The 144,179-nt window shown below is 37.9% G+C and overlaps 8 protein-coding genes across 20 annotated transcripts in view; 2 read left to right on the forward strand and 6 right to left on the reverse strand.

Moving 5' to 3' along the window:
* The window catches only part of LOC141844370 (uncharacterized), a 3,060-nt gene extending 1,167 nt beyond the window's left edge, over positions 1 to 1,893 (reverse strand). For 3 of the 6 annotated variants that reach the window (XM_074732427.1, XM_074732426.1, XM_074732421.1), the window contains exons 1-2: positions 1,789 to 1,859; positions 1 to 208 (exon numbers count right to left, since the gene is read on the reverse strand). The exon at positions 1 to 208 is cut by the window's left edge and continues 567 nt beyond it. In XM_074732427.1, the coding sequence (XP_074588528.1) occupies positions 1 to 191 (191 nt within the window). In that variant the 5' untranslated portion in view covers positions 192 to 208; positions 1,789 to 1,859. Of the gene's footprint in view, positions 212 to 1,788 lie in introns of all 6 variants that reach the window. The other 3 variants (XM_074732422.1, XM_074732424.1, XM_074732423.1) reach the window with 3 other exon arrangements.
* A 1,035-nt stretch (positions 1,894 to 2,928) lies between these two features.
* On the reverse strand, positions 2,929 to 4,681 carry LOC141844552 (uncharacterized). Of its 2 annotated transcripts, none has more exons than XM_074732591.1 (3): positions 3,788 to 4,681; positions 3,426 to 3,711; positions 2,929 to 3,294 (listed from the first exon to the last, which is right to left on the reverse strand). In XM_074732591.1, exons 1-3 carry the CDS (start codon positions 4,679 to 4,681, stop codon positions 3,158 to 3,160), a joined length of 1,317 nt encoding a protein of 438 aa, XP_074588692.1. In that variant the 3' UTR covers positions 2,929 to 3,157. The 2 variants fall into 2 exon arrangements, with proteins under 2 accessions (XP_074588692.1, XP_074588693.1); XM_074732592.1 differs by having other exon boundaries at positions 3,791 to 4,680.
* Positions 4,682 to 22,246: 17,565 nt separating this feature from the next.
* Positions 22,247 to 23,428, reverse strand: LOC141844425 (protein OXIDATIVE STRESS 3 LIKE 2-like). The gene is made up of 2 exons (XM_074732484.1): positions 23,094 to 23,428; positions 22,247 to 22,863 (listed from the first exon to the last, which is right to left on the reverse strand). Exons 1-2 carry the CDS (start codon positions 23,231 to 23,233, stop codon positions 22,458 to 22,460), a joined length of 546 nt encoding a protein of 181 aa, XP_074588585.1. The 5' UTR covers positions 23,234 to 23,428; the 3' UTR covers positions 22,247 to 22,457.
* A 2,002-nt stretch (positions 23,429 to 25,430) lies between these two features.
* LOC141844199 (putative glucose-6-phosphate 1-epimerase) lies at positions 25,431 to 50,619 on the reverse strand. The gene is made up of 9 exons (XM_074732230.1): positions 50,317 to 50,619; positions 38,363 to 38,437; positions 28,168 to 28,224; positions 27,935 to 28,095; positions 27,658 to 27,792; positions 26,907 to 27,009; positions 26,738 to 26,837; positions 26,416 to 26,648; positions 25,431 to 25,687 (listed from the first exon to the last, which is right to left on the reverse strand). The coding sequence occupies exons 1-8, from the start codon at positions 50,407 to 50,409 to the stop codon at positions 26,437 to 26,439; spliced, it is 936 nt and encodes a 311-aa protein (XP_074588331.1). The 5' UTR covers positions 50,410 to 50,619; the 3' UTR covers positions 25,431 to 25,687; positions 26,416 to 26,436.
* Positions 50,620 to 71,397: 20,778 nt separating this feature from the next.
* LOC141844451 (uncharacterized) lies at positions 71,398 to 73,903 on the forward strand. 3 transcript variants are annotated; one of them, XM_074732504.1, is made up of 5 exons: positions 71,398 to 71,476; positions 71,599 to 71,651; positions 71,719 to 71,758; positions 72,988 to 73,160; positions 73,242 to 73,903. In XM_074732504.1, the coding sequence occupies exons 4-5, from the start codon at positions 72,990 to 72,992 to the stop codon at positions 73,698 to 73,700; spliced, it is 630 nt and encodes a 209-aa protein (XP_074588605.1). In that variant the 5' UTR covers positions 71,398 to 71,476; positions 71,599 to 71,651; positions 71,719 to 71,758; positions 72,988 to 72,989; the 3' UTR covers positions 73,701 to 73,903. The 3 variants fall into 3 exon arrangements, with proteins under 3 accessions (XP_074588605.1, XP_074588603.1, XP_074588604.1); XM_074732502.1 differs by having other exon boundaries at positions 71,599 to 71,746; XM_074732503.1 differs by lacking the exon at positions 71,599 to 71,651 and having other exon boundaries at positions 71,414 to 71,476; positions 71,670 to 71,746.
* An 8,203-nt stretch (positions 73,904 to 82,106) lies between these two features.
* LOC141843993 (fasciclin-like arabinogalactan protein 14) lies at positions 82,107 to 82,865 on the forward strand. The gene has a single exon (XM_074731992.1). The coding sequence runs from the start codon at positions 82,107 to 82,109 to the stop codon at positions 82,863 to 82,865; it is 759 nt and encodes a 252-aa protein (XP_074588093.1).
* An 11,766-nt stretch (positions 82,866 to 94,631) lies between these two features.
* LOC141844288 (uncharacterized) lies at positions 94,632 to 103,136 on the reverse strand. 4 transcript variants are annotated; one of them, XR_012603127.1, is made up of 9 exons: positions 102,956 to 103,136; positions 102,584 to 102,721; positions 102,160 to 102,224; positions 101,859 to 101,963; positions 100,941 to 101,048; positions 99,664 to 99,717; positions 99,498 to 99,558; positions 95,313 to 95,333; positions 94,632 to 94,789 (listed from the first exon to the last, which is right to left on the reverse strand). XR_012603127.1 is itself a non-coding variant. In XM_074732327.1 (5 exons), exons 3-5 carry the CDS (start codon positions 102,202 to 102,204, stop codon positions 100,953 to 100,955), a joined length of 246 nt encoding a protein of 81 aa, XP_074588428.1. In that variant the 5' UTR covers positions 102,205 to 102,224; positions 102,584 to 102,721; positions 102,956 to 103,136; the 3' UTR covers positions 100,644 to 100,952. The 4 variants fall into 4 exon arrangements, 1 of the variants encoding a protein (XP_074588428.1); XR_012603128.1 differs by lacking the exon at positions 99,498 to 99,558 and having other exon boundaries at positions 99,678 to 99,717; XR_012603126.1 differs by lacking the exon at positions 99,498 to 99,558.
* Positions 103,137 to 104,195: 1,059 nt separating this feature from the next.
* Positions 104,196 to 112,649, reverse strand: LOC141844109 (calmodulin-binding protein 60 B-like). 2 transcript variants are annotated; one of them, XM_074732110.1, is made up of 9 exons: positions 112,531 to 112,649; positions 112,229 to 112,419; positions 110,067 to 110,142; positions 109,551 to 109,615; positions 107,206 to 107,699; positions 106,961 to 107,121; positions 106,683 to 106,886; positions 105,224 to 105,443; positions 104,196 to 105,032 (listed from the first exon to the last, which is right to left on the reverse strand). In XM_074732110.1, exons 2-9 carry the CDS (start codon positions 112,318 to 112,320, stop codon positions 104,428 to 104,430), a joined length of 1,917 nt encoding a protein of 638 aa, XP_074588211.1. In that variant the 5' UTR covers positions 112,321 to 112,419; positions 112,531 to 112,649; the 3' UTR covers positions 104,196 to 104,427. The 2 variants fall into 2 exon arrangements, with proteins under 2 accessions (XP_074588211.1, XP_074588210.1); XM_074732109.1 differs by having other exon boundaries at positions 112,229 to 112,464; positions 112,531 to 112,637.
* Between the last annotated feature and the right edge of the window lie 31,530 nt (positions 112,650 to 144,179).

The following is a 144,179-nucleotide window of genomic DNA, read 5'->3' on the forward strand; positions in this document are numbered from 1 at the left end:
AACGCAAAGCAGGAATCCACCCATGCTACCTCTTCTGGTGTTAGCACAGCATTCTTCTCATCCGATTGGATCATCTCGGATAGGTTAAAGGTAAAATCATCACTGAGCTCAAATGAATTCTCAGGAGATTCATTAGGCTCATTAAGCAGCGTAAAGATTTCACGGTCCTCCTCGTAGTCATCCGATGCCATATGTTTAGCTCTGTTAACTGCTGCAACAAGTTAAATAAAGTTCAGAAATGTAATCCAATTTATGCTTTTAGAAGACAGTATGTTCAAGTCTGTGTAGTATCCAACAAAATATAACACTTCAAACTAAACAAGGTGAGCAAATGTGGGTCTTATCGACAATGACATCAAGATTTCATGTTTCAGAATAGTGAAGAAATTAAAGATTTCAGCATTGCTGACACCATGAACTAACACACACACTGAGAACTATTTTTATAGAACAAGCAGAAGATTCACTAGGAATGAAATGAAGGACGCACGGGATATCTTTCCTTTTGAAACTATATGGGTGACATAAGCTTAGCAAGAATTTAAGAACACAGAGAAGGGAATAGATCTTTAACTTAATCATATCACAACAACAAAGTCATGAGACTATGTCCTACGAACAAAATATGATGAAAGTAGTTGCGAAGCAAGATATGATGGCATGCAAAAAAATAAGAATTAATCCACATCCTCAGAGAAGCGCGATACAGCCAAACTATAATTAATATTTTTGCCTTAACAATAGTACTGAAGCATCACCCTGAGTTATCTAATGCCATGCCTAAAGTGAGCATAAACTCTTGGTAAATCTGGTGTCAAGTTATCAGCAATGGTATCTGAAAACATTGTCGATGTACAAGCCATTCATGCAAGAACCAGCAACATGTACAATTTTGGACGACTTGGCTTATAGTTGTGATCCACAAACCCGATGGATCAATGCAGTAATCTAACAACCTGAATTTACACCTTGTGAACCTCTGATAAAATCAAAACTAGTAATAAACATTCATAATTAGCAACAAGCAACACTAAAACTAGAAGTCATCTTGGTAGCTTCGAGAATACATGCTCTAAGCCTTCGATTGGACAGGTAGCCCCATCTTGGCGGTGCCAAACCGCAACATTTCTTACTAGTCACTTTGAATGAATGAGGTTCACATCAAACAAAACTCAATTCACTTTGGAAAAAGTCCAAGTCACTTCAGCCTGAGCTTCTTGTGCCTCAGCCAAACTCAACAGCTATTCCAAACGACACGACCGAACTGTATCCATCTTAGTCAAACCGATCTTGCTCAATACTCAACCTCAGCCGAACTCTAAAGTGCTTATACTAATCCCGCTGCGTGCGCACATTGTGGTACGAGCCTCATCTAATCCGTTGTGTCCCGACCATAATCTACCTCATTGTGATATCCAAAGCCACGCAAAAAGTGAAGCACGGCAGATGTTTAATTCTGAGTCATTTGGGAAGCTACCAGAATCATGGAGCAATTAACTAATCGGTACTAACTCAATTCATAAACCTAAATGCATAAATGAATCAAACGCAATGAGGTGATCCTCCAGTGCTACCAGCGCCAAGCATACGAGCATCCACGCAATGGTTAAAGTAAAACAACACCATTACTAAACCAACATACGAAGATTTCAACAAGAAAACGATGACGAACACAGTAGGATTCAGAGAGACTCAGCCGATCCAACGCAACGCGAGTAAATATTTCTTTATTAAGTAGAAAGAAAGCGATCGACGAGATGGGAGAACTAAAAATCGGAAGGCACAAACCCTAAATCGAAGTAGAAGAACAAGACATCTTACGATTCTTGGCGGAGGATTAACGAAAACCCTAGCAGACGAGCGAACAGGGGAACGATCGACGACGAATCGAAGAACTGTAAATGACTGGCGGTCGAGGAACGCCGACAAGCGCCTTTCTGCACCCGAATCCGAAACAGGGAACGGATCCGATCCGTTTTAATTGGATCTTGTTTGAATCGAAGATGGGGCGAATTTACATTTTGATCCCTGTAGTTTTTTATTTGTATCGTACGTCAAATTGCGTGTCCACGTACAAGAAATTTAGAAAATTATAAATTTTCATTAGACACAGATCAAAAGACGTCCCCAATTATTAAAAGAATATCCCTTAAAAAAAAAGTCAATAAGATTCCCTCACAAGATGTTTTTATACCTAGCAAGTAATTTTGATCATAAATTTTTTTTATATAATATTTTATATGTAATAATTTTAATTAAAATAAATAATAGATTTTTTTATGTTCCAGTAACTACTTACTATATAATTATAGTTAAATCTTAAATTTTATAATTCTAATATTTAATTTTAAAATTTTGAATGATAAATCTCTGAATATTATTATATCAAAATATTTTTTATTAACTTAGTCAAAATTATTTAAATTTTATCAAAATTTATTTTAAAATAATTATAACATTTTATCAAGTAGTGGCTACAGTTGTAGAAATTATTAAATAGCTATTGTGAGTAATTGCTATAATATTATAATAGTGTTGTATTAACCGTTATACGATATAGTAGTTAATTATAACTGCTATAATAGTATTAAAAGTAAGAAATAACATTATAGTAAGTATAGAATACCTGTTACAAGGTGTAGTAACTATAGAGTAATCATTACATATTGTATATATTGTAGTAGCTAGTCATAACTGTTATAACAACATTGAAAATAAAAATATTCTTGAGAAAAATCATCCAATAGGGTTCCTTTTTAATTTTTTTAAAGTAACATTTTTTTGACTATTTATATAATTTAGAATGCCTTTTTAATTTTTATCTATTGTTCATTTCATAGTTATTTTTGGCGTCATCAAAGTAATGCTTCGTAAAGTTAGAAGATAAAGTATTATTCCATCGTGATCAATTACAGTTTATCTGATTTACCTCTTCATAGATGGTCGTGGGACCGACCATGTGAGACCGTTAGAGTGGCAGATTCCACATATTTTTACAGAAGAAGATAAAGTATTAACACCTAAAAGTGAAATGATAAAGAGTTTGAAAATAAAATTTAGAAAACATCATGGATTGAAATGAAAAGTTCCCCCTCGATCGCTTATCAGTGCAATTAGTCTTCACTAGTTGATTAATTAAGCAGTAATTATTTCTTAATTAAGATAAAACCACGACTTTGCTGAGGATCCACAACACGAGCGTGGTCTCGAAGACAAACAGCGTGTGCAGCATCCCACGGTCCAATGCGAAGCCGAACAGTGTGATTCCCCCTCCATTGTGTTCCAAGTACATCACTGCATCCGCCAAATTATTAATTAAGTTAATTAATCCAATCTTAATCATTCCAATTTTAATTTTTTACAAAATTATTTAATGGATTAAGCAATCGATTTAATTAATTATAATTAAATAATTAATTACTCACCTAAAGCTTGTCGAGCTTGGAACGTGGACTTGTGTTGACCTCCTTGTGAAGCGATCGGGTGACACGTGGACGGCTTGGGCGAGTCGTCGTCCTCGGCGTTGGACGAATCGGAGGCGTAGTTGGTGGCGGACGGCGATTGCTTCGCCGGAGAAGTGGCGGCGCTACTTGCGGACAGGAAGGCGTGCCACCGGCTGGCGACGGAGACTACTCGCTGAGCACGGTGGGTGATTTTTGCAGCGCCCATCAAACACATGAACATGCCACTCAATTGCACCGCCGAGCACACCTGCAACAGAAAGCCATCAATGGCTACGAGATTTGAATTAACTCCGATCGACGGGCGAAGTTAAGGATTGGCTTACCACCACATCGCCGGAGTTGAAGAAGTTCTTCTCCGACTTGGACGCCAAAACCAGCAACAGCGCACCCAATTGGCTGACCGTGATGGTGACCAGGCAACCGAGGATAAAAATCCGGTACCGGTGGCTCGTCACCAGCAGCTGTCGCCTTATCCTCGCGTGCTCTTTCAGCAGAACTTCGCAGCTCTCCGGCGATGCTCCGCTTCCCTCCTCCTCGAACATCTCGTACAGCCCCTCGAACCTCAGTGTCTGGAGCTCGCAGGTGAGCCGGAAGAGCACGCACACGAGTAGGAACACCCCCGTACGGTACACCCACGAGGCGAGCGTGGCTGCGAGCGCTGCCGGGCCGCCCAAGGGAGCGGCGGACACGGAGGCGGCGGAGAAAAATTGGATCTTGTGCGCGACCTCGACGGCGAAACAGGGGAGGAGGATGAAGAGGAGGCGGCGGAAGGCGTGGTCGAGTAAGCGGGTGTAGCGGCGGTGCACGCAGGCGGAGTCTTGGCTGAGAGCACCGTCGAGGAGGAGGAACTGGCGGAGCCCGGTGTGGCGGCGGAAGGAGGCGGCGAGGGAGAAGAAGGCGATGGCGGCGAGGGCGGAGGAGGGGAGCTGGACGAGCTGGTGAAGGGAGACAGAAGGGCCATGGAGGGAGAGGGAGACTGCGGCGGGCAGTAGGACGGCGAGGAAGGCGAAGGTGGCGTAGGAGGTGGCGGCGCCGGCGGCTGTGGAGTGGTCGAGGAGGCACCACTTGAGGCAGATGCGGAAGTTGCGGAGCTCGTCCGAGATAGTGGATTTGGTGCGGGCGTAGACAGGGTTGAGGAGGAGAGGCAGGCGGAGGGATTCGTCATCCTCGTCGTCTCTCATGGAACTCATGGCGGCGGCGGCGGCGGCGGAATCCATGGCCGGGACTTAACTTCGAACATGTAACGAGATCGCGCATTCCTCTTATATACTTGTATCTGGTTCTTTCATGTTTTACCCCTTATTGTTTATGATTTTATTATCTCAAATTAGAGATTTGATATTCTACGCGGTCCGCACTGTACAATTTAACCAGAACACGATCGACAGTGGCATGGGCCGGATTCCGATCAAATCGCGGCCGAAGACTAGCCAAGGAAGGATCGGCGTGCGACAGCGGTCCTTTCTCGGCCGATGTCCGACCGCGATTTGATCGAAAACGCAATCAATGGCGCGCCATTTCACCAAACCTAAGGCTACTTCAATCCACGGCTGTCATTTCTATTGAATTCAACGTCGATATATATCCCAGCAAAGGATCGAACGACGACACTCTAAAGAACTCCATTACATCTTAACCGTTGCACCAAGCCTAAGGGCAGCATCTTTTTAATTTTTCGTTAAAATGTCTAAGAATTCAAATATTTGTAAATGTAAAATGTCAGGTGACATTTGTAAAAGCTGCAAGATTGTGGGGGCAAAGTGAAAATTCTCCCTTGACTGTTTGCTCGAGGAGGGAACAAAAAGGAAATAGCGGGTGGAATTAATCTCGTGAAGCTATTAAAAAGGACTGCAAATTATTGGATTCAATATTGTGAAGCTATTTTTTTCAATAAAAATAAAAAATAAAAATAAAAATCGAGGGCTTCGTTGTGCCATCGACGCAGACACATCACGAGAATCTCTTCTAAATCACATGTTTCTCCTTAAAGCTTATGGAAAAAATATACATATATAACGTTAAAGATTCGGGAAATGTGTGGGAAGTAAGCAGTGAAAAATGAATTTTATTTAATGCTTTTAAATATTAAATATTGTTGTGGTTTCTTGGACCGGGTTTGTTTAAGATGCTTTCATAGACCGGGTTCATTTCAAATTCCTACCAGCGCCAATCATCATTATTATTATTATTATTATTATTATTATTATTATTATTATTATTGAGACAGCTGTTTGTATAGGGCATGCCAAGTTTGTATCATTTAACAATAGCTCAATGGAAAACAACTCTTGCATCATCAGATTTCAATTTTTGACAAACTTCAGTAAAAAGTGAAATCTATCATCCTAATGGCCTCACACGGTTGAACCCACGACTATCTGTGAAAAGGTAAATCGAAAAACTACAGTTGACAACGACGGAGGAGACATTACCTCGACTTCGTCGAGATTCAATCCTTGTCTACTTCAGCAACTCTGCTCCGTCGTAACCAACTAAATTATACTCCAGGGGTAAATTTTTGACAAACAATTCTTAGGAAATGTCGCGATAATTTTGCAAGTTCACGAATAATTTTTGAATTTTTTTTCGACAAACTAGAACGTAAGTGTTGGTTAGCCATTAGGCAAAGTGACCCCTTGTTGAAACCGTTTAAGTGGACGTCTAGGCCGCCTTTTAGAACAATGAATTTCATGATCCAAAACCAATTCATTGATGAGCATTTGAGGAAAATCTCCGCCCCTCTCGGACACAACAACGATAAGAGGCACGGTGGTTTACCCATGCACTCAGGGTTCGATTCTCATGCTACAGACAATTTGTGCTTGAACTAATGGAACAACTGAGTTGCCATGTCAGGACTCGCTTGCGCATCGGATTTATACGGTGGATGAACTAGGGGAAGGCATCAAGACCTCCAAAACTAAGTTGGATTTATACCTAGAAAAAATGGGGAAAATCTCCATTTGATTGTCTCATTGTTAATTAGTCTAAATTTCAAAGTCCCCCCATCCCAAGTCATCAACACAATGACAGTAAGCTAGGGATAAATTTTTGATTAAATCGAAATGATCGAATTTAAAAAATTTGATTCAATTATTTCAAAATTTTATTTTTTTATAAAAAATAATATAATCAATTAATTCAGTTCGAAATGATTTTAAAATTTCTTATTTAGGTAAACAGAATAAATCGAATAAATCAAATTAATTGAGATAAAAAAATAATTTATAAATTCCTAAGTAAGTAAATTTATCAATCCCTAACTAATTGATAAAATTTTCATAATATTTAAAAATTTTGATTATTTCAGTTAATTTGATTGAAAATTAAATTAATCGATATTTTATCGATTCAGAAATAGTTTTTATTTAAAAATTTGATGGTTTGATTAGTTCAAAAATATTCAATTCAATTCGATTTTAATCAAATACAAAATCCTAATATCACCTAACCAAGCTATATGCACTATGAACTCTTCCAAAAACAAGATGCAAAAAACAAAACAAAAAATAAAAACTAATTTATCAGTTTTAAAATATTCAATCACCTGTCACCAAATGACCAATTGCAGAATCCAAAAAGTTATCGCTTTGCTATTGTTATTATTATCTATTCTCATGAGCTAGCTGGTTTCATCCATGGTGACCATGTCAAAGAGAACAAGCCCAAATCCGACCATATAGCAGTGTAAGGATTTCAGCATTTGAGACTAAAACTATCAAGCTTAGCTACAGAGAGCAGATCAATGTTGCAAAATTTTCGAACAAGGCAGATTCAACCGTGCCATAGAGAGAGAATATGGGCTCACCTGCTTTTGCTTCCCAGTCGACTCGATCGTATGGATCTGAATCTCAGTGAAATCCTGTGATCACAAAGCCAAGCTCGCTCTTTAACAGCATGAATCGCACTCCGAGTAACGTGATTCTCGAGAAGCAAAAGGGGAATCGATTGGGAGGGGATGAAAGAGAAAAGTTCGCCGTCCGGTTCGCTTTCTCCGCCATTTCCAGAGATCGACTTCGAGATCGCCGGATGGAAGAGCCTTGATCATGCGAGCGCGTGGATCCACCTCCACGAAAGTGAAGTAGGAAGGGAAATGGTAAGGAGAAGGCTTTAATGGGGCGGTTTATATGGGCCGGCCCAAATTAATAGGCCTCGGTCGAAGTCGGTTTATAAAGGCCGGCCCAAAATAATAATATTTAAGAAGAATTGGAAGGTTTTATCATTTGGATTGGTCTGATTTTGTTTTTTTCGGTCGAAGCCGGTTTGGTTTACACGGGCCTGCCCAAATTAAGACCCCAATTAAGAAAATTTGGAGAGGATGGTAGGTTCTATCATTTTGGTTGGGTCCGATTTGATTGTGGTTGGAGTTGGTTCGGTTGGTCTAGAAACTACATAAATGAATATATTTTTCTCTTAATAATATGTTATTTAAAAATGTAGGAGGTAGATTTTACATTATGAATTCTATTTTGTTCAGCTATTTTAATACTATCAAAGAATACACTCTAATTTTTCTTCTTAAGAAATTGGATCTGTTGCACTTTCACTCAGTAGTGTATTAATGTGGTGTTTCATACATATATTTTTGATATTATTTTACATGTATTTATTGAGTATATTTTGTATATTTTTATTATTTTATATAGATTTTTATTTTTTTATTTTGAAGAATTACTCTTTGTGCATTTTTATTAATAGATGTGAATTCAGAATTTAACCAGAGTCAAGAAGTCTTGGGAGCATGTATTTCAGCATGGTGCATAGTTTGGTCGTATCCCCTAACACGGTCATGCATCATTCACAGGGTTAGACGAGAAGACGGAGTAACAATCGGACTTCTAGAGTTGAACGCAAGTAGGTCGTGTTAGGGGGCACGATCGTGTTCATTGATGTTGCTCGACAAGAAGAGTTCTAACAGTCGGCACGGTTAGGTCATGCTTCCCATCATGATCATGGTACGGTGTTGACATCTATTTTATAGGAAATTTGTATTTTCAAAAAGTGCTCTCAATTTTTTAGGAAAGTTTGTTGATTTTTGATATCCTAGGAGGCTATAGAAGAACCAAGGGGGCACCTGTTTAAGGCATCAAGGATTAAGAGATTCTCCCCTTCTCTGATGCGCCTCGTAGTCCCCACTCTGGCAGTCCGTGGAGGTCTGCCTACATGGACCCATGCAAGATAGCCGGAAGATGTGACCTAAAAATGAAGACTTAGAACAATGAAGGATTGTGAACAACTCTTTTAGATACATCCCCAAAAAGACTCAGTGTCCATGGATTCAGAGAGATATCCATGGACTCAAAAAGATGAAAGATTAAGAATAACTCCTTTTGGTACATCCCCAGAATGATTCAGCATCCATGGACTCGAAAAGACGTCTACGAAATTGAAAAGATGAAGGATTAGGCCCCTTTGGGTACATCCTTGGAAAGACTCAGCGTCCATAGACTCAGAGAGACGTTCATGGACTCAAAAAGATAAAGGATTGAGAACAACCCCTTTGGGTACATCCCCACAAAGACTCAACGTCCATGGATTCGGAGAGACGTCCACGAACTCTGAAAGATGAAGGATTTGGAACAACCCCTTTAGGTACATCTTTGGAAAGCCTCAACATTCATGGACTTGGAGAGACGGTCATGGACTCGAAAAGATGAAGGATTGGGAATAACCCCTTTGGGTACTTCCCCGGAAAGACTTAGTGCCCAAATTAGGACCCCAATTAAGAAAATTTGGGGAGGATGGTAGGTTCTATCATTTTGGTTGGGTCCGATTTGATTTTGGCTGGAGTTGATTCAATTGGTCTAGCAACTACATAAATGAATATACTTTTCTCTTAATAATATCTTATTTTAAAATGTAGGAGGTAGATTTTGCATTATGAATTCTATTTTGTTCAGCTATGTTAATACTATCAAAGAATACACTCTAATTTTTCTTCTTAAAAAATTAGATCAGTTGCACTTTCACTCACTAATATAGTATATTGATGTGTGTTTCATACATATATTTTTGATATTATTTTTTATATATTTATTGAGCATATTTTATATATTTTTGTCATATATATATATATATATATATATTTTATTGTTTTTTTAATTCAGAGAACTATTCTTTGTGCATTTTTATTAATAGGATGTGAATTCAGAGCTTAACCAGAGTCAAGAAGTCTTGGGAGCATGCATTTTAGCATGATGCACAATCTAGTCGTATCCACTGATACGGTCGTGTATCATCCACAAGGTTAGATGAGAAGATGGAGCAACAACCAAACTTCTAGAGTCGAACGTGAGTAGGTCGTGTCAAGGGGCACGACCGTATTCATTGATGTTGCCCAACAAGGAGAGTTCCAACAGTCGGCACGGTCAGGTTGTGCTTCCTATCATAATTGTGGTACAGTGCCGACACCTCCTATTTTATAAAAAATTTGTATTTTCAAAAAGTGCTCCCAATTTTTTAGGAAAGTTTGTTGATTTTTGATATCCTAGGAGGTTATAAAAGAACTAAGGGGCACCTGTTTAAGACATCAAGGATTAGGAGATTCTCCCCTTCCCTGATGTGCCTTGTAGTCCCTGCCCTGGCAGTCCCTGGAGGTCTACCTGCATGGACCCATGTAAGATAGCCGGAAGATGTGACTGTTAGGATCGGTTGAATAGCTAGAGGGGGGGTGAATAGCGTTTCTCGATTTTTCTTGTTCTTTCTCTGCACAGAGATTAGCGGAAGCAAAAATATAAAAGAGAAAGAAAGAGATCAACGCTAACCCGGTTTGTTTACTTGGTTTCCACCTCCGCAGAGGTGACTAATCCAAGGATCTACACGCACGCACACACCCGATGCACTATGAATCTTCTCCTTCTCGAAAACCTCGAAGGCGGAGAAACCTTTACAACTCTTTAGATCTCCTCAAGAATGATATGAAATATTGTTTAGGAGGAGAGGAAGATAGCAGAGAATGGAGAACAAACAAGTTCTTAGAAGAAGCACAAAGAATGAAAGAATAGCAAAAAGATTGAGTTGTTCTCGTGCAGGCTTCTTTTATAATCTCTGCAACATCAGTCGACTGCTGGCAGGGTCAGTCGACTGATGCCTTCAATCGGCAACAAAATCTCGCATTAAAGCGCATTGAATGCTTGCCTATTTTCTGCAACGTTCAAATAGCAGTCGATTGTCCAAGACCAGTCGACTGGAAACAGTCGACTCTCCATAGCACCAGTCGACTGACCAGTCGACTCCTGTCTTCCTCTGGCTCGACTGTCCATGTGGAGCTTGACTTCACTTATATAAAGCAATAAAAGTTTATTGGAAAAAAAGTTGATCGGTTAAAAAAATCATACAAGAGAGCTGTGAGGAATCTGGGGTCAAGCTAGTGGGTTGACCTAGTAAAACACTGCTCTTCTTCCCTTTCCCTCTCTCCTCTTGCCTTTGCTCAAGCCCTTCCTCAGCATAAGGACTCTCTTTCTCAATTTAAGCCCTCTTCTCAGGAGAGGCAATCTTTCCTTCTAGCCTTGTGCTAACTTAAGCATCGGAGGGGCCAAGCTGACGACGCTGACCTCCACTCACTATTGTTGAACTAGAGGCCAACATGGATATCGAGGATTGAAGACTCTACCAGTACGAATCCTAATTGAGTGTTGCGATCGATAAGGAGGACTGGGAGCAGGAAGAAGGATTTAGACCGCATCACTTTCTATTATGTCTCTTGATTGTAACTTTATCTCCATAGAGTAGTTCTCTTATTTTAAGATGAGGGAGCATCCCGATGCATTGTTGACATTCATTTTCTATATACATATATATATATTTATATTTATTACATGATGTGTTGATTCATGATCCAACTTTATTATGCATAATAACTATGACATTAGCGTGTATTTTCATATCCCATGGGATGCGAGAAAGGACCGAGAGGTGAACTTAATTCTTTGACTCATAAAGTTCGAGACTTAAGGGGTTATTCACAAAAGTAGTTCAAAATCTCACGAGGACACCATTGACTATCACAGATCTTGATCAATTTATAATGATTCAACGTCACGAAGTAGGGATAACATCTAGAGAACTGTGAGATTGTTGGTGCAGCGGAAGCAATTTGTGGATCGCTAGAAAGGAGGGGTGAATAATGACCTACAAAAACAATGTCGATTTCTCTTGCTAATTTTTTTAACAAGGACACACTAATTAAAATATAAATATAACATGAAAGAAATTATGAGGTATAAATTTACTTGGTTACAACATTGGGTTGTTAGTTCAAGAACTATGAAAGCTCCACTAAAAATTTCCTTGTCAGAAATGATTTGGAGGTGAAAAATCTTGTACAATGGTTGAGCATAAAACAATCAAAATTGACTTAACTGAAAATGTAAATTGAGTGTGTTGTATTTTTTTCTTCGAGCTTTAGTTTATTTATAGCCTCCACCTTGATCTGACCATTATGTTGATATGACCGTTCTAAGCACTTGGAAGCCTTCCAGGTGCTTGGATTGATCGAACCCAATCCACTTTGGCAATGGTCCGCTAATGGCTCTGGATGATTTCTTACAATTTGGGTGCCTGGAAATGATTAGGGCGCCTAGATTCTACTAACGTGGACTCCATCCTAAGTTGTCATGGTAACGGTTGCACTTAGTTGGATTGGGTATCCGGGCACCTAGAGTCTGGGGTGCTCGGAATGGATTTGAGCGCTTGGAATGGTCAACCTTATGTTGACCATTTTGCTCTTCTGTTCTACCTTGGTCACCTTGCGTAGTCTTCCTTTCGGGTTTTCGTCTCTCAGATGCATTAAGACCTTTTGACTTGCACCTGTGTGTCCTTCTCGCTCCGCTAGAGTACTCTTCCACAACTCCTCGTACCTCGGATGCACCAAGCCCGTTGATTCCTTTCCTATGTCATCTTTCTCACTCGTTTGCGTGTTCTACCAAGGTTCGTTATCTAGAATATGTGTGTTCTCATAAGTTCCTATACACTTAGACACACGCATTAAATATAACTCTGATATAATATCAGATTTATTTGACCATACATCAAAATCCACTAAGGTACTAATAATTTTCTCCTTTTTGATGTTGGTTAAACTAAGTTTGAAATTAGGATAAATGAATAAATAAAAATAAAGCAAATAAAATGCAGCAAATAAGTTAAGCATTAAATATTCTAACTCTCCTGTATTTATGTCTAATTTTTTATTTCTCCTCTTTTTGACAACAACAAAGAAAATTAGATTTTTTAAAAATTGATACTAATTATTCTGATCATAAAATTTTTTAAATTTTTGTCAGATATAGAGTACAATATATTTAATCATAAAAATTTGATTTTCATTAAAATTATTTTTAATTAATTTTTGTAATTTTAAAAAACATGATTTTCTTTTGATAATTATTAAAAAATATATAATCATTCAAAAATTTTGAAATTTTATATGCTATAGAGAACATGTCATATTTTCATAAAAAAATAATTTTCTTAAAAATTTTATATAAAATATTCTGAAGAATTATTTTTACATATTAAGGCTACCATAAAAAAGGAAAGAAAAAAATTTCTTGGTTGACTATCCTATAAACATTTTAGGTAGTTAAAATTGATTTTGAAACCCAAAATAATTTTAAACCAACTGAATTTATTAAATATTTTCTTGCAATGAACAATTTTAGTACTTTTCTAATTTGACCCTTGAAATTTCTAAATTTTCTTAAGGATGTTTTTAAGGAATCTACCTAGTCCCTTAGTTTTAAATTTCCAGTTGTTAATTTTTCATATCCTTCCTTAGGGCATGTACTAGAAAATTTATTTTCTAGCTCAAGATTCGTTCATTTTAATTATATGTATTTCTTTCTAACTTTACATAATAACCTAGATAACATTTAATTGCATCGTAAAGTTCATCGGAAGGCAGATTACGTACCTCACTTACCGTTTCGGATACGTCAGTTTAGACTCCCCTTTCACTATTGCTTTTGTTGCTAGATGCTGAGTTTTCTAACTCTTTTTGATGTGTTGTCATCAATGCAAGCCCTGCTATTTGTTCGGACTTCGAATCTTCTGAGGAGTCATCTCAAGTTGCGTTTAAATTTTATGTATGAGCTACATCTTTTCTTTCCCCTTTTCTTTGGTTATCTTCTTGAGTTTGGGCAGTTATCCTTGATGTGACCTTCTTCATTACTATTGAAGCACTTTATTTTTCTTTTCTCCTTTCTTCATGTTTCTTATTAAACTTGTTTGATGTAAAGAATTTCTTCATTTTTTTACTAGGTATGCTTCTTTATCCATCTCTAAGGATGTGCTCGAATTTGAGTCGCCCTTTTTAGCTTACAGAGTAATATTATTGTTTGATTGTTCTATGTCTTTAAATCTTGCACATCGAGATTCATATACTTCCAAGGTCAAAAATAATTCTTCTAACATACTTACCTTCAAATTCTGAGATATAATATGAGTCCACTATTGATGTCTAGTGGCGGTGTGTTTATGTTAATTTATTTATATTTATTTTTTTGTTACTCACACCCTTCAAAATTAAAATTTATAATAAACCAAATCCCTAATTATCGCACAAGTAATATAGTAGAGGCCTGGGTCATCTTTCATGGAATCAATGATAGAGATTTATCCTAGACACAAAGTGTGAGATTTTTATTATTATTGACCTTATTCATTCCTAAATATATACAATATCCATTTATTAACAATTAAATTCTACAATTACAAAAAATCCTAAGTATACATAATTACAAATTAAGTTCCCTCATACATCCTATTCACAAAGTATTCACATAACAACCCATTTATTAATTCTAACCATACTTCACATTAATTACATTAACATACAATAAATTCCATATATTTATAAACTACTCCACTAAACATATACAACTAAATATAACTATCTAAACATCAACCGACACAACAATTTACATCATCAATTGGTTAATACAAGCAAGAACATGACAAACACAACATTCACTCATACATACAACCTTAACATGACTAGTTTATGTCCAAAAACATTCTTCAAACACATTCTCCCAAGAACAAACCTATTCAAGTTTTGTTTTCATCAAACAACAAATCTGTACATATTCATTGCACATATCAAACACAAAATTACACAACAACTTTGTTCCATCTACATTGATAATCACCTATTCCATAATTCTATTTATTATCACAAATTTAACATACAACATGAATTTCACACCATACAACATACAACATACAATACAAAATACTTTATTCATAAACATTAATCAAATTCACATAATCCATTTTCACTTGAATCATGACAACAATAACATCATGTAACCGGCTACCACAATTTTCATATTATCACAACAGAACCAAATAACCACATTTCCAAACAAATCATTCAACATCCAATTAAAACAATCCTATTCAATCAACATAGGTGAAAAATTATCACAACTTAGCACAACCGAATCTCATCAACAATCTAGTTATCACAAACAACTAACCATGAAACAAAACTAATTAGCCATTCAAATTCTAAATCATTTATCCAACACAACAAGAATAGAACCAATCAAACAAATTGAGGGTTTGATGTTGTAATCAGAACAGAACAAAGAAGAACATGAACATAAGAATTAGGGTTTTTCTTTCCCCAATCGGCACAGAACGAAGCCCAACTTGCTCGGGGTTGATTCACGCTAATTGGGAGTGGTAGACTTCACCAACTCTAAGACAAGTCTTTTACTATCCCTTAAGTCCTATATGTCATCACATATATTAGAGCCACACCCAGTATCCAATACTCGAGTGTCTAAAGAAATAGTATGATATTTAGTTATGAAATTACCTCAAGCGGAAGAGACATCATATGCCTACTTTCCTTTTGCAGACTTTAGATAAAACTTACAATTTTAAAATTTGAGAATAATTCTCAAATTCCTATACCAACCCTAAAGGTTATGGTCAGTCAAATTGTTAGTATCCTAAATTATGCGTAATAAAAAGCAACATGCGTAATCATTTAAATCTAGAAATATAATCGAGTAAATAAGAAAGATGATTTGTAATATATTTACATACATTAATTGATCTCATTTATTTTACGAATTCAAAAGCTCTTACTTTGAATTCGGGAGATTGTAGATACTCTCCAAATGGGTTGATATCCATTTATAGATAAGAATAACCTTAGATAGAGTCCAACAAGCCATTCTTAGCTACAATGGTAAATATCATATACTGATTATGTATCATGCATGCATAACTATCATATTATGCTATCAACTAATTGAATATTCGCATAAACATCGGGTTGTTAACACATTAACACATACACATTATATGCACAACGCCCAATTTCACCTCTATCCACATTGACCTTGGAGAGAGTCTAACAAATCAACGCTTCAAGTTAAAGCCAGCCCGCTAATCGTGAAATCGTATCTCGATGGTTCGAACACATTTAATTTCAAGCAAGGCTTGGAGAGAGTCCAACAACCCAAATAAGAAGTTAAAATATGATTCTAACCATATTAACGGAAGGTGTTAGCTTTAATTATTTATAAGAAATTTTTAGGTCTTATCCTCTTTTCATGCAAAACAACAAATTATCTATATGATATGATAATAAATGACATGACATAATTAATGCAACTAATAATGACAAAAATGACATGATATGACATAATTAATGCAACTAATTATGACTATTTCCAGCCATAGCCATCGTAAATCTTATTTAATAAAATATGGTTAAGAATCTAATTTTACAAATCAAAATTCTTCAATTAGATTAGGAAATAATTTCCATATCTAATCACATATTTTATTTTAGTAAATTTTTAAAATTTAATTAGAAAATAAATTTTCTAATATGAAATCTCTTAACCAATTAGGAAATTTCTATAATTAGAAATTCTAAATTTAATAATAAAATTTTTAATTAGATTTATGACTAACTATTACACATAAAATTATTTACGCGTATGTCTTGTATAATCAGGCTCTGATACCACTATTTGGATCATCCCGGTGCAATGAGTGTGATTTATACGTTTCGCAACGTGCGCAACAAAAATAAAATGAATAATTAATAGAAAAGTATTTATTACACGCGCAATACATGCATGAAATAACAGTGTATAAGGCATGATAGAAAATTAAAAATTTTAAAATAATAAATTATTCAATACATACCTAATTGATGGCGTTGAGCGGTGTTGACATCAATTGAGCGATTTTTGTTGAAATTCCGTCTCTACTGGTGATCCACGCCAAAATTTCATTCGGACAGTTTCCAAAGCCACGAGTCGCGTCATCATCTTCGATACTAGCTGATGATCGATTCGAGAGAAAAAGCCTAAATTTGAAACTACGCAACAACGTTTGTCGCGATCGTTTTCGAGGCTTTCTAACTATCATCAAAAATCATATTTCCGGTGTAGTTTTTGGTGGTCGAACGTTGGTTGGAACTATTCCGATGATGATAGAATGTTCTCTAGAAACTTCGTAAGTTTCTGCGAACGATAAATCTCAACAATCACCCGGAACAACTCCGGCAGCAACCTGTTAGCTAGAAACTGTTTCCGGTGTAGGAGGTTGCCTACAGTGATCGATGTTGCATTCGTCCACATGGCTGAACAAAGATGGATTTAACTTGACAATGACAGCCACTATTGAAAGGAGGGGACAACGCCGGCAAGGGGCCGCTGTGCTCCGACGGGGGAGTGGCGCCAGCAACGTTCTTTCACGTGGTTGCAGTGAGAACCCTTCTCATAGTCGTGCGCTTGGGAAGAAGAAGGAACAGAACCTCTCACACGGGGGGGGGGGGGGGGGGGGGGGGGGGACATAAGGCCGGCGATCTTTCGCGACAACAAACAGAGAGGAGGAAGAGATTGAGACGACAAACTTCGTGGCTTCCTTCCCCTCACGCAGGTCGGCGATGCACTACTCTGGGAGAAGAATAGGACCGCGTTGTTGGTTCGATGCGACGACCGACTATCGGCCACAACGCCGCATCTGTGCTCTGGCTTCTCCTCCCGGAGCCGGCGACGCTCGTGCGGACGGGAAGCGACAGACGACTGGCAACGAGATAGGCTCGCGACGGTCGACGAAAGAGGTGGTCTTCGCTTCTTCTCCTCCTCTGCGGCTGAACAACTACAGTGACGGTGCGAGGAAGAGAAGAAGAGCTGGCGGTGGCTAGGATCTCCGATCTAGCAACGCCCTCGTGCGGATGGGAGCAGTGGACGATGGCACGACACGGGAAGAAGGAGGAGCACAATGAAAAATCACAAACTTGCGTTTTATTGAGCTATAGTGCTTTTAAACCTCACACATGAAAACCACAAATGAAACCCAATCCAGTCGGTTAGGGTTTCCTATTTGAACTGAACCGGAAGTGTAGCGAACCAGACTAGGTTTAATTTTGGTTCAAAACTAAATCGCTTGGTTCACTAACCAAACGAACTCCGATTTGATCCAAACTAGTTTTGTTCATTTCGTTTTCACAAGATGAAGCTCCTCATCATTTCCATTTTCCAAATATATTCCATCATGAACCAAACCAAGTTGGTTCAATTTGGTTCAAAATTGAATCATTTTGATTCAATAACCAAATGATCTCCGATTTAAACGAAATCAATTTTGTTCATTTCGTCTTCATAAGACGAATTTCATTATTTTGTCCTTTGTCCGGTCCAACCAGACTTTATTTCTCTCATTCCGAGAATTTAATTCTTAAATTTATTTTAAATCCTTCAGAAAACTTGTAGTGCGTGTGACCCAATATGTTCTCGATTATGTTGGTCGTCCGTAATTAATCATTAATTACGAAACGATCATAAGTGTCACCTAGTAGTACATCATGATATTCAATTAACCGAAAAATCAATGATTGATTCTAGAACATTTCTAAACTCTTCAGCAGCTACACTGAATCGTGTCTCGTTCCTTTCACCGTCTTATACCCGCTTAGTTTAAGACATGGTCTATGTGTGTCAGCCTCTACTAGGCTGACTACATCACATCTAGCCCAAGCTAACTTTCTTGTCTTGTGAATTCAAGTTACTTGTACATGTGTCTAAGAGTACCATACTCTTGACATGTAATGCTTTGGCCAAAGACTTTTAGTAACAATCCTGACAAGCGATCGTAGGATATACGTCTCCTTTTTCAAGGAGTGATGAATCCTCTGTGAGCTATTCAAACACTTTTGGACACTTGGACTTGTACCCAATCATCTCGGATCCAAATCTCCTCGAAGATATTTGCTTAAGATGTCAAAGTATAAGCCTCCATGACTAAGGTGACTTGAATACTGCAAGTCAAAGGAAACTCGCATTGAAGCTGCACTGAGATCTTCATTGACATATGTATAGAACCATATGAAATCTCAAGGCAGGTTACTCTAATAAACTAGTTACCTTTAACTAGCATCCACATATAACTCTCAACATCCAATGTCTCCAGCCAACGAGATCAGCTGCTTGGCTAACCAAAGAGTTCAAAACGTGTTAGTTTCAACAGAATCGATGACGTCCGTATTCATCAATTTCTCGATTAGAGATAATTTCAATACATTCATAATTGTACATGTAGAGATGCTCACTAGTTGTGATCCAATCATAAATTCTCTCATGTTATGAATCGTATTGCGGACATTCAGTAATTGAGTTTAAGATCCAATCAAACACATATAGAATATGAACTTAAATAGTGAACTGTAATTTATCTAATAAATAATATAACCGTAAGACGATTGTCTTAGGACACCCATCAAATCTAACACACTGGTCATCTTCTCCCACACACGCCGGATTGCGCTACTACAACAAGAGAGGTTGCCGCTGTCGGAGTTGTCGCCGGGATGCCAAGCTATTGGAGTTGCTGCCGGGATGCCAAGTTGCCAGAGTTGCCGCCGAGACACCAGGCTGCCAGAGTTGCTGTCGGGACTCCAAGCTGCCAGAGTCACTACCGGGACCTCGAATTACCATCAAGGTTTCATTGCTAGTTCTGACTATTTTCTATTTTTTCAGAAAGTGTTCCAGTTATTTTTCTTACATTGTAACTACCTTGGAAATTTGATTGTCGGCGATAGTTAGAAAGCCTCAGAATCAAATGTGACATGTATTGTTGCGTGTTTCCGATATTAGAGTTTTCTCTCGTATTGACCATTGTTGTTCGACTGTTAGTACCGAAGACGGTGACACAATTAGTGACTTGGGAAACCGTCCAGAAAAGCACTTGGGGTGGATCACCAGTAGAGGCAGAACTTCGATAGGACTGCTTAATTGATGTCATTCTCGCTGAGCATCAAACGTCAAGTATGCGTAGAATAATTATTATTTTGAAAAATTTTAATCTTCCAATTATGTATTATTCCTGTTGTATCCTGCATGCGTGTATTGCAAGTGTTGTAATAATTAGATTTAATTATTATTTTATTTTTGTTACGCACGATTGTGAAATGTGTAAACACGTGCAATGCACTAGTTCGATCCCAACACAAAAATCCACTTAGAGAGGATTCTCTTCGACCTTAACCTCCGAGATCCCCTAACGCGAAACTAAGCTTAACAAGGCAATCTACGTAGAGAGGTACGACCCAACGGTTGTCGCCCATAATGCACTACCCCTATGTGTGTGGTTGGCACTTTGCTCATGTGGTCGTCTATGTGGCTCTCTTAAGGCTCACGTGGCAGTTTACGTGGACCTTCCATCTCCATGGCTATATAAGGCTAAGTGAAAGTAAGCAAACGTACAATTTTCTTCTCTCAAACAGAGACTATTCTTCTCTCTCATTATTGCTTGATCTCTTGTTCTCTTGTGCACATGCAAGCTCGTTTCTTCCAACCCAAAACTGAGTTAATCATCGGAAGGGTCATGCGAGCAACGCCCGACCCCAATTAACACCTTTGATTCGTAGGCCATTGAGTTCTAACTAGTGGAGGACAGGACGAACCAAGCTCAAGTCAATTTTGAACAAAGATCAAACTTATAAAACAGAAACCAAACCAAGTTTGAACAATCATTTCAATGACTTGATTCATTTTAGGTTCAGTTTGGTTCGGTTTGGTTACCTTATCAACAAAGTTTGAATACCACAAAACTTAGCTCAGCTTGATCCATTTACAACCCCAATTATGATTGACTCGAATTTAGAATAAAATATGACTTATCATAAAGGCTAACAACTATGCATATGGTCTTATATAAATTGACTTATCAAAGAATGCTGGGCATCTGGATTGGCCGTCGTATGCGCTTCCCGATTTATCCTGGTGGTCGGTGAGAAACTTCTGTGGGACCGGGCCGACCACCCCCAGAGATGTGGCTACTGGGATTATCATTTTTTTTATATAAATTGACTTCAATGGAGAGCACAATCAAAGGACGTTGGGCGTCTGGGTTGGCCGCCACGTGCACTTCCCGATTTATCCTGGTGGCCGGTGGGAAACTTCCGTGGGACCGGGCCGGTCACCCCCATATATAGTCAATGGGGCTAACTGAGATTTATCATTTTTTTAAATATAAATTGACCTCACTATCATGAATCAAATTATCTTGCAAATTTAAGGTATGCCTTAATAGAACAATGTGCATTTAGTCTAATTTAAGTTTATCTCATCGCTATAAGATAAGTGTTAAATTTAGCTTTAGTTGACTACGACGTTACGAAATGTCCAATAACAAACATGAGTACAAATAGATGGTACATTTTAAGATTCAACAGTGTTCTATTCTATTAAATAAAATTTTATCCTCCTTCTCCACTTCAATTTTTATATGGATTAAGTGTTTGAATATTGACCAAAAGATTCATGAAAAACCTTGAATAATTAAACAATAATCAACTTAAAATAAGAATTTGGAAAATTAATTATATTGCTATAATAACAATGATATCATTTTGTCAAGTGAAAAATTAAATAAAGCAATCATCATGACCATGACTATGATCATGACCTCCGTCGTAATCAACTATAACTTTTCAATATATTTATCTCCTTATAAATGAACATGAATTGATCGTATAAAATTGCTGGATGACAAATTCCATCTTTATTGAAATGACCTTGTGAGAGAGAAAGACCAACAATTAAAGTATTAAGATGAGCATATTCCTTTTTTAATCTTTGAAAATTTTGATTATTTGATGGCAAGCGATAAGATTGCCACTACATGCAAACAATGCAACAGGGCCCACAAAAAACATCAAGATCTTATCTTATCCTTGACTTTATTATTAATCACATATTGTTAATACCGAATCATGTGAGCACACACCATAAACATAAGATCCCCAAAGATTGCCTAATCTTATTATTATTATTTTAATAATCTAAATTTTACCAAATTAATCTTAAAGATAGATAATATTCTCCTTGATTCGTCTATTACATAAATTCTGATCCTTTTATTACTCTTAATATTTTCATAGGGCAAGCATATCTCTTTTTAATTTTATCAATATTATTAATTTTGTATTGCTATTAAAATATATTTAAAAAATTTATAGCTTTTCTAGAAGTTTATCCAATGGAACCAATGATAACAAACTAGGTAAGTTTGTTATTTTTTAAAAATGAGGGTGTTATTTTTTAAAAATGAGGGGGATAGATGAAAATTCAACAAACTAGGAAAGTTTAGTGAAACATGCAATTCTCTCTTTTTTGAAAAACACCCCTTTGAAGTTTTTAAAATCATTGAAGTAACCTTAGAACTTTTAAATTGTTCTAATTTATTAATAATTATGCTGAACTTTTATCTCTAGTTTTTCTTCTAAATTAATTTTGAGTGTTTTGATATTTAAACAAAACAAAATCCCAACTTTATCAACCACTGTAATTACATTCTCCCTAGATGATTAACATAGAAGGGAAAACCGAAAAATTCTAAAATGAAGGGGCCTTCAAGCAAGAACCACATGCTAGCCCTTTCGCAGTAGATTTTCTCGATCAAGGAAAAAGGAAAAAAAAAAGGAAGAAAAATAACAAAAAATAAAATATTTAATTTTTATCAAGAACTGTGAGCGCGTTGGAGATCTGAAAGGGAGAAGCATCTTGGAGATCTAAACGCCTTCTTCTTCGAGTACATTTCGTTTCTCGCAAGAATTGGTTTCGAATCAGCCATCAAGGAAGAAGAAGAAGAGCTCGCGATGCTACTTCCGCTCTCCTCTTCTTCTTCTTCTTCTTCTTCTTCTTCTGGTTTTTCTCCTTCCTCCATTAATGGCGGACAAGTAGCCACAAGAGAGGCGCAGGAAGCTCCTCTCCTCATAATCTTGCTGACGGCGAGAATCCTCCGGCGCTTGTTCAAGGCGTGCTCGGGCTTCAGAAGGTCCCTCGCGGTGGCGGTGGCCATGGCCGCCTCCGATAGGCTCAGAAACGACTTCGATTTCCCCGAGAAGAAGCTGGAAAGGCCCCTCCTGCAATTTCATTAAATGTAAGGGGTTAAACTAGATAATGTAAATTTTGGAACCTTTTACAGTTAGATCCAGTCACTTGTTTTTATTACATAATTGAGCACTCGACTTCACAAGTTTAAGGGAGCAAAATGAAATAATATTTTTTTTTTTTTAGTAAAATATTATATAAATTTAAGATTTGATTAAGATTATGATAAAAGAGCAATTAATTTGGTGATTAATGAAATTACTTGATGGGAAGAGATTCTTCTAAGGATTGAAAACAGGCGAGAGGATTCTCCTCCCTACGGCTCTCCACCTCCTCCTCCTCTTCCAATTCGCCGGCGGAGGAGGCGGCGCCGATGGAGGAGCTCTCCGTCGACGTCGACATCTTCTCCTATATATATGTATATATATATTTGCTTCTTTCTTTTTTCACTTCTCCGCCGTCGACGGTGACTCCTGTTATGCCCGGCCGGCGGCGGCGGTAACGGAGGCGGCGAGGTTGGCGTAAAATGGGCGGGTGGGCGGAGAAGGTAATCTCCGGGGGGCGGCGAGCGGGGCGTGGCTCATCGGCGGGGAGGGGAAGAGGGAAAGAAAGGGAAGAGATAAAGGGAGAGGAGGGAAGAATATATCGAGCGGAGAAGCAAATTTCATTTTGCACCCCGTATGTTTAATAATTCAAAGGTTGAACCCGCACACAGGATTGATTACCATACCGCTTTCCCCTTTTCAGGTCAAAACAGCAGTCAACGACGTAAAGCAAGTTTTTGAGTGTTTGAATAAGTCTCTCTACGTTCTGTTGGATGTCGAAGGTAGGGATGGCAACGGGTTCAATCAGTCACGGGGAGTCTCTCCATCCCCGTCTCCGAAACCCAAACCCATATACCATCCCCATCTCCATCCCCGTCGGGTATCATAATTTAAATATCATCCCCGTCCCCGTCGGGTTTCGGGAAAGGATCCCCGCGGGTTTCGGAATGGTTTTCCCCGCGAGTATTTCCATTGGTATCCCCATACCCATACCCATCCCCATCCCCATCCCCATCCCCATCCCCATGCATCCCCATCCCCATCTTGTTTTTTTTAAATATTAATTTAAATATATATATATATATATATATATATTATAAAATCTTTACAAAATAACATTATAAAACCAAACATTAAACTCTAAAACAAAACATTATCTCTAAAATAATATTCCCCGTCGGGTTCGGGGATGGGGACGGGGAATATTTGGAATACCATCCCCGACCCATCCCCGCTTTCCGAGATTCGGGGATTTCCCCATCCCCATCCCCGCTTTCTCGGATTCGGGGATTCCCCGGTCAAAATAGGTTCGGGGAACGGATTCTCCATCAGGTCCGGTCTAATTGCCATCCCTAGTCAAAGGAGAAGAATCCAATTCGATATTGTTAAAAATAGATAGGAAGTAGAACCGAGTCAATCAGTCACGATCTTATCTTTTTCAAAGGAACTGGAACTACGTTTCTTTTTAATTTTCATTCCAGAGTTTTTATATGTTTTCATACCCCTTTTATGAGACCTAGTAAAAATGAAAGTAGTCCCCGGGACAATGATGCAACGGTAAGACATTTGAGTTGTGACTTAAGGACCCGCGGTTCAATCCCCAACTACGACGTATTTGTAAAAATTTTCTTCCAAATAAGGAACACAATCAAAGGATGCTGGGCATCTGGATTGGCCACCGTATGCGCTTCCTGATTTACTTTGGTGATCGGTGGGAAACTTCCGTGAAATCGGACCGGTGACCCCCAGGGATTGAGTCCTTGAAACTGACTGAAATTTATCATTTTTTTTTAGTAAAAATGAAAGTATTACTAAATCTTCATATAAATATATAAGATAAATATAGGGAAAAAAACTTCAATGGATTTGGTCAAATATAACTTACTCATTTCTTTTCATTAATAATTATGTATGAATTAAATATTATTTGTTCTCTTTTCCGATACATGATCAAAGAGATAGCGACCCACTTTTTGTTTTTTATACCAAATTCCAATCAATTTAGGAAATGAAAATCATGACATGATTCCAACGAAAAATTTCAACCTAGCCCAATAAAATCAAATCCTAAGTAGCATAGATCAAACATATATACTTTTTTAATCTTCATGGGTCGTCGAAAGAGTCACGTATACTTGGCTGCCAATCGACATTATGCTTGTTATGCTAAAAATATTTAGGTAGCATAATCTTTCAAGGAATGTTTTTTGCGCGGGGAGAGAAGCATTGTTTGTAGCTGAAGAACAAAGCTCACTAACTTCAATAAAAATTCCACTATCATTTATAAGGAAGTAAATCAAAAAATTACAATTGATCATCATGAGAAAGGACATCATTACTTTAACTTTATCGAGATTTGACCCTTAGTAAGTTTGTCTCGTAGTAACTAACTCAACCATATCCCAAGAGCGACAAAGCTCACTAAGCACATACCATTATGTTGTTGCAACTAAGTGGCAACCTGATTAGTAATGCTTGAGTTATAAATAAAGGCCTGTTTGGTCCATTTATTAGCTAATAAAAATAAAAATAATGAATGCAGTAGAATAAACATAGGTCCACAAAATTAATTGCTAATAAATATAATATCATGAGTTTAATTACTACCGAAACTGCACGAGTCAAATAGAATACAAGTCTCGAAATCTTAATGTTTATGATGAACAGAAGCCAATAAAAACAAGTACCATTGGCTTTTGAGTATTCTGTTCTGTGCTTCGGAATAGGTCTTTAACAGTATCCATGGAAGCTACACTAAATTGAGGAAAGAAAACAGAGTAACAAAGCTCAGCCTGGAATGAGAAAAGAGATCCTGCAATCCACAAATATCGCAGAGATTGAGGCTTGTGCCAGATAAAATGAGTTGCCAACATTAAATTTGTAAAGTAGAATGAAAAATAAGTTTTAGCAGTGTTTGATAATAAGGAAATGCAGGAGGAAATAAGTTGGCAGAAAATTTTCCCTGGGAGTGGCAGACAAACACTTTTACGGGATTTTCCCTGAGCTCAAATATTAAAAAAAAATTAATAGTCCGGTGTATGAAAGCTTCTATCAATGTGGGATCTTAGAAAAAAAAATCTATCATACATAACCTTACCTTGCAGTAGAAGAGACTATTTTTGTAACTTGAACCCATGACCACCGGATCAAATGACAACAGATTTGTCATTACGCTAAGGCTCCCGTTTAGTAAATATTTTTGCTATGTTGGCATCAGGCGGCCCTTTTCCTGTGTTTCATTTGGCGGAAATGAAACAAGGAGAGAGAGTTGATGAGATAATTGAGATGGTATCAAGGAAAAGAGGTCACTCCACGCGATAAGAACATTAACTTGCCTCACAAGATGTAATAGCGTTTGGGCGAGAAAAGAATAACTGTTGCCATAACAAAGGAGAATTGCATAAGAAACTTGTGGAGTTGATGGGACAGGATAGGACTTGATTGTTGGGAGAGATTAGTTTGCAACCATGATGTTCTTAATTTAGAAGAGTTAGCAATAATCATTTGACGAGCTATGCGAATCAAGAAATAGAAGATCACCTTGATGAGCATGCAGGAGTTTCATCCTTGGAGCACCCTTTGAGGATCCAGTTGCCCGCTACGATAGCTCGATGGGACAGCCGACAACTCCAGCCTCCCTTTCCATTCCTCTCCAGGCTTCAGCGTGATGGCTTTCTCAACGGCCGCAGCCTCCACGCAGAGCATATGCTTGTATTCATCATCTCCAAAATCCACCATGGATTTGGCCTTCTTTTCCCAAGGATTCCATACCACTGACAAGGAACAGATCTAATATATATCAAGACAAGCAGTAGATAGCCGTTTGGTACAACAGTAACCGAAGAATGACACTGAAACTTGCCTGCATCTGGAAGCCCATCTTTCCGTAGCACAAAAGTCCGTTTCTTTTCATGGTCCAGAATTGCAATCTTGGTTGGTGTACTCAGATATATCTTGTCCACCTGTTGGAGAGCCTTTTGGAATCAAACAGTTACGAATGAACCAAGAGATGCCCACTGTTATGTTCTTACTTCTGATTCGAAAGTGATCGCATCTCCTTGCTCGGTAAAACGCTCCTTCTCTTTTAAGTTGTCGAGGTAGTCCAGAGTCTCCAGTCCTTCAACTCGTACTTCACTGAAACATCAATTTGCTATCAAGAGAAATTAGATATACTCAATGAACAAGTATTGACGTGTTTGCTTGTCGGTTTCGGTTTTGGTTTCCTACAGGGAAGCAAAATGGAAGCAGAAAGAAATGAAGGCAAAAAAGCCTATGAAGCCTTTCCCTGGCCGCATTGCCTTACCCTGGCCGCATTGCCTTACCCTGGCCCTTCTGCAGTAGGAATCACAAGTACAGATGTTTTCACCTTGATCCATTATGAAGGACCAAGTGAGAAACTTAGAATGACTTCACTACATTGATGACACCTATAAGAAGTCAATTCCCATCATGTTCCTTTCATTTTGGCCGTTTCTGCCAAGAAAACAAGGAACAACACAAAGGGAAGTATTTCCCTAGTCACATTTCCTTAAACCCTGAATTACAGCCTAATAGTGTCAAAGAGTACTGAAGCTTTGGTTCCTTGATCTATTATGAAGGACCAAGTGAGAAACTTAGGCTTGTTATACCGGTACCTAGTTAGGAAACTTGACCATCAACATTAAGCAAACTGTGTTTAGCAATGAGAATAGCATGGGACAACTCTTTCTTTGCTTATTTAGTTAGCAATCAGAGAAATAAATTCTGACAGAGCTACGTGATTTCCAGCAGTGAATCACATACCTGATATCTGAAACAGAAAAATAAGTATGGTAGGCAAATGTAAACGAAAATGGTTTAGCGTCAGTATTTCGAATTCGCGATGTCAGCATAAGATCTCCGCCAGGACCAAGAGTAATCCTTAGGCGAAATTCAAAGCTGCAACAGAAATATTGTAGCTATGTAAATCAAGCTTACAACTTTAGAGTTATCCAAGCTTAGCAGAACTGTTCCGAGTATAAAAAAACATATATTCTTACAGCTCAAACCAATAAAAGACTGGCATTTATTGACTGGTTACCTATGCGCCCAGATTTTTAGATCTTCTTCACTTGGCTTAAGAATTAAATCAACAAAAGCTTTATTGGCGCTCGCTGTAGGAAAGGGAGGAGGGTCCGTGTCAATACTCCAAACTCTATTCCTCGCAAACCCATGTTGGTCAAGATTTCCATGGCCCCCAAACTGCAATTTACTTGTATTAAGTGGCATATCAATTAATCAATGAGAAAAAAATGAACAACAAATTTGCCATACTTGTGGAAAGCAGATTGGGATACCCCCGCGTATAGGTTTCGGAGGCTTGAATATGGCCTGGGAAAAACGGAGAAATGTATATGAAATAATGAAAATGAAAACTATGCTAAATGCATTCATATATTAGATAACACTAGATTCTGACGTTTACCCAAATGAAAATGAAATTGACAAAGGCAATAGGACTAATGATGTTCAACTGATTGTAGGACTAATGATTGTACAACTGATGTTCAACCGATTGTTTTATTCAGTAAGTGATTACTATGATAACGTTAAAAAATAATTAGCAAAACTTATTCCTAGAGGTAAAGTAAATAGCAAGGGAAAGAAAAGGGTAAGGAAAAATTGAAAGGAAACAAAGATAGGGAAAGTTTTTCCTAGTTTGTAATTGCTTGAAAGAAGTAAAAAAAGAGAGGAAAAGTTTAAATTGTAAAATCAATAGTTTAAAACATATAAACGATTAATTAAGTGTTCTTTTTAAAAAAAGTGCAATATTTTTTATTGGAATTTCCAATCAAATTGTCTGCATGCTACTTTCGTATCCAAAGCAATTGTAAAAGAAGCCAGGGAAAATTTTCCCCGTCTCTTCCTTCCACCCTCCATTTCCACCTACGGAAATGAAGGGAAACAAAGTTATGTGACTTGCATAATCATAGTTGATCCCAAGAGAAAGGCATGGGTAACAGGCCATGAACGTCAAGGGCATAGATAGCCCGAAGCATATGATAAGTCTCGGCCCAAAGGGATCTCGGTCTAGAGGCCTCGGAAAGTTTCGGCTTGTGAGGTCTTGGAAGGTCTCGGCCCAGAGGGGTCTTAGCAGATGAGGGTCTGGCCACCTTAAGTAAAGCCTATTAGGGGATGACCCTCTATTAGATATCAGCCTGCATGCTTACCCCTACCTTTGGGAAGCCCAACCCACTCCAAGCTAAGTAAGAACTTTTCATACCATATCGCCAAGAGAACATGTCTCATGATACCGAGGAATAGGCATAGAATATCCTCAAAGGATAGGATCACGTCATGAACTAGGTGGGCATGCCTAAGGAAACTAGATCCTTTCTAGAGGATGGGATCGAGCGAATGCTCTAAATAGGAAGGAGATATGAGAAAGGGGATCTCTCTCTCCTAAATTCAATATTTCCAATCTCGCTCTCATTTGTTCCTTGAAGTTGAGGTTGCTCAATTTTTTAGCAACATCAATTAGCATCGTGTATGAGAATAATGTATAAAAATAATGGGTTGAGGCATTGAGATGAAGAATCTGAGGAGAGGTAATCATGAAGATTCGGAGATTCGTCTGCCAAGCAGCAACCTCTCCCGTCCCTGAAGTGGTTGAGCTCCTGCTTACAGCGGAGCATATAGGCCGTATAGTCTCTGCGACAATGGAAATGGTCCTAAAAATGCATTCCCAATAAATACTAGCATCTATGGAGATGTAGGAGTCGAGACCAAGAAGGCAAGGAGAATGGCCACATGATCCAAACTTCGTAAGAGTAGTTGAACTCTTGGGTGGAAGCAGGATAGTTGATCAAACATGTGGATGAGGCAGACCCAACACACACAAGAATATCCCTGTCTTGGTCAACATGTTAGCTGATGAACTATCGGGAAATTTTCGACCTTTGCAAATCGGAGAAAATGATGGTTCCACAAACTCGGAGGACCACTTATGTCATTTAAAAATGCCACCTTCCTCTACCAATATACGGAAGGAGTCTAGTGTCGAATTTTCCTAACCACCCTAGCTAAGCTTGCTTAAAAGTGGTTCAATCGATTGAAGTCAGGAGCTATTTGTTCATTCAAAGACTTTAGTGCTGCATTTCGATAGCATTTTTCCAGTAGCAAGAGGTATTAAAAGACCCTGCTTAGTTTGTTCAGTTTGAAGTAGCAAGACCAAGAGACCTTGAGGGAGTATATTCAATGTTTCACGCAAACCACCTTGGAGGTGACTGATGCGGACATAAGAGGTGGCATGGCCTCCTCCCCGACGAAGGTCAAGAATCAAGCGAGGGTCAAGACTCGTGCTGACCTGGCAGTGTAAGTCAACGTGACCTTAGGGAAAATGACTCCACCCAAGTGAAGCTTGGGTGAAACCTTGTGCTATCTCAGTCTCAGAAGCCATCTCGGACTCAGACGTCGTCTCGGTCTCAGATGTCATCTCGGACTCAGAAGTCGTCTCGGTCTCAGATGTCGTCTATACGATTTCATCCCATGTGCAAGGAGGTGGGCATTACCCACCTTACATACGCTGATGATTTGATGTTGTTTGCCCGGGCAGAATGAGGCTTCCATCATGGTGTTAGCGGGCTGTTTGGAGCAATTTGGATTTGAAGCGGAGCTAATGGCTAATCCCTTGAAGTCCCACATATATATGGCAAGACTTGATGATAGATTGAAGGCTCGGTTGCTCACCCTCATTGGGTTTCAAGAAGGAACATTTCCCTTCCGGTATTTGGGTATCCCATTAGCGGTGGAGAAGTTGCGAATTGCCAACTATGGGCCCTTGCTTGATGCTCTTACAAGGAAGATAAATGCTTGGCCGAAGCACACATTATCATATGCGGGTTGCTTGGAGTTGGTGAGGGTAGTTCTCCAAGGAATGGAATGTTATTGGCTTTCTATGCTCCCCATCTCCGATGGTGTCATTGAGAAGATTCAATCATATGTCGGACTCTTATATGGTCTTCTAAGCTTCCTCCGATCTCATAGGCCACCATTTGTCTTCCTAAGCAAGATGGTGGATATGGAATTCGAGACCTTAGGGTGTGGAATGAAGCGCTACTAAGCAAGACATTGTGGGAGATTCAATCCAAGGTGGACTCGTTATGGGTGAGATGGGTGCACCAACACTATATCAAGGGGCTGATTTTTGGCAATGGGAAGTCAAGGCCTCGGACTCACCTCTTATAAAGCGGCTTGTGGATATTCAGAGCAAGATCCAAGGGGTTGCCGGTGGATGTGGGGTAGCGAACATGAAGTTGATTGAGTGGTTTGCGGCAGAAAAGAAAGTGGTGTTGCATGACTATGAGTTCTTTATGCTAAGGGGGTTGTTGGTGGCTTGGGTACCAGCAGTGTGGAGGTCGAAGATCTTGCCAAAACACTGTTTATTGTATGGCTACTTGCCCATAGGAAGCTACGAACAGCGGATAGGATGCCTTATAAGCCGAACAAGGCTTGTGTGTTTTGTTGGCGCTAAGAGGAGAGGAGTCCAATGGCCATTTGTTTTTCGAATGCCTCACCACTTGTGCACTATGGGACAAGGTCAAGAGGTGGATAGAGATTAGTTATGAGTTCAGATCAATTATGGAGGTATTTCAGATTTTTGGATAGCATTATAAAGGTGCCAATCGAAAGACGAAGGCCCAGTACCTTGGAGTTTCAAGCATGATCTATGTCTTGTGGGGAGCTCGCAATAGATGCCGCTATGAAAGGATGACTCCTGATGCGGATAAGATGTTTCGTAAAATTCAAATCCATGTGTACCGGTTTTTGGACTTGGGGTGATTGTGTGTACCGATTTTTGCCTTGTATGTGCCGGTTTTTGTCTTGTGTTAATGGTGGTGCTTGTAGTATGCACGGTTTTGTTTGTGTGATTTTTCCTTTGATAGGAACTTTTAGGATTGTAGTGTGCTTTGTGGTGATAGTGTGTGATGTTGTATGTACACCTCATGTCTAGAGGCGAATGTCTTTTGTTGGCTATGATTGTATGGTTTGGATTGTATGTTGAGAGGTTTAACCTCTCATGTTATTTATAATACATGTACCTTTTTCTATGAAAAGATCCAACTGGCCAAGGGGTACTCTAAAGTAAGTCAAAACCTCTGGAAAGAAATCGGGAATAGAAAAACGGAGCCTTCCTAGCAGTTGTCCGTGGAAAAACATAACATGACCGAGAGAGAGTGATAGTCTACTCTCTTCCCCCAACAATTTGATGGAATCGGGGTGACAGAGGTGATCGATGATGGATTCAATAACATTGGCGACACCACTATATAAGATGGAAGAAAAAGGCGATCGTCTCAAGAACTCTCGCCTAAACACGATTTAACTCGAGTCTCGCCCGATTATCACTCGTTGACTCGACTAAAGAAGGTAGACTAGTGATCGTGAGAACAGAGCATGGGCAGTAGGCCAAGAATGTCAAGGGCATATATAACCTAGAGCATATGAAACGAGGTTTTGTATTACTTTTTCCACGAACAACTGCTAGGAAGGCTTCGTTTTTCTATTACTGATTTTTTTCCTGAGGTTTTGGCTTACTTTAGAGTACCCTTTGGCCAGTTGGATCCTAACTCTTTTCATGGAAAAAGGTACATGTATTATAAAGATACAAGAGGTTAAACCTCTCAACATACAATCCAAACCATACAATCATAGCCAACAAAAGACATTCACCTCTAGACATGAGATGCACATACAACATCACACACTATCACCACAAAGCACACTACAATCCACAAGTTCCTATCAAAGGAAAAACCACACAAACAAAACCGAGCATACTACAAGCACCACCATCAACACAAGACAAAAACCGGTACACACAATCACCCCAAGTCCAAAAACCTGTACACATGAATTTGAATCTTACGAAACATCTTATCCACATCAGGAGCTATCCCCTTATAGCGGCATCTTGATAGCACTTCAATACATAAATTGAAAAACAAAGGAGATAAGGGATCATCTTGCCTCAATCTGCACCACCCACTAAAAAAGTCATAGATGCCCCTATTTAGGGAAATAGAATAAAAGACCGTTGTTACACACTCCCTAATCCATCAATAATATCGTTGGGGAAAACCAAAACCAACGAGGGCCGCCATAAGAAACTCCAATCCACCATATCGAAAGCCTTTTTCAAATTCACCTTGATCATACACCTTGGCAAGATTCTTTTACATGCATACTTCCGTAATAGTTCTTAAGTGAGGTTAATGTTGTCTCCTATAACTCTTCCATGCACGAAAACCACCCAGCCAACACCTTGGCAATCACCTTGTAGAAGACATCATAACAAGAGATAGGCCGGTAATCCGCAACTCCCGTGGCACCAAAAAGATCAAAGAATGATTCCATTGTTTTAGCAATTTTCCATCTTGAAAAAACTCTTGAACTGTTGCAATAAACCCCAGACCAAAAACCTCCCATGATGAGGTAAAGAACTTTGCTCCATAACCATCCGGACCTGGCACCTTGCCACTTCCAATGTCATAAAAGGCCGCCTTGATCTCCTCCACCCCCACCGGCCTAATCAAATCCACAGCTTGGGCGTTGGTTAGCCTTCTTCGAAGAAGTCCACTGCTGTCCATAGGGCTGCATACTCCGGTTTGCCCAAGTAAGCCATTAAAGAAATCCACAAACTCCTCCGCCACTTCACCGATGCTTGTTGTTTGCTCCCCATTCTGTTTAGTGAGTGTAATAATAGCATTCCTCTTGTTATTCCTCTTCAACACATCATGAAAAAATTTGATGCATTTGTTTGAGCTCCTTAGGTAAACATTCTTCGTCCTTTGTTGACAAAATTGCTTTTCCGCCTCCGCAAAAAGAGTAGCTTGCTTCGTTATGCACCCATAGTCCACGGGAGCAACCCCACCCTCTAGAATGTTCCTTTGTACCATTTCTAATTCTTCATTTGCCCTTCTTGCCTTCTCCGAAATGTGGCCAAACTTTTCCTTGTTTAACTCCCTCAACCGGCTCTTCAACCGGTTTAGCTTCAACTTGAGCACAAACTAAGCATTCCCCATAGCCGGGGCTGCCCAAGAGTCCTCCACAATCCTTTTGTAGTCCTCATGCAGCGACCACATGTTGAAAAACTTGAACGGTCGATTGGGAGGCCGGTCTTTTGCTAGGGTGTGCATAATGCCGCAAGAATGGTCCCAGAGGCACCCCAGGGCCGTGAACTCCGCATAAGCATCAAAATCTGCCATCAACCAATGTGAATTCACCAAAGCTCTATCCAATTTGTAAGAAATCATACCATTAGTCCAAGTGAGCCGACACCCAATGGAGCAAAGATCCACTAGACCACATGCTTGGGCAAATAGCTGTAGATCCCTCATTTCATGATCCTAACACTTTTCACCAAAGTTGTAGTTCTCTTCGTGGGTTGAGCCAAGCATACGGTCTAGTGAATCCGGCTCAAGCAGCATTCGTGCATGGAAGATGTATAGGAGACAACATTAACCTCACTCAAGAACTATTACGGAAGTATGCATGTAAAAGAATCTCGCCAAGGTGTATGATCAAGGTGGATTTGAAGAAGGCTTTCAATACGGTGGATTGGGAGTTTCTTATGGCGGCTCTCGTTGATTTTGGTTTTCCCCAACGATATTGTGGATGAATTAGGGAGTGTGTAACAACGGTTTCTTATTCTATCTCCCTAAATGGGGGCATCTATGGCTTTTTTAGTGGGTGGCGCGGATTGAGGCAAGGTGATCCCTTATCTCCTTTGTTTTTCGGTTTATGTATTGAAGTGCTATCAAAAAGATTGCAGGTGGCCTCCTCGCTGCCCTCTTTCCGATTTCATCCCATGTGCAAGGAGGTGGGCATTACCCACCTTGCATGCGCCGATGATTTGATATTGTTTGCCTGAGCGGATGAAACTTCCATCATGTTGTTAGCGGGCTGTTTGGAGCAATTTGGATGTGAAGCGGGGCTGATGGCTAATGCCATGAAGTCCCACATATATACAACAGGAGTTGATGATAGATTGAAGGATTTATTGCTCACCCCTCATTGGGTTTCAAGAAGGAACATTTCCCTTCGGGTATTTGGGTATACCACTAGCGGAGGAGAAGTTGCGGATTGCCAACTATGGACCCTTGCTTGATGCTCTTACAAGGAAGATAAATGCTTGGCCGAAGCACACATTATCATATGCGGGTCGGTTAGAGTTGGTGAGGATGGTTCTCCAAGGTTGGAATGTTATTGGCTTTCTATACTCCCTATCCCCGGTGGTGTCATTGAGAAGATTCAATCCATATGCTGGACTTTTATATGGTCTTCTAAGCTCCCTCCGATCTCATGGACCACTATTTGTCTTCCTAAGTAAGATGGTGGATATGGAATTCGAGACCTTAGGGTGTGGAATGAAGTGCTACTAAGCAAGACATTGTGGGAGATTCAATCCAAGGTGGACTTGTTATGGGTGAGATGGGTGCACCAACACTATATCAAGGGGACTGATTTTTGTCAATGGGAAGTCAAGGCCTCGGACTCACCTCTTATAAAGCGGCTTGTGGATATTCGGAGCAAGATCCAAGGGGTTGCCGGTGGATGTGGAGCAGCGAACATGAAGTTGATTGAGTGGTTTGCGGTGGAAAAGAAAGGGGTGTTGCATGACTATGAGTTCTTTATGCCAAGGGGGTTGTTGGCGGCTTGGGTACCAGCGGTGTGGAGGCCGGAGATCTTGCCAAAGCACTGTTTTATTATATGGCTACTTGCCCATGGGAAGCTACGAACAACGGATAGGATGCCTTATGAGCCGAACAAGACTTGTGTGCTTTGCCGACGCCAAGAGAAAGCCAATGGCCATTTGTTTTTCGAATGCCCCATCACTTGTGCTCTATGGGACAAGGTCAAGAGGTGGATAGAGATTAGTTATGACTTCAGATCAGTTACAGCGCTATTTCAGATTTTTGGACAGCATTATAAAGGTGTCAACCGATAGATGGTCGCCCGGTACCTTGGAGTTTCAAGCATGGTCTACGTCTTGTGGGAAGCTCGCAATAGATGCCGCTATGAGGGGATGGCTCCTGATGTGGATAAGATGTTTTGTAAGATTCAAATCCATGTGTATCAGTTTTTGGACTTGGGGTGATTGTGTGTACTGGTTTTTGCCTTGTATGTGCCGATTTTTGCCTTGTGTTGATGGTGGTGCGTGTAGTATGGTCGGTTTTGTTTGTGTGGTTTTTCCTTTGATAGGAACTTGTGGATTGTAGTGTGCTTTGTGGTAATAATGTGTGATGTATGTACACCTCATGTCTAGAGGTAAATGTCTTTGGTTGGCTATGATTGTATGGTTTGGATTGTATGTTAAGAGGTTTAACTTCTCATATCATTTATAATACATATACCTTTTTCCGTGAAAAGAGTTAGGATCCAATTGGCCAAGGAATACTCTAAAGTAAATCAAAACCTCTGGAAAGAAATCGGGAATAAAAAAATGAAGCCTTCCTAACAGTTGTCCATGGAAAAACATAACACGACCGAGAGAGAGAGAGAGAGAGAAGATGAGGTCTATCAATAGGGTGTGACATGACAACTTAAAAACCGTCAAGAATTTTGCAACTCGACTAGAGAGCCGAGGTTTCTATCTCGGTATACCAAGTCAGTGTTACTCTAAACCAAGGAGTAGAAGACTCGCCCTTGCTACGACCTTCTCCTGATCCACCCTCTCAACCCTTGTCTCGTACCCTCATCGGAGGCATGACGGAACGATATTAAAGATAAAAGGAAGGAGTAGAACTTACAAGTGATGGAGGCAGCGACGAGGAGGGAAGCAAGAAGCAGGAAGGAAATGGCACGCCTAAGGTAGCCAACTCATGGTCATATACCTTAGAAGAAAAGAAAGGGTAGTTGTCCGATGGGCATGATCCCGAGAAGCAATAATTAGGGTTAAAAGCGCAAACGCCTTGGAAAAAGCAATGCGTGATCACCGACTCGGGTGTGATTCCCCCAACTATTTGATGGGATCGGGGTGACAGAGGTGATCGATGACGGATTCAATAATAATGCACGATTTAACTCAAGCCTCGCCTGACTATCACTCGTTGACTCAACTGAAGAGGGTAGACTAGTGATCCCGAGAGCAAGGCATGGGCAGTAGGCTAAGAATGTCAAGGGACATAAATAACCTAGAGCATATGATAAGTCTCAACCCAAAGGAATCTCGGTCCAAAGGTCTTGGAAGGTCGCAGCTTGTGAGGTTCGGAGAGGCATAGACCTAAAGGAGTCTCGATAGATTCTGACCACCTTAAGTAAAGCCTATTAGGGGATGACCCTCTATTAGATATCAACCCGAATGGCTATCCCTATCTTTAGGAAACCCAGTCCACTCTGAGCTAAGAACTTGTTGTACCATATCACCGAGAGAGCATGTCTCTGATACTTATACCTGAGGAATAGGGGTAAAATATCCTCAAAAGATGGGATCACATTGTGAACTAGGTTGGTGTGCCCGAGGAAATTGGATCCTTCTGAGAGGATAGGATCGAGCGAATGCTCTAAATTAGGAGGAATGGTATACAAGAAAGGTGGTCTCCCTCTCCTAGATTCGATATTTCCAAACTCAGCTCCCAGTCAGTCTCATGGACTCAATCCCTGGGGTGGCCGGCCCGGTCCCACGGAAGTTTCCCACCGACCACCAGGGTAAATCGGGAAGCGCATACGGCGGCCAATCCAGATGCCCAGCATCCTTTGATTGTGTTCCCCATTTGGAGGAAAATTCCTGCAAATACGCCGTAGTTGGGGATCGAACCGCGGGTCCCTGAGTCACAATCCGGATGTCCTACCGTTGCACCATTGCCCTAAAACCCTAAATCCTAAACCCTTTTGTTCCTTGAAGTTGAGGTTGCTCAATTTTTTGGCAACATCAACAGTGAAATAAATTTTTTAAAAATCACCTACAATATTTTCCAAAAAAAAAACAGAGATATGATATGGAAATAGACCCTGCTCCTTAAGCACCAAATATCAGAAACAGTGCAAATAATAAGCAAGTCACTATGTCACCATCTTTGACAAATGGTTCCTTTGCACAAGTATATAAGTACAACTGAAATATTTCATATTAAACATATCGGTTGTATATCAGCAAAATGTCTATTCAAGGAGAATAACTACAGTGGAAACAGTAATATAAACAATATTTAGAAAATTCAACAATATAATCATGTTTTGTGGAACACACGCAAAAGAGGTTGCATTGAAATATACTGAAACAGAATACCTACATACAGGGTGGTCACACCAAATTTTACCGCATTGATCTAAGACAGCATGCTAAAGATGATCAATTTTCACTAATGTGGTACATATTAAGGCAATTCACAGTGAACTTCTGACAAATTTAATTATCAAAATCAGATTAGAAGCCACAAACAACCAGGGCAACTTACTGATGATCATCATATACTAATGATAATTTTATTATCAAAATCAGATTAGAAATCACAAACAACCAGGGTACCTTACTGCTGAGGAAAAGCAACTCTTCACCATGGTCATTTTTCCAAGATGTCACATGACCTCCATATAAATACACCTGCACATAGACAGTAGCAGACCGTTATAGTGGAAATGCCATCATGAGAAAAGTGTGATAAGTTAAGAACCTCATTCAATAGATTTAGTATACAATTACAGCAAAGTTTTCATTAGAAAAGCAAGCCTTCTAAAGTATTCATATTATAATTCAAAAGAAAATGAAGAGTTTGTTGCAATCTTGAAGCCACCTCTCTGCAGTGGAGGAAAAATGATCTACAATTCAACAACTTTTTACTCTCCTAACATTGACAATTTCATTAAGTACAAATCTTTGATGCCCATTCTAGGTCATTTCTTTTCACTATGCATTTTTGTGCTAGAACTTCTTGCCTTCAAGTTGCTTCTTAGTTATTTCTTGAATTCTTCTTAACTAGGTTAAATCATTTTGGGATAATCGCTACATGAATCAACAGTGAAAACTCTTCCCTAATAAATAATAATACCAGAAAAAATTCAAGTAGATTAAAGCATAGTTGTTAAAATCAGTATCAGAATTGGGGCCGATGTTCATAAAATATGAAGCATTGGTGGCTGATATTTGAAAAGAAAAGAATAGAATAGCTTTTATTAAAAGATGAGACATATTTATATACAAAAAAAAAATGATAATCCCAGTAGCCACATCTCTGGGGGTGGTCGGCCCGGTCCCACGGAAGTTTCCCACCGACCACCAGGGTAAATCGGGAAGCGCATATGGCGGTCAATGCAGATGCCCAGCATCCTTTGAATATATATATATATTGATAGTTAATATATATATATATATATATATATATATATATATATATATAGTTGGAGCATAGATATTAATCATACCCAACTTGTTACAAAGATAATCAATCCGAATTTCATTTAAAGCATTTGTGAAGATGTCCCTTAGTTGTTTACCAGTCTTCACATATCCTGTAGAAATCAAATTTTGTTGAATCTTTTCACGAACAAAATGACAATCAATTTCAATGTGCTTAGTTCGTTCATGAAACACAAGATTCGAAGCAATATGATGAGCAACTTGATTATCACACCACAGTTTTGCTAGTACTGAAGGCTTAAATCCTACTTTGGTTAAGAGTTAATATATCCACATTATCTCTCACACAGACTGTGTCATAGTTCTATATTCTGACTCTGCATTCGATCGTGACACAACCTTTTGCTTCTTACTCTTCCATGAGACTAAATTTCCTCCAATAAAGATACAATAATCTAAAGTAGATCTTCTATCCATTTTGGAACCTGCCTAATCTACATCTGAAAAACATTCAATATGAGTGTGTCCATGATTTGCATACATGATACCTTGTTTAGGTGCTTCTTTCAAATAACACAAAATTTACTCTATCGCTGCCCAATGATGAACTGTTGAAAATGACATAAACTGACTTGCAACACTAATCGGATATGCAATATCTGGACGAGTTATAGTAAGATAATTCAACTTTCCAATTAATCTTCGATATCTCTTAGGATGTTCAAATAGTTCCTCATCTCCTGTAAGGTGCATGTTCTGAGTCATTAGAGCACTACAAGACTACCCCCAATTGTCCTGTCTCAGTTAATAAGTCGAGGATATATTTTCTCTGAGATAGAAATATACCTTTTTTTACTCTTTGTAACTTCAACACCCAAGAAATACTTTAGCACTCCCAAGTCCTTCGTGTGAAATTAAGTATGAATAAAAGACTTAAGAGATGAGATTCCTGTAACATCGCTTCCGGTGATAATAATATCATCCACATACACAACTAACAGGATGATACTAACTCCTGATTGATTGTAGAATACAGAATGGTTAGATTTGCTTTTCATCATACCAAAATTTTCAACAACCTGACTAAATTTTCCAAATCAAGCACGAGGACTTTATTTCAAATCATACAAAGACTTTTAAAGATGGCAAACTCGCTCTCACTCCCCCTAAGCCACAAAACCAAGAGGTTGCTCCATATACACTTTTTCCTGAAAATCTCCATGAAGAAAAACATTCTTGATATCAAGTTGGAGTATAGGCCAATGATGAGTAGCAGCCATTGAAATAAACAATCGAACAGATATTAATTTTACAACAAGAAAAGTGTCAGAATAATCCACACTTTAGGTCTAAGCAAAGCCCTTTGCGACAAGACGGGCTTTCAATCTGGCAACTGACCCATCCAGGTTGACTTTAACTGCAAACACTCATTTGCATCCAATAGTCTATTTTCCTGAAGGTAAATCAACCAAATCCCAAGTGTCATTGTCATCTAAAGCATTCATCTCCTCTATCATTGCATCATACCAACCAGGATGAGATATGACTTCATGGATAGTTTTAGGAATAGAAATAGAGTCAAGTGAAGCAATAAAAGAACAAGAGGAAGATGACAAGTCGTTATAAAAAATAAAAGAAGTATGATAGGTACACTGACGTTTACCTTTGCGTAGCACAATAGAAAGATCATCACATGGGACTGGATCTGCTGATGAAGAAGGAGGTGCAGGACCTGAATCAAAAGGTCATCGCCTGGAGTAGATTTGAATAATAGGAGGTTTGACAGGATCTGGTTCCGAGACGAGTGCGGAAGATTTGACAGAATATACTAATAAATTATCATCCTCCCCTTGACGAGTCAGAATAGATGAAGACCGAAAATAATATGTGGCTTCCATGAAGGTAGCATCAATTAAAATAAGATATTTGTTAATGTTGTGACAATAACACTTATATCCTTTCTAAAGACGAAAATAACCAAGGAAGACACACTTCAAAGACTTGGGATCTAATTTAGTGATATGCGAACGAACATCCTGAACAAAACAAGTGTTACCAAATATCCTAGGGCTAACAAGAAACAATGACTTATTGGGAAAAAATATTTTGAAAGATATCTCACCATGAAGAATAGAGGATGACATGCGGTTAATGAGAAAACATGTTGTAGAAACTGCATCAGCCCAAAATGCTTTGGAACATTCATTTGAAATAAAAGGGTCCGTGCAGTTTCAAGAAGATGTCTATTTTTACATTTTGCCACATCATTTTGGGATGGAGTACCAACATAAGAAGTTTCATGAAGCATACCATTCTGACCCATATAAGATTGGAATAAATCAGACATATATTCTTTGGCATTATCACTTCGCAAGATACGGATGGACACATCGAACTGAGTTTTAATCTCAGCGCAAAATGCACAAAATAGAAAAAATAACTCAGAATAACTTTTCATTAAATATAACCAAGTTACATGAGAATAATCATCCACAAAAGTAACAAAATACCTAAATCCAGGTTTAGACAAAATAGGACAAGGACCCCAAATATTAGAATGAACTAATTCGAAAGGAATAGTAGCATGTTTATTTACTCTAGGACTCGAACTAAGACGGTGATATTTTGCAAACTGACATGACTCACAATCTAATGAAGATACCTTATTATATTGTGGACAAAGCTTCTTGAGCAAAGGGAAAGATGAATGACCCAACCTATAATGAATCTCAAAAGGAGAAGTGACACTCGAGCAAGCAAAAGATTTTGGGAGTGATGTGTCAAGAATGTAGATACCTCCAAACTCATGTCCTTTACCAATAATCTTTTTTGTCAAAAAATCTTGAAATAAACAATGATTAGAAAAAATGAGATGCAACAATTAAGATTACGAGTTAGTTGTCTGACAGAGAGCAAATTAAAGGATAAATTAGGTAAATGTAAGACAGAGGACAGAAGAAGCAAAGGGATAGTATTAATAGTGTCAGACTCACGAACATAAGATAGTCATCCATCAGCTAAAGTAACGGTAGAAGTGTTAGCTTTGGATTAGAAAATAAAAAAGAGACTAGAATTACCTGTCATATGATCCATGACACCAGAATCAATGACCCATTTGGAGGATGAGGAAACAAGACATGCTTTGTGTTTACCTGAATCAGCAATAGCAGTGACAGAGGAAGATGAAGACTTGAGTGATTCCTGATATTCTGAGAACTTGGCAAATTCATCTGCAGAGATAAGAACTGGTTTATCAGAGGCATCATTGGTGGATGCAATATAGGCCAAGTGTGTTTTTGCTGATTTTTGTACTAAAGCTTTCTACACTCAAACTTTGTATGACCTGACTTACGACAATAGTTGCACACAATACCATCAGAATTCGACGTTTGAGTTTGAAAGTCCTATAAGCCTCCTCCTTTGTTTCCACTGTGACTAGTTGATCTTCCAGACACATAATTAGTATTGCGACTTACCAAAGCACCACTAAGCGGAACGGGTGTAGTACTTTCTTTATGGAGAATGCAACTAAATACATCTTGTAAAGAGGAAACCTCAGAACCAGAGAGAACTTGTGACTTAGCAAACTCAAAATCGGGAGATAGGCCAGCAAGGAAGCTCATGATAGTCATCTGCTCTCGTTGGTATTGTTGAACCTTCACATCAAGGCTAAAGGGCAACAACATATTAAGCTCCTCATATGTCTTCTTGAACGTCATAAAATAATTGATCAGAGACTGATCTTGTTTTTCCACATGGTAAAAGGCTTTACAAACCTCATATATACGGAAGAGATTCCCTTTTCCAAAGTACAAAAATTTCAAATAATCATCAGTTCTTTAACAAATTCACAGTGATTGATCAAACCAATTATCTCACTATCAATACAATTCCAAATCTAAAAGAATAAGCGAGCATCCTCTGTAAGTCATGTCTGCTTTGAATCATCTTTAGAAGGATCATCAGTTAAATGACCATCTTTATCAATACTCCAGAGATAAAGACGAACAGTCATACTCCAGTCCAAATAGTTCGAACCATTCAACTTATGGTCTGTGATTTTAGACAACAATGCACCACATTCATCATAATAGAAGACTTATTTTCATCCATAAGACCTTATCCCAAAGGAAGTCAAATAAGGGAATAATCCGAAGGAAGACCAAGACGTAGTTGTTGATAGGTGACGAGTTAATGGTCAGAAAGGGCAGCCTAATTTTCAATCACTAATGCTCTGATATCATGATATTTAAGAAGGAAAGAATAGAATACCTTTTATTAAAAAAGGAGGCATATTTTTATATAAGATTAGAAATCTATCTTAGGAAACTATCTACAATTATGTTAGCTAATTAACAGCTAACATAGTCATTGTCAATACCAATCCAACTCACATGATCTAATATTGATATTGGCCAATTTTGCCCACTATGGATCAAAGTACAAAAAGCATATGTGGTAGTTTCAATAAGTGTGTCCTCTTGTATAAGAATGGTCAATAATTGTGCACAGTAGACCAGCAAATCATTGAGGTATTGGGTAAATCACTTTGCTATTTCCTCCTGCATCTTGTAACTAACAAATCAAAGAAGCACTTTCAACCATACAAGGACAGTTTCTTCAAGAGCATGACTGTGTTACTTGTGGGAGTCAATTATTTTTCACGTATTTTCTGGCACTTATATAGCTAAGACAACATGCTTCACATAAAACACTATTCAGTGTATCCAATTTAGATTCATATCACCACCAAGTAGTGGGTGCTACTCCTAAAGTACTAGATAAAAAAATCAATGGCATGTGTAAAATGATACAATAGGTTTCTTATTTTATTACAAGGAGCAAGGTCCTATTTATACACCAATATAGGGACCTGTTCTATATATAAAAAAAATATTTTTATATAAGAATATCCCTAAATATTCTAACACTCCTCCTCAAGCTGGAGAATATAAATCATATGCACCCAGCTTGTTATATCTGTAGTCAATTCGAGGACCTCTCAGTGACTTAGTGAATATATTTGCTAGCTGATCATGTGAATTAACAAAACTAGTAGATATTTCATCAGATATGACTTTCTCTCTGACAAAGTGACAGTCGACTTCAATATATTTTGTCCTCTCATGAAAAACTGAATTCGAGGCGATATGCATAACAGCTTGGTTGTCACATATAAGTGACATTTGTGTAACCTCTCCAAATCTTGGCTCTTGAAGCAACTATTTGAGTTATATAAGCTCTTGACTAATTATGGTCATAGCTCGATATTCTGCCTCTGCACTGGATCTTGTCACAACATTCCGCTTTTTGCTTTTCCAAGAAACAAGGTTATCAGTTGGAAAAGATCCTAAGATTATAAAATGAAAAATATCTCATTGGTATGATATCTTTTGGATAAAGTCCAAAAACAAAACCATGAGGGTGTGAGCTCAAAGTGGACAATATCGTACTGTTGTAGAGATATATATAGATTTCATCTGTATCTAACAGTGGTATCAGAGCGGGTCCATGTGGTGGGGGCTCCTAGTAAAGGGGTTCATTGGGACCGTTAAGGAGGGGCTCCTAGTGGTCCTTTGTTTGAGGGGTAGATTGTTGAGATACAATCGAAGTCCCATATTGAAAATACATGGAAAAGATCCTGGGATTATAAAATATAAAATATCTCATTAGTACGAGGCCTTTTGGATGAAGTTCAAAAATAAAATCATGAGAGCATGAGTCCAAAGTGGACAATATCATACCATTTTGGAGATATATGGATTTCGAATCTAACAATGGTATCAAAGCGAGTTCATGTGGTGGAGGCTCCTAATAAGGAGTCCGTTGGGACCGTTAAGGAGGAACTCTCAGTGGTCCTTTGTTTAAGGAGTAGATTGTTGGAATACAATCAAAGTCCCACATTAGAAATACATGGAAAAGATCCTGAGTTATAAGATGGAAAATATCTCATTGGTATGAGACCTTTTGGGTAAAACTCAAAAACAAACCCATGAGGGTGTAAGCCCAAAGTGGACAATATCGTACTGTTGTGGAAATATATATAGATTTCATCTTATCTAACAGTAGTATCAGAGCAGGTTTATGTGGTGTCATATGGGGACCTCACAAAGAAATGATTGGGAAGCTCCTAGTAAGGAGTCCGTTAGAACCATTAAGGAGGGGCTCTCAGTGGTCCTTTGTTTGAGGGATAGATTGTTGGGATATAATCAAAGTCCTACATTGGCAAGATCCTGAGATTATAAGATGGTGATATCTATATTGGTACGAGACCTTTTGGGTAAAGCCTAAAAATAAAACCATGAGGGCGTGGGCCCAAAGTGGACAATATCATACCATTTTGGAGATATATATGAAATACATCTGTTCTAACTTAGAGTCATTGTCTTGTCAGTCATGTCAATTAGGAAAGCATGTTTATAGTTCTTTTTCTCCTCGCACTATGAGTCGGACTACGTCACCTTTTGTTTTGGTTCATTCCAATGTTTGGGGTCCAAGTCGTGTTTCTTCTACATTGGGGTCACGATATTTTGTTACCTATATAGACGATTTTTCCCGTTGCACTTGGTTATATCTGATGAAGGATCGTTCAGAATTTCTCTTTTTCAATCTTTTTTCTATGAAATTAAAACTCAATTTGGTATTCCTAAGCAACAAAACACGGAGGTTGCTCCATGTAGACTTCCTCGAACAGGTCACCATGTAAGAAAGCATTTTTGATGTCCAACTGATAAAGAGGTCAATGTCGAATTGCAGCAATGGACAAGAATATGCGCACAGAAGACATCTTGGCAATAGGAGAAAAGTGTCCCCATAATCTAATCCGAAGATCTGAGTATAACCTTTAGCAATGAGGTGAGTCTTAAGTCAGGCAACCTTTCCATCTGGACCAACTTTTACTGTATATACCCATCGACAACCGACAACTGACTTCCCTGGTGGTAGAGGAACGAGATCCCAAGTCTCACTGCTCTATAAGGCACACATTTCATCGATCATAGCCTGTTTCCATTCTGGATGGACAAAGACATCACTTGCAGTATTCAGAAGAGAAACAAACGACAAGGAAGAAAGACAAGAAAAATAAGGAGAAATACGATGATAACTCAAAGAAACATAATGAGGAAAAGGATTACAAGTGGAATGCATACCTTTCCGAAGTGCAATAGGAATATCAAACTCAGGAGATGGGACTGAAGAACGAGGTGAAAGGCTAGGCTCCAAAGATGCGTCCATGGCAACGTCAGTGATGGGCGGCGGCAAAGCAAGACGAGGACGATGCTGATAAACCTGCAATGGAGGAGATGTCGCCGGAGGTGACAGGGACTCCTCCGGAGAATAAAAGATAGTCATTGGTGCAGGCGTAGAAGGAGAAAACTCGGACGAAGGTCCATTAGGTCCAAAAAATAGAACTGAATCAAAGAACATCACATCAGCAGAGATGAAGTACCGACGGAGAGTAGGAGAATAACACTTGTACCGTTTCTGAGACTGATAAGGAAGACACATTTATGAGACCGGGGAGAGAGTTTGTCAATGTCGGGATCAAGAGCATGAGCAAAACATACAGAACCAAAGACCTTTGGTGGTAAAAGACGAAGAGACTGATGAGGATAAAAAACATGATGAGATATTTGACCTTGTAGTGTGGAGGAAGGCATGCGATTGATGAGATAGCACGTAGTAAGTACAACATCACCCCAAAACTGAAGAGGAACGTGAGAATGGAGAAAAAGAGTCCGGATGGTCTCAAGAAGATGACAATTCTTGCATTCGACAACTCCATTCTGTTGAGGGGTATGAAGACAAGACGTTCGATGCAACACACCATGAGACGCCAAAAAGGTTTGAAATTGAGTAGATAGATACTCACGTGCATTATCACTCTGCAAGGTTCGAAGAGAAATACCAAATTGAGTTTTAATTTCATAGAAAAAAAGATTGAAAAAGAGAAAAAACCTAAAAATCTAACCTCGCTCTGATACTATGTAAAATGATACAATGGGTTTCTTATTTTATTACAAGCAACAAGGCCCTATTTATACACCAATTTAGGGATATTTTTTTATATATAGAATAGGTCCCTATATTGGTGTATAAATATCTTGTTCCTTGTAATAAAATAAGAAACCCATTGTATCATTTTATATGGTATCAGAGCGAGGTTAGGTTTTTAGGGTTTTCCTCTTTTTCCTCCACCGCGCACGTGCGTCTCTGCAACCCGCTGCCGCGAGCCTTTCTCTTCGCGATCGAAATCGGTTGTCTTCTCCTTCGCTTCACCCGCGAGGAAAATCGCGGTGCGTCCTCTCCTTCTTCTCCCGAGCCCGAGCACAGGAGCCGGCATCCTCTCCTTCTTCTCCCGAGCCCAAGCACAAGAGTCGTTGCCGACATCATGCCCTTCTCTCCTGATCACGTGCACAGTCGACCTTCCGTCGGTCACGGCGATCGCGCGCTGCAAGGAACAGAGGATCGCCGTTTTTGGTGCTTCTCTTCTTCTTCCCCGTGGGCGCACCACCGTCCCTTGCCTCTCATCCTCCCGAAGCCGACTGCAAGGCCTCCTCCAGCAGCCTGCCTTCCCTCTGCTCGAACAGAGTGCGAGCATCGCCGGCAGCAACTTCTCCTCCGATAACTGCAACATCCTTCTGTCTCTCTGATTGCTGTCGCCGCCTACCTCAAGGTCTTCGTCGCCGACCTCCCACGCGCCCTCAGAGAGTGCGGTGCTGGGAGTACCGTCAGCTCTAGTCCATCGTGCGCGTCACTAGGCCCACGCGCCCTGACAAGGCTCTACGTTTAGATTACAAGGCAAAGCAGGGTTATGTCATTTATCGAGTTCGGATTAGACGTGGTGGAAGTAATACTCTGATCGGACCGCCACCAAGAGGTCACCAAAACCTTTTTTTTCCTTTTTCCTTGTAGAGGCTGGTTCCTTCTATCCTACTGAGGAAGACAGAGCCCTAGCCGTGCCACCGCCGTCCTCTGCCATTTCTGTCTGTGTTGACTGTTTCACGTGTGATGCGGCACGATTTCTCTCTCTTCATGGCTACCTCCAACACTCCGAAGTCGGATATCTTAATTTTTACCAACCACATCACTGCACCGCTCTCTTCCGAGCTATTGGATGGTAAGAATTATTCCTCTTGAAGCTCTCACATTGAATTTTGGCTTGTTGGATAAGGTTATGAGAGACATCGCACCTAAACTGAAGAGGATACTCAAGTTGTCGATCGTCCTCTATGGAAAAAGGTTGATGCTCAGTTGAGTTGTATTATCCGAGCCACTATCCATCCATCTCTTAAAGATGTCTTCCGCACTCACAAGACCTGCAAAGCTGTTTGGACACAGGCTAAACAACTTTTTACAAATACCTCTTGGCGACTTTATCAAGTTTGTGAAAATCTCATGATCATTCTCAGTGCCCATCAGATTAAGGATTCTATGTCAACTTATCTGGGTTCGGTGTCTAGCCTTCTTTGTGAATTCAATGAACTGCTTCCACCTGCAGCCACTCCTATTGCAGAGCTTAAAAATCGGAAGAAATTTTTTATATCTCTGGCTTTATATGGTTTGCCCACAGATTATTCTCATATTCGTGATTATATCCTGGGTAGCCCCACAGAGGCTACCATGGACAGTACCTAGGCGACTCTCCTTCGTATCCCTGTCAAAGTCTGGACGTTGCCTCCTTCCAGTCATGTTAATTGATCAGCTTTGATCTCTCGAAACAACAACAAACCTCCACCTCGTAAGGGAGGCAAAGGACGCCCTTGGTGTGATCATTGCCACCGACCAGGATACACAATTGATAAATGTTCGGGTCCCGTGCTGCTCAGATCGTTCAGAGTTTTGTCGCTTCTTCAGCTTCCACTTCACAGTTGCCACCTGTTGCAGAGTCTAAGTTGCCACCTGATCCGACCCCACCGCCTTCCTATGACGACTTTCTGAAATGGTATGAGGATCGATAGGCTTCTGATTCTCATGCTGCCATTGCACACGCTAGTAATTCCTTTGCTTGCATATCTCGCTCTTCGGATCCTTGGGTTCTTGATTCTGGGGCCACTGATCATATTACTGGTAATAGATATCTTTTTTCATCTCTCTCTACTTCTGGTTATTTACCCTTTGTCACCATAGCAAATGGTTCTCAAACTCAGTCCCAGGATATTGGTATTGTTCATCCTTCTCCATCTCTTTCTATTTATAATGTTCTTTATGTTCCCGGTGCTCCCTTTAAGTTATTATCAATTAGTCAGCTTACTCGGTCTCTTGATTGTATTATCTCGTTTACTAAATCTTCTGTAATGGCATGCAATAACTAATCAACTTAAGTAGACAGTTTGAAATAAATTCAAGCTTGCACGCCAAATAAATCTTTTTCTACAAATTTCCCAAGCCAACTTTTGCAATTACCATGTTGTGATTGATCAAACTTGTGTTGCTTCCTGAATGTATTTTCCAACTTTATTATTGAGGCAAGGAGATTACTCTTAGACTCTTATCGGTTTCATTCTGAACCACCTTCCTGGTTGAACTGATTTGATTCAAATTCATCTCCAATAATTTCATGATATGCCTCCAAAATATTCTGAATTTGCCATGATAGAATATGATCTACTGTCTTTTCTGTTTATGTTAACAACCGTTATTGTTGTGTTATCACCTTTATAAAAGAGCATCTATCAATTACCGATATAATATATTGACGGCAATAGCATTTTTTTTTCACCACAAATTGTAAAATCTACCATGAATTTTTTTTCTTTTTTGTTCTGTAACGTGAAAAATAAAATTCAAAGCAAACGAGATAGTTGTGCACTTCTAGTCAAACCACATCTACTCATCCACTAGATTCAATCGAGAATATTGAAAATATTTGGAAAAACAAAATGCCATGAATTTGAAGTCCACTAAAACCCTCTCATCCGAACGCTAATGGCACGCTAATGATGCAAACAGCCACGGACAAAGATCCTCGGAAGACGCGAATCACATCCAAAACCCCTAACCAGATGCATCGCAACACAATAATGCACAGTCGACGATCTTCGCATTACAATCATCAACAAACATAAAAATTGAACTTAACAGCTTAGAAAATGATGAGATCCAGAGAGAGATAGCGATCAGACCTCTGTCGAGCTGCCACGGACTTGCCTGAGCACGACCTTCTCAAGGCCGTTCAGGCCCTTGCAGATCTCTACCAGCGGCTTCTCCTCCGCCATCGCCCTAATCCCATAACCCGATGCACGCCGACGCCTTCTCCTCCAACCTGCTCGCTTCGCTCTCGCTCGCAGTCGCACTCCGTCGCCCGCAAGCCTTCGAGCCGGAGAGAAGATTGGCGAAGGATCTCGGCGAAAGCAACGATGAGATGAATTTAATTGAAAGGGCAGAGGGACAGCTCGCAGAGTTTAATTATGGGGATGGGGAAGAGGAAGAGGAAGGGGCAGGTGATTATGTGTCCACAGTGCTCCTCTTCCACGGGTCGTTGATGACAAATATTCAAATTGGCCATTTAATAATGAATAATCCCCAAAACATCATGTGTTAGCATCTCTATCACATTTATTAATATGCTACACAAAAGTGCAACTTTATTATTTTATATACTAATATTCTACGATTTTAAGTAAACAAATACTAGTATTTGACTTTAAAATGAGTTTTTAGATAGTTATATATTGATAATTTTTAAAAATATATATATTAATATCTAAAATAAATAAAATTATATAAATTTGTAATATAGTGTTGAAAAATGGACTCCAATATGATAATTCCATATTAGAATGGAATAATGAATGAAATTGATTCCAATATAAATGGAAGAATAGTCTCATATTAAGAATTTTAAAATAACGTGATTGGTTTTATAGTAAAATTATAATTGATGATATTATAAATATGAATGGATGAAAGACTCTCTGCGTGTGCACATGTAGAGGGTTGTAAATCTATGGATCAAACTACATTGAATCTAATTGATTCGTGTGTGAGCATGCCTTGTGTGTCTCGATGTCGAACTAATCAAACCTATAAATTGAGATTCTTCCTTAGCAAAAATCTAATCATCCATAAAGCGACCAATCCACCTTCCTTCTCCGTCATCCTAATCCACCTTTGTTTGTTAATTTTTCAGTCTTTGGAGATAGTATTCAGGTACAATGGTCTATGAACAATTAGTGTTTAGTTGCTAACGTGGTGAGTCATTGTATCTTGAGAAACAAACGTCTATTTGAACCTCTAAACACCATCGGAGATGGGATAATTTTTTTTTAAGGAAATTGTGTTAAAGATGGATCTTAGTTGTGCTCCACAAAGCTTCAACTAACTCTCTTGATTTCCTTGACTTGGTCTCTTGAGTCACTCTTCAACTCCACCTCCTGAGTACTCTAAGTCGATTGCGTCCAGAGTCATGCTTCGACATCTCAAGTCTTGAGTCGTCTAACAACTCACCTACCACTTTTCTATTAGATTTAATCTCTTAAGATGAGATTAATTGTAATTTATATATGCGGATACAAATTGAACATATTTAAGTGATTTAACTAGGGTTTATCGATTTCGGATTATCAGATGTGGATTAAATATGTAGAATCTATTAGCCTGATTTGTTATTATTTATGGGTTGATAATGGATCAGATTTCTATATATAAGGTTTGGTCCCTGAGAGTTTAGGGTTTAGGGTTTAACTGACATCTTATCTTCGTTCCCCATTGATGAAAGTTTTGCGGCGTTGTCACCCTAATTCTTTTGGAAGATTATCCTCTTGCTTCCGCTTCATCTTCTTCCACAGGGATTGAGCAATTGACATTATAGTATAAGGACAATGACTCTCTAATCAGGTTACTTGTCATTATTTATGTATTTTTAATACATTGTGTCATGTTAATCGTTAAAATTGGATCTATATTCTTGTATTTTCAATTATCCGAGTTCTTATAAGGTTTATAGAATTAATGTGGTGTAGGATTTACAAGTTCTATCAATTAGTATCATAGCCTTATTTTGTTTCATCGTATTTCATGATTTCTAAGGTTTACAAAATAACAATCAGGAAAATCTCTGAGTCATCCTTTTTCTCTTTTTCGGTTCAATCAAAGTACGTAGAGAACTTATGAATTCCACTTCTCCTTTTTTGAGTAGCGACCTGTGGGAATCCTCTTTTCCTTTTGTGGAGCCCTTTTCTACTTTCATGGTGCTCTACATGAATCCGGACTTCGGAGATTGATTCCCCAATCCAAATGCGGATCCACAATTTTTTTTCTTTTTCTCATCAAATGTGGAATGGAGAAACCAAAAGAAAAAAAATGGGGCATGGAACATGGGAAAGCTAAAAGAAAAAAATGGTGTGTGGTGCGTGCAATTCTCTCACGTTTTTTTCTTTTGGCTAAAAAAAGACAAGTCCCATGGAAAATTGATCATCATCGTTATTAGCAAGTTTGTCGCAGATGAGCGTTTGCTTCAAGATGACATCAAGTGATTGACAACCCTAAATTGACAAAATAAAATTTGATTATATAATCAATTTAGTGAATCAATTGGTGAATTTAAATGATCGATTGGTGACCACCAATCGATTACTATGAATCAATAATCGATTGATGAGTTAGATGTCAAACACATAAAAGTTTGTAATCGATTAGCAAGATTGATTGGTTGACACCAATCGATTGACACTCATCATCAATTGATTGATGATCTTAAAGTCGCATATAGTAGGCTTTCAAATCAATTGAGGTAATTGATTGAGTGATACCAATCGATTGTCATATGGTATCAATCGATTGATAAGTCTAATGTTTTAAGTTATTAAGGTTGATCAAGTGCTTATCTGTTATGGTTAAAGTTCTTAGGGTCTTCTTGGGTCTATCTACACATGTGTTACTAAATTGAACTATTATGTCGGTCCAAAGGAAGACACATTAGATAGGTTTAGTGCATTTTGTGTCGGTAGACATATATCTATGCTAAAAGTAATTGGCCCAAAGAAAAATTACTTTTATATCAAATATATGTTCAAGGTAACTTACAACTATAGAATAAATTTATTTTATTCAAATCATACACAAAATATATCGACCAAAAGGAAGGCATATTGCATGGCTGATTAAGGTTGATGTAAGTTATGAACCAATATATAACTCATATAAAGTGTCGAATTATACGCATAATGGGTCAACCCAAAAGAAAACTCATTATGTGGCCAACTAAAATTTGAGTTATATTAGAGAGTACCACTAACAAATTATATTTTAGTTCAAATAATAAAATACAATGTTGTATTTGGTATCTCATAAAGAGCCTATTTATATGATTTATTTGTATATTTTATTATCTATACTTATATATGTTCTGGGAATTAATTAAATCGTGAGCTTACATTATTTTCTCTCTTTTATTATTTCAGTGCAATCAGTAATTACAAGTCTTAATAACATCTCCACTTTAACTGATTCTAATTTTGCTGAATGGAAAGAGTAGGTTATCATAGTCTTAGGCTGCATGGACTTAGACTATATATTGAGATATGATCGCTCTGCACCCTTGACTAGTGCTAGCACCATAGAGCAGATGACTAAATTTGAAAAATGAGAGCAATCAAACCGTATGTGTCTAAGTATCATGAAACTTTCCATATCAACACCAATTAAAGGCTCTATTACTGAAGGAGAAGATGCTAGAAGTTTTTTTAGCCAATTAACAGAACATTTTGTTGCAAATGAAAAGGTCGAGACTACCACACTTCATTCGAAGTTGGTAACTATGCGGTATAACAACAAACGAAATATCAAGGAGTATATTATGGAGATGTCTAATATCACCACAAGTTTGAAAGCACTCAAACTCGAAATGTCTGAGTCTATGTTAGTGCATTTCATCTTATTGTATTTGTCTGCACAGTTCACTACCTTTAAGATTTCATATAATATTCAAAAGGATAAATGGACATTAAATGAGCTTATAGCTCAATGTGTGTAAGAAGAGGAGAGACTAAGGCGTGAGACCTGAAAGTGCTCACTTAGCATCTGGTTCCCAAGGTTCGAGCAAGAAATGAAAAATGATCAATAACAAAGGAAAGGGAAAGCAAACTGCATATTTTGGGAGTTTTAAGGAGCCAAGAAATAAGATAAGGAGCTCACTTGTTACTTCTGCAAGAAGAAAGGTCATATAAAGAAAGACTATCCCAAATATGCCAAATGACATATAAAGAAAGGTAAAAGTTAGTTTAGAAGTCAATTTGGCTATTGTACCCTCTAACACTTGATGGATAGATATCGGTGTTACTACTCACATAAGTATCACTATGCAGGATTGTCTCAGGAGCCGTTTTTCACTTGATGGTGAAAGATGCATATATATGGGAAATGGAAGAAAGGCTAAAGTCGAATCGATTGGTGTTTTTAGGCTTTGTTTAGGAACTAATGTCTATTTAGATTTAGAAAATATATTTATTGTACTATCTTTTCGATGAAATTTAATTTTAATTTCTTATTTGGATAAATCAGGTTATTCTTGTTCATTTGGAAATGAAATTTTTAGTATTTTATATAATTCAATGTTGGTTGGTAATGGTTCCTTGATTGATAAGCTTTATAAATTAAACACCATAACTCCTATGGTTGACAATATGACATATATCCAGATAACGCCTAGAAAGGTTAATGTCACATAGAATTCTTGATTCCCTTGACATGTAGACTTTGATGTCTGCATTGAGTGTGTTAAGGGGAAAACAACTAACAAAAGAAATAAGAGGGCAAGTCGTTGTAGTGATATTTTAGAGCTAATACATACAGACATTTGTGGACCATTTACTAAGACATCTTGGAATGGATACACATATTTTATTAGTTTCATAGACAATTACTCTCGATTCGGCTATCTGTATCTCATTCATGAGAAGTCGCAATCTTTAAACATGTTTAAAATTTTCAAAGTCAAAGTTGAAAATCAATTAGGTAATAAAATTAAAGTTGTCTGATCCGATCGTAGAGGTGAATATTATGATCGATATGATGGATCAGATGAATAATGTCCATGACCTTTTACAAATTACCTTGTTGAATGTGAGATTGTACCTCAGTATACCATATTTAGTACTTCTAGTCAAAATGGTGTAGCTGTGTGATGCAATCGTACCCTAAAAGATATGGTAAGAAGTATGATGACTTTCACTTCATTATCTGAATCTTTGTGGGATAAGACACTAAAGACTGCGGTTTACCGACTTAACAGAGTACCAAGTAAGGCAGTAACTAAAATCTCATTCGAGATGTGGATGGCTAGGAAGCCTAGTATTAGGCATTTATACGTCTAGGGTTGTCCAACTGAGACTAGGCCTTACAAGCTTAATGAAAAGAAACTGGACTCAAGAACTGTGAGTTGTAATTTTGTGGGTTACTCTGAAAAATCTAGAGGGTATAAATTTTATGATCCCTCTAACAGATCTTTCTTTAAAATGGAAAACATTAAATTCATTGAGGACGGTGGGAGTGATAAAGTTAGGAAAATATTTTTTAAGGAAAGTGTAAATAATCCTCCTATGGTCATTATTAGTGCAATCAGTAGCAGTATGGTTACTATACCGCACATCGTGGATATTGCACATCAGAGAGAGTAGTGAACCAAGATATTCCCATGACATCTCTAATACAGTTGCAGGGTCCCTCCACTCAAAGTGAGATATTATGCATATTGATGAGCAAGTACCTCAACTACCTCAAGAACAAGTGTCTTTAAGGAAATCTATGAGGGAACGGAGATCCATGATTTCTCGTGATTATGTTTATCTCCAATAACATGAGTTTGACATTGTGTTGGAAAGTGATTCTGTATCTTTCCAAGAAGTCAAATGATGCTCTAATCCTAAAAGGTGGATTAACGCCATGTAAGAAGAGTTGAAGTCTATAGCAGACAATGACGTTTGAGAACTTGTCGAATTGACCGAAGGTATGAAATCCATTGATCGTAAATGGATATTTAAAATCAAGTGGGATTCAAGAGGCAATGTCAAAAAGTATAAGGTTCGTCTTGTTGCCAAGGAATTCACTCAAAAGGAATACCTTGATTACAAGGAGACTTTCTCACCTATGTCGACAAAGACTCTCTTAGGGTAATCATAACACTTATAATTTATTTTGATTTCGAGCTACATCAGATGGATATAAAGACTGCATTTCTCAATGAAGACATTGCTGAGAAGTTTATATATATGGTGCAACTGAAGAACTTTGAGTCGAAGATTTAAAGCACCTAGTATATAAATTAAAGAAGTCCATTTATGGTTTAAAATATACATCCCTTCAATGGTACTAAAAATTTAATCAAATGGCAATCTCATTTGGATTTAGAGGAAACACTGTTGATCAGTGCATATATGTCAAGTTCAGTGGAAGCAAGTTTATTATACTTGTCCTGTATGTGAATGATATATTGCTTATGAGCAATAATAAGAGTCTATGATTGTAACACCCCCCCCCCCTTCCTACATATAGGGGATGCTACTTACTTTAGCATTATTAATCTAATGATAGAAATTATTATCCATGATTTTATTTAAAACATCCTGAAGAATTTCATAAACTTCCAAGGGTATTCAAAGACTAAGTTACTATTCTTAATTAACAGAAAATTGTTCAAACTAAAAAAAGATGCGGAAGCAAATTAATATAAAAGACATAATCAATACTAAGCATGGTTATTTATTTATTTATTCTAATCCGCGGTTCCGCCGCCACACACATCGAACACTGCTCCTGCTGCCTCTCGTCGCTTAAAGCTTTTCTTTACCTTTATCTGCAGTATAAGGAATGCAACTATAAGCAAAGCTTAGTAAGTACACACCTAATCTCACAAAACAACGAAAATCATTGCATGCATTCTTTTGGAATTAAACAGGAAAGGACTTGTAATTATAAAGACATGTACTTAAGCAGAAACTACCTGAACATAGAAATACTTGTATTGCATAGAAAATTTCTAAACTTCTTTATATTTGAAAATTCATACATTTGAAAATAAGTAAACATACTTAAACATACTTATGGGCCCTGGCGGAGTATCAATGCGCGCATCTCTGATAGAACTCGGGGTAGCTAGCCACCGAATGCTACCAGAGGACTTATCTTATCAGGCGACTTTTGGCCTGGAATTCCTTTCCTTATGGGCGAACCTTTGGCCCGGAATTCATTGTGGGTGAACCTTTGGCCCGATACTCGCCTCTTAAAAGTAAAATGCATTTCTTTACATATCATAAAGTTCTTATACTTTTACTTACTATATCTTTGTCCTTTCATCAATCATTTATCATGCTTTACTTCCATCCTAAATAGGAAGAATAATTTACATATTCATGGTTAAATCCTAAATCATGCTATGGAAAGAACATATATATATTCCTATTTTAACATGAATCATACTAGAGGAAGAACACATAAATACATTCACGTCTAACATAAATCATGTCATGGAAAGAGCATACATATAAATACATTCATGTTTAACAGAAATCATGTCATGGAAAACTTAACATAACCATGCGAAAGAACAATACGAAAACAACTTATACTGCAGGTGAGATGTACTTACCTTCTGCGCTAATTTCCTTACAATTCTTCCGTTAGAGAAGAAGATCTTCTCGGCGATTTTCTTATATCTACGCGTTCTTGTCGCGGAGAGGAGCGTCCTTGTAGAGGAAGTTCTCCAGAAGTCTTCCTTGTAATCCTAGGGGAGAGGTTTGAGGGAAAGAGGGCGACGACGTTCTGGGCGAGAGGTGAGGGAAGAGTTTTCGAAGATAATCAAAACCCTCTCCTATGCCTCCTATTTATATTAAGTGATTCCTAGACCTAACTCGCCGATAAATAAAATCTGGTTCCTTCTTTTTCGGAACAGATCTGTTGGCCTTTTGGTTATTGAAGATATTTTAAGAGTTGCAGATTCCTATAGGTTGCGGGTTAAAATTTCGCCTCAGACACTTTCTTCCTATTTATTTTTGCTATTTCCGCTAATCCAAAAATTTCAGAAAAATATTCTAAAATTCTAGAAAAACATAGAATATTTTTAAACTAATTTTCGAGAAATTTTCAGGAAATCCCGCCTCGGACTTAAGAAATTCCAAGACCTAATCTCGCCTATAAAGGGTATAATTATAATCGATTCCTTATCTATTCACAAAACATCTGCTGCATTCTTGGCTAGCTGAAATGAGTTAGGGTGCCCTTTGGTTAGAGGTCTGTGGTTTGAATCTTGCCTCGGTCTTTTTTTGTGGCGATTTTGATTCTTTTTGTAAAAATACTAAACAACCTCCAAAAATTACATAAAAATACTCTAAAAATTTCTAAAAATCTTTAGAATATTTCTATGACATTTCTTAATATTTTTAAGCACTTTAAGGACTCGGAATAAGGGAATTTGGGATGTTACAATGATATAAAACCAAATTATTTCTATCCAGTCATTTTGAAATGAAAGATCTTGGTGAAACATCGTTTGTATTAGGCATACAGATATATCGTGATCATTCAAGAGGCATTCTTAGACTTTCACAAGAAAGTCTATATTGAAAAGGTGCTTATATGGTATGACATGAAAAATTGTGCACCTTGTGACACACCAGTATCTAGAGGTGACAGATTCAGCCTGTAACAGTATCCACGGTTTAAACTTGAAAGAAAGAAGATAGACCAATTCCCTTATACGTCAACTGTGGGAAGTCTCATGTATACACAAGTATGTAATGACTAGATATATCATTCATAGAGAAATGTTAGATAGATATGTAAGTAATCTAGGACCATCACACTAGAAAACGGTAAAAAGAGTGATTCGATATTTGCAAAGAACTAAAGGATATATGCTCACGTATCGGAGGTCAGATCACTTGGAGGTGATTGAATATTCAGACTCTGATTTTGCTGGATGCTTGGATAGCAGGAGGTCTACTTCAAGCTATATTTTCATGCTCACTGGAGGGACTATATCTTGGAAGAGCACCAAGCAGACGCTAGTAACCACTTCTACTATGGAGGCAGAGTTGATAGCATGCTACGAAACATCCAATCATGAGAATTTGACTGTGAAATTTCATCACAGCGTTACATATTATTGATGGTATTGACAGACCATTGAGGATCAACTGTGATAATAAAGCCACAGAACTTTATGCCAAGAACAATCAGTAGTTCGTTGAAGTCCAAGCACATCGACATCAAATTTCTAGTGATTAAAGAAAGAGTTCAGAGTCGTAAAGTGATGATAGAGCACATCAGTACAGATTCCATATTGGTAGATCCACTCATCAAGGGCTTGGTGCCTAAGGATTTCATGCACATTGTGGATATGAGAAGTTCTTCTTATGAAAGAAGAATTCATCTAGTAGGAGTCTATATACATTTTATTGCTCTATATTTGTTAATAAAGATAAATATTTTATTTTGACTATTGTACGTACTTAGTTTAAAATATTAATGGGTATTTATATGTTTGTTTAACACTTTAAAATAAAGTATCATGATTTGCTACTGCAGTTTAACAATTTGGTGTTTGTAAATATAATACAGATTTCTTTAGGAATCATAAGACTTTGATCATGATTTGCTGTTACAGTTTAGCATAAAGTATTTACAAATATGATCAAATCCTTTTAGGTCATTTAGGACCAATTAAAAATTGACATGTATTAATCACATTTTATGTAATTTTATACTACATATCCACATCTTGATCTATGTCATTAATGACATTGATATTGTGATTATTGTTGGGGTTTGTTATAGGTATATATAGTAGCTATGATCTTTTTAGTCCTATACTAATGAAGTTAATAAACCAGATTATTTACATGAGTATTTTATACCCACATAGTTTGATATCAACTAAAGTATAGTCGTATATCATATACACATCACATGTAGCCCAAGTAAAAGATTGTTAGATTAATCTCTTAAGATGAGTTTAATTGTAATTTATATATGCAGATACGAATCGAACTCATTTAAGTGATCTAACTAAGGTTTATTGGGTTTCAGATTATCAGATGTGGATTAAATATGTAGAACCCGTTAGTCTGATCCGTTATTATCTATGGCTGATAACGGATTGAATTTCTATATATAGAGTTTGATCCCTGAGGTTTAGGGTTTAACTGACATCTTGCCTTCGTTCCTCATTGACGAAGGTTTTGCGGCGCCATCACCTAATTTTCTTGGAAGATCATCCTCTTACTTCCGCTTCATCTTCTTCCACAGGGATTGATAAGTTGATGTTGTAGGATAAGGACAATGACTCTCCGATCAAATTCCTTATCGGTATTTATGTATTTTTAATACATTGTGCCATGTTAATCATGAAATTAAATTTATATTTTTATATTTTTAATTATATGAGTTCTTATAAGGTTTATAGAATTAATCTGGTGACTCCCAAGCATCTTGACTCAGGCAATGCTTACTTGACTCCCCAAGCTCTCCTATTTGAGTTAGTATTCTCAAAAACCTCGCTCTCTTAGCAAACTAGATAAGTTTGTAGTTCAATTTTTATAATTTTATTTGTAATATTTTGTATTTGCTTGATCCAATATATATACATATATGTTGGTTATGAGTTGAGAACGAAAATTGTACGCTATCAGGTTAAATCTTTCGTTGTTTCTCGATAGTTCAATGGTAGAGTAGTCGATTATTAACTATTGATCATAGATTTGAATTCTACTTAAGGAGATTTAATTCATTTTTAATATATTTTTTTATAATGCAATCATGTATCGAATCTCAATAGATTAGTTGAGAATCACAAGAAGCCAATGAAGAAGCCATCTATCCCATTGTCGATAGAAGTCATGGGCGATTGTGAAAGAAGACGCTAAAGATTTTCTCCTCCACCCTTTCATAAGTTGTAGCATCTTCAAAGCTAAAGAGTGTTAAAGAATACGACGATAGCTCTTTGGGGTGGGTCGACGTTAATAAGCTCATTCATCTACAAAGGCCCAATAATGAATAATATTTATAGTCGTCAGTCAATTTGAGTTAGGCCCGCCTGGTTAATCTGCCCCGTCAAATAATTTAGACAGGTTGGATTGAAATTTTATCAACTCATTTTAAAATGGATTCAGATGGGTTGACCCGTCTAGGCCCGCGATCGTGGGTTGGCCCGCGACCGTGTGGGTTGGCCCGCGGGTTAAGAAAATTTATTTATTTATTTTAAATTTTAAAATTAAAGTATAAAACTCAATAAATTAGTGAATTTGATCCGTCTAAATTATAATTCAAGTTTAAAAATTACAACTCAAGTTTAAAAATTTCAACTTGATCAATTTAAACTATAATCTAAATTTAAAATTTTAATATTTTAAATATTTTTTGACAGATCCATAGGTTGGTCCGCCTAATTTGTAATCCGCCTTGGGTTGAATTCGATTGGAGATTTTCTAACCTGTCAAGTTGGTGGGTGCTCCGCTATGGATTGGCTCATCTCACTATAGATTGATCCGTTTGACAGCTCTAATAATTATCTTATACATTCATACTTTTTTATATCACTTAGACACCAAGATCTAATGGGGTTTTTCGTGTCCCCGGGGCAATGGTGCAACGGTAGGACATCCGGATTGTAACTCAGGGACCCGCGGTTCGATCCCCAGCTATGACGTATTTGCAGGAATTTTCCTCCAAATGGGGAACGCAATCAAAGGATGCTGGGCATCTGGATTGGCCGCGTTTGTGCTGGTCGGTGGGAAACTTCTGTGGGACTGGGCTGGCCACCCCAGAGATATGACTACTGGGATTATCATTTTTTTTTCTAATGGGGTTTTTCGTGCTTCAGATTTTTGACAATTGGCTTGAATCCAAACCCGAGTCATGGACCGGTACACTTCTCCTCCAAGAAACTCACTTTGGGCCGGCCTATTTAAACAGCCCACCTTAACCCAGTTTCCTGCCCCTGCTTCGATCTGCTCAGGCGGTTTGCTTCTACTAGGGTTATTCCATCCGAGGAGCTCGAGGCGGATCTCTAAAATGGCGGAGGACGCGAACCGGATGGTAGGACGCATGATTTCATCTCCCTCCCACTTGTTTGTTTTTTATGCTACCCGAGAATCGTGTTACTTGGTCGGCCTTCATCTCGATCGGGTCTCGAAGTGCGATTCATACTGTTAAAGAGCGAGCTTGGCTTTGTGGTTCCACCATAGAGCCGTTTGATTGAGGAAAACGGAAGTTAAAGCAGGTGAATCTTATATTCTTTCACCATGTCACGGTTGAATCTGGTTTGTTTAGGAAATTTGAACTTCTGCTGCTCTCTGTAGCTTAGCTTGATAGGTCTAGTTCTGAATGCTGAATTTTAAGTGATAGGTTAGATTTGGAATGAAGAAGACCAATTTTTTTTTGCGGCCTTACACTGCTGTATGGAATTGGACCAGGGGGGAGGGGGTTCTTTGTGAGGGTTGTGCATTGTAAAAGAATGATTATCTCATGAGTATATAGATAACGATAGTAGCAAAAAATCAGTTAGAAGCCGCTCTTTGGATTTTTCAATAGGTCAATCAATGTTAGGCGATTGAACATTTGGAAGTGGATAAAATTAAGTTTTTTTGCTTCTGTTTATTGGAATAATTCATAGTACAAACAGGTTGTTAAAGGAAACTGTCATTGCTTTGATGATTTGGAGCTGCATTCTTTAGTGAAAGTATGGTATGAACAATTATGGAACTTAGAACCAATTCACAAATGCAATTATCGATTGGAGCACCGACATAAATTGAAGTTATGTGATAAATGCTCATTTGATGAATTAGTTTTCCTTCATAAATTTATAATATCACTGCAATCCTTTTGGTGATAATAATATTAAAAGTGGATAATAATATTTTGTGTTTCTATCTAATATGTATGTCTATCTCTTCTTTTAGGTACAAAATCAGATGCAAACTGAAGAAGGTGAAAATAAAATAAAATTTATTTAAATATAGATAATGATATAATAAGAGATAGAGTCTAATAACGAGGATTCAAATAGTCGATCCCATCTAGTGGGTTATGACTTGATTGTTGTTGTTGTTGTTATTGTCTTTTGTAGTAGTTATTGGTTGAATAATATCTAGGGTTGTAAACGAGTCAAGCTGAGTCAAATTTTGTGGCCTTCAAGCTTGTTTGATAAGATAATCAAGTCAAGTCGAAGCAAGCCTAAAATAAACTAAGTTGTTGAAATAGTTGTTCAAGTTTGGCTTGATTTCTTTTACGAGTTTCAGCTTGGTTTAAATTTAGCTTAATCTTGGTTCATTTATATATTATCAAACTCTTAATTCAAACTTGTTTGATTTGTTATTGAACTTGATAATATAAATTGATTTGTTTATTTTAAAAGTTTCTTTGTTTATTTTAAAAGTTTCTTTGTTTATTTATCATGTTGATAAGAATTTTATTAATGAATATAATTTACAAATTTTGTTTGTGAACATTGTTCATCAATATTGTTTATGAACAGTTCGCAATCTTTGTTCATGAATATTTACAAGTTAAACACATATGTGTTCAAATTTGTTCATGAGCTATTAAGTTTGTTCATTTAATTTACCTTGTGTGTATTTGAATGAACATAAATAAGCTTTTACTAAGTCGAACACTAAGTTTGCTCACGAACATGTAGTTCATTTATAGCCTCAATAATAACTTTCTATTACATATTTTTGATTTTTTTTAGTCAAAGTTTAGATTATGCTAGATGTATTGAAGATGTTAATTGAAGGATATATAGTGTACTAAATTTATTAGTTAAGCTAGATGTTGAGTTCGGTGGAGCCCAATGATTCTTGACTTGACTCAACTCAACTGTCATGGGCTGGCCGCAATATGGTTGGGCATGAGGTGTATCGGGTCTAGGTCTCGTCTTCCCGAGTCAGGAAGCAACCCAAGTGGTTTGAGTCTTGTTTACATTTATTCTCAACTCTCGAGTAGAGTAGTGTGATTGGCTTAGTTTGGTTCAAGACAATTACAGGTGGTGGAAAGACTCACTGCACCTGCTCTATCCAAGTTACTCTTTCAACTATAAATGGGCATTGTGCAATGTCCTCATGCCACGTGTTGTCACGTTGTTGGCCCATATGTAGGAACTCATTAAATCTACCACTCGAGTATCAACTCGGATACGCCCGTGGGACGTCATCTACTTGTTCTAGAAGCTTATAGAAGAGTCTCCCACATGCTCCATTCATAATGTTGTTTCTTTGTACATCTAATATTCTTTCTGCAACAGTCTGGAAGATTATTAGCTTTGTATAATCATATAAAACATGCCTCATGAATTCATGAACATGTTAATGCTTTATTGGTTTACAGAATTCATGTGGATATTGTGACATGGTTTGGTTTCCTAATGTATAAACATGTGAAGTTTATTTTGTTCTCATGGCAGATGAGTAAAATATTTTTCTTAGAGAACTCTTAGTGGCTAAAATTTATCGAACTTAAGTTAATAATAGCTTAGCCTGTAAACTAGTTCTTAATTGTTCAAGCCAAATTCATTTGTGAAGATTTTATATAATTGTGTGTATGTTGCTATACGTGTTCATTGTTTAATATAAACATTGAATTAAAATAAAGTTTACTGCATTAGTAAGGGTATGATGTAGTGTTAAAGTATTACAATAGGAGAATAGGTAAATTAGGGAGAAGATTGTCGATCTTCATTATTTTTAAAAAAGTTAGCTATTATTTAATAGAAAGTCTTTTTTTAAATAATAATAATAATAATTTTGTCATTGCATTACAGTAGATAAACAAAAAAGTTACTAAAAATTCTAAAATTTCACTCTGCCTTCTCAACTTTGCCTAAACTAGCCTTTTGGTTTTAAAAAAATTACAATTTGGCCCTCATAATTTGTCGAACCATATCAAATGTTCTCTCATTTTAAGTCAATGATCTAGATAAAGTCAAACCCTTAGTATTTTGCCTCCCTAGTTTATTGAAGGTCAACTTGTCATCGAGAAAAATTATTATTTTTAAATTCTAAGAGACAAATTTAAAAGTTAAATTATTATTATTATTATTATTATTATTATTATTATTATTATTATTATTATTATTATTACTATCTAAAAATGTCAAATCATGTTCATGGATGGTGAGAATTGATGTGTCGACACAAGAACATTGAACCTTCTCTGGTCCTCAAAACACATACTCCATCATAATCTCTATCCCTGTCTAAACCCAACCTCTCCTTTTTCTTCATTAGGGGATTTTTTTTTCACTTTGCCCCTTCATGATTTTTTCCCAATTTGCATCATAATTTATTTTGCGATAACATGGCCTTAATACCTAACTCGATCCCTTGATATTAAGAAGTCCAACCTAGTCTCTTATTTGAATAGCTTAATAAATGACATTTTATGTGATGTTTTTTACACTCGTATGTTATGAAATCTATCTATTTCACACATACGATATAATAGTCAAATTGTCTCATTATTCTGCTAAGTTATTTTTAATCAATTAACAAATATCTAAAACTTTATTTACCCTCGGGTATATAAGTCGGCCATCATTTGGTAGAAGAAAATTAATAAATTTAATTATTTTTTTAATGTATAAAAAAACAAATTGAGAGAAATCATTTTAGGGGTTAAGTGATGTATACTACTACTATGAAAGTCTTTAGATTGTGTAAAACAAATTTGTAAAATTAAATTGGAAAAAACTTTATAAAATCAAACTTTAGATTATGTTATTTTGAATTGAGTAGAATTAGAATGATGTAGCAAACGAATTTGGGCACATTAGTCAATTGCTTCATTGGCCATCTCTCTATTTAATATATATAGTTATTTATTTAAAAAACCTAATAGTTGACTATTAGTTTTGTTCCCACAATGGACCGAGTGATTGACACGTGGAGAAATATCTTTTGGGTGGGCCCACTCCACCGTTTGGGACACACAAACCATGTGGAAAGAAGATTGGAGTAGATTTCTAGTGATCTATGCAGATAATATGAGCTCGATTGGTCATTTCTTAGTTTGCTGATCTAGGTCTAACATGATTTATTTAACATGGGTGGGTCTAGTACACGAAGTTTTCATGAATATGGATTTCAGATAAAAGTTTATTGTACGTAGTCTTATCCTGTATTACAAGAAATTGTTTTCGTGATTCAAACTCGTGATCACAAGTCACATGATAGCAATATAATTTTATCATTCCATCAAGCTCTCCTTCGTCTAGTCTAATGAGGTAGATTAAGATTAATAATATATGTTGTTATAGTCTCAACCTTTTATATTATACTTTGGAGCCTCAATGAAATAAGATTTTATTTTTTAAAAAAATAATCTAATTATTTAATCATTTATTCACATGTACTTTATGATTATTTTATATATTTATTTTTTCTATTTACTTTTGTGGATATAGATAATATTTAATATTATTAAACTTAGAATCTATCTCACATGTCACCCAATAATATCTACTTTATCACATCCATTTTGTGGGATTGCTTTAGATGCCCTTTTTACATTTCCACCCTTCCTCTTTAATCATTACTCATCCTTTGTCCATAAGGAATATGGGACCCTACACATAAGTACAAAATGTACTATAAAATTAAAATAAATAATAATAACAAATATTAATATTTAATAATAATAATAATAATAATAATGTTGGTGCTCGATAACTCAATTCCCTTAAGTGCTTGTCCAAAGTAGTAGCCAACATCTAAACTTTCACATGGTGGCACATCCCCACTCATGGTGGGTCAGTTATGTCTTCCATGCTTATTTTTAGGAGAGGAAAACATGTAATATACCCCCTAGAATCCCTAGAATCTTGTTTTTTTACAACTTATTGTTTTTCAAATTTTTAGATATTATTTCACTCTTAGCAACATCCAACTCTTGCAAGTTTTTTTATTTCTTATATTAATCCGATTGGGATCGGGATCCATGGTAGAGGCAAAAATTATAATCTATCTGGGTTAATCAATTGATAATAAAAATTATATATATATATATATATATACAGTTTTTCTCTGCTGCGCGCTGGGTTTACGGGTCTTGTGCGCGACAGTGACGTGGCTGCCAGCGCGATTTCTCCGTGGCAGCGAAGCTTTCTCCCCGTGGCTTCGATTCAAAATCCCTCTCCCAAAATCGTGCGCCCAGAATCTCGCACCAACCTGTAGATATATATAAAAATGCTCTGCTGCGCGTCGCTTTCCTACGCGTCCGTGCGCGACAGCGAGATCACCGTCCATCACGCGATCGCGAGCCCATCAGACCGTCCAAAATTGGAAATGCACAGTAAACACGCCCCCGACCCCTAGCCACTGTCGTTGCTGCCGCGTCATCGTCCGACCACCATCGACCGTCGGACCGGACCCAGTCGACGACCAACTCGCTGGCGCACCGGCCAGCACCGGATTTCGGTCGGAATTCAATGCCGACCGATGCGCCGGCGAGTTGGCCGTTGATCGGGCCCGGTCCAACGGTCGACGGTGGTCGGAAGGTGACGGGAACAGTGGCTGGGGGTCGGGGTGTCATATATATATATATATATATATATATATAGAGAACTGATATGCCGCGCGACAAACGCCGCGCGACACCGTACGCGACAGCCGACCTCCCTTCCTTCATCGTCGCCGTTCGTCGCCGTCCGATCACCGTTGGCCGCAATTTCTGACTCGTTGGAAGCGCAACTCGACGGAGCTCCGGCCGGGCCCGGATTCCAGCCGGATTGTGGCCGGAATCCGGCCGAAATCCGGCCAGAAACGCGACAGAGCGTCTGTTGGGCGATTCCGGTCGAAATCGATCGGAATCCGGCCGAATCACGGCCGGAGACCGGCCGCGGTCGACGCGCCGGCGCCGGGCGCGTCGACCGCGGCCGGTCTCCGACCGTGATTCAGCCGGATTCCGGCCGATTTCCGCCGGAATCGGCCAACAGCGCCTGTTGGGCGATTCCGGCCGAAATCGGCCGGATTCCAGCTGAATCGCGGTCGGAGACCGGCCGCGGTCGACGCGCTCGGCGCCGGCGCGTCGACCGCGGCCGGTCTCCGGCCGTGATTCGGCCGGATTCCGGCCGATTTCCGCTGAAAGCGCCGAACAGATCCTCTGTCGCGTTTCTGGCCGGATTCCGGCCGGATTCCGGCCACAATCCGGCGGGAATCCGGGTCCGGCCGGAGCGCCGGCGAGTTGGCCTTCCAACGCATCCGGTCCGGCGGCCGTTGGTGGTCGGACGACGGTGAACAGTGGCGGAGAAGCAGCGAACGTCGGAGGAGTCGCGGACGGGTGCGCAGTATTTGTCGCGCGGCATATCAAAACCGTGTATATATATATATATATATATATATATATATATATATATATATACTACGCTGCGTGACGAGGAATTCGCGATCGGTGTGCGACACTCGCTATTCACCACCGCTGCCGCCGGCGGCAGCGGTGCTTCTTGGCGAAGTCGAGACAATGTCCTTCTCTGTCGTGGCCAATTACAGTTTCTCGATCTACTTCCTCACAGATGATCATGGGACCGATCGTGTGGGGTCGTTGGATATGAGACCGATCGTGTGGGGTCGTTGGATAGTGGATTTCACATTTTACTGAAGGGTTGAATATCTACAGTGTCATATATGTTTTTTTTAAATATTATTTTGTCATTATTTACAAAGAGTAAAATTAATTCCAATCCCTCTTAATGCCCCGTACTTTGCTTGACACAGAAGGGTTTGAATCATTAAATATCTCATCGAACATGTGAAATATTAAAAATATCAAAATATCTAATTCTTAAGGGGAAACTTTATTTTACCCCTTTAAGTTTAACTTTTTCTATAACTTTTATCATTTCGCCTCTAACCATATACTACACATGTGGGTATGCCTACTAGGTCATCATTTGATAATGTGAAGTAATATTAACAATGATTAGGGGTTAAATGATAAAGTGAAACAAGTTTAAGGGTATAACTTGAACTTTAGAAGGTATATTTTAAACAATAAAAAAAATTAATGGACAAAAATAAAATTTTCTCTATTTTAATGGTGGCACATTACAAGAGCACAAAGAAATGATGTTAAATGAGTTTAAGTACGATCAAGAAGATATATTATACAACCGCACCACATGCCATGTCTAGTATCTCCAATATTTATGGTTCATGAACCATCTCTATTGGTCGAACCATATAAAATCTTCTTAAGTTATGGTTACAAATAAACAAAAGGATGTACTCAAGATATCGATAAGAAGAGTAGTCACTTTGATACATGATTAGGCATTGTTCCACATGGTCACATCAAATCTAACCAATTGATTTGAGAGTCGAAAGAGTAATTTGATAGCTAAATCGAACCAAATGATTGTGTTATCGCTAAATTGACTTAAGTTTTATATCTAAATTCTTAATTGAAGAGTCATCAAACCCTATAGGTTTATTTTAGATTTGAAAAAAGCTACTTGTTAGAATTCCCGTCACAAATGTTGTGACAGGAATCTGCACCGTTGGATTTTAAAATTAAGATTAAATCCTGATCGTAGATTGAATGGATGATTGTGATTGAATGAGTGATTGTGATTGAACGGTCCAGATTCCCATCACAAATTTGTGACGGGAATATGTTGTGACAAGTAGCATTTCAAACAAGGGATTTATATCTTGATTGACTATTTCAATCAAAAATATATACTCACAAGCTATTCAAAAACGATAATTTGATCAAGAAAAATTATTTTCTAAAAAAAGAACATAAGCCGCCAATCAAACACAAAAAATAGAAAAAAGAAAATTTTATTTATTTTTTCTTGATATAAAATACATAAAATAATTTTTTATATGCTTTTTTCCCCATTTGACGGTGCACTCAATCTCTTTCGTATGACACGAATTAAAATCCAAACTTAAATAATTGTTTTTCTTTATTTTTAAAATAAAATAATTAAATAAAATGTCTTGTAATACTTCAATCAGCTCCACATGTATCAAAAAAAGTCACTTCCACAGCCTTTTCACCCATTTCGGTACCCACTGGGCCCCGCTTTAAGAGGACAATTCTAGGATTCTAATTGCTGTTCTTGATTAGATAGGCAAGCATGTCATGCCTAACAAGTGCATAAAATATCTTTAAAATCTTATTATTGTTAAAAGGATAAAAATCAAAAGGCATCAAATCTCATTTGACTTGATGATTTAAAAATTAAAATGATCTTATAATCCTTGATCATTCGACCATATAAAAATTAATAATTAATTTTAATAATTATAGAAGTTAGTTAGTTTTTACATGTTATAAAAACTATATGCTAACTTTTATAATAATAATTTTATATTATTTTAATCTTATTTTTGTGAGTGGTAATCTAGTTAATAATATTTCAACGAATAAAATAAATGATGGAGACTCTATAATACTTACTACATTTTAAATAAATATTATCTGATCACGATTGATTGCATAGAAGTTAATAATTAGCTTCTACAATTGTAGAAGCTAACAACTAATTTCTACAATTGCATAGTCGAATGATCAAAGATTGTAAGAGTAGATACGCCCCGGGGCATAGTAGTTGGTTATAACAAAACAGAGTTGTTACAATTACACAATCGACTAACTGATATTTAAAAATTATAAAAGCATTTTAAACAATTCAAATTTAAATAAATATACTCATTTGATTTTAATTAGAAATGAGACGTTGATATGACTTTAATTGAAAAGTGGAATGTTTCTTGTTAAAATATCTCTTAAATTTTTTATTTTATTCTCAAAATACCTATTTTACTATTTCAAATTACCATCTAAATCAAATTTTAACCATGCTACCTAAATTGTGATCCAAACAAGTTGATTAACCTAAATAATCCATTCATTTTTTAAATAATTTAGGTCTCTAAATTTTATCTAATTAATCTTGAATATAGACGATCTTACCTCCTTATTCGCATAAATTCAAAGCATAACTTATATACTAAATAATATATTCATTTTAATACTATATATTGAATAACACTCCATCTCCTACTAGGTGAAATCCTTAGAAAATAATTTTTGATATTGTTGTAAGTCGGAGGGTATTTGAGAAAATGCTAAATATGAGGGGGGCATTTTAGAAGTTCTCCATATATCTATCCCTCTAGATTTTCTAATAGGACAGCGAGTGAGGAATCATGGAAATGATTAAGATTGGTCCTTTGCTTGCAGAAAGAGAGAGACAGAGAGGAAGAAGATGATGATGAAGAAGATGATGATGAAGAAGAAGTATTCATCCAACACAACATTTTGCTGCATGTCCTCTCAGATCAGGTAAGGACCTTGCATGAAGAATTCACTGAGATCATTTTTGAGTTTTAGCTCTCTCTCCCCTTTTGAATCTCTGTCAGTGTGTTTTACTCATTGATTTTTTTGTTTTTTTTTATGTTTTTCAGAACAACAACAACAATAACACTTGCATGATCACTTGCATGAAGAATTCAGTGAGGTTTCTGTCGTTTTTCAGAAAGCTTTTAATTTGCTCTCATTCTGAGCAATTTCTTTGGGGGATTTAGGAAGATCGATGCTGAGCAGCTGAATTTGGTGAGTTTTCAGGTGAAAAGAAAGTGTTTTGACTTTTCTTTTTAATTCTGTGGTGTTTTCAAGATGGAGATCTTACTTTGAAGTCTCAAAAATAAACAGAAGTTTCTTTGTTTTACAGAAATAAATGCTTGAGTTCTTCAGATTGATCTCCTTTTGCTTTACTGATTTTTGTAGTGAGTTCAAGATGAACAAAAAAACAAAAACACTTTCTCAATCTATCAATCTCTAGTTTGTTTTTTCTATGGCAAAAATCAAGAGCTTGTCCTTTAATTTATTTTCATTACCACCGGATCGGAAGAACCGCGTAACAATTTTGATCAAAATTAATACAACGTAAAGCAATTTTCGTAAAATTACTCTAAGTTATTTGGGTCAAATTTCTCTGCATTATAATAATTTTGATCAAAACTTATATTATGTTGTAATAATTTTGGCCAAAGTTACATATTTGATTGAGTTGGAGCATTTTATGTTAAATCCGATGGAATCCATATATATTTCCATAACGGTATGATATTATTCATTTTAGGCTAACACGTCCTCATGATTTTATTTTTGGGCTTTACCCAAAAGACTTCATACCAATATAGATATCTTCATCTTATAACCTCAGGATTTTTTTCATATATTTTCAATGTGAGACTTTGATTGTATTCCAACAATCTACCCTTCAAACAAAAAACCACTGGGAGCTCCCCCTTAATGATCCCAACGGACCCCTTACTTGGATCCCTCAATCATTCCTTTGTGAGAATCCTCGCATGGCACAACATAGATCGATCTGCTCTAATACCACTTGTTAAATCCGATGGAATCCATATATATATTTTCTATAACAGTATGATATTGTCCACCTTGGATCCACACCCTCATGGTTTTATTTTTGACTTTACCCAAAAGGTCTCATACCAATATATATATCTCCATCTTATAATCTCAGGATCTTTTTCATGTATTTTTAATGTAAAATTTTTGATTGTATTCCAACCTTTTAAACTAATGTTAAAGTAATTTAAATGATTTTAATGAATATTAAAGTAGTTTTGATCAAAATTACATTTTGTAGTAGTGTTGGCCATTACTTGGTATAGCTTTGACCAACACTGCTATAATAGTACTGATATAAAGATATTTTTAAGATTATCAAACCATTAAGATTAATCAGATCACTAGAGTTGAATATCTGAATTACTTTAAAAAAAAACTTATCAGACCATTTTGTTCATCGTTTTTCTTTTCAGGAATGGGCTCAAAGCTTCATCAAATTAATAAACTTTTCACCACCTTGAGAAAGAATAACTGTAATGCAGTAAACACAGGAGTGAAGACTTCAATGGAAAGACTCGGCGAGTGCCATGGCAGAACCTCCCTAAGAAACACAATGTTGAAGCATGAAGAGATCTTCAGGCAGCAGGTAATTAACACTAATCCAATTAAGAACTCCCCACTTTTCGATCGAAATTCAACTCAACAAGGTGATCGATTAATCTTGTAGGTGCGCGAACTCCACCGGATTTATCGAGTTCAGAAGATGCTAATGTTCGAGCTAACCAGGACTAAGCCCGGTTCCACTCAAAGTGAAACTGCTAAAGCTGCAGCAGTAACAACTGATACAAGGACTAGAAACTGGAGCAGCACTGCTTCAACTTCAGACACAAGCCATTCTTCTCATATGAGCAATGTGAACTTCCTAAACATTTGCTCCGGGGACCAATCGAATGCGCGTGAAAAGGGCTTCGATCTCGAACAACCGGCCGAAGAGTTCACCCCCGAAGTTGAGTTGACACTGAGTATAGGATGTGGTAAAGGACAGGCTAGTTCATCTTGTCTGAAAGCCGATATAGGGCCGGAGAAACGAGAGGTGAAAGATGATTCTTCTTCGGGTTTCGACAGGACAAGAAGGCTGAAGAGCCCCCCTTGGCTCCTACAGGACCTAAATTTGAACAAGACATGAAACCACACACAACTTTTGTTTCTTTTCTTCTTCTTTCCATTCTTGATCAAGAACTTGTACATTGATAGCTGATGTGAATCGATCGACTCACGGCCGATAAGTTCTTTTCTCGACTTCTTTTCTTTCGACATTGAGAATCAAAGTAAATCTTGTTCTTACTAGATTCTCTTGAAAGAAGTTGAATACATTCTGATTTGAATTAATGCATTGCTGTAAATGAAACATGAGAGGGCTAATACATTTATTTCTATATCATAATCAGAACTTATGTACAAGATTATCAATTATTAATATTTATTTAGGTTGATATTACTAGTACAAATGTGAATGGTAAGAGAAAGGCGTGTCAGTTATAAATACAAGAAGATGCAACACTTACATGTGTGGATGTTAGTTGCCTATTCGAAATTAAGCCAAAATATGTAAGAGACATGGTTGCTCCTTGCATGTGAAGGTCATCGATTGTTCCTTGCATCTAAAGAGTTATAGCCATTGGTGTTAAAAGGTATCAGATAGTGAAGAGTCACAACCATTAGAGTTAAAGGACACTTAAGAGTTAGGTCTTTCTTTCACTATAAAAGGTATTTGCTCCAATAGCTGAAGGTATGCTCAACTAATTAAGCAACTACCGTCTCTCCATTCATTTCCCTAGCTCTGACTTGAACATCGGAGGGGCAATGCCAAAATGTGTCTTAGCACCATTCTAACTTCATGTTAATCCTTTTTAGAGAAGTCAGGCTCCCTAGAGTCTGACTGATTCTTGTTATTCACCGGTTCACAGACAAATGATTTATCGATTATCGACTTGTTGATAGTTGAGTCGCCATCATTGCCTTGCTCTTAGCACCTGTCAAAGCTCGAGTTGTTAAATACCGACCTGACTAAAAGATAGAAGCTGATTCATCAAGAAGTCAACTAGAAGTAATTTATCAAGGAGTTGACCCAACTCTCATTCTTGGACTGGAATATTTTGACCCTTCAGCAACCCCTAAACCCCGCCAAAACAAAAAGGCTCCATGATCGCCTTCACGAAATCTAGTGCCTTGACCTTTTTTTAATAACACTCCTGAGAGGTTTGGTCCTGAGAGGCTTGAAAGGGAGAAAGACATTCAAACAGTGGGAAGGAATCTGATACCTATTTCAATAATTGATGTGTCTATTTTATATAGAACATTTAACATTATTTTGTATGCATTTTGTTTCATTACATAAGCATACATTTTATTTCTTTTTTACATCGATTATATTCTTTTTGTTCGGAGAACTGCTCTTTGTGTATTTTAATTGATAGGACGTGAAATCAGAACTTAATTGGAGCGAAAGATCGCTTAAACAAGAGTCCACAATGAGGAACATATTTTGATTGTATCCCATAACATGAGCATGTTCCTCCAACTAAAGTTAGACTCAAAATGGAGTAGCCGAGGAAACTGCACAGTTTGGCATGGATCGTGCACCATGGTGTGGGCAGTGCCCCATCCATCCGAAGGTGGTTTTGATCAGGACCTGACATGACACGGTCGTGCCAGCAAATATGACATGTGCCCATTTGTCAAGCAACGTCACCTCTTTTAGCACCCGACACTGTCGCGCCACCAGACACGGACCACACCACTAGGCATGTCCCGTGCCACCAAGCACGGCTCGCACCTATTTGATCAAACCCCTGACACGACCTCGTGTCGGCCAGCATGGCCGTGTCGGGCCGACATCCTTTCCTACAATATGTGACATGTCTGTCCCGTTCCAGCTAACACGAGTCATGTCACGCGGATGGCACTCCGCTATTTTTAAAAAAATTATCAAACTTGGTCTATTTTGAGGGCTATAAAAAGCCCTAGAAGTATCATGATCAAGGACAGGATGTGTTTCCTCGTGATAGAGAACCATAGGAGGGTGATTTTCCAAAGAATCATCGATGTTTCCGTCCTCCCTGAAGCTTGGAGATTTTTTTGAAGACACCAACAATAACTCGATTAAGTTTTCTCTTCTCTCTTCTTTTGATTTGAGTTGTTGAATATCTTCTTTTTTATCTTTCGATTGTAACTCCATCTCCATGGAGTAGTATTTTAGATTCTAAGATGAAACAGTAGCCTGATGTATTATTGGTATTCATTTTTTATGCTTATTTATCTTTCTTGCTATATGATGTATTTATCCATAATCTGACTTTATTGCGCATATATGATTTTGACACTAATCGTGTATCTTCATATCCCATAGGATGCAGGGAAGGACCGAAAGGTGAACCCAATTCTCTGACTCGTAAAGATCGAAACATGAGGGGTTGTTCACAAAAGTAGTCCAAAATCTCATAAGGGCGCTATTGACTATCATAGAGTTTAATGGATTGACTTCAATTCAACGTCACAAAGTAGAGAATGACACCTAGAGGACCGTGAGACATCGTGATAGGAGTCTCCCTGAGAAAGCAGTCACTCGGTAGGAGAAGTCCTAGCTGGAGGGCTAGGCAAGAAAAGCCCTAGTTGGAGGCTACGCAGGAAAAGTCTTAGCTGGAGGCTAGGTAGGAAAAATCATAGTTGAAGGATAGGCAGGGGAAGTCTTAGTGAGTAAAGCTGGACAAGGAAGTTCTAATGGGAGGTTAGGCAACGAAAAGTCCAACCAAGTCAAGAATGATTGGATGTTTGGCAAGTGAGAAGTCTATCGAGTGACTAGTCCTAACGGAGGTTAAGTAAGGAAAAATTCAAGCAGGTCAAGTTGACTAGATGTTTGGCAGGTGGGATGCCTACCTAGTGACTAATCTTAACTGAAAGTTAGGCATGAGTAAGGCTAGTAGGTTAGACCCATAAGGTAAGACTTAGATAAGCCTAGTAGGTCAGACAGACTACAAGTAGACTTAGGTTGCTTGTGTGTGTGTGCTTATCTTACAGGAACCAGGAGCTGGAAGCAAGACTGATAAATCATAAGAGGAGAAAACAGAAGTAGCTAAACTAAGCCCGGAGTCCCAAAAGTGTCTTTATAAATGCCTCAACTTTCACTATAAGGAGGGACCCTAATCACAACTACTCTTCGTTCTGCGGTGCTGCAGAACGCGACCAATACCTTACTCGTGCAACTAACGAAGTTCTAGGAGAAGTGCACGACGCTCAAGGACTTCCAGATTGTCTACACGAGTGTTTTATTTTAAGTCTTACTTTATATATTTACTCTTATTATATTTGAATTGTACGATGGGTTTCTCTATCTCTGAAAAAGTTTCAAAAAGGAGACCATTAGTGGACGAGCACCTTCCCGTATATAAGCCTTGGACGTACTAACTCTAGGGGGTTAGGAACCAAGTGACAATCTGCGAGTTCCCTGCTTTGTTTTCTAATACCCGCTGCTAGTGTTTTGATAGAATGAACAAACGACGAGCGCTATTCATCTCCTCTCTAGTGCGCACATCGGTCCTACAATTAGTATCAGAGCAAGCTTGCTCTCGATAGGAATAATCACCACGGGAGCAAAATGACAAAGATGGAGGAGGAGAGAGGTAATTATTATAAAGATTATTTTAAAATTAATATAATTTATTTTAAGTGCAAGGAGAGAGGATACTATAAAAATTAGTGTCATACTCGTAAGACTCGGATGACACTACCGACGATAAAAGAGCAACCGATGCCAGGAGTCTAATAATACAAAGAGCACATAATATACTTCAAGTGCCAGAGACACTACAAAAATTGGTGCCCAGAGAAGAAGACGGAGAAGAAATCGAAATTAGGGGTTGCGATTCCAATAAGTGCTTCAATTTACAAAAATATCTCTATAATTTTGCATGCTAGATCTATTTTTGTTGATAAGTTAGATAATGTTAATTTACTTAATAAAAATATTAATTTGACTAATTAAGATAATTCAAACTTAATTGATTTGACAAACTTAGAAAATTCTAAATTAATAAATATAATTAGCAAAAATATGAATTTGACTAATTCAATATCTAATAAATTAAAAAAATATAAATTTAATTAATTTGATAAATTTAAATAACTTGACTAATTTAAATAATTTTAAAATTTTAAAATTAATAAATTAAAAAAATTAAATAAATCTAAAATTTTAATTGATAAAAATAAATTAACTAATTTAAAAAAATTCAAACTCAAATCTTTTCAATAATAAAAATTCACCTAACTTGAATAAATCTGAATTAAATAATAATTTAACTAATTCAAATTTAACTAATTTTAATATTAATAATTTAAATAATTTTGATAATATAATTAATCTAGATCTAATTCAAATAAATAAAAAATTAAAAAAATCTTTAATCTATTCAATCTAGATAATTCATAATTAAAATATTTAAATTTAATTAATCTAATTAATTCAAAAATTAATAATAATTCAATCAAATAAGATAGAATTAATAATTATTAAGATAAATCTAATAATTTAAAATTAAATAACTAAAATAATATAAATAATGAGAAAATTTCAAAACCTAACAAGAAAAATTCTAAAATTAATAATTTACCCATTAAAAATTAAAAATTATATCTTAAAAATTCTTACAATAAATTTTCAAACTTTAAAAATACTAATTCAAATTTAAATATTGAAAATCAAAATTTAAATAATAAAATTAATTATAATCATGCACTTTTTAATTATGAAATAATAAATAATTTAAAAAATTCAAAATTAAATCTAAAAAATTCAAAATTAAATTTTTAAAACTTAAGAAAATAAATATATAAATTTTAACAAGTCAAATTTAAATCTTAAAAACTTAAATTTAAATAATAAAATTGACTACAATCAAGTTCTATTTAATTATAAAACATAACTTAATTCAAATCATAAATTAATAATTAAATAAAATAAATTAATAATTAAAAATAAAATAAAAAATAATATAATAATTCAAACAAACACAACTAAAATCTATTAACCTAATTATAATAAAATACTTATAATTATGGAACTAATTAAAATATTACCAAATGAAATAGAAAACTTAACATGTTTATTTTTATTTAGTTCACAACCACTAGCAGCTACTTTAAGGCTCAAGGTCCTTGACTATTTACGAGAAAAAATCCATTAAAAAACTCTTTCTCTTTCGAGAAAGAATTTTGCCTTTTACAAAGTTTAGGATTGATAAGCCTTTACTGTCCTAATAAATTAAGTACAAAAGATAGGCGAAAATGAATATTTTTACCGATAAGATGAATAGGAAATTTGCTAGGTTGTCGGTGCATCTTTCTGATGTTACGACGGCATCTCGCGGTGCTTTAATTGCACGCAAATCGGACGTCGAGGTAGCTAATTATGTCTTCTAGGATTTCCCCTCGCAGCTGCTTATATAAGATAATCCTGGCGCTTGAAACTCCTTCTGGGCATCTCCACGTTATCCTGTCGATCCACTTCTGACACTGACTTGGCATCTTCGGGCGCTTGTATCTCTTCTGGGCATTTGGAATGTTGACATGGAGGTCGCCAAATCAGGGTTGACTCTGGCGTGCCTTATCCATCTCCGAGCGCCTGAAGCCTTTTCGAACGCCTAGAAGCTGAGATGTCCCGACCATTGAGACTCGTCACCTCATCCACCTCACTACCCGATCGGTTGACATCCGGACGTTTGGATCCCTTGTGGGCGCTTGGACAGTTCAATCGCCCGGATCCAATAGGAGTGCCTAGAACCCGAAGTTTCGATTCTTTAGTTTTCTGCATCACAAAGTTAGTATAAAATATATTACAGGAAACTTGGATAGTTTTTCAACTATTTGATCTTGACTTTTAGATTTGTAGTGAAACCCTAGGTCAGATCGACTCCTACTGTTTCCTTCCACCGAATGCGTCCTCATCTACTCCTTTTAGAAGAAATTACCTTTGCCAACCATCTAGCTCTCCAGATCTGATTGGACTTTTGATCAACATTCGATTCTCGTCCTCTAGGACTTTCCTCTAATGTCCGGTCCTTGCTGACCCATCGCGCCACTAAACGTTCGATCCAGGACCCGCTTAGACTTCCTACCTGGTGCTTTGATCTGTTAAGTCTTCCTGTCCAGTTCTCCTGACTTAGATTTTTTTGCCCAATCCTCCAGATTAGGACTTCCTTGTCCAACCCTATAGACTAAGACTTCCTTGCCTAACCTCAATTAGAACTTCCCTGTGCTACATGCATACTCATTTCAGCTCGTCAATATAATAAACACTACAATCTTAACTTAAACTCTTTATCATGATCAAAATTATGGTTTAATTATCCAGTATTTCTTGCACCAACAGATACTAATATATAGTTTTCTCGTCCTCCAGAACTTTCCTCTAATGTCTGGTCTTTTCTGACCTATCGCATCGCTAAACGTTCAATCTAGGACTCGCTTAGACTTCCTACCTAGTGCTTTAATTTGCTAAGTTTTCCTGCTCAATCTTCCTGACTTAGATTTTCTTGCCCAATCCTCCATATTAGGACTTCCTTGTCCTGTCCTACAAATTAAAACTTCCTTGTCTAGTCTCAACTAGAACTTTTCTGTGCTACATGCATACTCATTTCAGCTCGTTAGTAAACACTACAATCTTAACTTAAACTCTTTATCATGATCAAAATTATGATTTAATTATCTAATATTTCTTGCACCAACCAACAGATACTAATATATAGTTTTCTCCTTCTAACTCCTTCGCATACTACTATCAAGTGACGATAGCGAACTATCGCAAGAACAAAGGCTTTAACTTTTTTTTTTTTTTTCAAAATAGAGAAAGCCCGCAAACTAAGAAAAGCCAACAAGTTCCCAATATGCCTGCCCATTCTTTGTATTGAAAAATGATAGATTAATTGATGTTTTTAACGTAGAGGAAGCAAACACTATAAACATGCAATGACTGGTAATTTGCTGTGATTGTAAAAAAAGTGTTTTTTTTTTGTTTTTTGGTGTAAAAATTAGACCATGTTGAATCATGTAATGATGCAGATGCAGAAAACATGCAAGATAAGTTGTTTGGGAAAGCCCCACAAATATCGGAGAACTTGGCCACAAAGTTAATTTACTTAGGAAACGCAACTTATGAATCTTAAGAGAAAAAAATGATAAATCTCAGTCAGTCTCATGGACTCAATTCTTGGAGTGATCGGTCTGATCCCACGGAAGTTTTCCACCGACCATCAGAGTAAATCGGGAAGCGTATACGGCGGCCAATCCAGATGTCTAACATCCTTTGATTGCGTTCCCTATTTGGAAGAAAATTCTTACAAATACGCCGTAGCTGGGAATCGAATCGTAGGTCCCTGGATCACAATCCGAATGTCCTACCGTTACACCATTGTCCCGGGGACAACTTAAGAGAGACTGCAGAGAAGATCGCGGACAATCTCAAAATGATTCTTAATTAAATTATTCTATATAATTTTTAAAAGACAATGAGATCACGTAACAAAGAGAATTAGAGTTGCATGAAAAATAAAATTAGTTTTATTTATTAATTTAAGTATTCAATTTTTACAATTCAATTAATTTTGAAGATGGATGATCTATTTCAGTTAGTAGAGCTTTCCTTAGATAATTTCTTTCCACCAAGTTTTTTTTTAGGTCGGTATGAGCAGTATCTCGGCTTCATCGAAATTTAACCCTTGTTCACTTCAACAAATCTATTCCATAGTAACCAACTTAACCATCTTCCGAGGACAATAATAATTAGCTCTCACACTTCCTATACATTTATAATGATTTGTTATTATTTTAGAGTTCAATTAAAGTCATGCTTCTCATCTTCAGTAAAAGGTGGAATCTATCACTCCAACGATCTGCCCTACATCCATCTGTAAGGAGGTAAATATGGAAGCTGTAATTTGCCACAATGAGGGAGGACATTACCTCAACTTCGTCGAGATTTGACTCTTATCCATTTCAGCATGTCTGTCCCATAGTAACCAATTAAACTATGCTCCGAGGGCAATATATATTTGCAAACAAGAAATATTTACAAACATTATTATAGACATTACCTTATACTAACACTTATTATTACTATCTATAATTGATAAATATTTAATGAGTGAACTATGAGAAAAATATAATATTAAACCACCATACTTTTTTATTTTGTAATATTTAAGTATTACTAAAAAAGCAACTAATAAAGATTATCTTTATTAAAATACTTAAATGTTATTAGTCCAAGTGTCAGCCTAGCCTGAGAATTTTAAAATATAAAAAATATTTTTAAAAATACTTACTGTGAGAATATTGAATAAATAAATTTTATAAAGACCATTAAAAATAGCAGTCTTCCATTTTATTTGGACTAAAATTAGAAAAAACAAATTCTAAAAATAGTCCCTGCTTTTCCTATATATATATAAATAAGCTTCTCCTCCTCCTCCACTTCCTCCGCAATAATTAAACTCATTCCTTTACAATTCGGTCGCCGGAGGCCATTGATTATTCCTCCATGGCCTCCGCCGCCGTCCTCCTCCTTACTGCCTTCCTCTTCTCCTCCTCCGCCGCCGTCGACGTCATGGAGATCCTCAGACTCGAGCCCGACTTCTCCACCTTCACCGAATTCCTTGACAAGACCAAAGTGGCCCAGGACATCAGCAGCCTCCATACCGCCACCGTTCTCGCCCTCGACAACGACGCCATGACCGCCGTCACCGCCCTCCCTCCCGCCGTCGCCCGCGAGCTGCTTTCCCTCCACGTCATTCTCGACTACTACGACCCTGACACGCTCGACCGCGACTTCAAGAAGGACAAGACCGCTATCCTCCCCACTCTCTTGCAAGTAACCGGCCACGGAGGCGTCTCCGTCGATTCCTTCCTGAACTACACCGAGAGGGCCGACCAGAGCATGTACTTCGGTTCCACCGCCCCCGGCGCCGCCCATGACTCCGAGCTCATCAAGGTCGTCGGCGCGCGGCCTTACGATCTGTCTGTGCTTCATATTAGCAAGGCCATCTTGTCGCCGAGCATCGTGAGAGGGAGCACCGGCGCCCCTTCCTCTGTTCTAGCGGCTCCGGTGGTGGTCGACGGCGACGGCTCTTCTGTGGCGCAGGGTCCCGTGGCGTCGAGTGGTGACTCTGAGGTCTCTGGCATCGCGGCATCTCCGGCAGCTTCAACGCCTGCTCAGGCGCCAGCTAGCGCGGCCGAGAGAGTGATGGTTGGTGCCGCGCTTGGGCTCGGCGTCGCCGTGGCGGTCGCCGTTGGGCTTTAAAACTACAGTTCGGGGCCGAAGAACAGGGAGGCAGAACGAGCTTAAATGCTATAATTTGGATTTGTTGGATCGAATTGTAAAATGCAATGAGTCGATCCGGAGGCTTTTACTATTATTAGAAAAATATTGTGAGGAGGAGGACAAAAATTTTGAAATATTTTTCTACATAAATTTTGAAATAATATTTTTCTCAATTTATTTCAGTGAAGTTTGGGTCTCCTTTGTGTATCAAAATGAGCATGAATATAGGGTTTCTTTCTATAATCACAGTGAAAATGATTATTTTTTTAAATATAATATTAAAGATGGATGAATAATCCCCTTAAATAATATCATCTAACTTAACTTTAAATTAATGTTTCTTCTGTTTATTTTGTTTTCAAATTTTTAGGAGTTATTATTTATTGATTATATCTAATAAAATATTAAAAATATATTAAACACATAAATTGTTAAATTTTTTTATAAGTAATTAACTTAAATTCTTTAAATCAATTACTTACTTAAATACTTTAAGTAATTGATTAATTTGATGGTTAACTGAGGAATTACTTGAATAACCATAAGTTAGTAATAATTCATCTAAATTAAGACTTCATTATACCTCTAATAAGAATCTAGATGATTACTAAAGGGGCAAATAGATGATTATATTATTTGTGATTACTAGGATTATTTTAATACTTAGTTTTGCCTTCCTCGTAGGATTCGAACTCGAGCCAGACCTTTGACTTGAAGATGAACAAGATGATCTACAATAGAAATGAATAGTTTGACTATAGTGCATGATTATCTTTATTGTATATTGATTAGGCCTACTTACCTTATATACATTTTATATTGTTCTTACCATTGACCTTTTATGTTTGATTTTGTTATTAATCTATTTTGATATATGTGCAGTCTCATTGCTATCTATGCTATTTATTGTCATTTATAATTGTACATTCATGCTAGTGATAGTATACCGTAGCATAGTTAGTAGATTATTCTTTTGCATGTGATTATTTTGCTTCTATTGGTTATATTTCTTTGTATTTAATTTGGACACCCACTAGATCGGATCGTGGTAGCGTGAGTTTGCCGTAGTCCATAACTAGATAGCTACACGTCATATTTACCTACTAACCAGATAGTAGTAATGTGAGTTTGCTCGTAGATAGTGACATTCATACTATCCACTAGACCAAATAATGGTAGTATGAGTTCGCTCACAGTCAGTAGCCGAGGAGTTAGCTAATTATCTAATTCTCTCTGCCCACTAGATCAGATAGTGATAGCATGAGTTTGTCCGTAAATAGTGACCCTAATTGCTTGCATAATGACCTTGACTTGCCACTAGACTAGATAGTGGTAGTATAAGTTTGTGTGCAATTAGGATTTATCATATATTTGTTATGTGCTAATTTTATGCAAGTGATTTTTGGATGTACTATATGTACTCTTGATTTTAGCTATACTTGATTAAGAGGTTAGTAGATGATTATGTCATTATTTTTAATTTTATTAGCAAATGATTATACTAGTGCTCTTACTTTTATATTAAGTAATATTACCTGATACTACATTCTTTTGACTCCTTCCACTATATATAGTTCATGGACTATCCTTTTTATACCCGCTGAGTTGTTGTACTCACTACCCTTGCTTTTCCTTTGACTTCCAAGTTAACAAGTAGAGAACATATTGTGTCAACTATCATAGCGTCACTTAGAGATTAGTGTTTGTCGATCCCACTTGACGTTCGAGTTATTGGGTTTCCTTTCGCTGTTTTGCAGCTTTTCTTTTATGATTTTGGTTGCTTCTCTTTGTATCGACTCGTTTCTTTTTGAATAATAATATTTACCTTATTTAGTTTTAGTATGCCCACATGTATATGCATACATACATGCATTAGCATATTAGATAATTTAGTGTCACTATAAAAGTCTGATTAATTAGGGATGAATATTAGCGATGAATATTTTTTGTCGCAAAATTACAACTAATTTTATGATAAAATATGTTTTCGTCGCCAATTAGTGACCACTTTTACGATAAAAATTACTTTGTTGCTAATTCTGTAATATATTAAATTTGTCATAAATTTTATTGTGAAAAATATTTTTATCATAAAATTTATCGTAAAATTGGGATGAAAAAATATTTCATCGTTAATTTACGATGAATTAAATATTCATCACAAATTTAGCGATGAAAAATAAAATCATCACAAATTTGACGACGCATGAGTTATTTGTTGTGAATGCACGATGAAATATTAATTCGTCGCATTTTAATTGGCGACAAAAGTTAAATTCCTCGCCAATTTGACGACGAATATAGCATTCGTCGTCAAATTTTGATGACGAAAACTAGATTCGTCACTAAATTTGTGATGAATCTGGGTTTCATCGCCAAATTTGGTGACGAATATAGTTTTTGTCGTCAAATTGGTGACAAAACTTTATTTTCGTCGCCAAATTAGCAACGAAACCAAGATTCATCGTCAATTTGGCGATGAAAAAAGTTTCATCGCCAAATTTAGGACATAACCCTAGATCTGTCGATCCCTTTTCTTTCTCTCGTGTTTTCTTGCAGCCAACCTCTGGATCTCATTGTTGGTGCAATCTTTGCCCCAAGTGCATTGAGTTTCAATGTTTGGCTAAACCATGTTTAAAGTTAGGCAATACTTGTGATCTAACATGTGTGATGCAAGTTTGCAGGAAAGTCCAAGCGTAGTCTTGGCAAAGAAAAGTCCAAGTCTTGGCAAAGAAAAGTCCAAGTGGGAAGTCTTGGCAAGGAAAAGTCCAAGTGGGTAGTCTTGGCAAGGAAAAGTCCAAGTGGGAAGTCTTGGCAAAGAAAAGTCCAAGTGGGAAGTCTTGGCAAGGAAAAGTCCAAGTGGGTAGTCTTGGCAAGGAAAAGTCCAAGTGGGTAGTCTTGGCAAGGAAAAGTCCAAGTGGGTAGTCTTGGCAAAGACTTGACATGACGAAGCTGATGGAAGCATCTCAAGCTAGTGCAAGGATGATGGAGCATCCAGGGAAGGCATGAGGCTGTGGGAGATGTTTGAAGGCCGAGGTCTAGGTCAAGAGAAGCTGAAATGTGATTTTTCAGCTTCACCAGTCGACTGGCCCTGCCAGCAGTCGACTGCTCATAAATCAGACGCACACAGAAAAATCAGTCGAGCCAGAGGAAGACAGGAGTCGACTGGGCAGTCGACTGGTGTTATGGTGAGTCGACTGTTGCCAGTCGACTGGTCTTGGACAGTCGACTGTGATTTGAACGTTGCAGAAAATTGGCAAGCATTTAATGCACTTTAATGCGAGATTTTGTTGCCGATTGAAGGCATCAGTCGACTGGCCCTGCCAGCAGTCGACTGATGTTGCAGAGTTATAAAAGAAGCCTGCTCGAGATCTGATCAAGATTCTTCGCTATTTTTCTGTCTCTTTGCGCTTCTTTTGAGAACGTGTTTGTTCTCTATTCTCTGCTTACTTCCTCTCCTCCTGAACATTCTTTCATATCATTTTGAGGAGATCAAAAGAGTTGTAAAGGTTTCTCCGCCTTCGAGGGTTTTCGAGAAGGAGAAGATTCATAGTGCATCGGGTGTGTGCGTGCGTGTGGATCCTTGGATTAGTCACCTCTGCGGAGGTGGATACCAAGTAAACAAACCGGGTTAGCGTTGATCTCTTGTTTTCTCTTTTATATTTTTGCTTCCGCTAATCTCTGTGCAGAGAAAGATCAAGAAAAATCGAGAAACGCTATTCACCCCCCCTCTAGCGAACCAACCGATCCTAACAATCCGCAGCCCACCAGATCGCTAGCTAGGGGTCGTTGCCCATTGGCACTGGCCGCTGACCATTGATCGAGGCTCGGCGACTGTTGGCCATTGACTAGGGGCAGTTGCCTGCAGTCAGTGTTCGTCGTTGTCCACTTGTCGCAATTGATTTTCACCACGCTAGCCACGATCGGTGGTCATCGCGTTCGGTGGTCACTGGCCGCAAGCTCGGCTGACCGGCTGATTGCGAGCTCGTATGTTTGCGTGCTCATTCCTCACTGTGAGCTTTGCTAGCTCTGAACTAATTCAACTTGAGTAGTTTTAAGACTTCTATTTTTAAAATAATAATTTAGTTTACTATAAGTATTTCGTTGTACAGATTATATTTAATTATTGATTTTGTAATATTGTTTGTGCAGGTTTATAATTTACGTGGACTTAAAGTAATTGGAGAGATACTCGTCTTTGTTCACTGCTTTAGATATTTTTATAATTATAGTTATTTTTGGATATTAAAAAGTATTTAGCTATAATAGTAATTATTTGAATGTTAGTTTTTATTATTCTAATTTAGTAGAAATTAATTATGTTTATATAATGGATAAGGAGATCTGTATTAGTTTTTATTTATAATAGATAAAAGTTATTACAATTAAGTAAGAATTAATTATTTTTTAATATTTTAAAATTTTTAGATATAGAAAAATATATAAAAATTAAGAATTTGGATGTATAAAAAGAATCTACCTGAGGAGTTTAATCGATTAATTTATTGTTGGATTAGAATAATTTTTAAAGTTTGCTTCAAGTAATGTTGAGTTTATGGATGGAGATAAGATAAGGTGTCTGTGCAGAAAGTGTTACAATCGTAAATTTTTACAGTGTGATAAAGTTTGAGAGCATCTTTGTAAATTTGATTTCACCCCTAATTATTATAATTGGACTTGCCATGGTGGACCGTCCATATCTGATGAGGATTATGGACAAAACATACAACACTCAATCAGTGGGGATCAAAGTTATTATGAGCAATTTATTCCATATCAGAGGATGACAATTGATACAATGGGTCAGAATTTCATTGCTGAACCGTATGATCCAAGTTCTAGTTTTTCTCCAATGATTGAACAAATATTTACTGCTTATGCATTACCGTTGGAGGAGACAGAAATACCAAGAGTTGGTAAAAATTTGAATAATGAATCATATCTCCAATTTCAAGAATTATTAGATGCTACAGATGAACTATTGTGGGTTGGTTGTGGCAATCACACTAAACTATCTCTTACAACAAGACTGTTGAATGTCAAAGCAGAATATAATGTATCTGAAGATTATTTTAATAATTTTGTTCAAGTTATTGGAGAGGCATTATCGCGTGATCACATAATGTCCAATGATTTTTACAATCTGAAAAAACTCGTCAAAGATTTAGGTCTTCCAATGGAAAGAATTGATATTTGCAGAGTTGGTTGTATGTTATATTGGGGTGATGATAAAAATGCAGAAGTTTACAAATTCTGTAATTAAGCTAGATACAAGACTACCAAAAGGAGTCAACAACAACGTAAAACACGCACTCAGTTGTTTTATTTGCCTTTAACTCCTTGACTACAAAAACTTTATGCATCAAAAGTCACTACTCAACACATGACTTGACATGCAACTCATAAAATAGAAGAGGGACTAATGTGTCATTCAAATGGAGAGCACTGGAAAAATTTTGATAGAACATATCTTAAATTTACGAAGGAGACTCAAAATATTCGGTTAGGTCTCTATGCTGATAAATTTACTTCATTTAGTAAATCAAGAAGAAATTATTCTTGTTGGTCAATTATTATAATTTTGTGTAATCTTTCACATGGAATGTGAATGCCAATAAGAAATTAGGTGAGAGGATGTGTACCTTATTTCGATTGGGCTTTAATGACTGCACGGGTCAATTCTAGACAGTCGAATTTCCTTCAAACGGGGAGGCTTCTGGACATGCTTGAGGCCCTAGGTCGAGTTCCTAAGAACCTATTCTCTTTCACCCCTAGAGTAGCACTTACCTTATTTCCCAAGGGTGGACTACCTTGAAAATGTTTGAGATTAAACTCGCCACCTAGGTGGGTTATTTTGTAAGGTCATAAGGCCTCTAAACTTAACTCTTTTTTTTTTTTTTAATTTTTAATACATATTCTCAATGTAGTTGTTTCTTTATTTCCAAGTTGATTTTTATATACTTGAAGTTTTTCGCTTTCAAAGAAATTGATTGTCATAACTTGTTAAGTCTTCTTCCTTTTACAATATTCCTCACCTATTCTGGTTCACATCAGCCACTATAATAGAGCCATAATTGAAAAATATTTCAAGGCCTTTGTAACAACTTCTTTTACACATCTCTCAAGTAGTAGGCTCCGACACTCGTGTGACTAATCACTGAAAGGGTCCTTCTCACTTAGGATCTAACTTGCCTCTTGTACCTTCCAATTGGACCTTCTGCAGTACTAAATCATCGACTTGGAATGATCAAGAGACGACCCGTTTATTACAAGCATGACATACTCGACCTCAGTACCTCTTTGCGCGGTAAAATGCCTAGATCTGTTTCTCCACCAAATCTAGCTCATTCACTCTGTGCGACTTTATTACTATCATATGTATAGGCTGAGACCCGAGCAGTCTCTATTATAATTTTGACTAGTAGGACTGCCTCAGCCTCATATACCATGTTAAAAGGAATCTCTCCCATACATAGCTTAGTGGGCATCATCCAAAAAGATCATAAAATATTGGGCAGCTCTTCTACTCAAATTCGCCCGACATTCTCTAGATTGGCCTTCAACCAGTGCACCAAGTCCCAGTTGGAAACTTCCACCTATCCGTTACTCTAGGGATAAACCACAAAGGTGAAAACTTGCTCGACATATCGTCCTTTGGAAATATTTTAAGGATGTCCATAAAATATAGAGACTCCATTACAATATGTTCAGTAATGTGAGTCAACGGCTCAACTTCTACCCATTTGATAAAGTAATTGATCGCTACAATCAAAAACTTCTTTTGGATTGTGCCAAGCGACAAAGGTCTAATTATATTCATCCCCTACTGATCGAAGGAACAAACCACTACTGATGATCTCATTAGCTCAATCAGTCAGAACTGGCATGGTTGATTTCTTTGACAGCTTTCACATATTTTCACCATCCGCATTGCATTCTATTCCAAGGTAGGTCAAAATTAGCCAGCTAAGAGAGCCTTATGGGCAAAAGTACTCTGGGTGCTTATTCAACATTCACCACTTGGCCACTCAGTGTCCAGCCCCGACCATTCGATGGCTATTCGTTTAATCACGTTCAATGCTTAGGATCAATCACTCAACTAGGATCGCGCCATCTTCTTCACAGCCTTCTGGACAAGAAACCTAGAGTACATCACATTGTATTGCAAATCTCCATTCAAGGATTTTTATTAATCTCTTTGTATATAATTAGAATTTCAAAATAGTTCATTACAATGGATTTTATTAATCTTTGACAGAGTGGCTTCAGAGTGGCCAACATTTAGCTTGTTTCAGATTGAATGAATTATGTGTTTTACTTGGACTTGAGAATTTCTTTTACCTGGCCAAGAGTTCCATTAACAGGTGCCATCGAGATCTATACTCGATATTATAGAGATGACAATTTCCAATCTAAGCACAGATGATGCTCCCCGTGTGTAGCGTAGATGATAGATACATGACATTTCTAATGTAACAATCAAAGGTTAAATTTCGCGGAACTCATGACCTAATATATTCTTAGAGTTGATTTAAAGGGATCATTGAGGTGGTGGATTGACCTTTGTTGATGCTTGGGATTAGCTCCGGGGCATAGCATAGATGATTCTCAAATAGTAGACTTGTTGGATTGGACATCAATCAATCTCAGAGGTGTCATTATCCTAGGTTATGCCCTCCCATCCGAGAAACTGCTACGTACCTGATTTAACTTAGTAGTAGACTTGTTGGATTGAACCTGAGTCAAATCTGGGAGAGTATCATTATCCTGGATAATGCCCTCTCATCCAAGGACTATTGCGTATATGATTTACACTGTCTGCATCACACTATGGGACCGATAAATACTGGACCATCTGGGATGAATGAAATCTGAGACCAACAATACTAAACCGTTTATGCCAAGTCCGGATACGTGAGAGTCAATCGACCGACAGCACAAGAATAATACACTGATGGGCAATAGTGACATATAAAGAGCCACTTGAGGCCGACTTTTTAGTTATCAGCGGGCTAGTGACAACCCATTTGAGAGCTGCATAATAGTTATGGCCCTCGATGGCCCAATTTTGGCTATCTCATATGTCTGATTGGAATTGAAACGATGTATCACAAGAGAACTTGTATTGGCCCAATGACAGCCCAACGAAAATTTATTAGCGTAGTTGGTCCGACACAGCACAATAACAGCCCAAATATAGACGTATAACTATAACTGTCAATTTAAATTGGATCCGTTGAAATTAGCCCGCCCTATCAAGCAATTTAGACAGATTGAATTGAAATTTTATTAATTCATTTTAATATGGATTCAGATGGAGTGGCCCGTCTAGGGCTGTGACTTACGTGAGATTAACCCACGACAAACTTAAGTTAGCCGCAAGTTGAAAAAAATTATTAATTTATTTTAAATTTTAAAATTAAATAAAAAACTCAATGAATTAGTAAACTTAATCCATCTAAATTATAATTTCAAATTTAAAAATCTCAATTTTATCAATTTAAACTATAATTTCAATTTTTATTTTTTTATTTTTTAAAAGCCCGTAAATCAACTCGCCTAATCCACAATCCACATTGAGTTAGATTGGATTAGAAATTTTTTAACCCACCAAGTTGGTGGACCAACTCCCCGGACCCTGCCATATGATGAGTTTTTAACGGATTGACCCAACCCACTATAAATTAGCTCGTTTGACAGTTCTACATATAACCACTAACTTAGAGCCATATACGGCCCATTAACGGCCCGATCATGCCTGATAATGGGCTAGACGGCAGCTAATCAAATATAGAAACGGTGTAAATTATCAATCAGGCCGGTGATCACACCATTGGATAAATAGTAGCACGCCAACGATAGCCCAATATAGGCCCAATAATAAACTGATCGTAGATCTTTGTACTGGCCGATTACTGCCCAAGCATATATCTATTCTCTTTCTGTTTCCTTTTTCCATGATAAAATTATGAAACTACCGGGAAAGCGTCTTAATCCATCCACATTACCTGAATCGCTAATCAGGTAAAACAAAAGTCAGAGAGAGTTTGCCGGCGCTCATTGAAATACCTGAGGAATGCGAGGAAGGGAACGCATGGCGACCCAAAATTACGAAGGGATAAGTGTTAAGTGGGGTCAAACTGCTTTAATCAAGTGGTAATAAATAGAGGGATAATTGTTGAGATGTTACTGTTTGAATCCTCTTGACAACATGTGGAAACTGTTCTTTAAGATGTTATTTTCCATATTTATGCATAAATTTATAATATAATAATTTGATGTATCTAATAATCTCCCTTTAAATAAAAAAACCACTAAGAGACCGTTTCGATAGTAAAATCTAAAATCGATCACTATAAAAAACTTACCCAATATAATTTTAGCTGAATTGATTAAAACATCATAACCAAACAAAAATTGTAGAAGAGTGACTGTTTATAATCAAGCCAATGGCAATGCCTCTCTCTCTCTCTCTCTCTCTCTCTCTCTCTCTATATATATATATATATATATAATTAAAATCATCTCATATATTATTTCGATAAAAATTGAGAATAAATACAAGAAAAGAAATAAATAAGATCAAAAATTTTCTTTCTTAATCTAAAAAAAAAATTTATTCAATCATAATAGAAAATACATTGATTTTATTATCAGAATATAAAGTGCATACATATTAAGGAAAGAACATAAAATGCATACATCTTAAGAAAATTAAAACTAGCAACTTAAAGCAGGAAATTAAACGATGAACATTGAACATACAGAAAAATTAAAGACTTAAAAAAATTGACTTAGGACCATGAAAGTAATGACTTCAAAACCTAACTTGGATTATTTAGACTTTCTCTTTATCCAATAAAAATCATCATCACATCTGATTTTTACAAACATCATTATTATATCAGATAAAAATGCCTAATCACTTCTTGCACTCTAGTTCTGCACTTTTAAACATAATTACAGATTTACAAATAGGTCTAAAAAAAATTTTAAAGACTTATCAAAACCAAGCTAATATAACTTTAAAAGATGCAATATGGAAATCCATGTAAGCAGACATCGAAAGTCAGTCCTATCAAGGGATCTCGAAAGGAAAGCAAGAGTGAAAAAAGAAAGTGGACAGAAATTAAGACAGATGGAGGAGGAAAGTGCAGTTAAAACAAACAGACTATACAAGCATCAATCTAGCAGAGAAGAAACCTTAATTTGACAGTAGGACAACAAAATCAAGAATTAAAATAGCTTAAGAGGAAATATTGTTTTTTTTAAAGATTCCCAATACTCTTTAAATAGAAAATTTAATCAACTAAATCTAATCATTATTCTGAAGAAAAAAATATTCTAACGTTAGCCAAATTTATTAAAGAAATCAAACCTAGAAATTTTGAACTATAGGCAAAGCTTTACTCTTGTAAGTTAAAGAATTACTAGACAAAAATAAAACCCAATAAGAAAAGGATTTCAAAACGTTACACACAATACTAGAACTGAAATATAAATGAACAAAATTCAATTTAAAAATATATACTAGGAAGAAACCCTGAATTTTACACAATAATATTCAAAAACTAAGAAAGACGGATATTACAAGATAAATCTAACAGGAAAAGGAAATCAAATAATAACTCAACAAAATCAGACACTTGAACCTAATAATTCTATCATGTACAAAGATAGATATGAAAACTTAAACCCAAGGATTCTACCATGTACAAAGATAGACATGAAAACTTAACAGTCAGATTTAGTAGATATAATCTTTCTACTTCTCAACAAACTTAAAAAAATACTTTAAACATGATGAACATAGAAGACATAGAATCTCAAAACAAAAACTTCTTCGAAGACTTCGAATAATGCATGTATATGCCAGCAGAAGTTGTTATTTACTTAACATTAGAAGATCTAGAAGAACTAAAACAATTTGAAAAGAAAAACTTAAAACTTGAACGCAACTAGGAACTCTATTTCGATGAAGAAAGAAATATACTTGCTAGAAAATAAAAAGTATATTTAATGAACCCAACAGAATCTACAGCGACTTCAAGACCACCATTTGAGATACAATATCCAGAAAGTTCTATGAGACCTATGGACTATGGATAAGGACATCCACCTAGAATTGTATAGTTCCATACACAAATAACAATCGTCTTAAAACCACATGAAAAAAAGGCCACCAAAAAGAAGAAACGATACTCCTAAACATAACCAAATTACTTTTTTTTGGACGAAATTCGATACTCCTAAACATAACCAAATGTGATCCACAATTATATGATACTTATTTAGAACAATGGATTGTCTCGGTACAACAAGATTACCAAGCAAAACATGAATTAGATATACAAACCGGAGAAGCTATGATACAAGAAAAAATTACTTAAGAGATGTAGCTAGAGCTGCTTGAAAAACTTACAAGGTAAAATTCCCAAAGTAAACTAGAATAGCATATCAAGAAAATAATATACTCAACTTTTGTTATACCATTCACAAACTTCTTACAGCTAGAGATGCTAATATTGGTCTAGATATTAGACAAAGAGAAACTATGAGAAACTTAGAACAACTTCAGCTTTTTAATTGAAATTGAATTAAACTTTTTTATAATGACTTTATAGTACTTACAACAGTATCAGACAACTACTATAATCCTAAATTAGGAGAAAGACTGTTTAGTAAATTACTCGAAGATTTAGGAAAAGAAATTCACAAATCATAGACTGATTTGAAAGTAGCACTATAATATGATAACATAGGACTAAGAGTCCAACACATTGTCTCTATACTTTAAAAAAAATGCACATACATTCAAATACAAAAACAACTTAAAAATCAACAATATGACTTTTGTAGCCAAATTTATACTCCATAACAATATGGCTTAAATAAATATCAACCTACCGCAGGAAGATCCAATACAAACAAAACAAAAAATGAAAACCAAAAGAACATATTATTCAAGGAAAAGTAAAATTAGAAAATCATATTTAAACAAAGAAAAATATGTCAGGAGATTTAAACACAAAAGACATACGCTAATACCATTACCCATTTTTATATACAAGAGAAGCTAAACTAGTCTCTAGTACTAACTTAAATCTTGTAGAAGTCCAATCAGACGTTTCTACAGCATCTTCTATATACTCTATTGTATCTATCAATGACTTAGAAGAAGTCTCATCTTCCTCTGATTATGCTCTAGTTAACTCTTTTCTAGACAACTTTTATGAGACCCCAGAAAAATTGAAAGTGTTACTAATCTACAACTAGACTTAGATAATAAAGTTGGGTTCCCCCAAGAGACTTTACTGATCAATATACCATCATGATTGGAATTTTAAGACAGGAATGGACAATGTTCCTTGTTACATATGCAGATTTTATCCAGCTATAGACAAATGAGAGACTTGCAAAATCAACCTTACCGCAGGAGACAAAGACCTGCAATACAAACAAAACCAAAAATAAAAACCAAAAGAACATACTACTTAAGGAAAAATAAAATTCAAAAATTATATTTAAATAAGGAAAAACATGTGAGAAGATTTAAACTACAAAAGACATGCTAATATCATTATTGGCTTTGCTTGTAATCAACTTAGATACTTATCTTCTGCTTGTCCAAGTAGAAAGAATCTATAGAAAGAATCTATATACAAGAGAAGTTAAACTAGTCTCTTGACCTAACTTAGATCTTGTAGAAATCCAATCAGACGTTTCTACAACATCTTCGATATATTCAATTGTATCTATCAATGACTTAGAAGAAGTCTCATCTTTCTCTGATTATACTTAGTTAACTCTTTTCTAGTCAATTCTTATGAGACTCCAGAAATATTGGAAGATACTAATATACAACTAGACTTAGATAATATCACAGGACAAATAGAAAACCTAACTCACAAATGAGATCTTATGTTCCCCAAATTTCCTCCCATTACTTTACTAGATCAAGCTGGGTTAAGAAATTGCCAGCATAATTGGAATCTTAAGATAGGAATGGACAATATTCCTTGTTACATATGCAGATTTTATCCTACTGTAGACAAACGAGAGACTTGCAAACTATGCAGAAAACAAATATATAACCTCTGCCTTCAACAAACTTATAATATTAGAATTCCAAATATCATCCGAGGCAGTACTAAAAATACACTCTTAGAAACACGAGTTTCTATATTAGAAACAATACTGAACCAATTATAAGCTGAAGTAAGTCATCTCCAAAAACATTCTGTACTAGATCCTAAAGGGAAAGGGCTCTTGATACATGACCAAGAAGATAGTGAACCTTCAGATACTAACATGATCTTTATCAAAACTCCTAGTATCTACAATACAAGAAGAACTGTAAATATACGAATAAAATAGTTAACCAACATACACGGTCATGAATTTGCCCTACATGTTTTTCTTGACAGCGGGGCCACAAACTCTACTATGGATGAACCAACGATTAGGTCCTTCCTACCTCCGGAACTTATAAAAACTATTACCAACATATATCTATGATTCTATACGAATTGTGACGTCTCCACTCTAGCTCTCCTTTATTATTACCTAAACTTTGGATCAAACTCCCCTCCCAATATACATCTTATCTTAGGATTGAATTTTCTTATTGTCTCCAACCGGACCCTACTTACTAAGGATTATGCTCTTTTTTCTCTACGTTGATCATCTCTCCTATTATCTCTAACTACTCGTCACGAGTGTGAAAAAAAACAAAGTTTATCACACCAATAATTCAAATAAAATAATTCAAATCTTATTTTAAGTTCAACACACCATTTACAATAACTTAGATAAAACAACTTACATTGATACCACACTTACAACAATTTAGATATAATCAATATTTAAAGTTTAACTTAGATAACAACTTGAAATAACATATCTAATCATCACTACAAATTTGTAGAGAATCTAATTGTTGTTTTATCTCTTCTAATGCATCTTTCAACTTAATTATTTGTTCATACTTTAAAGGGTTTCTCCTTAAATTTGAATTTGAACTAGAAGTTGCCCTTGAAATTTCTTTTTCACTTAATGTTAAAGAAGTGGGTGTAGATTTTTTATTCAAATATTTATGAGAAGCTCTTTCTGCCTCCTCTCTACTTTTGAAAGATTGGTGTATAGCACCTTTAAAGTCAGTAACTTGATTAGATGTTACTAGCCATGTGACATAAATACTTGGTTCGTGTCCAACAAAGACCACATATGTTTTTTCCTATATTAAAAATAACATTCAAAATCTTATATAAATAAAATATTAGAACTTAAAAACAAATAACATATCAATTAGTTATATAAAAAATTACTAATTTGTAAGTATCCTACAAAAAAAATAAATGACAAATGACAAATCAAAAAATGGAATGAGAATTGTTGAGCTTAATAATCGATGCTTCCTTCATTATGTTTCGAATAGCTTACTAGAATTCTAGACAGATCCTAACATCATATATTTGCTACATCATGCATCTTAATAAAAGAATCAATAGAATAATTTTCATAATATGATTGCAAAATAAACTCACTTGTTTGTTTCATCTTAAATATGCAACCAAAATCATAAAGAAGGAATATATAACATGATCTTAATTTATAGAATTGCTAAAGCATGTTATAAAGTTGAGACAAAATAATTGCACTAACATTAACAATTGTAGAAGTTGCTTTCCATGGTTGAAAGTTTAGACTAAAATTAGTAAACCATTTCTGGATACACACGGGTAATAGAGACTAAAATTGGTAAATCCAAAATGCAACTGTTTTATGACAAAAGCATAGCACTGTGAAAACACAAAAATTAATGACTAATGTGTTGAGTCTATATCCAATGTATATCAGTACATCAAACTCAACCCAAACATGAAAAAAAATGTTTAAGACAAATATATCACATAAAAAATATAACTCTATAACTATTCCGAACAAATAATATGCATAGCCAATACAAAAACTTGGCAAAATGAAATGCCTGAGTTGACTTGAAATTTTATGAATAAATAGACAAAAAAATAACAGAATTTTTTTTAGCAATAAAAGCAAAAGGAGAAATTTAAATAAAAAATCCCTAAAATGCAATGCAACAAAGTTTATGAGTCAAACCAAATAGATTGGAATTGAAAATTTTCTATTCCATCTCGGTAGCTAGACAAATATTGAACTTGTTGTCCTATTAACTAAAACAAGATCCTATTAAATCTCACTCTTGATCTCTCATACAGGATACAACTCAAATGCATATTTTAAGCACATTTATATGAACTCATTTCATATCTTATTTAGTGATCATCAGTAAGCTCACTTACAAATCTAGTCAACTACATGAGTTGATTGACTAAGTACTTTCCAATTAAGCTACATCACTGAAGTTGACTTCTGATAACATGCATATTATCACCAAAGAAAGTCATAGCAAACTGTATTAAAGAATCTCAAGAAAACCTAATTCCCTAATATATGTAATGTTAAAGCAGTTGCATCTTGGATTTCTTATACCTTGAAATGGGAGAAAGTAGCGGGGCAAGCAGAGGGAAATGGGAGGGCAACACGAGAGGCGACGGCGGGCCGAGGGAGTAGCGACGGTGGGCCCGCAGTGAGACTAACCCAGCGGAATTAGGGTTTCAGACGGGATGAGGGAAATGGAAGAAAGTAGCGGGGCGAGCACAAGGAAATGGGAGCGCAACACGAGAGGCTACGGGGGGTCGGGGGAGTAGCGACGGCGAGCCGCGATGGTGGGCCCGCAGCGAGACTCCGACGAGCGGAATTAGGGTCTACAGCGTCGGCGCGACGGCGAGCAGAGGCGAGCCCCGATGGAAATGAGAGCGCAACGCAACGACAAGCAGAGGGAGAAGACAGCGCGACAAACAGAGGGAGAAGATAGTGCGGCGAGCAGAAGCAGAATTAGGGTTCAGGCTCGAGTTCGATTTGTTTTTTTTTGCTTTGCTTGCCACGAGTGCGCGGAGGGAATTCCCAGCCACGTCGGCATCGCGTGTTCAGCTCCACGTCGGCGTCACTCACGAGTTGCACAGGGGGGAGCGCTCAGGCTATATATATATTCTAAATGGTGAAAATAAAGCAGAAAAGGATAGACACTGAGCTAGAGTATACGCACAAATGCTAACAAACTTTGAGCTAAAAGCTTAAATCAAATAATGAAGTATGTTCCTCAACAACATGTTTGATTCACAGAATAGAATTCAGAAAGAATGGAACAACTATTTGTGGAGAATAGAACTGATAAATAATAAAATCGACCTATTGCTAAGTTTGGATTACAGAAGGGAATGGAATACAATTTTCACTTGAATTATTATATTTGGTTTGTACGAAATATTATTATTAGTAGAAATGGCCTATAATGATAAAATATCACAACATCAAATAAGTTGGCAGGTTTGTCCAACTTGCAAGAAAATCCTTCAGCCCATCTGGCCTGAAGGAATAGCCAGTTCATGTTTAGAAAATCACTGTGGAAGTTGATATTTCGGAACCTGTTCTTTTAGAATATAATGGATCTTCTTATGAATCAAATGCACCATAAATATATTAGCTCAAATAGCAAAATAAAATAACTAACTTCGGTATCGAACGTACCATTTTTTACCCTAAGGTAATAATTATCCCTTGAAGAAGTAATCAGCAAATGACAAATTATCTAATAAACAATGAAAACAATGAAATTCTAAAGGGTTTAGCCAAATAACGACCGCAGAAATGTATTCATACTTTTCATAATTTAAAATAGAAGTCGAGAAAAGACCTTTAGCTGGTTACCATTTATTGCAGACGACATCATAAGTCATCCGTATAGGACCTACAGAATCAGAGCACAATTTTATCGTTAGCTCGCTGGCCATTCTGTCACAATCACAATAATAACACCCAAATGAGAGCCAACCACTACCCAAAATGCTTATGTTCAAACTAATAGTAAACAAACCAGATAAAAGGAGGGAAAAACTGACTCATCTGAGTTAACTAAAAGATAGAGACTAGGGTTCTCTGCCAATATTCAAATAGCACCTAGAATTGGAATAAGAAATAATCAAACCACATTTTTTAAAAGAAAATGTCATTTCAGGTCAGTGGAGAAAAAAATATCTGGTGGTAGTTGCTGTAGAATTGTCTAGGAGATCAGAGAGATATCCTTGATCGACCATTGCTACATATGCAATTCTATCAGTAAAAGGATCACAGAATTTGATCTCCACCACAATCTTCATAGAAAGTATAACATAAAAAGGAACACAACCATCGCAAGTTAGATCATCAAAAAATTGAATACAATCTTCATAGAAAGTATAACATTATGTGATCAGCAAAAAGATCAACTCAAGTTAAATCATCAAAAGTACTATGTAGAAGTGTTATAATCCAATCTATTAGGTAACAACAACAACAACTCTCACAAGTCTAACACAACCATTTCAGGAACTGAATCTCATGGCTAAAACAAAGAAATTAGGATGGAAATATTGAGTTTAGTGCAATAAGTATGATATTTATGCTTGTATCAAAAGTGCACCAAATACTATCAAACACAAACCATCTTGAAAATTGAATCTGATGGCAAAAACAAGGAAATTAATAGCGAAATATACAGTAATATGCAATCAGAATGATGTCAATGCATGTATCAAAAGTGAACCAAATACTATCAACAATGCATACTACTACCAAAACATACTACGTTCGTTGGGAGCAGCAATAGCTAGTGCAAGGAAAGAAAATAAAAGAATAAATAAAAATAAAATTATCATAAGTATTTTACAATGACAAATTAATTTCACTCTAGCATCATGCACATAGTGTAGGACGAATGAATATATTCTCCTAAATAATTATGACCTCCACAGAGATCATTACAAGTTTCAGAGAGATGAATAAGAGCACATTAAAGATTGTACTTCTTGTATAACCTAAGAAGCCAGTAATAACAAATTTTATTAATCCCCGATAGAAGGAAAATTTAGGATTTTTTATCTAAATGGTTGATTTAGACAATTGTCTATTAATGAGAGATTCAAGTATGGGTACTTTGTAAGTCCCTTATGTGTCTTGCTCAGCCATCTCCTTTCTGTACGCCTGCAGTCTTTCTTTGAACTTTTTACTTTGCTCAAAGTTCGCCTTCCGCTTCACAGCTTTCTATAAAAAAAATAATAATAAGTAACTCATAAAAGTTAAGAAACATCAGATCCTAATACAATTTTTTAATAGACAGAGAGAAATTACATAAGGGGTAAAATGAGATGGGGTAAATTGTCATCCCAATGTGTTGCTTAATCTATATTTGTGATTGCGTGCTTGCTTGCATGGTAATCAAGATTGCAACCCAGCCTTAGAATCTTACAATCCTAACAGACCAATACATTCCACATTCCAACAAGGATCTAAATTGGGCATAGAATTTCATAATGCTACAATCTAAAAAGATACTATGCTTGCTTGTTCTACCTACAAACGATCTTTATCTCAACTACATTTATTTACATTCAATTAGCTATTTTAAAGTGACATTTACTATAGAAAATAATTCATCGCATTTCATATTATTTGAGAAAGTTTGTAATTGTATAAGGTTCTTTGCACTCCTAGGTAAAATAATTCTTTAATTTGTTATTATCATCATCAATCTGATAGTTTCCATTAATCGAAGTTGCTATTGCTATATAGGGATGGAATAGTTTAGATAATTGTATTTAAATTTTCATATACTTAGTATGTTGCTAGCAATACTATATCTAGAAATTTAATGCATATGATAAATTATAAAGGTCAAATATCTTTCTAAAACAATTTAATTAAATTGCAGGATCTTCCAATTCAATGCATCTCTAGGTAGAATTTCGATCATGGCACCCTTGCTCATGTGTCTCTGCTTTCTTGGTTGCTTCTTTTTTCCTCTTTTTGGAAGGATTTGAAGATAAGGGGAAATTTAATTTTTAAAAAGGGCACCTCTTGTCGAAAACAACGATCAAGCTTTATTTTTAGCTCCGTGCATTTCCCCATAAATTTTCCAATTGGATGGTCTACATGACACTTCTGAAAATCCTCAATAATCTGAAAACAATAAAAAGAATAAAACTCCAATTTTAGTGCAACAGCAAAAATTTGTTGCAACTAGCAAGTATATAAAATGAGAAAAAAATGCAAGAGGGATAGCTTGTAAAGAGCAAAAAAAATCCTGACATCGAAATAACAGAAGGGTGAACAAGAAAAGAGGAAAAAAATGTTTGTGTGACTAAAGTGAAGATACCTCAGCACACATAGGATGTCGATGCAAAGTTAGAGGAGGATGCATATTCTTCCGACCAGACTCAGCTGAAATAAGCAAAGATGCATATGACTGGTCCATAATATTACAAATAAATGATTGAAAAGCACAAGGCCCTACAGATATTCAGATTCAGGGTTAAGGTTTGGTCAGTGTGCACAACCAAAAGCAACAATTAGTCTAGTTCAACACATACTTGATCCCAATACGTCCTTTTAATTTTCCAGAACTGTACCAAATTATTATCAATTCGCCTAAAGATGGGATTCCTTCCACAAGTAAACTCAAATGACCTCGTTACCCTTATATAGTTACAGCAGCAACAAAAGATCAAACTTAAGATATCGATCAATGATTACAATATAAAAGATACCTTGATTTTTGAAGGAAAGGTGAGGGAACATACCGTGAGAAACCGACACTGCACAATGAAATACTCCAAAGATATAATCTCAAAAATTCATTGGCCAAAGCTAGATCAGTCCTAAAACCACCTCGAAACAGTCTCCTGCAACTCTTGCTAGTAGAACTCCCGTTTCATGCACTTAAACAATGAAAATTTTGAGATCGTTTGGTTAGGTACAGAGATCAGTTTGCATTTCCAATAAAGAATTTCTAAAACTATATAATTAGATCGAGAATTCTAAACCTGAAGAATGGTTCTCAGAGAGAGAGAGAGAGAGAGAGAAATCTTTCTCCTCCTCAAGAAATCAAACTCAAAATAAAGCCGCCGGAAACAGCAACAAAGTTATTGATGGAAGACAATAACCCTGCGTACCAGGCGCGGCGAGGGCAGTAGGGGAGCCAATATGACCGAAGCGAGTGCACACGGGCGACCGCAGAAGCCGATGAGGCAAGCAGCGGAGGCGGCAAGGTGGACGACCAGCACCGAGTGCCTCCTCAGGGTTTCGGAGAGAGGAAGTGGCAGAAGAATACGTCGCTACGTCGGCACGGAGTAGGGTTAGTGCCGTCAAATGAACTTGCAGGCTTGCAGCCAAGGCTCGAGGCGGATGGGGTAGGGTTAGTGCCGTCAAACGAGCCAATCCACGACGGAGGGACCAACTCAAAGCGGCGGGCCGGCGGGATGAATCGATCCACCAATTGGGCGGATTATGAAATTTTCAATCCAACTTAATTCAAGATAGACCACGGATTAGACGGACCAATCCACGGACCTATTAAAAAATAAAAAATATTAAAAATCTTAAATTTTAATTATAATTTAAATTGATTAAGTTGAAATTTTTAAATTTGAATTATAATTTTTAAATTTGAATTGTAATTTAAATGGATCAAACCCACTAATTTATTGAATTTTCTATTTTAATTTTAAATTTTAAAATAAATAAATAAACTTTCTCAATCCGCGGACCAACCCACACGGATCGCGAGCATAGATGGATCAATCCATCTAAACTCATCTTAAAATGGATTGATAAAATTTCAACCTAACCCGCTTAAATTACTTGATAAGACGGATCAATTCGACGGACCTAATCCAAATTGACAACTATAAGTAGGGTTATACGAGAGAGAGCAGAGAAGAGAAGGGTTTTCATAACTTTCATTCGAGACTTATGAGCTGTCTCAGCCGTTGGATGACTGTCTGGTTTTGAGTTTTCCATTGGAATTTTTTTTGTTTTCATACCACGGATCAATCCCAATTCGTCATGAGTCGATACAGATCCGTTAGATGATAGATTAATAAAATTTAAATTTATTTAATTTAAATTATTTGACAAAATGAATCGATCTGGTGGATTCAATCCAAATTGATTATCAAACTGTAATGGATTCATACAAGATGTAGAACCAAAGGAGACAAGCAATTCAAAAATCTTTAAAATTTATGTTTATTTTAAACTAGATAAAGCATTTTGTCACTAGCTAGATGCCTAACTGTGAGTTCATCAAACTAACTGAATTAGTGCAGGAAATAATTGCAATACTGAAGTAAACTGTTCATTTTTACAAGCATCATCAGATGTGATCATGGCCACGACCAGATTCACGCACTGTTTCAATCAAATAACATGATTAGCAAAGCGTTCAAAGACCAGAAGTCCATAATTTACAGATGATATTCGCAGACACAAGCAATTACTAAATCCATGGAGTGACTTCTTTTGAGAGATAACCATCTGCTCAATGCTTAAAGGATACACAAATAAAACCAGGCTTAGAATTCAGGAGGATGTGTATGAAGTTCTAGTAATATACAAGATTAACGAGAATTCAGCGATTGGTTTGTTAATCTTCCAGTTCAACCAGTTGAGCCCTCCTCCTTTTCTCTGCTGCTTTTTTCCTGATAAATATGCCCCACCGCATCGCGGCCTTTACCTTGAGCCATCCGACAACAGCTTTACCGGATGAACGGTTCTGGTCCACATCGAAGTTGAAGGCTGGAGACGGGGCAGGCATGTAGGAAGGGTACCCATAAACATCATCTGCCATGTTATTTGAAGTCCCAACCATGGTCAAATGTCGAAGTAGTTGTTGCATCTCATCATTTTCCAGTATCTCGTGACTGCTTCTGCGGATCTCTTCTTCAGTGAGGAAGTCGTCAGAACCATGGCCCTGACGTTGATGGGACCAGTTGTGATAGGTGCTCAGATTTGGAGGCAAGAAGGGTTGGTCCACCAGTTGATATGCAGAGCTTGAGTGTTCCGGTTGGACCAAGGCAAGGCCAATGCTGTCATTTCTTGGAGCCTGAACAATGTCGGATGACGCACTGAGCTGACTTTGAGGGGACAATGTATGTTCATACTGCAACTGAGCATTTCGACTAACAAGTTGATGATGAGTCGAGTACCGATTCATTTGATTATGGTTATAGGAAACAGAATCTGTATCTCCTGCATAGAAACAGGAGAATTGGAGAACAAAAACTCATCAAAAAGCACATGCAATTCATCATGAGAAATGGTACTTTGACTTTAATCTAGAAAAAAGATCATAGTAAAATTAAGCAGAAAATCCACTAAAATTAATTAAAAAGGAGTCGTGATAAGAGACAAATACGAATATCAAGTAAAGATTTTGCTACCTCCATTGACCACTCCGGTACTGATTGAAGGCTGAACTGCAGAAGCATGCTGCTCTGTGGGTGAGTTATCGTACGAATCTGAAAAATTTGCCAAAGCTGCAGCTTCACTTCGTGTGGTCATTGTCTTCTTTGGCATCAAGCTCAGAAGAGCTTTGCCATCATATTCTATTACAAACTGCCAGTTCTCGTATGCTTTTTTTACGAGTGTATCTGCAAAGACCTGCAAAAGTGTAAAAATGGAATTCACAGGAAAGCACTGTTATGTCACTCAATCATATTCTACCTTTCTAAAGATAATAACAAAATGATAACCGCTACAGTTTTCAGATTATTAGTTGTGTTAAGATCCACTCATAAAAAGTATAATAGCAATTGGAATATTTGGGATATTGAAATGCAGTTATAGCTAGCATCTCCAATATAGCATTTCTGCTTAGGTCGATTGTTTAAATTGTAGTTGTCGTCATTGTTAAACTGTGTTTGTTCCAACTATTTGAAGTCGACTATGAATTTTATTCCTCTATCTATATCACAAGTAATTCTACCTCTTACACTTTCTGCTCTAATAAATTTAACTCATCCAACTATATAATGTATTGATCATTTTTGATCAATCTTTGTACCATCTCAAGCTCCATTTCTCAAACTCTTTCATCCACTCTCCCAAACACATGTCAGCACAACATGATGCGGATATGACATGCGAGTCAAAGAGTTGGGCTCAGCTTCCTCAGCCATAAGGAAAGAAAGGAGGAAGAAGAAACACAAGGATGCAAAAGAAAAAGAACTGCATAAGGGGATTTATTTAGATGAGGAAGATGAAGCAGCATCATAAGTCACTTGCCATCGTAGAAGGAAGCTGTCAGCAATGCAGTACCTAGGCAATGAGTGGCAGTGAGGAGAGAGAAGCAAAAGGTTTGTGCAGCATGAGAATAGCAGGTCTGATGCAGGAGAAACCACAAGAAAAAAGGGAAGCCCTTAAACCTAATATTATTCCTTTAAGAATAGAAATGGTTCAATATAGCAATTGAGTTGGATCTGATTCACACTCGGTTTGAATCCAAGGCAAACCCGATTTAATCAAAACATGATCCGACCATCTATTGGTCCAACAAATCTCAAATTGGGCATAAAAAGAATCTGAAACCTCAAAAACAGCCAGTAACACTCTTGTTCGGTCATATTAATTACAAATTATGTTAAAAAAACCCTGATTAACATCTCTCATCCCTTAATTAATAGATAAATTTAAACTATGTCAAATTAACAACATTATGTATATTAGTTGTGTTCTATACCCACACATTGTATTTGGAAACTTTTCTGACAAGAAACTCAATTTATTGTCTCCTGTTTTATCGACTACCAGAGTTACACCTGATTGATCAGGTTGAAAAATATATGCAAGTCAACATCACGTTGGAGCATTAGAGGAAAAATAATTTGCAACAATGCATACCTTTTGACTATCTGTGAGAGTTTCAGCCGAATAGAACTGCTCTCCAGCAATCAAGCCACAAAACTCACAGATATGATTGAAAATTGCACCAATGCTCCTTGTATCATCAGAATAATAAACATAATATTTTCCGCTAAGTGGGCATGTCTTGGCATGCTCAATTAAGCTCTCCCACATCTTATTTGACATACCACCTCCAAGGATCTAAAAATGTAATATAAATAATCAACATGCAATCAGAAAAGAATCTCAACAATAAAAATGTACCAATGTCATACATTCCGCAATTTTTGTGGATCCTTGACATACAGACGGAGAAAATCTTCGACTGTGGAAATTCCACTCCTGTTCAACTTCTTATGGAACGACCCATCCTTGCCAATCTTTTCCAATCTCCAAACTTCGTCCTTCCATGAAGGAGGATAATGTTTCTTGTATACTGTAATAGATATATCCAATGACGACGTAAAATTAAATGATGAAATAACTGAAGTAAGAAGCAAATGAGTGCAAAAAAACATACATTCTCCTCTATGATCCTTAACTGTGAAAGCTTCTGTTTTTGCCTCTCGAATGTGAATACCCTCACAGAACCCTGAAGAGATTTTCAGTCCAAGTCTGAACTTCCTGCTCCGTATCCAGCTGGAGTTATCAGTGAACGTCAACTCTCCAAGTGTCCCCACACCTTCCTTGAGTAACACCTGCAAATCTCCAGTTAAAAGTGGTCGCTTCCCTTCACGCTCTTTGACTACATGACTTTCAAATTCTTCTTCAGTCCAGTTATCATCATCTTCATTGTTAAAATCACCCTCAAGTACAACAACATCTAACTTTGCAGATGACTCGGGCCCTGATGTCACGACAAACCCAGTACTTGCATCGATCAAAACAACATGAATTGCAGCACCTTGTTCACCTTCTACTTTTCCACCAGTAAAAAGTGGAAGAGATAGTTTTGATCTAAAATGCAGCTGCAAGTTTCTTCCATCAGGCCCTTCAATTTGTTTTGGAGAAGCCCTGCAGTTTCTAAAGAATTAGAGTACTGATAAAGTGAATTTGCAGGAACAAAAATATCCAGTTATCAGTCACAGCCAACAAACTCAACTAATTTAAAATGCAGAATGATCAAGGGAACTGTGAATAGATTCCTAGAAGTGCTGCTTTAAGATATAAGGAATATACAAGGAATACCCTAAAAAGAGGAAATGTCTGTGAAACAAAAAAGAAAATAAATGGCTATTAAAAATCTAAGTTCATAGGCAAGTCTTAAGTCACATGTACTCATTCATACAAAATGAAGTTGATCCTGTAATCGATAATCATTTCTCCTAATAAAGGGTTTTGCTTTGAAGGTTCTGGACATGGGAAGACTAAATAACTAGAGATTGGGTTCACAATGGGATGGGGCAGGACAAGGCCAAAGGCAATTTTAACTTTCCATACCAACCCCACTTCCCAAGTGGGGCAGGACAGAAGTATGAGATGAACTCTTCTTTCCTATCCCTGCACCACCCTGTGCCACTTCTCGTGCAAGTCAAATTTGAGGTGGCGCAATAAAATATGCATTAAATATGTAAGATGACTTATCCCATAAGAAGCATGTACTTTGTGATAAATTACACACACTGCAAAAGGGTCAGGCAGATCACAAAAATCTTGCACATCCTTGTTCAGCACTGCATGTGGATTACAATTTTGCATCCCAAAGGTACCCCATTACAATATAGGGCGAGGTGGGTCAGGCATATTCAGGGGCGGATTGATGCAGGTGTTAATCAGAGCAAGTCAAATTGTTATCCCTAACTAGAGATTTAAAGGTGAACTAACATCAGTACTATACAATAAAGATCCAGGTTGACTTTACCAGAGACAGTCACAAGGAAACACTATATAATAAAGATGAACTCACCATGGTTGGATCTTATAAATTGAATAAACAAAAAATATATATATAAGATGAACCCAATTGCTACAGTGATCATGAAGTGACGTAAAAAATACCTCATCTAGGTTCTACTTAATAAATTATAATTTCCAGTATGACTTTCCGAATTGGCCGTACATGCTAATAAATATATGTTTTCTTTAAAACATGATATATATAACTTTCAGTTACGGTCACACATTTACCTTACCAAAAGTAAAAATATAGGAATACCTTAACCACAAGCTTGGCTGTGTTAGGCCTAGGGGTCAACCTGGCACAACCTATGGGTCGTGTTTGGCCAGCACCCCCAGGAAGGGAATTTTAATGCATGGTCCATTGATGGTTGGACCATGCTAAGTATGACCAATTTCTTGTCTGGTGCCATGGAATAAGCGACCCTGGCCATTTGCCATCTCTTCAGATAATCGGCTTATTTGTCAGATGGCATGAGTTGATTCCCAGAACTAACATGGACAACAATATCGTCCACTGCCCATATTTGGCCAATTTTTTATACATAAAAAAGGATACTTAATAAATACATTCTACCCAAAAAAAGACAATGTTAAACCTTGGTATATGGAAATATCATATCTACAAGACCATATAGAAACCCCTTTGGGTGCTAAATTTACCTTTATACTGTAGAAGTTCATGTATGTATATCTCTTTAACATTTTAAGAGATCAAGTTTTTTTACCTTTTCAAGAATAAAATAAAAGAAAAGCTCAAAAGAGAGAGGGCTTGAGTCTTCAAATTTCCCAAATAATGGTCACATCATTCATTAAATATTAACAAGCAAATCTATTCATGTTTAAGGATGGCATGAATGACAGTGAATCTCAATATAGATATTGTAATATAGGCTGCAAAAAGAAATAAAAAAAGCAAGAAAGTCCAAGTTTTCTCAATAGAAGATGGCATTTGTCATGATTATGTACCTGCCTCCAACTCCAAGTTTAGCAGGACCAAGTTTTGCTAGTGCACGCTCCACTTCCTCACTAACCTACACAGGCACAAAATAGTCAATAAACAGGCACAAGTTTTTTTCCAAACAAAAACAGTACATTCACAGCCACACCACACACGAGCTTAAATGTCTGTGCTCAGATGTCTAACCACATATGTCAACAAATGTGTGTGTCTAACCACATAAACAGGAACAAGTTTTTTTTCCTAACAAAAACAGTACATTCACAGCCACACCACACATGAGCTTAAATGTCTATGCTCAGATGTCTAACCACATATGTCAACCAATGTGTGTGTGTGTGTGTCTGCAGTTGGATGTGCATGTTCCCAGATGCAAGCTTGTAAGAACACTCATGCACACATGAAATGCACAAGTCTAACGTCAGAATCAAAGGCTCAAAAAAAATAATAAACATAGAAAAAAAGGTAACAGCTTTGTTTACATTATCAACAACCATAAAAACTGCAGAATCAAATATACTTACAACTCTTCGAAGAATGGGCTCCAAAGAAGAACAAAGTCTTTGCAAACTGTCCACTTTGAGAGCTTCCACAACCACGCTGCACATAGAAAAGTTTATTACAAAATTCACACATCTGAACGTACCATAGAATATCTAATTGAGACAATATAAAACAACTCAGCAAATCATCTTAATAAAGACAACTAAAAAAAGTAAGTCTTAAGAGAGCTTAATGTCTCCCATCATGACTGCAGAAGAACAGAATCAAACATACACCAAGGGATGCAAAAAGGAAACTTGAAATGCAGAAGACATCCACCCTAAAAGTTCACTCCACAACCTTTGTCCAACATCTGATGATTGATATTCACCATGCTACTAACAATATAACTTGAAACAACATCAATGATCTTTATACTGACTATCAAATATTCAATTCAATGGTTAGTTTGGCAATCAGGATCATTTATATATAATTTATATTTCAACTACCAAACTTGATAAAAGCGCATAAGACCAAAATATATCTGGAGCAAAAAATACGAAAATTGTCACACCAAATGCTTGGAGAAAGAAGAATAACCATCTTCATTCCGATCTTTTATTTTGAGAGACATTACATAAAAAACCCAGCATGAAAAAAAAAAAAACAAGTTGAGACAATATATATATATATATATATATATATATATATATATATATATATATATATATATATATATATATATATATATATATATATATATATATATATATAGCATGGAAAGCAAGGGTACTGATCCTTTGACTTCAATTGTGATAATCATCGTTTTTCAACAATTCGATAAGATGTGTCACATTATTTGTGGACACAATAATATTCTTTTACAAAGGATGTTTGTAGATATAACCTTGGATAGAAGACTATGGAAAATTGTATTATCACAGTTTAATAAAATCTATGTTTTTTGAACTCAGACAGAAGTATCAACATTGATATAATTGTCTGATGCATCATTAACTTAAAAAGGGATAAGGCTCAAGGATTCCAGAGAGCCTAAGCATACCCAAGTAATGCTAAGTCACATTGATACTGACATAGAGGAAGAAGTTGAACAACTAAGACAACAGACCTAATACCAGAGAAAGTTGATCACTTCAATTATTCATAAGCCAAGTGCTTTGCATTGGGCATTAGTAAGCATTCCTAAGTTGAGGCAAAGGCAAAGTAGGTTTTCATTTGTCTGTAGTCATTGTCGATACCATGATAATGGCGACACTCTCCATTGATAGTCTTCTTAAGAACGTATCACTGTCCCATGCAACGTGAGATACATAAACCCAAAAGAGTTGATGAAGAGGCAAGTAATAATAATACAAAACAAAAAAACTTTATGTGGTTGAGCAAGTGTTTGCCCATATTCACAAGTACATAGACCACAGATACTGGAAGAAGAAAACTCTAGTGTAATAGATGGTCACTATAGTTAAAGGAGTCAACAGTCAATACAAATTCCAGCCAGGTCTGCTTAGACTTTGAATACAAATCCTGATGCGTACAAGGAGCATAGCTTCAACGACAAGTGATGCAAATCTAGAGGAAGTACTGATCCAGGTAGAATAAACATTGTCCAATTTCTATATGCCTGCAAGGAGCTAAACCATGTGTGCATCCTAAATTCGCATAGTCCTTAGATCATGCTCTACACTCCAATTTTTTTCTTTAGAAAGAGAATCTCCCACTATGCACACTGTCATATATGTGAGCATTTTGCCAATCTATTAGTGTTAGCATTCCTAAACTAGATGTGGGAATACAACTTGTCTGAATCTTCAGTACAGTGTTACTGGATTCATTCTATTTTGGGTGATATTTTCTAACATTTAACTCTTCAAAAATTTTTAAACTATTTTTCATTTGCATATGCTTTGCTTGCCCAACATGCGTCTTGCTTCCTGTTGATTCCAAAGTAACCCTTACAGAGTCCTTCCATCTTATGCCTTAGTACATACGAACAACTCGATAGCATATTTGCAGTTGCTGGTTGTGAGCAAAAAAAAGGTCTGTCCATAACTCTAATTCCATGAGATTTCTCGTACTAGTGAGTAGTAGCTTCATCCATATTTGCGCACAGATCACGAACCGCAAAATCCTGAACGAACACACCAGCGCCAAAAAAAAGCAGAGTGTAGTTTTTAATTACCTCGCAAGGGCAGGCGCCTTCTGTCTCTTGGGCTCAGGTTGCAGGTCATCGCTGCCTCCACGAGGATCTAATATACGCTTCTCCCTGGACATGGCCCTCACACCAAAGCTAGAGGTCCGAATCCCTAATCCGCAAAGAAGGAACCAAATCCACGAACAGAAAGCCCACTAATCTGCACGTCCCTCGAAGATCTACATCAACAAAATCCCGCGACGAGCAGATTACAGTTTACAGATCTGGAAAGTGCAAACACAAACAGTCGGTGGACGAGTAACGGATGAAGATCCAGAAGGAGGAGTTACGTGTTGGCGTTTCTCGCCTTCGCCTTCGCCTTCGCCGTCGCCTTCGCCTTCGCCTTCGGCAGCAGGAAGGGAAACCTAAAGGGACCTCAAGCGGGATGAAGAAGTGCGGCGACTTGTGGTCTGTGGGACATGCTTATTAGCCTTTTCTTCTTGATTTAAAGGTTAATTAATTAATTTTAAATTTTAAAATATTACAAAGAATTTAAACCAAGTTGAATCTAAAAGGCACTTTAAATTTAAAATGTTAAAATGGTTATTCGAATTTTTTTTACTTTAATTTAAATTATTTTTTAGCTTGATTTATTTAAATATTATATTATTAATTTGAGCTTATTTTACTATTTATAACTTTTTTATTTTTAAATTTTTTATTTGATATTATAAATTTATTTTAAAATTTTCTTTATTTATTTACCTATTTAATAAGGCTTATGTATCAATGAAGATAGTTCATATTTTATCCATAAATATTATTTATGAATAATTTATAATTTATAATTTATAATAGCGAATGTTAATTTTTTTTATGAAAATTAAATATATACATATAAAAATTGAGAATCCTTACATATGTTATGTCGAATGAAGTATCAGATCTGTGTAGGTGCCCAAGATATGGTGTACAGATGCTCACCATGTACCATCACTCTCATGGATACTAATAGCTCTCTCCTTGAGTAGACTCTGGTCGATCACGTATCTTCCATGCAAGCATATATCAGGAGATCATGCATCAACGACCGACCTCTGTCATCCGTCATCATCATCCATCCATAGGTGTCACATCGTCCATAGTCAACTTTATCACGTCTTTATCCCCATCGCGTGCTACCTCACTATCTGTCCTCTGGCGGGCCGGTTCATCTGATGCAAGTGTTATAATCATCATCATCACCCCTACACACTTTTAGCAAGTTATCAATTATTAATGGATTTACAATGTTTTTATCGTGAGCCATCTATTGTGAACTAGATAGACCATTTTGGTGGGTCTATTCACCCTCATGAGCTTTTAGGCAAAGCCCCAGTCATAAATGGATTTGCAACATCTTTACCGCGAGTCATTTGTTGCAGACTAGATAGATCATTTTGGTAGATCTATTCCCCCATAGGCTTTTAGCTAAAGCCCCAGACATAAACGATTTGAGACATCTTTATCATGAGTTATTTATTACGGACTAAATAGACCATTTAAGGTGGATCTATTCACCACACCCTCAGCAACAAATGCATACTCTCCCCTCATGAGGTAGGACTCACTCCTCACCCACTCAAGACATACATAACCTCAACACTTTATAGGGTAGAAACTCATCCCTCCCTCTCTCAAGTCATACAAACACTCAACGCTCATGCGGTAAAGCTGGCTCCATAGGACTCCATGTGGCACTGTGTAGCTCAATGCCAAGGCGCCCCCATGCAACTCAAAATCTCCCACGACTCCATGTAGCTCCCTATCTCGCCAGGCTCAAAGGCTCCAAATTAGATTTTTTTTTTATTTTTTACAATATGCTTGTGAATGCAAGTCCGCCAGACCATTATGTGATATGTCAAAATGGCCAACATGGACTCCTATAGTGCAAAACTCAATGCGCATGCAAGGGGTCTATCAGAAGTCTATCTATATGCAAGGTCGCTATCACCTACGATGCATGCTCTCTATATGCTAGGTGGTACTACCAATATGTAGGTACCACCACTATGTGCAAGAAATGCTTGGGTATGAGTGCATGCGGATGGCTTGGTAATGATGTAAAATAATGTTGTAATCTGTCACCCTTGCTTGATTCGAGTACACGTCGAGCAATCTGTAGACATGAATCTGCATCTTCCTAAAAACCAACTCTACATCGAATTTGAGCCCCTCAAACATGCTACTATTCCGCGCTTGCCGCACGTGGTGTACTAATGATGACACGGCGAGGTGACACACCATGTTTATAATGGAGGAGCCATGGTACTATAGTCTAAAAATCCTCAGCATGCGTTGATATGTGGTCATCTCAGGTCTCAAACAGGGTCACATCTAAAGAACACATGCTCCAGTACCTCCTCCTCCTGCCTGCAGAAAGTGCACAACCTGTCTTCTAGGTAATCCCGTCTAGCTCATGGCGGTAGGCACCATGTGCTAGTAGCCATAGGGTAAATGTGTGACTCGGTTGTAGGTACTTCTACCAGACTGTCCAAACCCATGGCTTCCTGGGCCTCATATCTTTGAAGTGGTTATAAGCCCTCCTAGCACCTCCCTTCCTCTAGTGGAACCAAGCATCTAAGACTTGGCTCGCAGCTTCTAGATTGCTTGCAGCTGCTAAAATGCTATCTTTGACATGTAGGAGATTTTTGATGAGTGGGGAGTCTATGTGCTGAATCTACCACATCCAAATCCCCACATATTGAAGATAGACATCATGTACTATTAAATACCAAAAACTAGGTGGTTAATCATAAATAAAATTAACCTTGATTTTATGGGTTAAGGAAAGATTAAGAGGGTTAATTAAAACTAACCCTAAAGTGGATTGGGTTTGATTAATTAAACCTAATTCATTTAATAGGATTAAAGGATTAAAGGGTTAGGGCTATTGATATGGGTTAATGGTTAATGGGGTTAACGGATTATCCGTAACCCATTAAGAAATCCATTAAGAAGCTACAGAAACCCATTAAGAAACCTACAATAGCCGCAATCCTTTCTCCCCATCGCAATTCTCCTTCTTCTCTGTTTCCCTTCGTCTCTGTTTCCCTTCGTCTCCACCAAAGTCGAGCGCGAGTGAATTCGCCGCCCATTGCCAGAGCTGAAGCTGAGGAAGAGCCAACAACTAAAAGGGAATCGATAGGGGGGCTGGATCTCGTCGGAGGAGGGCTTGGATCGGGAGGGAGGAGGCTGCAGACGGCGGTGAACCGGAGGAAAAGAAGATCAGTAAGGGATTTTGGTTTGGATTTCAGGTTGTGAATTGTTTTAGAGTTTAGATCCATGGTTTTTCTGGATTTTCAAAGTTGGATCTTGAGTTGGGGGCTGCCTTCGGGTTTCGGTCTCAAGCAAGAAGAAGAAGGGGGAGGGGAAGAGACCGAGGATCTAGGGCATCTATTGCAATTGGAGGTGAGTTTCCGTGCTGATTCTAGTTGATTGTTCTTGATGAGCAATGAAATTATGGGTTGAGTTTTAGATGGGTGTGTTCTATTCGGGTGAGGTTCGATCATTGTTCGATTGTTTTTTTTTTTTTTTGGTTGTGTTGAAACTTTGTGGTTGATCGATGTGAACTGACCTTGTGCTGTAGGAGTTTGTTTCCGATCAAAAGAAGAGGTGGAGTTGATTTCAAGATCTTGGATCTGAGGTAAGCCTTTGAAATGGCCTTTGTAGTTGATCTGTGTTGTTGTGTGGTAGATTAATTCTTGGATGTTGTTAGGGTTCGATTTGTTTTGTTTAATGTTGAAGAAACGATAACTGGTTGAGGATAGAACCCATAAACTTTAGATAATTGAGATGATTAACTTACATTAGGTTGATTGGTTAATTTGGAATAATTAAACAAGAGATTAGTTGTAATGCAACTAATTAATTGATTAGCCAAATCCTATTAATCGCAACTAAAGTCTAACCTGAGTTAGGTTAATCGCATGGGGTTTAAACTACCTTAAACTTGATTAGGATTTATTGGATATGTCATTTAGGAATGTTGTTTATTCCTTTGCAGGACCTTGACTTGATTGATCCTATTACACTCGGAGTGAGATATTTTCTGGGGGGATTTATTATCGACGATCATCTGATCAGGTGAGTACCCTATACTTGGTCAATACAGGATTCTTTTCCAGTGCATGATTTGTTATTGTTATTTTGTTTATCCTATTGATATCCATATTATTTGAGATAGTATCTAGTTGATACTTTTGATAATCATTGCTTGATACCTACTGTTGACCTTGTGATGATCTATTGATACCATGTTGATACTCTTGTTAGCTATATCATTTATCCTGTTAATACTCGTATGATTCGTTGCCTGATACATGTCGTATGACCTCTGATGGATCTATCTACTGTAGAACAGTTTAACTGTTGTATTATTGACCTATGTTGACTCCTGTTGATTCCTATTGAGCATGCTAATTGGCTGCAGTTATTACATGTTGGAATGATCATCATACATCCATACCAGTTGTAGATATTGATGATAGCATTGTTGGCTGTTCTTGTTGGCTCTTGCCCGACACCGTGTTGTGGTGAGATACAGGGGCAAGAGCATATGTTGCACTATAGTTGGATGCAATCAAGACTGGCTATATTGCCCTCCTGCTACACTGCTCGCTTCCCACTAGATTGGTGGTGGTTAGTTGTTGGAGCCTGTGTAGTATGTCCTGTTGTACACCCCATTTCACTGTCCTAGGGGGTGATTGGGGATGACGAGTGCAGACAGTGACTTGTATTTGATTACGTTGTTTGTTGTATATTTACATGCATTCGTTGGTAGGTTATTACATAGTTTACTTTATTCATATGGTTATGACTGCTGCACTTATTTGATATGATTGTTGCACTGCGTGACATTACATACATGATTACATATACATGATTCCTATACCTATTGCACAGTATTGTTCTTGCTTATTATCTCAGTTGATATACCATAGTTGATTATCTTGATTCAAGTTATCTGCTGATACTTGTTACCGTTGATTATTATTTACTTCATCTATACATGTTTATTCTAGCCTGTATACCCTTGCTACTTCTGTTGTTTTATCTTACATGCACTTCTTTCTGTACTCACTAAGTATCTAATGCTCACTATCCAGACCCTGAGGTTACTTTGTTTTCTCTCCGGGTAGTAGATAGATTTACTCAGAACTTGGAGATTTGATCTGCTGCTTCCATCTCCTATTAGGAGGTTGTCTCTTGGTTTGTATGATTTATAGTTGTATTCAGTTGGATTTGTATTTTTGGACATGGACTGAATTTGTGTTAGACTTGTACTAATGGTTATTCGCTTTGTTTGGATTTACGATATTTCCGCTACGTAGATTCTGCTTATTTTGGTTCTTGTGCATGTGATAGTAGTTGTATGGTCGTGTAGGTCTTATATTGCATCTGTTGTATGTATGTGATGTGTTGTTGGACATGTTGTCCATATTACAGCCGTGTTGATTGTTTATATGCATGTATGTATTCAAGAAAGGTCATTGTTATATGGGAGATGATGTCAAAATTTTTCGGACGGCCTCCCGAGACGTGACATGTACCCATTGTATCCATAAGGTGTCTTGCTTGTCTTGTATTCTCTATAGAACCTTAGTTAATAAAGCGAGGTTCCATGCCTTAGGTCCCTCAAGCCAAGACCACCTTCTTTTTTCGAGCGACATAACTCAGACCATGCGATCAGGGGGGGCCACTTTAGTAGTCCATATGAATAATCTATAAATGTTGTATGTGCGCTCAATAACTCCACACAGAAGTGACAAGATGGACATCCAATAGTATTACATACCCTAAAGAACTACTGATATGAGCTGGGCTTTGCCAGCATAAGAGAGGGTATCCTCCTAGTGAGGGCATCCAAGAATGTACTATAATCGGATATTTTTAGTTTCTTAAAGGCTATGGGGATCTCCATGTATCTGAAAGGCATGCCCCCAACCTGGAATCCTATGATAGTGAGGATCCTTTCTCGTGTGGGAGGATCAATCCCTACCATGTAGATGTTGGACTTAGCTAGGTTGGTTATAAGGTCGACCATCTCAGCAAATTGTAATAAGCAGTCAACCAACTGAGCAACGAAAGTCACATCTCCACGGGATAAGAGTAATAGGCCATCTGCGTATACCAAATGGGATATCTTGTATTGCTCACATTTGGGATGGAAGTGGAAATCTAACCTAATCGTGCATCGCGCAAGGGAACGAGAGAGATACTCCATGAACATCCCAAACAGATATGGGGAGAGGGGGTCCCCCTGTCGAAGTCCTCGACCACCTTTAAAAAAATTATGCACGATGCTATTTATCACTACAGAGAAAGACATGGTGGCAACGTATTCTCTGATCCAAGCGATGAAAATGGCTGGAAATTATAGTGTTGAGAGAACATTCTGAAGGAACCCCTAGTGGACCAAGTCAAAGGCTTTCTAAAGATCCACTTTTATAGTGCATCTGGGTGAGATCCTCTTTCTGGTATAGTTGCATAGTAATTTTTGAGCTAAGTGGATATTATTGGTGATGAGGTAGCCTTTGACAAAAGCTGTCTAAGTTGGTCACTCTGCCAATCTGCCTACAAGGAGCTGTGAGATGACCTTGTAGAACACCATGAAGCAAGAGATGGGGCGGTAGTCTTGTACTTTGCTTGCGTGTGTCATTTTGGGTACTAGGGCAATAAGCATGTGATTCCATGATTTGAGTAGCTGACCATTCAAGAAGAACTCCAATACGGCCGTGGTGAATTTCTGTGTGATTATGTCACATCTCTGCTTTAAAAATTTTAAACTGTATCCATCTGGGCCCGATGCCTTCAGGTCTCCCATGTTGAAAAGAGCCTCCTTGATTTCCTTTAGAGTGGGTGCTCTGATGAGTTGTGCCTACTGTTCAGCTGAAAGGACCCTCCCAAATTGCATATAGTCATTGATAAATGGGGCCCACTCCACTTGGATCCTGAGTTGCGTCTGGAAGTGCCTCGTAAATTCCTAAACCACTTCTGCATGTTGTGATATAATTTTCCTAGTACTCTTCTTGACAGCTACTATCTCCCTTTTTTATTGTTTCTTTTCACTAGGGAGTGAAAGAAAGTGGTGTTCCTATCAACTGCCTTGCAATTTGCATGCTTGACCTTTTGTTGATAAAAGAGGTACTCAGCTTGGGTAAGCAAATCAGCAGCTTTCCACAATTCCTTGTACTCCTCACCGCACATCCCTAAGTCAAAATTTGTCGTTGGATTTCCTCAAGTTGAATTTGAGTACTCTTTGCCCTCTCTTGGATATGATGGAAATTCTAATGGTTGAGCCCCCGAAGGGGCCTTTTAAGCAAGAGGAGTTTGTGTTTCAACTTATATTGAGTTGTTCCATTTGTAATCAATGTGTTTGCCTGATCCCACTATTCCTACACAAGTTGATTAAAATTTTTGTGTGTCGTCCACATGTTAAAGAACTTGAAAGACTTTGAGTGTTGTCTTTCAACTTCCAAGATGGAAACTATGCATGAGGCATGATCCAAGAAAACCCTCATGGGTTTGAAGTCTATAAAACTGCTCCTGTCTTGTTCTAACCACAAGTTGTTTACCATAGCCCGATTAAGTTTGGATATTATGCATCCATTTGTCCATGTGAATTGAACTCCTGTGGAGTGTAGGTCTTCCACTCCTGCCAAGATTGCAAACTCCTGAAAATCAATTGTGGCACACGAGGTGATATCCATTCCTCCTTGTCTGTCAATAGGTAAGAGGGAGGAGTTGAAATCTCCAATATGGAACTAAGGCAGATTCATGGTTCGAGCTATTTGATGCAACCCCGTCCATATATATTTCCTGCTAGGAATTATAAGTTGTCCATACACAAAAGTTATTACATAAAAGGTCCCTGTAACCTTATCTTGGATGATGGTGTGGATGTAATGATCTTCCCATTATTTTATCTCAAGTGTGATGAGTTGGGGGCCCATATCAATAACATTCTACTTCTTAAGGTGACACTCAGCTGTTGTTCCAAGTCCCATTATAGTAATCTTGTTGTTCTTAGTTTTTGATGTTGTGGCATTGTTAGCTTGGTTTCTAAAATACATAGTGCACTTAACTTATGCCTTAGGAGGAAATATGTGATCTCCTTCTGTTTAAGATATGTATTAAGGCCTCGGATGTTCTATGCATCATATTTGAGAGGTGTCCTAAGACAATTACTTTATAATTATACTATTTATTGGATAGATAAAAATTTACTATTTAAGTGCACATTCTGTATATGTTTGATTGGATCTTAAATTCATTTATTGAATGTTTGCAATATGATTTATAACATGAGAGAATTTATGATTGGATCATAACTAATAAGCATCTCTACATGTGTAATTATGAGTGTATTGAAATTATCCCTAGTCGATGAATTGATCAGCATGGACGTCATCGATTCTATTAAGAATAGCACATTTTAAATTCCTTAGTTTACAAAGCAGCTGTTTTCACTAGCTGAAAATATTAGATGTTGAGAATTAAACGTGGATGCTAGTTTATTAGAGTGATCTACCATGAGACTTCATATGGTTTTATGTATATAGAGATATGCCAATGAAGATCTCAGTGTAGCTTAAGTGTAAGTTTCCTTTGATTTACGGTATTCAAGTCATCTTGGTCATGGAGACTAAAAATTTGACATATTAAGCAAACATCTCCAAAGATGTATGGGCTCGGGATGATTGGATGTAAGTCGAAAAGTCTGAAAATGTTTGGATAGTCCATAGAGGATTCACTGCTCTTTGAAAAAGGGGATGTATACCCTACCACCGCTTGTCAAGATTGTTAATGAAAATCTTTCGCCAAAGTATTGCATGTCAAGAGTATGATAATTTTAGACACATGTATAAGTAACTCAAATCCACAAGACAAAAAAGCAGCTTGGGTTAAGTGTGACGTAGTCAACCTAGTGGGGATTACCACATATACTATATCCTGAACTAAACGGGTATAAGATGGTGAAAAGAATAAACATGTTTCATTATAGCTACTGAAGGGTTCAAAAAATAGTTTTGCAATCAATCGTTAATTTTTTGATCAATTAGAGGGTCAAATGTACTACTAAGTGTCACTCATGATCATTTCATAATTAATAATTAATTATAGATGACAAATATGATCTGATCGAAACCTATTGGGTCACATACACCATAAGTTTCTCTGAAGAACTTAAAATGAGTTTGAGAGTTGGATTATCAGATCGAGAGAGAAATAAAGTCTGGTTGAACCGGACAAAGGGCAAAGATGATGGATTTCGTCTTATAAAGACGAAATGAACCAAATTGGTTTAATTCTAATGGAAGATATTTTGGCAGATCGGAAATGATGATGGGCTTTATCTTATGAAGATGAAATAAACTAAATTGGTTTGGTTTTAATTGGAGGTGTTTTGTTATTAAACCAAATGGTTTGATTTTGAACCAACTTAGTTTAGTTTTGAACCAAACTTAAGTTAATCGGCATATATAGCGATACTAAGTCTTAATCCATCTTGAACACATAAATTTAAAATATGACATACACAACGAATATGAAAAAATAAACCACCAATAATAGGTTGGCAAACAAATTTTAATTCATCTATAGAAGCGGTATTAGAACTAGCATTATCTAATGATATTGAAAATATTTTATGATAAGTACCTTAAAATTAAACATTAATTGTGCAATGTTATGAGTAGTATGTGATTCATCAAAAACTCTATAAACTATTAACCTGACAAGTTACACCCACCATGTCCTCACAACATTGTCCTAGGAACAGAGGTAAAAGAAAGATGTGAAATAAATTTAGCTAATGACTCTCTTAATTTATTATCAGAATATAAAAATAAATCAGAATCAGCGCTAGAAAATATAATAAGTATGTTTGAGAAAAGTCGAGTCCTTGCGGGTCTTGTTTCTACATGTCTACTCCTGGAATGCATTGAAGGTTCGATGGAAGAGTGACTTTCTCAAAATGTTTAGTAAAAATAGAAGATTTTAGAGGAGGATTAACCTGAACCCTCAGTACTTCCTTCGGAAGGTGTTGGGCCTCGATCTCATCATCGGTGGATTGAATGTTGAGAATGGGGGTTCGAGGACTTGGGGATGGAGTCGGAACTCGGAAACACGTAGAGATTAAAGAACGCGAACTTGCGTAGTTGAGAATGAGAGTTAGAGAGTAGAGAAAGTGTGTGAAAATGATGAAATGGATAGCTATTTATAGGGAGATCACATAGCATCGTTGTGGCGAGTGAGGTATCCCGATCTACGTTAAGAGAGGGGAGTAGCTTTCGCTTGGGAAGATCTTGGCGTAGTCTGCGAGCCTCCTGTATGAGTTGTCATGGCCATTGGCCATTGGGCGAACTCACCTTTGTAGAAGGCCTTTGAAATCGAGGCCTCTTCCTCCTTATTCTTAGAGGCCTCTTCGGTGCCTCCGAAAAGTCAAGCACAACCACCGATAGAGGAAGAATTGGTAATCCTTTGGTAGATACAACTGTGTCCCCCTCAACGGATCGACAAGAGCAACATTGCACTCTTCATCTTGTTGGATGGCAAACTGGGCACTGTTATATTTAAGAGGTGTCCTAAGGTAATTACCTTATGGTTATACTATTTATTGGATAAATAAAAATTCACTATTTGAGTGCACATTCTCTATATATTTGATTGGATCTTAAACTCATTTACTGAATGTCCGCAATAATATTCATAGCATGAGAGAATTTGTAATTGGATCACAACTAGTGAGCATCTCTACATATGCAATATGAATGTATTAAAATTATCCCTAGTGAAGAATTGATGAGCACGAACATTATTAATTCTATTGAGACTAATACATTTTAAACTCTTTGGTTTGTCAAGCAGTTGTTCTCACTGGTTGGAGACCTTAGATGTTGAGAGTTAAACGTGGATGTTTGTTAAAGGTAACTAGTTCATTGAAGTGACCTGCCTTGAAACTTCATATGATTCGATACATATGTCAATGAAGAACTCAGTGCAGCTTAAGTGCAAGTTTCCTTTGACTTGCGGTATTCAAGTCACCTTGGTCATAGAGGCTTATACTTTGACATCTTAAACAAACATCTCCGAGAAAATGTAGACCCGGGATGATTGGGTATAAGTCGAAGTGCTCGAAGGTGTTTGAATAACACACAGAAGATTCATCGCTTCTTAAAAATGATATGTATATCTTGCGGCCTCTTGTTAGCATTATTACTGAAAGTCTTTGGTCAAAGCATCACATGTCAAAAGTATGACACTCTTGGACACATGTACAAATAACTTGAATCCATAGAATAAGAAAGCAGCTTGGCCTAGGTGTGACGTAATCAGCCTAGTGGGGACCGACATATAGACCATGTCTTGAATTAAGCAGGTATAAGACGGTGAAAGGATGAGACACGTTCTAATATAGTTGTTGAAGGGTTTAGAAGATTATTCTAAAATTAATCGTTGATTTTTCAATCAATTGGGGATCATGATGTACTATTAGGTGTCATTTATGATCATTCTGTAATTAATGGTTAATTACGGACGGTTAACATAACCGAAAACTTATTGGGTCGCACACACTACAAGTTCTGAAGGATTTAAAACAAGTTTGAGAATTAGACAAAGAAATAAAAGTTGGATCAAACAAAGATAAAATGATGGGTTTTGTCTTATGAAGATGAAATAAACAAAATTAGTTTGATTTGAATCGGATATGTTTTGGTTATTGAATCAAACACTTCGATTTTGAATCAAATTGAACCAACTTGATTTGGTTCATGATGGAAGATATTTTGACAAAATGAAAGCAATGATGGGTTTTGTCTTGTGAAGACGAAACGAACAAAACTTATTTGAGTCAAATCGGAGGTCGTTTAGTTATTGAACCAAGCAATTTAGTTTTGAACCAAAATAAATCTTGGTTTACTATAGTGCCAGTTCAATCTAGTTCGCTATAGTGACTTGAGGTTGAACTCGACCCAATTCAACCCTTTTCTTTTCCTCCGATTTAGCCTCACCATGCACCTTCTTCTCCAATTCACTGCAGATGCCGCACGCACGCGAGAAGGGATCTCACGATCCTACTTTGTCAGCGATGGCATCTTTGAGCCCCGCGTCCGTCGGCAAAAGAATCAGGTCGTGCACGGGTATAAGAGCAAACCCTAAATCGCGACGTTGTGAGGAGCTTCGGTCGAGTCCTTCCTTCACACGAGTGTCGCTGGTCACGTGGGAGAGAAGCAGACGCTGGAACCCTAGCTTCCTATCTTCTTCTCTGCTCACCGCTATTGTCAATTTTTTTCTCCACCCGTAGTCGATTGTCGGCGAAGAAGAAAAACCCTAGAAGCTGCTTCTTTCCCCTGTTCTCCTTCTTCATCCGCGAGAAGCAGCCGGACCCTGCAAGCGCCGCCTCTGCTTGGCCATGTGGGATTTTGGTCGCTGGCTTGGCTATAGTAGATTGTGTCTTCTTCGTGCACACCGCCTTGTCCAATCGCGAGAACAAAGCAGTCACCAGCCGATCTTCTCCTCCGCGCGAATTAACGCCACCAGCCCGAGCCTCTCCTCTAAACGCCACCAGCTAAAGCCTCTCCTGAGTGCTCTGTTTTTCCTGAGTAGAGGTGGACAACCACATGAGCATGGGAGAGGAGAAGAGAAACTAAACCCTAGACTCCCTTGCTCGCGTCGTTCGTCGTAAAGCTTTCCTGAGGTGTCGAGGTCACTGCCAGAGCGCTCTCCGTGGACAAAAATTATTTTTGGCCACTAGAGAGGTCGTTTGCTGATGTTGGAATCGTTGTCGGATTTTAGGGTTTGGGTGTGATATGAACATTTGAGGAGCCATTACTTGAAGACAATCCAGAGATTATCAGAACATTCCCTACCTTACAAAGAACCCAAAAGAATTCAGTGATCAACAACATGACATTCTACAACAATTATAATTACAACAACAACACTCTCGAGGTACCAGATTTTGCTTATCAATCTTCTTACATCCAATACCGTGAACCTGAAGTAGATTTAGAGCTTAGATCAGAGAGTTGGTAGTCCTAGAATTTTCATGGCTTAACAGCTCAACCAATGTAATTTTGTGAAATATGTGCTAGTGCAACACATTCACTGATATTTGCCCCTCACTACAACCATATGAAGGATTTTCTTTCCCAGATCAAGTGATAACATCAAATATGTATCAGAGCAACCCTCAATATCAGAACCACCTTATGTCATCTACCTATAATTTTGGATAGAGGGATTACTCAGATCTGAGATATGGAAATAATTTTGAGCAGCAACCCAACTTTGCACAACAACGACCATTTCAGTATGAGCCTCAACATTCCTATCCTATTCTTGGACCAAGTCACTCAGACACTTCTACACAAGAACTGAAGGACATGTTGCAGCAACTTATCTTGCAACAACAAGAAATCAATCAGCAATTTCAGCAGATGAGTCAGATGGCTACTACTCTCAATCAACTTTAGTCTCAGGGGTCAAATCAACCACCATTACCAACATCTCAATCAATTCTGAATCCGGATGAGAGCGCTATTACATTCTGATGTGGTAAACCTATTCCAGACCCCATACTTCAGACACTTTCTGTTGGGTTTTTCGGGCCGTAAAAACCACTTTTTGCGTTGCGAAAACCCCGAAACCCATGCCACCGGATCCGTGCGAAATACATAAAAATTCACATACATATTTTCTACCCTAGATCTACTCTAGATCTACATGAAAAAAGACTTACCTTCAGTGCGTGCCCTTCGCGCATCCCGCTCGTCCAAACGGTGCCGGATCTCGAGAGCGTCAAATGCCGCTCCTCTACAAGTATCCACATGGACAATCGGTGGAACCAAAACCAAAGGTGTGCTAGCACCCAAACAAGGTTTCGGCAATGGCTAGAGAGGAGAGGGAGAAGGAGACTCAAACCCCTAGAAAGCATGATCCTATAGATCTAGGTGGACATCTCACAAAGCACACTAGGTAACTTGCTTGTATTTGTGAAACATAGAACGGTGTGAGATGTATAGGATTCTAGTCTAAGTACAAAGATGCTTAAGTCAGTGCATCGAACCTTACTTAGACTTTAAACAAATATTGATCAAGTTAAGTGTCCCAATATTGGGATGATACACTTACACTTGGCTAACTGGGTCAAGCTCCTACTTTCTAGTAGTTAGCTAAAACCCAAGTTGGACACGCGCCCCAAGGATAAATTTTTTTTGTCTAAGTATTTTTTATTAAGCTTGGACTCAAACCCTTAAGAATTTTTTTGATTATGTCAAAGGGGGAGAGTTAATTTAAGTTTTCAAGTTGATTTGAAATTCAAATATGTTTATTTAAAAACTTGAATTGTTTTTAAAAGTAATATGAAATTCAGGGGGAGAGAAAATTGAGAATGTGAAATTCAGGGGGAGAAAATTGAAAATTTTAAATGTTTAAATTTTAAAAGCACTAATTCAGGGGGAGACTGAATTTAGGGGAACCATACACTTCATGCATGTTTATTTTATGCATGGTTCTTACTTTTTGGTTAAACTTATTGTTTAAGTTATTCAAAATATTTTAACTTAACTTGAAACCTTAAGTTGCCATAATCAAAAAGGGGGAGATTGTTGGTGCAGGGAGCACCAGCAGATCGAACCTTAGTTTTGATAATGACACTAGGTTCAAGTTAAGTGTGTGTTGGACTAATGATATTAATCTAAGTGTGCAGGGAGCACAGGTTTGACCTAAGTCCTAGTGGAAGCTAGGCATTGGAAAGTCCTGATCTGGAGGATCAGGCAGAAGCCTTGGCAGAGTCGAAGCACCAGGTGAAGTCTGGGCTGGTCTGGAGGACCGAGCCGCAGCAGAAGTCTGGGTTGGTCTGGAGGACCAAGCCGCAGCAGAAGACTGGACTGATCTGGAGGATCGAGTCGCAGCAGAAGACTGGGCTGGTCAGGGAGGACCGAGCCGCAGCACAAACCCTGGGGGCTGAGGACAGAGCCGAGCAAAAGTCCAACGAGTCAGGAGGACTCGGTTGGCAACAGGTAAATTCTCCTGAGAGGAGTGGGTGAGGACGCGTTCCCAAGGGGAACAGTAGGCGTCGGTCTAACCTAGGGTCTCACTGGAGACCTGAAGTTAAGACCCAGAGGAAGTTCTAGGAACTAACTCTAAAACATTTATTTTGCATGTTATTTCACTAACATTTGTGCAGGATTGGAAAAATTGAAAAATGCAGACTCCGGGCAAAACTGGCTAAGTTTTGCTATTGGAGTCGACTCGAGTGAAGACTCGAGTCGACTCGAGCTTAGTCAGCCAGCATTCGAAAGTCAGCGCGATCAGTTCTCCGCCAGATGGGACTTGAGTCGACTCAAGGTGACTCAGGAGTCGACTCAGAGTCAAAATCTATCCGGAAGACTCCACATCAGGGATTGGAGTCGACTTGAAAGGCGACTCGAGTCGACTCAGATAGCGGATAATGAGCGGGAAAGCAAAAGCTATCGGGAAGAGGCCACGTAGGACTCGAGTCGACTCGAGATCCCATTGGAGTCGACTCGAGTGCAGTATAAAAGAACATCTCGAGCAGCAGCCAGATAACACTATTTTCAACGATTCCTTTCGTGCTACTCTTGTGACGTCGGCGCCCTATTCGATCCCGTGCATCCCAAGAGCCGTCGCTACGCCGAGTTCGCCAGATTTTGAAGATCCAACACGATCCGGCTTCAATTTTGGTAACGAAAGTTAAATTGTAATTTTATTTAATTGTTGCCAAATTCGATTTGATTTTTGTAATCGCTAACTTGCTGTCCGTAAGGAGCAAATTGATTTAGTGGATTGCCCGCAGTAAACGGTCAAGGACCGTGGGCCTTGGAGTAGCAGCCTTGGGCTGTGAACCAAGTAAAAGAAAAGTGTGCACTTTTCTTTTTCCTTTTTCTTTTAACTTAATCGTTCGCTTCCGTGTTTTTGCTTCCGCGTATTTAAATCAAAAATCAAAAAAAATGTAAACACGCTATTCACCCCCCCCCCCCCCCCTCTAGCGTGTTTTCTCGATCCTACAGGTTATCCAAACCTTCCTTAAATCCAGGAAACTCATATCAGCACCTCGTGGTATGAGCCCGGTTGTAGGAATTGATGACCCGCTCCCTTGAATCCATGCCTTAGTATCCTGCTAGTCCTCACCCCTAGCAGGTCGTAGTACTTTGGAGAAGTAAGGATGGGCTTCTTTCACTCCTACCAACGTCCTTCTTGGTCGACCTTATGTTCAATCAGTTTCATTCATTCAACCACCAGTTCAAATGATGTTTTCTCTAACTCATAGTTGACTTGCTCTTTCTGCCTCTTCTCCTTAACCAGTTTCTGCTCTAGGTCTTGTAGGATCGTTAGAACACGCTAGAGGGGGGGGGGGGGGGTGAATAGCGTGTTGCACGCTTTTCAATTTTCGTAAAACTTCGAGCGCATACGGAAGCGAATACAGAGTACGATGCGGAAACGTAAAAAGATAAAGTAAAGAAGTGACAATTTTGTTTTTACTTGGTTCACAGCGCAACGCTGCTACTCCAAGGCCCACGGTCCTTGACCGTTTACTCTGGACAATCCACTAAGTCACTTGCCCCTTTTCGACAGCAAGTATATCAAAAAATCAATACAAAATTGATTACAAATTCTGAAGCAATTAAAATTCAGAATTAACTTTGTTACCGAACTTTCGCTTGCTCGGTCGCTCCCGGAGGTAGATCTCGGCGTCTCAGTGTGAAGTTGAGTAGCTTGGAGCAGGTGCAGCACCGACGTCGAAGATTGAGGGCTCGGGAGTCGCGAGAATGAAGTTCGGAGGCTTTGAAAGTGTTGTGTTCGGCTGCTGGTCACGACTGCCTTATATAGTCGTCTTGAGTCGACTCAGATGCCCATCTGGGTCGACTCCAGCTGATGTGGCAGATAAGTCTTTATCTCTTTCGCCCGTTATCCTTCCTGTGTCGACTCCGATTGACTTCTGGGTCGACTCCAGTTCCGGTGGCATCAGCGGCGATAACTTTTGACCCTAAGTCAACTCAAAACCTTACCTGAGTCGACTCCAGGCTGAGTTGGCGGAAAGTCGACGCGCTGACTTCTGGATTCCAGCTGACTCGGCTGGAGTCGACTACAGAACCCATCTGAGTCGACTCCAGACCCGAAAATTCAATTTTTCGTCCGGAGTTCGCATTCGTCTGACTTTTCCTTCCTGTAAAAAATATTAGCTCAAATAATATGCAAAGGATTAAGTTGGTTCACTGAACCAACTATGAGTCTTAACTTCGGATCTCCAGTGAGATCCTGGGTTAGACCGACGCCTAATGTTCCGCTCGGGAACGCGTCCTCACCCACTCCCCTTGGGAGAATTTACCTGATTGCCAACAGAGTTCTCTTGACTCGTTGGACTTGTGCTCGGCTCTGTCTTTGCCCCCAGGATTTGTGCTGCAACTGATCCTCCTAATCAGCCCAGTCTTCTGCTGCAACTTGGTCCTCCTGACCAAGCCCAGACTTCTGCTGCAACTTGGTCCCCCTGACCAAGCCCAGACTTCTGCTGCGGCGTGGTCCTCCTAACCAGCCCAGACTTTACCTGGTGCACTTTGACTCTGCCAAGACTTCATGCTTAGCATCACTAGGACTTAACCTGTGTCTCCTGTAAGCTCAGTTCAACTTGGTTAGCCAAACCACATACTTAACTTGATCCTAGTTCCATAATCAAAACTTTGGTTTGATTTGCTAGTGCTTCCTACACTAACAGGTCTTGTGTCTTGGCAACCGCTTCACGCAGATCACGATGAAGCTCTCCTTGTTGCGCGTGGAAGGATATTGATTCAGCCTTGGCCTGCGCAGCTTCCGTTTTGAAGGTCTCGCCCTCTCCTCTTGCATTATGGACCTCTTCTTCCTATATTTGAAAGGCAACCCTGACCTTCTCTAAAGTCTGCTCCATTTGGCGAAGCTTCTCGATTTGGAGCTTGGTCTCTCTATGCATTTTCTCTATCTCAACTCGGGTCGCCTCAGCATCAGCTTGAGCTGCCTCAACATCGGTCCGAGCTTTCTCCGCTATAGCAAAGCCTGCTCAAAGTCTCCGATTGATTGTGCCAATTGATTTTTCAACTCAGCCACTTGAGCCTCTAGTTGACTGTGCTCTACTCTATGCTCCTTCAAGGTCTGTATAAATCATTAAATTAGTGCGTTAGTTATATCAACCAGCAAAACACGAAAACTTCTTACCTTTGCAATAGAACCAGTGAGGCACTCAGTAGACGCTCTAAGCCCAAGATGGGCAAAACTTCAATTTCATACCAATGAACCTCTTCCAGAACATGCCTGGAGTGTTCCTCTCTCTCCTTTGAGGAGGCTCGGGGAACCCTAGGAGGAAGGGTATTGGGTGGTTTGGATCCTGTCTCGGACGCAGTCAGAGCAGGGGCTTGGTCTTATCTTAGAGTCGAGGCTAGCAAGTTATTCTTATCATGGCGATTTTTGGTGCGACCTTCCAAAGATAGACTTCTTAAAGGCAAGGCCGCCATGGGAATTCCTTCTGACGGGCTCGTCGATGTGTCGGGGAGCACGTCGGTCTGTCTCGCTCGGTGGGTGTGTCGCACCTGTCTCTATAAGAGGAGGCTGCTTTTGTACCCAACTTCTTTTCATTTGCCGAGACTCTTGATTAGCCTCTGGTCCCACCTCCATTACTTCTACATCGATAGTCGAGGTCTGGATCTAGGTTTCCCGCATCGAGTTTCGAGCTTGCAACATAGCCATAAATAACTTTCCAACTTATGATATATTATCGAGATGGAGTACCACTGAGATTTTAGGATATCCAATATGTATGGAGAGATTAAAGTCAATCAGATTGAAACATGAGAAGAAGTTAAGTTATTTTGATTGTCATAGATAATTTTTACCACCAAATTATAAATTCAGAAGGAATAAAGAAGAATTCACTAAGAATAGAATTGAAAGAACATCTCTGCCATTGAGATTAACAGGTGAACAAATTTAGTATAGAGTATTTAATTTTTCATCTGTTATTGAAGAGCTAATGATACAACATATGAATATGAAAGTATGCTTAAATGGACTAAGCAGAGTATATTTTAGAATTTTTCATATTAGAAGAGTGATTTGATTCATCATAATCTCAATGTAATGCATATTGAGAAGAATATTTTTGATAATCTAATAAATACAATTATGGATATCACTAGAAAAATGAAAGACAATCTAAATGCAAGAAAAGATATGTGACTCCTTTGTAAATGACACACTCTTGATATCAATGAAAGTACTAAGGCTGCGTTTGGTTTGAGGGACAGGACATAAATACAGAGACAGATTAGATTTTTTTGTCTCTGTCCCCGTTTGATTTTAAGAGACAGGTACAAAAAATAAAGTTTTGTCTCCGTCTCTGTCGCCATGCAACCCAAATTCGTGTCCATCCTGAAACTGGAGACACCACAACTGCACGGAGATAGAAGAATTAAATTTCCATTTTACCCACAAAACCCTCGGTCTGCATCTTCACGCGCCGCCGTTCGCACCCTCCACCTGACTCGTCAAAGGATGGCGCCGCCGTCTGTATCTTCACGCGCCACCTGCTGATCGCCCTATCTGATCGACCTGATCGACCACCTGGTCGATCAGCAGGTAGGAAGGAGCTGATCGACCAGCTGGTCGATCAGCTGGCTTCACTTTCATCTATTTAAAAATATTTTTTTTCTAGCTAAGCTATTTGTTTGTTGCGCTGAGCGATTCAATTCATCAAGTAAAGGGGCTTGAAAGCTTTCTGGAGAAAGCTTTTTTTTTTTTATAGAGAGAGAGGTGAGTAAGGGGCTTGCTTGCAGGCTAGCTCGTGCAATCAACGAAGCATTCCTTCGCCTTAGTAAGCCTTACTAAGGTTCTTCGGGCACTACGGTAGGACACGGATCGTTCATGATGAGAATGGACTTCTCCGTAATGTAATAGAAGAATCACAGTCCGACGACCAGACGAAAGAGATATGAATGAAATTCGTCTGGGTCGGAGGCGCAAAGTTGATCAGCAGGGTGATCAGCAGGTAGGAAGGAGGTAGGAAGGGTAACTTAGTCTTTTAAGTTAGAGATTCTGTTTTTGTATTTTGTATTACCAAACATGAGACAGATACAATTTATATTCTGTCCACTGTCTTTATTGTCTTCTGTATTTTTGTATTTCTGTCACTGTCTCTCGTGTCCCTCAAACCAAACGCAGCCTAAGGGATCAAAGCCAAGAGTAGTTTATACATTTAATAAGGATCAAAGATGAATTGTTTGTGAATGGTTTGAAACATTGAAATTTTCTAATGGTTATGTCTCTAATCTTGGGAGATGTGTCGATATGAAGAAATACAAATTCATTAGTTTAAAAATTTATGACAGTCATATATGTTGGGATCGTCCCGGTGCAATGCGCGTGTCTACACGTTTCGTAAACGTGCGCAGCGGAAATATAACAAATAATTAAACTAATTATTATCATACACACGCATGCATAGCAGGAAATAATAGCATACAAGGCATGGCAGGAAATTAAAATTTTTTTGAATAATAATTATTCTACGTGCACAAATAAAATTTACAGAATAAGAAATTATTCTAAACGTGTACCTCACGATGACGATGTTGAGCCATATTGAATCAATCGAGCGATCCTCGTCTGAGTCCCGCCTCTACTGGTGATCCACGCCAAGCTCCCGTCTGGACGGCTTCGGAAGCCACGAGTCGCGTCATCGTCTTCGATACTAGCCGATGATCAATGACGATCAAATCGAGAGAAGTCTTGTTCCGGAAACCACGCAACAACGTGTGTCGCGATCGTTTCGGGGCTTTCTAACTATCACCGAGAATCGTATTCTCGATGTAGTTTCGGTGGTCAACTATTGACGGCCGATGTAGGACAAATAGTCGAAACATTTCGACGTCGATGGAAAATTCTCCGAAAACTTCATAAGTTCCCAGAAGGTTGACGAACGATCGTCAAACGATCGTGATCTTGATTGTCCGCAACTGGACAAAATAGAACGACGAGTGACAACGACGCCTGTCGTACTCGGGAGAAAAATAAAAGGGCGCGCAACGGCGCGATCGGAAAGCTAAGGGTTGCGACACTCGCACCCTTGGCCGACGATACTAGTCTCTCCGACGAACGACGGACAACACCCTCGTTTCGTTTCGACATGCAACAATCACAGAAAAGATAAACATCATCAACACTCATCACAACATCAAAAGAGTGAAAGAAACAACCCCAAATTGATTCTCCTCTTCTCCACCGGCAGTTGTTGATGAACCAACAGAAAGGTGGCTCCGTAACTTGGCAAGCACCAACAACGCCCTTCTTCTCCGGCAGCTTTTGACGAGCCAATAGAAAGTGGCTCCATAACTTGGAAAGCACCAGCAGCCATGCTCATCACGGCAACGAGAAGATCTCTAACAGCAAGCATAGGATGAAAAGAAACCAACAGTGGCCATGCTCATCACAGCAATAGGGAGCAGAGGATAGGAAGAAAACAACAATGGTCGTGCGAGTTCACAATCTCCTTCTTCTCAGCCGCGGAAGAAGGGCAGCAGCCAGCATCTTGGGTTTTTAGCTTCCACCCACCGCCGGGCTCAAAGGTTGCAAATCGGCAGAGCATCACGATCAGCGGCCCTACGGTTTCTAGGAGAAGCCGGCCGTAGGGGAGAAGCCAACCGTAGAGGAGAAGCCAACTGTAGGAGAGAACCCGCAGCCCCTTGCCCGCAACCCGTGCCCACAGCGCCGTGAGGAAGACGATGAATAGGAACGGCGCAAAGGGCAAAACGCTAACCAGGGTTTTTGAGGAGCTACAGTTGTATATGGGTTAGGGCGAACCGGACCAAACGGCTGGGCTGGACCAAAACCAAAGAAAACCCTAAACATGGTTCAAACCTGTAGCGAACCAAATCAGACCGGGCTCAAAACTAACTCACTTGGTTCACCAACCAAACGAATTCTGATTTGACCCAAATCACTTTGGTTTGTTTCGTCTTCGCAAGACGAATCTCCTCATACCCTGTCTCTGAGTGAGAATCTGAAAAGCATAAGTCTGATAACATCAAAACTGACCCCTTGGATTCTCATAGTACTACAGTTGTCTGAGAATATCTCCAAATGTAAGTTTGGGTCTTCATTAGGTCCGCCTCCAAACTGATTTTGTTGTATCATTGAAATGAATCCCGATTTAATTTCAAAGTTAGTTGCTTCAATGTTTGGTACGGCGATACAAGATGTCATTCCTCTCGCTTGTGGTGCAGCATAGTCCTTCAAAGACTTGTGAGCCATGGTCTCTGATGTATCTTCTTGAATGTCAAGTCTTTGAGAGTGAAGCCTCCTCCGGTAGGTTCTTTCAATTTCTAGATCGAAAGAAAACTCCACTTGTTTGGACCTACGCATGCACAATAAAAGAATATGTTATTAAACTTCCAGAATAATAAAAAAATCTACAAAGAATTGTACCAATAAGGGAAAAAAGAAAGAATTAAAAGAATTAAATGGAAGCAAATATATAAATGGAAAAGACTCTTAATGTAAAAGCTTAGTGAAAAATTATGCACGGTCCCCGACAACAGCGCCAAAAACTTGATGTACTCCCGCAAGTATACGGGATGTCGTCAAGTAATAAAAAGATATCGAACCACAGGGACCATGGAATCAATCACTAAACTAACACAAGAAGAGTTGGGAGTTCACGTAATTTGGATTGGTGATGGGGAAAGTGAGAGTGAAATCAAGTTCCTAGACCTCGATCGAAGAGAAATCAGCTAAGTGACAGGATTGGAGAAACGATCCTAGGACTTTGGATTCCTCGAGATTATGGTTGATTGATCATGGACTCCTTACCATTCCTCAATGATTACACAATTGCAGAGATTCTAACCAAAATATCCAATTAGACCTCGTCAGGTTTCATCAGAATTAAATCATTAATCCTCTAATGTTACGATTACTAGTCCGAGATGACACCCAGATAGCCTGGTTCTATAGCTCTCCCGCTGTCACCGGGCACTCCAGCAATACTACTAGTGTCCTACCCTCTGTCACCGAGTACCCAATTAAGGACCTCTTCCTAGCAATCAATAACCGTTAGCTATCTCTCATAAAGATTCATTGTAGTCTAAGAATCTCCTCGGAAAGTCTGGTTAAAGGTTCACCTTCTGTCACAAGGCACCCCGGTCATACGATCCTAAGATTTTCGTTAAACTACAACTCACCCTCATCCATATGAAATCATACCATTCATAGACATATTATCAAATAAGTACAAGGCACAAATCCACATAGCAATGCATAAACATATCATTGAACATGGTAAATAACAAATCCATAGATACAATCATCCATATACACCTCGATTCCTCCTACATCCTAGAATCTAAGGTTCTACTCCATGACGGAGGGGATACAACACGAAGAAGAGTAAAAATAATACATCTTAATCCTAAATCTGAAATAGAAAAGGAAATAAGATTTATCAATCAATATGGTCTTCTTGGTCTTGCAATCTCCTCGTCGACGGTGGATGGATGCGGTGGAGTAGTCCCGAACGGATGGATGGGTCGCTGATTCTTACTCCGGATGACGGCTACGATGGCTCTCAATCACCTCCAAGGACTCTCCCCTTCCTTTTTAGGGTAAATAAGAGGGGTATTTATATGCCCCCGCTATAGGTTTACGCCACATGGTCATGCCTTGTGGCACGACCCAGGAGACACGACCTGCCTCGCTCCGTCACACGGCCGTGCCTGATAGGCACAACCAAGAGCATGGCTCTTCTCGGGAAAACAGGCACGGCCTTGATCAAGCTGGGCATGGTTGTGCCTTTGAGGCACGACTTCAAGTTGGATCAAGCTGAGATTTGAGGCACGACCATGCCTGGTAGGCACGACCCCAAGCTTGCACGGCTCTGGTAGGGGGCACGATCGTGCCTAGGAGGCACAACCCTCAGCAGCAGCTGTTCTGAATGAAGCACGGTCGTGCCTGGTGGGCACGGCTGCTGGCTGGTGTGGCTCTGGTGGTGAGGCATGCACGACCCTGTCTTGCCTTGTCTTCGTTTAATCTCCGTTTCGCCTTCTTTTGCTTCAATTCCGCCCTACAAAAGCATAAATACAAGAGCAGACATCCGAACTAGGAAATGGAGAAAATACGCCTAATGCGTATATAAAGGATGTGATAAACATAGGATAATATCATGAAATGCAGAAAGATGTGCAATAAAAACATAAAAAATACATGTATACCCTACACACATCACCAAGGACTTCCCGCTTAGCCATGGTCCTCAACCTCTAAGATTTGCTGCTAGGCTACCAGCTCCCTGCCTATACTTCCACCAAGCCTTGGTCCTCCTGACCTGCTTGGATTTTTATCATGCTTCTCGGTCCTCTATACCTGCCTGAACTTGCACCTGGTGCACTTGACAATGCCAAGACTTCTGTTTGATCCTCCAAACCAGGACTTTGCCTTTACCTAGCCACAACTAGGACTTTCTTTGCCTAGCCTCAACTAGGACTTTCCTATGCTCCCTGACACACTAGATCAACTTGTTAGTCCACAACACACACTTAACTTAAACCTCATGGCATCATCAAAACCAAGGTTAGATCATTTGGTGCTCCTCGAGTTTTCGAGAAGGAGAAGATTCATAGTGCATCGGGTGTGTGCGTGCGTGTGGATCCTTGGATTAGTCACCTCTGCGGAGGTGGATACCAAGTAAAATAAACCGGGTTAGCGTTGATATCTTTCTTTCTCTTTTATATTTTTGCTTCCGCTAATCTCTGTGCAGAGAAAGATCAAGAAAAATCGAGAAACGCTATTCACCCCCCCTCTAGCTATTCAACCGATCCTAACAAAGTCTTGGTAAACAAGTCTAAGTGGATTTAGCTGGAAGTTGAACTTGGTAAATCACACTAGATGGGTCAGCTGTACGTTGAACATCTAGCCAAAGTACGTCTGAGTGGAGTTAAACTTTTATCATATTAAGTACACGTATCAAGTGTAGGGAAGCAAGGTTCAACAGTTATAGGCGATCAGGAGGGAGTCCAAGCAACTAGCTGGAGATAACTTTCGATCGTTGGAGTCAAGCTCTACTAGGCAACTAGAATAAGAAGCTGGCGACCGCAACGTCTAGACGATAGTAGATGCTTCCAAGCGACTGGTAGGGATGAGATCAAGCGATATTCGAGAAGCAGGTCAAAGATGGGAATTGACTTGGCTCCAGGTGATCGAAGGGAGTCCAGTCAACCGAGATCACGAATAGCATTTACTATTGGATAAACGTTGTATCCATGTCAGCAATCTCCCAAGCGACTAGGGATGATTCAGTTGATCAAAAAGTGCTACGTCAGCATCTGAAGAAGGTCTAAAAAAGCAAACTCGATGCAGAATTTTCATAATTCAATTCTTCTGACTCACTACAAGTCTTCTCATGCTCTTAATCGCTATGCTCTTTAGACGCAACTTCGGCAACATGCTGCAACAATAGCCTCATCTTCCTAAATCGACAACACTAGTGTAGCTCTATTATTTTCTTATTGTCGAAGAATTAAATAGTATTATGTGCTTAATTTTTAGATTCCTTTTAAGGTTTCTCCATCTCTAGAATCTTTCTAGAAAGGAGTCAATGGAAATAAGAATCAATTTATTTAAACCGTGCACCCTTATTATTTGTGTGGAAGCTTTACATGCTTAGTTAAACAAAACTATTGTTATCAACTTCATTGCATGTTTGAGTTAATTGTTTATATTTATTCCTCTACATTACTATAGTAATTTCTGATTTAATTTTAAGCCTATAAAATTTGTAGTGTTATTCATCCCCTCTAGAGACTGAGTTCGATCATATAAATTGGTATCTAGTAGGTTGAATTATTAATACACTAGAAAAATCTAATTGGGTGAAACTAGCTGAAGCTAATTCACCTCATTCTAAACTAGTCAAATCAAGGGATTGTATTAAAGTTAGTCGAGTTTAAAGTTCTCATTTTAGCTTTGTCTAAGTGTGGTCATTGCTCTAATATTTAAGAAGACCTTTGTACCTCGCCACGACTTAGAAGCTATGTTAGAAAATTTTTATTTAACTAATCCAAAGCAAAATCTGAATCTAACCTAGGATGAAGTTTGTGTTCAGAGTCAGAACAAATCAATCTAAAGATCTAATCTTAATTCAACCAATTTTTAATTCTAAAAGGTCCTACAAAAAGGTTTGAGCACAACCTGTCCTCCACTATTCAATGGTAGTAACTTTGTCTATTAGAAAGGAAGAATGAAATACTATCTCATTAATGAGATAGAAAATTGGATGATTATCAAGGTAAGGTTTGAACTACCTAGACATCCAAATGATGAACTGGCTAAATTCAGTCACTGGACAAGTGACACCAAAAAGAAAGCTCAAGTAAATTCTTAAACCACAACTACACTACAATGTGATCTAAATCAGGAACAACTTGGTAAAGTTGGACCCTTTAATAGTGCTAAAGAGTTGTGGGAGAAGCTCATTGAGCTTCATGAAGACTCAACTAACTCATGAACCGCCAAGAAGGACTTAATATTGCTAAGTCAACTTCAAAATATTCAAATAAGGGATGATGAGCCTGTATGCATAGCCGATTCAAGAAAATCTTAAACATCATTCATGCACTTGGTGACCAAGTCAATAATCGCAACTTAATTGGATATGCTCTAAAAGCCTTTCCAAAAATAACCCTATGAGCGTCAATAGTGAATGCCTATAAAGTGTCAAAAGACTTATCCATAATAAAATTAGATAAATTTTTTTTGTGACTTTGAACTTTATGAACAGACAAATCTAGACTAAATGGAAAAGAGGATATCTATAATTGCTAAGAAACCTAAGCTTATGTCAAAATTCAAACTTACGGAAGAAATTGAATTTGAATCTGAGTCTGGATCATCGACTAATGAAGATGACTTACCTTCAAAAGTCATAAATCTAGTCAAACAAATGATCCGATGAAAAAGATTTTCCAAGAAGTTTGCAAGAAAGGAAATCTCAAAAAAGGATATAGCTAATATCCAATATTTTAAATGCAATAAAAAGGGATATTTTAAAACAAATTGTCAACTTCTAAAAGATAATGAAAAAGATAATCACAAAGATAGAAAGAAAAAGAAAAAGACACTCAAGACAATCAATAAGATTCTCATGAATTTTTTTTCCACTCTTCGTCGTTTGCACTAAAAAAATAATTTGATGTAAAAGTTATTACTTCCTCAATAATGTATGTATTAACAATAGAGGCTTCTAAGACATGTCTTATTTGTCACTTTTTTTTTCAAATGATATAGAATCTAATTGTAATAAAATAAAATATATTAACAAATAATATATAATCAAATTAGTTATTTTATCTGCATTGATAATGAAGTATAGAAAATGAAACTTTAACTTTTTAAATGGATACATCCATCGAAAAGAACCTCCAACTTTGGCATCATTTGACAAATAAACCAAAAGATATTCCATGGAATCAAAAAGTGATAGTGAAGATATCTTTTCTAAATTACATAAAATAATTGAAATGTCTCTCTCTAATATCTCCATGTGTGAATGTCTCAACACTATCGAGCAAATATCATAAAAAAAATGTTTAACTCTGTAATGAAATGACACTCCATATAAAATTTGATAAAAGTTCCTTAAAAGCAATAGGAATTAGTCTTTTCATGAATATATGACTGTCATAAATTTTTAAACTAATGAATTTGTATTTCTTCATATCGGCACATCTCCCAAGATTAGAGACATAACCATTAGAAAATTTCAATGTTTCAAACCATTCACAAACAATTCGTCTTTGATCCTTATTAAATGTATAAACTATTCTTGGCTTTGATCCCTTAGTACTTTCATTGATATCAAGAGTGTGTTATTTACAAAGGAGTCACATATCTTTTCTTGCATTTAGATTATCTTTCATTTTTCTAGTGATATCCATAATTGTATTTATTAGATTATCAAAAATATTCTTCTCAGTATGCATTACATCGAGATTATGATAAATCAAATGATTCTTCTAATATGAAAAATTCTAAAATATACTATGCTTAGTCCATTTAAGCATACTTTCATATTCATATGTTGTATCATTAGCTCTTCAATAACAGATGAAAAGTTAAACACTCTATACTAAATTTGTTCACCTATTAATCTCAATGGCGGAGATGTTCTTTCAATTCTATTCTTAGTGAATTCTTCTTTATTCCTTCTGAATTTATAATTTAGTGGTAAAAATTATCTATGACAATCAAAATAACTTGGCTTCTTCTCATATTTCAATCTGATTGACTTTGATCTCTCCATACATATTGGACATCCTAAAATCCCAGTGGTACTCCATCTCGATAACATATCATAAGTTGGAAAGTTATTTATGGCTATGTTGCAAGCTCGGAACTCGGTGCGAGAAACCTAGATCCAGACCTCGACTGTTGATGTAGAAGTAATGGAGGTGGGACCAGAGGCTAATCAAGAGTCTCGGCCAATGAAAAGAAGTTGGGTACAAAAGCAGCCTCCTCTTATGGAGACAGGTGTGACGCACCCACCGAGTGAGACAGACCGACGTGCTCCCCGACACATCGGCGAGCCCGTTAGAAGGAATTGCCTTGGCGGCCCTACCTTTAAGAAGTCTATCTTTGGAAGGTCGCACCAAAAATCGCCATGATAAGAATAACTTGCTAGCCTCGCCTCTAAGATAAGACCAAGCCCCTGCTCTGACTGCGTCCGAGACAGGATCTAGACCACCCAATACCCTTCCTCCTAGGGTTCCCTGAGCCTCCTCAAAGGAGAGAGAGGAACACTCCAGGCATGTTCTGGAAGAGGTTCATTGGTATGAAATCGAAGTTTTGCCCATCTTAGGCTTAGAGCATCTAATGAGTTCCTCACTGGTTCTATTGCAAAGGTAAGAAGTTTTCATGTTTTGTTGGTTGATATAACTAACACACTAATTTAATAATTTATACAGACCTTGAAGGAGCATAGAGTAGAGCACAGTCAACTAGAGGCTCAAGTGGCTGAGTTAAAAAATCAATTGGCACAATCAATCGGAGATTTTGAGGAGGCTCTGGCTATAGCGGAGAAAGCTCAGACCGATGTTGAGGCAGCTCAAGCTGATGCTGAGGTGACCCGAGTTGAGATAGAGAAAATGCATAGAGAGACCAAGCTCTAAATCGAGAAGCTTCGCCAAATGGAGCAGACTTTAGATAAGGTCAGGGTTGCCTTTCAAATATTGGAAGAAGAGGTCCATAATGCAAGAGGAGAGGACGAGACCTTCAAAACGAAAGCTGCCCAAGACAAGGCTGAATCAATATCCTTCCACGCGCAACAAGGAGAGCTTCATCGCCATCTGCGTGAAGTGGTTGCTAAGACACAAGACCTAGAGCAAAAACTAGGAAGGAGAAGAGGCAGAAGGAGCAAGCCAACTATGAGTTAGAGAAAACATCATTTGAACTGGTGGTTGAATGAATGAAACTGATTGAACATAAGGTCGACCAAGAAGGACGCTGATAGGAGTGAAAGAAGCCCATCCTTACTTCTCCAAAGTACTACGACCTGCTAGGGGTGAGGACTAGCAGGATACTAAGGCATGGATTCAAGGGAGCGGGTCATTGGTGCAGTCTTGCCCCAAGTGGAATTGGATTTTAATGTTTGGCTAAAATAAGTTTAAGTTAGGCAATGTTGGTGATCTAACTTGTGTGAATTGAGTTCACAGGAAAGTCCAGGTTGGAAGACTTGGCAAATGGTGAAGTCCCGGAGGCGCGACCTCTTGGCAAAGGTGAAGTCCCGGAGGCGCGACCTCTTGGCAAAGGGAGACTTAGCACGACGAAGCTGAGGGAAACGTCTCAAGCAAGTGCAAGGAAGGGCACGAGGCTTGTGGAAGACGTTTGAAGGCTTGCGTCAAGGCTAAGGGATGAAGAAGGAAGCTGAAAGGGGAGTTTCAGCTTGACCAGTCGACTGACACTGCCATCAGTCGACTGGTGACTTGATCCAGAAGCACACAGCAAGATTGGTCGAGTGTTTTGCTTGGACCAGTCGACTGGCATCAGTCGACTGGTGGATGATCAGTCGACTGATGGATGACCGTTGGGCTGACAGCTGGAGAATTAAACGCTAATTAATTAGCCGTTGAAGCCCATCAGTCGACTGGCTCAGGGAGCAGTCGACTGATGTCGAGAATTTCATAAAAACACAGTTTGACGATTGGAGAAGTAACTGTTCATTCTCTTCATTCTTGCACGAACTCCAATCACTGTAACTCTCATTCCTCTTCCTCTAAACTTCACTACACATCTTGTGAAAGGAAGAGATCGATCTGTAAAGGTTTCTCCGCCTTCAAAGAGTTCTTTGAGAAGGAGAAGTTTCATAGTGGAAGATCGTGTGCTGTGTGTGGATCCTTGGATTAGTCACCTCGCAAGAGGTGGATACCAAGTAAATCGAACGGGTTAGCGTTGATCTTTTTATCTTGTTTTATTTTTGTGCTTCCGCTGATGATTTTGCAGGAAAAGATCGAAAAATGCTATTCACCCCCTCTAGCGAACGCACCGGTCCCAACAAGTGGTATCAGAGCAGGTCCCTTTCGCGCGAACTAACACTCAACCGAAAAATCAAATGGCGTTTCAAGAGGGATACAACACTGCACGACCTCCCTACTTCGACGGCAACGATTTTGCATACTGGAAAGGTAGAATGGAATATTATTTAATGAATGACATTGAAAACTGGTTTAGTATTGTAGATGGATTTGAGAAACCGAAGGACGCTTCTGGAGCTCCTCTCCCTACCAAGGAATGGTCGAAGGATGTATGCAAGAAGGCTCAAGCAAATGCAAAAGCCACAACCACCTTGCAATGCGGGCTTTCCAAAGAACAACTGAGCAAGGTCGGACCATTCGACTCAGCCAAAGAGCTTTGGGAGAAGCTCATCGAACTAAACGAAGGTTCAAGCGAATCAAGACGAGCCAAGAGGGATCTCTTGGTAGGACAACTCCAAACCTTCACAATGAAGCCCAACGAGATGGTAAGCCAAATGCATGGGCGATTTAAGGAGATCGTGAACGGTCTTCATGTTATAGGTGAGAAAATCGACAACCGAGACTTGGTGAGGTATGTACTTCAAGCCTTTCCCAGAACCACTCTATGGGCATCGATGGTCGATGCGTATAAAGTGTCAAGGGATCTTTCCAGTGTTAAATTAGATGAATTATTTTGTGAATTTGAATTGCATGAACAAGCTAACTTGTCTACCAAAGAGAAAGGTATAGCTTTGGTTGCAGAAAAGAAGAAGAAGAGGGAAAAGAAGGAGGAGCCCTCATCCGAGTCCGACCGGGAGTCTTCTGATAGCGACGAGGAGATGTCGGCAAAGGAGGTCGCCCACTACGTCAAGAAAATGATGGGGAAATCAAGGAGATTCACAAGGCGGGATGTGAAGAAGATGTTCACATCACCTCGAGGTAAAACTCAAAGTTCAAGTTTTAACCCTAATGTCACGTGTTATGAATGCAACAAGAAGGGACACATCAAGCCAAACTGTCCGGAGCTGAAGAAGAGAGAGGAGAAGGAGAGAAAGAAGAAGGAAAAGAAGAAGAAGGAGGTGATGGTAGCCCAAGCCACGTGGGATTCATCAAGTAGCGACTCCTCAGATGATGAAGAGGAGTTGTGCCACATCACCCGACACATGGCACTCATGGCACGTGAGAGTGACCACGACACCACAAGCGAGGAAGAAGGGTCAAGTGGAGATGAATCTTCCTCGAGCGAAGATGAGGTAATGGATTCTGCAAAAGAAAAGTTTCTTTATAAAACCATTGCTTATCTTAAAAATGCTTTGGATAAATCAAAGTGTAAGGTTAAGGCATTAAAGGAGGAACTTAGGACTATTAGGAACAATGCATGTGAGTCTAGTGACTCTAGTGAAATTAATGAA

Source organism: Curcuma longa, chromosome 13 (genome assembly GCF_044706935.1).
Source record: "Curcuma longa cultivar G26 ecotype Majalengka, Jawa Barat chromosome 13, ITB_CL_G26_1.1, whole genome shotgun sequence".
Classification (NCBI taxonomy): Eukaryota; Viridiplantae; Streptophyta; class Magnoliopsida; order Zingiberales; family Zingiberaceae; genus Curcuma; species Curcuma longa.

Bases quoted from the DNA above. Each gene is read 5' to 3' on its own strand.
- LOC141844552 (XM_074732591.1), bottom strand. From the start codon at position 4,681: ATGGATTCCGCCGCCGCCGCCGCCGCCATGAGTTCCATGAGAGACGAC. The intron at 3,712-3,787 runs GTAAGCCAATCC...TTTCTGTTGCAG, and splicing joins TCAACTCCGGCGATGTGGTG to GTGTGCTCGGCGGTGCAATT. The intron at 3,295-3,425 runs GTGAGTAATTAA...TGGCGGATGCAG, and splicing joins CCAAGCTCGACAAGCTTTAG to TGATGTACTTGGAACACAAT.
- LOC141844451 (XM_074732502.1), top strand. From the start codon at position 72,990: ATGGGCTCAAAGCTTCATCAAATTAATAAACTTTTCACCACCTTGAGA. The intron at 73,161-73,241 runs GTAATTAACACT...TTAATCTTGTAG, and splicing joins AAGAGATCTTCAGGCAGCAG to GTGCGCGAACTCCACCGGAT.
- LOC141843993 (XM_074731992.1), top strand. From the start codon at position 82,107: ATGGCCTCCGCCGCCGTCCTCCTCCTTACTGCCTTCCTCTTCTCCTCC.
- LOC141844109 (XM_074732110.1), bottom strand. From the start codon at position 112,320: ATGTCCAGGGAGAAGCGTATATTAGATCCTCGTGGAGGCAGCGATGAC. The intron at 109,616-110,066 runs GTAAGTATATTT...GTGCCTGTGTAG, and splicing joins AGCCCATTCTTCGAAGAGTT to GTTAGTGAGGAAGTGGAGCG. The intron at 105,033-105,223 runs GTAGCAAAATCT...GTTTCTATGCAG, and splicing joins TACCGGAGTGGTCAATGGAG to GAGATACAGATTCTGTTTCC.
- LOC141844425 (XM_074732484.1), bottom strand. From the start codon at position 23,233: ATGTCGACGTCGACGGAGAGCTCCTCCATCGGCGCCGCCTCCTCCGCC. The intron at 22,864-23,093 runs GTAATTTCATTA...ATGAAATTGCAG, and splicing joins GAAGAATCTCTTCCCATCAA to GAGGGGCCTTTCCAGCTTCT.
- LOC141844288 (XM_074732327.1), bottom strand. From the start codon at position 102,204: ATGCATCCTCCTCTAACTTTGCATCGACATCCTATGTGTGCTGAG. The intron at 101,964-102,159 runs GTATCTTCACTT...TATTGTTTTCAG, and splicing joins GACATCCTATGTGTGCTGAG to ATTATTGAGGATTTTCAGAA. The intron at 101,049-101,858 runs GTGCCCTTTTTA...TTTTTTTTATAG, and splicing joins ATCGTTGTTTTCGACAAGAG to AAAGCTGTGAAGCGGAAGGC.
- LOC141844199 (XM_074732230.1), bottom strand. From the start codon at position 50,409: ATGGCGGAGGAGAAGCCGCTGGTAGAGATCTGCAAGGGCCTGAACGGC. The intron at 27,793-27,934 runs GTAACCAGTCAA...TTTCTGTTGCAG, and splicing joins CTAAAAATCTGGGCGCATAG to CTTTGAATTTCGCCTAAGGA. The intron at 27,010-27,657 runs GTATGTGATTCA...TTGATGTTTCAG, and splicing joins TTTTCTGTTTCAGATATCAG to TGAAGTACGAGTTGAAGGAC.